The sequence below is a fragment of the Microtus oregoni genome, unplaced genomic scaffold (assembly GCF_018167655.1).
Source record: "Microtus oregoni isolate MIOR12 unplaced genomic scaffold, Mior012 000017F_ref0000208, whole genome shotgun sequence".
Lineage (NCBI taxonomy): Eukaryota > Metazoa > Chordata > Mammalia > Rodentia > Cricetidae > Microtus > Microtus oregoni.
Genome location: NW_024543076.1, coordinates 4,544,842 through 4,689,020, shown reverse-complemented (window position 1 = coordinate 4,689,020; position 144,179 = coordinate 4,544,842). Strand labels below are relative to the sequence as shown.

The 144,179-nt window shown below is 43.4% G+C and overlaps 1 protein-coding gene across 9 annotated transcripts; it reads right to left on the bottom strand.

Moving 5' to 3' along the window:
• Positions 1-29,609: 29,609 nt before the first annotated feature.
• Rnf38 (ring finger protein 38) lies at positions 29,610-121,178 on the bottom strand. Of its 9 annotated transcripts, XM_041667453.1 has the most exons (13): positions 120,656-121,172; positions 85,320-85,390; positions 56,154-56,303; positions 49,000-49,193; positions 46,893-47,106; positions 46,198-46,365; positions 44,845-45,015; positions 42,321-42,482; positions 41,587-41,693; positions 39,317-39,401; positions 35,968-36,089; positions 34,512-34,611; positions 29,610-33,014 (listed from the first exon to the last, which is right to left on the bottom strand). In XM_041667453.1, exons 1-13 carry the CDS (start codon positions 120,909-120,911, stop codon positions 32,952-32,954), a joined length of 1,863 nt encoding a protein of 620 aa, XP_041523387.1. In that variant the 5' UTR covers positions 120,912-121,172; the 3' UTR covers positions 29,610-32,951. The 9 variants fall into 9 exon arrangements, with proteins under 9 accessions (XP_041523387.1, XP_041523391.1, XP_041523390.1 ...); XM_041667457.1 differs by lacking the exon at positions 42,321-42,482 and having other exon boundaries at positions 120,656-121,178; XM_041667456.1 differs by lacking the exon at positions 56,154-56,303 and having other exon boundaries at positions 120,656-121,168.
• Between the last annotated feature and the right edge of the window lie 23,001 nt (positions 121,179-144,179).

Sequence of the window (144,179 nt, the reverse complement as noted above, 5' to 3'; positions counted from 1 at the left end):
GCTCTAGAAACAGGATCTCTAGAGGAAGCAATTAAGAGCACCACCCATCCTTGGCACTGGTTTTTCTTGTTTATGACGCTAATCCTGCTGACTGTCCCTTCGCTCACCTGATCCTTGTGTTTTATATTCTGTCCCCAGCACACCCTTTGAGCCGCTGGCACACAGTTTCTACTCACATGACCCTCTGGGCCTCCCTACCTGTCCAGCTGCCAAATTAGGACAAAATTTGATTCAAAGATTTCCCAGAGAAGCTAAGCTCAGTGGGTAACCCACACCTGTATCCCGGTATTGGAAGCTGAGGTAGTCGGTTCACTCAAGTATAGGTTCCAGGCTAGTGTGGTGGACATAGTGGACTCCAGGTCAACCAGGAATACTTAGTGAGACTCTGTCTTGAGGAGAGGAGACTGGGAGGTGACTTATGGATAAAAGCACTTGCTATTCAGCTGGGATGTGAGTTCGAATCCACAGAATTGACATAAAAGCCAGATGCAGTAGTGTGGGCATCTGAGTCTCTCATTTCCTATGGGGACACGTAAGAAAAGGAAACTCTCCCGAAACTCATGGACCAGCTAGCCTGGCATACACAGCAGAAATCCAGCAAAGAGACCCTGGCTCAGACAAGGTGGAAGGTTGTCTTCTGAACTCCACACAAATGTGTCTGAATACATACATACATACACACACACACACACACACACACACACACACAAAATCACAAAAAGGTAAATATAATTTTATTTATTTTTATTTATCCATTGCCATGCTGGGCACTGAACTCAGGATCTCATTCATACTAGGCAAGTATTATGCCCTAACCCTGTAACATTTTAAAATGTGAAAACATGATTTCGTGCTAATATAAAATTTAAATAGGGGCCCATAGAGACAGCCAAGTAGTTAATGGCACTGGCTGCTTTGGCGGAGGACCTGAATTCAGGTCTCAAAACCCACATGGCAGTTCACAACCATTTGCAACTCCAGGTCCAGGGAACTCGGGGTCCTCTTCTGACCTCTCTGAGATCCTGTCCAGGGTAGATACACATGAACTTAAGCACACATACATCAAATAAGTAAATTTAAAATGAACATGGGTGAAGGATTTCACTCACCTCATAAAGGTGCCAGTAAACTGTAAAGACTGTTTGATGTTCAGGAAGATTAGGAGTTCAAGGCCAGCCTTGGTTATACAGCAAGATCGAGGCTAACTTGGAATACTTGAGACCTTGTCTTTCAACGAAAATGGAAAATTTGAGGAAAGGGGACTAGGAGGAAAGATGGCTCTGCTAATATAAAGCTTTCCCTCTTACACCAGGTGCCCAGGGCTCACCCAGAAGCCTGGAGCCATGTGCTGAACTAAAGTAGGTACAGTAGAAGATAGTGATTTGGTTTCTTTAAGATTTATTTTTTTATTTTGTTTGATTGATTTTTGATACAGGGTTTCACTGTGTAGCCCGGCCTGGCCTGGAACTTGCTATGTAAATCAGGATGGCTTGAACTCCCAAAGATCCTCCTGCCTCTACCTCCCAAGTACCTGTGAGTAAAGGTGTAGACAACCACACCCTGCCCTATGTGTTCCTAATCATGTGTCTATATGTCCTTGTGCATGTATGTGCACATGAGGGTAGGTGCCCCAGAGGCCAGAAAAGGATGTCAGATCCCCTGGAGCTGGAGTTACAGGTGGTTGTGAGTCACCCAGTGTGGGTACTAGGAACTTAACTTGGGTCCTCTGTTAGAGCAATAAGTACTCCTAACCACTGAACAAACTCTCAAGTACAGTAGAAGATTAACAACAATTATTAATAATAGTTATAATAGTGTTTTGTAATAAGTCATTTTGGCTCATACCTGTGATCCTAGCATTTGGGAAGGTTAGGCAAAAGAATTCTGTGAATTTGAGACCAACACAGATCTGTCTCAGAACCAAAACGAAACAATTATTTAAACATTTACACCCAACAGCATTGAGCCTAGAAAAGACAAATTCCATGAGGGATCCCTTGGGTACCAAGTCATGTATTGTAAGTAGGGAAAGTGGGATAGATTTGGGAATTAATGGAGACTGAAAAGTATAAACATCACTAGAAAGATTGGATCTGATGGTAGAGAGGCCGGGTCTGCTGATGGTGAAGCCAGGTCTATGGACGGTGAAGAGGCGGAGTCTGCTGATGGTGGAGGCTGGGTCTACTGATGACATTCCTTGCATATTTATGGGCCTACCAAGTTGTTTAAGAAGAATGCCTTTCGAAGCAAGTCATCAATCAACTGTTATGGAACATAGCTTACACATTGAGCTTGGTCACAGGTATATGGAGTGAATACATGGGATTCGGGGCTGTCTGTGGTTTCTGGCCCCCATCGAGAGTCTTGGAGCGTGTCGCCTACAGATCCAGGGAACTCTTCATCTCTGTTGCCCACTTCCATGGCTTGGACAGTTCATTTCTCCTGGTAAGGAAACACTGTTCTTTTGGGGCCATGAAGCCAGCCTGGTGCTGTCTGGAACCAGACACACTGGATCTGTGCTAATTTGCCAATTACTCCCAGTTACCGACTATAGGAATTCCTCTCCTCTCTCATTAGCACGCCACGGGGATTAAGGAAGGTTTTAAGGTAGTCATTGGGCCTGAGCTATTTCATTCTTGTGCAAGGCAGCCTGGGGGCTGGCTGACCATGATGTAAGAAGCTTCCACCAGAAACTGCCCCTATTGGCTATACAGACTTCTCTCTCCTGCCAACTCTCTACCTTTCACCCCTGCAAGCCCTCAACACAAACCAAAACAAGAAAGTCTCTGTAACCTTCAATCTGCAAGCCACGTGGCTTTTATAATCGCGCTCTGCCTGAGGGCTGTCTCTCTTCTCTCACAATTTACAGCTCATCTACAGTTACAGTTAGGAAGTGTCCTCATTTCTTATGTCTTTCATTAAGATGTATTTCTGTGGAAGCAGGAACCGCTTTCCTCCCCCACCAGCTGACGTGGCTGTTAAAAGACATTTATTAAATCCGGTGTGATGACACAAACCTGTGATCCCAGCACTTGGGAAGTAGAGGCAAGAGGATCAGAAATTCAAGGTCGGGGCTGGAGAGATAGCTCAGTAGTTAAGAGCAGGTATCAGGGCCTGAGTTCGATTTCCACCATCCACATCAGGCAGCTCACAAATGCCTGTGTAACCCCAGCTCTGGGGGAATCCGACGCCTACCTCTGAGCTCTGTAGACATCTTCCTTCACAAGCACAAACTCACACATAGACATAGACACACAATTTTAAAAAAGAAAAAAAAAGAAATTTAAGGTCATCTTTGGCTATATAGTGAGTTTGAAGTCAGCTTGGGATACATAAGACTCTAGGTTGGGGGTGGGGTGAGAACATACTGGGCATGGAGTTTAGTTGGTAGAGTGCCTACCTAGTATGCATAAAACCCTGGTTTTATCCTCAGCACCCTATACTGTGGGCCCGGTGGCATGAGCCTGCAATCCCATGGAGCACCTGGGAGTGGAGGCAAGAGGATCAGGATCACACGGACAGACTGGCTGGATAGAACATGGTCCCCCTACCCCCGCCAAAAAAATCAATCTGACAGTTTCAGAGTAGAGTTCCTTCTTTCTGCCTTCTCACCAGAGAGAGCCCCGGCTCCCTTGCTGTTGTCTGCCTCCTGCCAGGCCTAATGCAAAGCAATATGGACTCTTCTAACCAAGGCTGGTCTTTTTCTTTTTTTCTTTTTTTTTTTTTCTTTTTAGTTTTTCAAGACAGAGTTTCTATGTGTGACAGCTCTGGCTGTCCTGGAACTTGCTTTGTAGACCAGGCTGGCCTCGAACTCACAAAGATCCACCTGCCTCTGCCTCCCAAGTGCTGGGATTACAGGCATGCGCAACTACCACCCCACTCCAGTGCTAGTCATAACTTCAGGACTTAACTCTAGTGCCATTTTCTCTACGAAGCTTTTCCAATTCCTATCCTCAGAAGCTACCATGGGCTGGCAAGGTGGCACACTGATTAAAGGTGCTTGTTGCTGAGCCCGATGATATAAGTTCAATTCCCAGATCCCACGTAGAGGAAGGAGAAAAGAAACTCCTATCTGCCTACAGGAACTCCATAGCTTATACACAGACACACAGACAAACAAACAAACAAATGCCCTGAGAAACCACCACTGCATTTGCCCTCTGAACACCGACAGGCTCCAGTGAGTTGGCACTGGGTGTGGGCTGTATGAATTCACTTATTGACTTTGTGACCATTGCCAAGTCACTGGAGGAGATCGGGATATGTCAGCCCCAAATACACCTGTTTGGCACAAGGGCTACTTTGAGGTGATTGTCTTTAAAAACACACAGAGGTGTTCCGCAAACGAGGCAGTAAGGGACGTTTATTCTACAGGAGAGGTCTCCACTTGCAAGGTGTCCTCCTTTCTGTACCATGAAGAGGAAGACAACTCCAAAGTTCTGGAAACCCTTACCTGGAAGGTGGGCAGTAGTAGGTCCTCACCACAGACCTGACTGTGGGCTCCTGGCCACCTCACTCTACCAGCCTGTCCCATGACCTTCCTCTCCATTTTTTGGATGATATTTCAACCATGATCTAAAGCGACCCCTTTAAGATTTACCCATCTTGGTTCTGTCTCTCTGGTTGACTGTCTCTTGTTTTTAAGGACCCCTTGTGACTCGGAACAAAACAGGGTAGAGAGAAAATTCTTTCTCTTCCTCTATGTTACTAAATCATCCGTGCCTGATTTTCTAATATCAAGTTGGGGTACTGCTCACACCATAGAGTACTTGTAATGTTTAAAAAGCTGATACACGCAAAGCCAGAGATGTTGCAGAAACACAGCGAGCGCTAAGAAGCGCATCCGCGGCCCTCTCTCTGGGATCCTTTAACTCTGCGCTAGCGTCTCACAGCGCTCGCATGCTCAGTGCGTTCTGCCTGTGTACAGTTCATTTACTGTTTATGTTCGGTCCCAGTGCTTAGCCGACTGAAGCAGGAGGGTTGCTGCACACCAGAGGCCAGCTGAGGCTACAGAGTGAGACACTGTCTCAGAAAGAGAGCAAAACAAACAAAGTCAGGCATTTCGCTCATGGTAAATCCAATCTTTTAAAGTCACCAACTCTATGACTCTTGCATCCCCAGGCATCTGTTTGGTCTGTGGTGTGACATTTGGCTAGCACCGACCTTGGGCTAAAGTTCCAGGATCTTTACTACGTAGGTCATCTTGGGTGTGTTTGTCTTCTAGGTAGAGGTCAAAGCCACCCGAGCCAGTTTGCCCAGTCTCCAAGAATTCGCAAAGATGGTACTGCGTCCACGGCAGTTACCGCACGCACGCACACAGGTGGCGTGACCTTGGACAAACCGGTTCCACAGCTGTGAGCTGTCCCCTCAATTTTCACTTGTGTTGAATTGGCTATGTGGCTTCTCAGTGCCATTCTGCATCTTTTGTGTCCGGTGTAGTAAGAGCTGTCTGGGGTTCCAGGTTAGAGCTTGCCTGGAAACTACGTAGGAGGTTTAGAGGGAAGGGCAAGGTTCGACTGCCCGTGCACCAGTGTGTTGGGGCCGTGTGGACTTAGCTACAGAAGCGAGTTTGTTACCATCCGTTCCAGGGGTCCTGATGTAGATCTGCCCCCTCAGTCCTGCAGGCAGCATCAGATGCCAAAGTGCCTACACACGTCGAGTTTCTGAACGTTAGCCCCAGTTTGGTCGCCCTCTGATCATTTCGGAGTCTTCTCTGAACATTGCTCACCCACCCGCTGAATGGTAGGTTGCTTCACAGAACCGTGGTGTGCTCTGCTCACTGAAGGTGTGTGGCAATCCTGCTTCGATCAATTCTCTTTTCCAACAGCGTGGCTCACCGTCCCGTGTCACCTTCTGGGAATTTGCATAATATTTCAAACCTCTTCATCACGTAGGCCGCGGTGCTTTGATGTTGCTACCATAACTGCTTTGCTCTTGTACGTTCTGATGGTTCCACCAGCCAGCTGTCCCCTGCCACACTCTCCTCAGGAGTCCCTGTTCCCTAAGACATGATTCAAAAGTGAAATGTCCCCCACAGGCTCATGTGTTTGAACATTCGGTCCTTAGCTGATGGGATATGGTGGAGTCTTTAGGAAGCGGAGGCTCAGCTGGAGGACCGTGTCCTGGCGAGAGGGGAGAGGAGAAGGGGAGGGGCTTTAGGTTTTTAGAGTATTTTTACTGTCTCTGCTTCCTTCCTGTTCCAGCTAGACATGCGTGAGCAAATCACTTCGTGTCCTGCCACACAGCCATCTCCAACAGCGATCTTAAGTATTTAGGTGAAAAGCTCTGTTTTCTAATTTTCAAAATCCAGACATCATTGAGCTTAGTGAGGAAGGTGAAGGCTGAGCTGTGGCAGGAGCTTGACCTCCTAGCAGGAAAAGGCAAACTGAGGATACATAGAAAACACCAGGAGACTCTGCCTAGAGAGCCACCTCCATAGAGGTTGAGGAGATGCTTTTCTGAATAAGCATTAAGTCCTCCCAAACACCACTGAAAGTCCCTGTCACAGGGCAGGCACCAGGCTAGAGCCCCTAGAGAGAGAACAGACAGGGAAGCCGAGAGAGAGTATTGTGCTGGCCACTTATGGGTCTCACAGTGCTTGAGAGTCCACAGGCCAAGGTGCCCCTGTGCCTAGGTGAACTCTGCCTAGGGCCAAGTAAAGACCCCAGAGTCTGAGGCCAGCTGTGTCCAGGTTCTCTCAGCAAAGCCCGCAGTCTGAAAACTCTGAGCTCTGAGAGGGGGGGGTTAGTGCTAGACTGGGGGGGTTGTACAGGCCAGAGAGAGCCTGCCAGCCAGTAAACTATGTTCTCTAGGCCAAAGAGTGAGGCAGAAAGAGGCTTGCCAGGGAGGCTCACCGTCAGTGTTCCCCAGAGCTGAGTCTACAAACTGGTAAGGAAACCATCACACCCTGATTTTTATCAAGTGTAGCTTTTCCTTCCGTTAAGAGTGTGAGCAGCTGGGGCGGGCGAGATGACTTAGTTGGTAAAGTTGGGAAACAAGGTTTGGAACGGTTTCTCCTCCAGACTATAGCTGCTTATATCTGGGTAGCTGTGTTTTCACGTAATTGGTGCTGTCTAGATCCCTTGTGCTTAGTTCACGACTTAAAAGCAGGGGAAGGTATGAGTTCACAGCACACAGAAGGTTAAGCGTGGGGAGTGGCAGCTGCCTAAGGGGAGGTTCCAAAAACAGGAGGCAGACTACGTCCGTACGTAAGTCCGTTCCCACATCCTTTTCAGAAGACACAAGGCTTTTGTTTCTCATCTCTGTTGCCCTCTGGATCTGATCAAGAGCCAACCTGGAAAATAAGATGAAGCCGTAGGAGAGGGATGCTGAAGGGCCACCGCTCCTGCTGTCCCAGCCCCCAACATGCAGCATAGGGAGGGTAAGACCCTCTGAGGCCTGGACCAGGGGGCACTGATCCCTGTGGTGTTTTCCAACCTCAGAGTGGTCCATCTCCTGTGGAGAGCCGCCCTTCACACCATACAAATGCGTTTGGCAGGCTTTGATGAAACGGCCATACAGAGGTTTGATCAGTGTAAGCCAAGCACCCTGCTCCCTCTTGAACGTCACAGGCTCCCCGTCTCATTAAGAAGGTGTTTGGCTGGAGGCATCACCTCAGCTTCCTGGCACCCCCTTTATCCAAGGAGTCTGGAATGTTTGGTTGGAAGCCCCCCCCCCAGCCCCCTGGCATTTATATATACAAGGAGTCTGGAATGTTGGGTGGAAAGTTTCAAGCCCCCTCCCCTAGGAGTTGCCCCAGTCCAGACTCCATCTCCAAGAAAGCCTGCCAAATGGTGACCCCTCCCCGGGAGGGGTAAAGACCACTCCCACAGGCTATTTAAACTGCTCCCCAGAGAATGAACACATGATCTCCCCAGTTTACCCTTCCCCTCTCCATGTTTTCCAGGAGGGCCACCCGGGAGCGCTGGCATCCATTAAACCTGGGCCTTTTTCTAATTTGGTCGGATTTGGTCTGATTTGGATTATTGTGTTGGTGGAGAGGCTTGTCGGGCCAAAATAAAACTTAACATTTCAAACAGAAGGATCTCGTGAGACTGACAAGATGGCTCAGTGGGCATCTCAGTCAGCTGTACAAGCCGTTGGGACCTGAGTTCCGATTCAAGCACCTATGTGAAAAAATTAATTGTGGCTGCATCTTGTTGGCCTGCACCCCTAGTGCTGGGTGGAGACTGGGTATTATTGGGACTTGCTGGCCACTGGCCTAGCCCCAGAGCCAGGGAGAAACTGAATCTCAAGGAAATAAGGACGAGAGTGACAGAATAGAACACCAGTATCCTCCTCTAACCTCCAAGCACAAAAGCACCCTAAGAATATGTATATCCACCACACATACACACACAGCAATAAAAGAAGCCTATTGTGTGGTGGCCCTTCCCTATAATCCCAGGATTTAGAGACGTGGAGGAGGACTGGCACTTCAGGGTCATCCAAAACTACACAGCAAGTTGGAGGTTAACCTGGTCGGATGCACGTGATTCCGTACTCAGCAACAAAAGGCTATTGTGGAGTCGAGCCACGTGTCAGGGACACACTGACTCTTAGGACAACCCCGTGCCTTCCAGTGGGCCCTGAGTGATGGGAGGGTGGAGCCCGTGAGCCACCAGGAAGGGGAGAGGTTGGACCAGAGGCAGAGGCTTTGAGATTGACTCGTACCTGAGGTACAATGGTAAGACTTAGCCCAAGGGCTCTCTTGCTGTGTTTCCTACACCAGATGCCTTTGCCTAGTAACCCCAGGAAGATCTAAAGGAGCAGCAGGGGTTGTAGGGAGACAACTGCAGTGTGAACAGAGCCCCTCCCCCGGTTTCTTACTTGGCAAAGCTGATATTTACAGGGGGCAGAGTGAAGAGGAAGCATAGATCTGTCATTTTTCCCTCTAGAATCTAGTGTTGTAAAAGAACAAAAAGCCATTGACCTGCTGAAGAGCAAACAGCTATATTGCTGGTGGGGAAGTTAAAGATGTCACGCCTATACTCCCACCACCTGGCAGCATCTCAAGGCAGCTCCTGAACGGCGGCTGGTGGTCACAGTGGCACCATAAGAGAACATTCATTGGATGGTGATAGATGCACAGACTATCGTCCTATTAAGCCCCCACCCCGGTGACAGCGGGCAGGACCACCCCCTCACCAGTGACAGCGGGCAGGACCACCCCCTCACCAGTGACAGCGGGCAGGAATTTATTTCTTCACATGCTCGGCCCCCATGTGAGTTTAAATTCCCTTGTTTTTGGCCTGAGTGTTTCACACATTGGCACAGGGAGCCAAGGACAAGACTCTCCTGTGTCCAGGCTTTGCCGTAAGGGAGAGGCCCCGGAGGCCGTGGGCCTACGCAGCTAGCCAGAGGTCTGTGTGGAGATGAAGTCTTAGAAGGAGGGGAGTGGAAAGCTGGTCCCATGATAGTGTTCGTCCATTTATTTCTAAAATGCTATCACATATTTTTTTTTTTCTGATCCTAAAAATAAAGTGATTAGTGAAAAGTTCAAACTTTAAAGCTGAAAGCTGAGCATGGTGACATGTGCCTACAACACCCTGGTACTTGGGAAGCGGAGACAGGAGGATTGCCAAGTTTGAGGCCAGCCTAGCCTACAGTCTCCTGCCTGCGGGTTCACAGGCAGCCCCAGCGCAGGGTGCCCCTCCAATTGTCTCCTTGGGAGAGGGCTTGGGAAACTTCCTGAACTTTAATCTTGACTGCAGTCCAGACCCTAGCTGCCTATGTTTTATGAGTTTACCCAAGGATGGAATATTTCAGCTCCCCAGGCCACAGCTCCATAGCCCCGCCAGTCCGCCTAGTCTCTCTGTCAACCCCTCCCACCCTCTGGTGTTTCTTAGGCAGGATGGGACTAAACACGAATGTCAGCAGTGTTTGGTTAAAAGCATTACCTCAGCTCCGCAACACCCCCTTATACAAAGAGTCTGGAATGTTTGGTTGGGGGCTTTACCCCAGTCCCCTGGCATCCATCTTAAAATGTTGGGTGGGAAAAATCCATTCCAAGCCCCCTCCCCTGAGAGTGGCAGCAGTCCAGGCTCCGCCTCCAAGAAAGCGCACCAAACGGTGATCCCTCCCTCCCCAGGGAAGGTCAAGACCACTCCCACAGGTTATTTAAACTGCCCTCCTCCACAGGAGAATGAACTCGTGGTCTCCCGGTTTTCCTGTGATCTTTTGGCTCTCTGTTCCCCTCTCTGTGTTTTCTGGGGGGTCTGTTCCCCTCTCTGTGTTTTCTGGGGGGCGGGGGACACCCGGAAGTGTTGCCATCCCTTAGACCTGGGTGTCTTCTAATTTGGTCTGATCTGGTTTGATTTGGATTATTGCGTCGGTGGGGAGGTTTGTCAGCTGAGGAATAATACTTAACATGCAGGGTCTGGTTTCATAAGCCTTAGCGTGTCCTGCAAACAAGATCCAGTCCCTTCCTCGGGGTGCAGGGGAGATGCGCACCCATGAGACACCCTCAGGCTTGAGGTCTCCGCTGACATGGAGGACTCATACATGCAAGCCCAGCTACATACAATACTTGACCTATATACTTGAACTTCTCTGCATCAGCTGCTGATTCTCAAGAAAAAGCTGTCACCTTGGCCTCTGAATCTTCTAACTAGTCCCTGAACAGGTTCCTAGCCCCATTTATCCAACTGGGAGTAGCTTGCCACTGCACACCTCAGCATATGCCCCAGGGCTATGAGAGCTTTCACTTAACGGTTTGGGTGAAAGGGATAAGGCAGCGATTGTTAATCAAAAGGACAAATCAGGAGCCAACAAGCTGAAGAGCTAGTTAAGTCTTTGGTGCCAGGTCCCCCCTTCCCCCAGGCCATGTCCTGTTGACTCTCTGGGTTTGCTTGGGTTCTTGTCTTGCCCTCTACGAGGATGAAGTAGGTAAAGAGTTAAAGGAGGAAAAAAGAAGAGAGTTTTTCATTCTCAGGAGAGAGCAATTCAAACTGGAAAACAGAAGGTCACCCTGTGGGAGGGGCCGCAGGTGTAGGAGAGTAGAAGCTCTGGGCTCTCTGGAGTCGTGAGAGGCTAAAAACTTGACAGCTATAGTTCCAAGCTCTCAGGTGACCTGGGGATGCAACCGAGAGAATAGTGCTTGAAGAACAAGTCTGGTGAGCAGCGAGCACCGCGTCAAGGCAAGAGTAGTCCCCTATCTGCAGCAGAAATGGCAGATCTCAGACCGGTCTGTTTCTAATGGGTCTTTCCTTTTTCCTTGTCCAGTGAGAGGGCCATCAGGGTCTGAAAATCAGAGAGAATCTCCCCATCTGGCTGAAGTCTGAGCCTGGCCACGAACCAGAGTAACCTACGTGCTTGCTCTGTCCATGGGTTCATAAAAGTTCTAAGATCTCTGGTTGATTAGATGTGTGTATGCAAATGAAGAGAAGAGTAAGGACCAATCAGGAGAGAACTTGTCAGCCTCTAGAAAAGCAAAAGTCATTATAATTGGGGTGGATTCTCAAACAGAGCAATAGCTTTATGTCCCTTGGTGATGTGGCAGTTACAGGGATGTGGGTACTTGGCTGTCGAGCCTGGGGGTGGATAAAACACAACAGTGTGCATCTGGGACTTTTGCACCCGTTCCTGACCAGTCAGAGGTTTTCTTGCTTCCTTCTAGAGGCTATCCTACTGTGGCCACTGGCTGTGACTGTTGTTGGAGATTCCTCCTACCCCATCTCACATCTTGAGACAGCCGATTCTCCAATCAGGTCCTTGCCTTGCCCTTGCTTCAACAACAGCGTGGGCTGGCGGGGACCTTTCGATTGCTACATAGGAGGAGTTTAAACAGGAGCCTAAGGACTCAAGCAGGAGAGTGGATACAGAGTATCAACCAATCAAGAGAGATTAGTGTTCTCAGCTGGCTTCAAGAGGCTACAAGGGTTACAGTTCCAGCCAAGGTCAGCTCCTAAGAGCCAGTGTGCAGGTCTGCAGAGGGTAGAGCTATGAGTTTCCCATCTCTGGCAGGTCCCAAAGACTGGGCCACCCCTCCATTCTTGCAGGGGAAGCTATAGATCTTGGCTTTTTCATGGGACCTTTCTCTGGAGAGTCGCCAACATGCTATTTATTTGTTTGTTTTTAATTTTTATATTTTATATGTATCCATGTGCCTTTGGAGGCCAGAAGAAGTTGTTGAAACCCCTAGGTTTAGAGTTACAATTGTTGTGAGCTGCCATGAGGATGCTGGAAGCTGAACCCAGGTCCTCTGTAGTGTTGCTGATGGCCTTAACTGCTGAGCCATCTCTCATGCCCCTCCAGTAAGTCTTGTGTCTTCTTCCTTCCCAGAGTACCTTAACAGCCTCGCCCCCACCTTTAGCTATCTGAACTGGGAAAAGCCTTTGAGCAACCCGTTATACAGAGTCAGATGAGCCCTGATTGACTGTATGTATACACAAAGGAGGTGCAGACTGGAACCAATCAGGAAACAGCTTTCAAACCTAGAAGGGAGGAGTCTCATTTGAGGCAGATGTTCTGTTACCCTTCCTGCCACAGGTGGAAGAGAAGTGTGAGAAATGAGCCATGGGAGGGTCCCACAAGAGAGGTGACCCTTTCCGTCTGCTGCAGTGGTGATCTGATCACCTTGGCATCCTGGGCTGTCATGACCTCCGTCTGGACCAGTCCTGCTGTCACTGCCCGTTCCAGTAGGGTCTTCACTGGGAATCTGACTCTGACTGTGGTTGCCAACTGTCACGCAAGTCTGTCCCTGGGTGCAGTTGCCCGTGGGTTCTATCTGTCTGCTTTTTCTTCATTTCTGGCTGCCACTTTGATGGTAGATGGTCTCCTCCTACCCTATGGATGCCATTCCATTCTCCAGTGCTCTCAGGATGCTTTGATAGGCGTCTTGAAATATGTTGCCTGTGGCAGCCTCCAAGATGCCTTCCCCCATGATTCCAGTCTTCTGGTGTCCACACCCTGAGTTATTCCAGATTGGTCTGTGTGAACAACAAAATTTGCCAAAAAGGCTGTGTCTTTGTCTTTCCACTGCTGTGGCACATAGCAGAAACTGGGTAGCTGATAAAGAATGGGGGTTCACTTAGCTCACAGTGCTGAAGGCATGGCACCTGCCTGGGGCAGACTCTGGTGAGGACCCTTCACTGCATCATAACATGACAGAAAACAGCACAGCAAGCATGCCACCTTGGGTCTTTCTTCTTTTCATAAAGCTATTAATGCCATTATGGGGGCCTATTCCCATGACCTTTTCTAAACCCAATGGTTATGCCCAGTCCGTGGGGACCCCAAAAGACCACCAGGGAGACCTACTCACCAAAATGCAAAAGCAAGGTTTATTGTGTGCACATTACAAGCCAGCAAGGACCTTGTCAGCACCGCAGCGCCAAGAGGAGGTGGGTACCCTGACCTTCTAGAGGACACTATTTAAAGGCAAAACCCAGAAAAGTTACTTTAGCAGAGTGTGGGGTGAAGGGTTCAATCCTGATTGGCTCTTGTCCAGGGACTTTTCAGAAATTTTATCTTCAAACCTCCCTTGTTGCTTGTGAAGTTTCTTATTGGCTGACCTCCGGGTAGGAACATTCTGCTGTTATCTGTACTTTCCAGATGGCTACCCTGTTACTCTTGCCCCTAGCCATTTCTGGGACTGGAATGTTTTACAGGAAATAGCTTACACAAGGCACAAGATGGAGGCAGAGGACAAAATGGAGGAACTTTGGTTCTTCACTAATCTCCTCCCTGTCTTAGTTAGGGTTTCTCTTGCTGTGAAGAGACACCATGACCATAGCAACTCTTACAAAGGCAAACATTTAACTAAGGTGGCACCTTACAGTTCAGAGGTTCAGTCCATTATCATCATGGTGGGACATGGCAGCGTGCAGGCAGACATGATCCTAGAGCTGAGTGCTACATCTTGCAAGCAACAGGAAGTGGTCTGAGACACTGGGCATGGCTTGAGCATTGGAAACCTCGAAGCCCACCTCCACAGTAACACACTTCCTCCAACAAGACCACACCTACTCCAACAAAGCCACATCTCCTAATAGTGCCACTTCCTTTGGGGGCCATTTTCTTTCAAACCACCACACTCCCTAAGGCCCCATCTGCAAATGCCATTAGCAGCGTGTGACGTTGAAGAGTAAACTTTCAGTACATAAGCTTCTAGTGACAAGTATCCAAACAATAGTTTTGAGCGGGGACAGGGGTGGGGGGTGGGGAGTGGGGTGGAATTTGTCGGGTGATATGCTGCTTAACGATTTATCTATATAGTTAATTTTGGAGACAGGAACTGTAGCCGAGGCAGGCCTCAAACCCACTGTGTAGCTGAAGTTGACCTTGAACTCCTGACCCTCCTCCCTCCACCTTCTGAGTTCTGGATTTATATCCGTGCTCCACCACGCCTGGTTTCACCAGGTGCTAGGGAGCAAACCCAGGGCTCTGTGAATCTTGACGAGCATTCTGCCAACGGAGCTATGTCCTCAGTCCCACACCATCTCAGTGATCAAGAAACCGGATGTTCTCGTCTTTTGTAGAGATGGGGAATTAATTTTCACTAACAATCTATCATCAATATGTGGTTTCCGAATCTTCTTGCCAGAGCTTCAGGGACTGGCATTGTCCTCTTAGGGAGTGTCTGCCCTGACAGGCATCAGTCAGAGCTTGGTGTAGGTGCCTCAGTGGTAGCCGCTGCACTCATTTGTACCCAACAATTGAATTCTAGCCCTCCCAGGCTGTACAGAGTCTCATCGTCCAGCAGAAGTCTGGGGAGTTGGTGCCTGGAGGTCCAAGAATTTCGTACAGGCATGTTGTTAAACAACAGGGTGAACTAGGATTCTCCAGCCGTAGCTAAACTAGCTGAGTCAAACCTGGGGAGTGTGTGCTAGGAATCCAAGGTGCTCCAGGAGAGAGATACAGTCAGACAGGAGCCAGACTGTGGCCAAGTCTTCTCTCTCCCTCCCCCCCCTTCTTTCCCTGTCCCCGGAGGATTTCCTGTAACCCCTACTAGCCTTGACTGCTCTATGTACTTTAAGTGATCCTTGAACTCCTGACCCTCATGCCTTCACAGCTCAACTCCTGGGATTACCTCTGTGGAGCCACCGAGTTCCACTAAACAGCCAGAAAAGGCCTTTCAAAAAAAAAATGTTGACACTGGGGTGGTACCCAGACATTCCTGGGAGCCAGACACATCTTCTCTCGCAGGCTTTTCTGCTTTGGGGTCACTAAAGTCATGGTCTTTTTCCTCCTCTGTTCCATGTTCTGTAGGAAACACCCATTAGCCTTGCGTGCCCAGGTGTGCCACTGCCGCTCTGGCCCCGTTCTGAGCGACATCATGAACTGAATGGCTAACCCCTGAGAGTACGGACTCTAAAGGCCAGCTGCAGGGAACAAAGCTCTGAGAGCTCCTTTGCCTACTTCCAGTTCGTGGCTGCGGGGAAGGAGCCTCGAGGCAGTATACTGCTCCTGCCTACAGTCCCTCCACCCCCATCCCCACCCCAACGTCATGGCCATCTGTCCAGGCAGCGCCTCGGGCTGCTCACTGCGCTGTTCACTATCTGTATGTAGAACTCTGATTAAGTAGCCATTTGAGGCCCTCATTTTAACTCCATCTTTGTGAGACAAATCTGGGGTGTTTTTTTCCCTCTGCATAGCTGTGGTTCCGGGTGGGATCTGGGTAGTACATTCCTAAGAAGCTCACAAGAAACCAGTCCTGGGGGTTGGTGTACACAAGGTTTCTGGGAGCAGTGGCTATTATGGTTTAAGTAAAATGTTGCAGGTTCCCCGAGGGGCGCGGCGACAGAAACGCTACAGGTCTCGAGTGGCGGCAGGCAGCGGGTCCCCAGACCACTGCAGGCTACGAAGGCAGCCAGATCCCAGGCAGGGAGCCCCCAAGTGGCCCATGGACCTTGAGGGCCAGCAGGTCCTAAGCAAGGAGCCACATGGTGGGTGAGAGACCTAGACGGGTAGGCATGCCATGCAGAGAAAGTGAGTATTTATTTAGTGGGTTATGGAGGAGCAAGGGAAAAGGGGAGAAGGAAAGATGGGGGGAAGAGAAGGGGGGTAAGAGGAGAGGAGCCACGCCACGGCAGCAGCTACCTCTTTGGGAAAGAGAAGGAAAGGAAGAGACACAGCTTGCCACGGTGGACTGGGGAAGGAGTGGGTGGGGCTTTCTCTTAAAGGGACAGGACAGACAGTGGCCTCCACTAGAGCCCAGGCTTTGGGAGAGCTGACAGAGTGGATGCTCTCTCTGTTCACAGGCCACATGGCTCCTGCCGAGTCACCCTGAGTTTGTGGGTGCGGCTCTCACTCCAATGCTAACCTGAACCTAAGTGCTGGTCCCACATATCTGAGAAAGGTCCTAGGGCCCCCAAGCCTGGAGCACTGTTGTAGCCTCAGCCTCTCTCCCACGGACCTGAGCAGTGTTTGTGACTTTCTGTCAGGCATGGACTCACCCAGAGCCATGGAGCCTTCCTCGTCCAGAACAGCATGCTCCAGTTCCTGCAGAAAGCAGGGCTGCCCCAGGCCTGAGCCAGCCATCCTCCCATGAGCCCATCTGCAGCCCCAAGGACCTCTCTTAAGAAGTCTTGGCCTGGGACCCGACCTTCAGGAAGGAGCAGTGGGCTTATGCAACGGAGGAGATCATCTGAGTCAGCCTTGTCACCGCGACGACGAAAATGTCCCTAGCACCCAGGGACCACATGTCTCTCTGGGTCAAAACTGTCTGCTGGTACATGAGCATTGGGGGTGCCTGTCATCCCGGCTCTTGAGAGGCTGAAGTAGGAGGATGAGTCTAAACAAAGCAAGCCCCACACATACTGGGCTGCCACTACACGCTCCCTCTCCTCTTTCCTCACGCTCCAAAGCCTGCTCCACCTCCCGCAGCCACCACTTGGGGAGAAGCCATGCTCAGCAAGGGCTTTCGGTCAGAAGGGCTGGAGTGGCCGTGGCTGGCTGGCAGTGGTTAGGGAAGGCTTTTGGGAAAAGGTGGCTAGAGGTTGAGTCACGAGGGAAGAAAGGGATGGAGTGTTCCCAGCAGGCTGAGGCTGCCCAGGACAGCATGCAGGACACGGGTGTCTGCAGAGCTGACTGGATACTAGAGCAAGCCAGAAATTGAGACAGGGAGAGGCCGTCTGAGACGATGGAACTTTGTCCCGTAGGGAACAGAGAGACAGCAAGGACTCGGGTTTGGGTTGAAGTGGACGCCGAAGGCATCCCTAGTTAGCATGGCTCATTTTGGAGACTATGAAGGGCTTGGCTATGAGTACAGGGACAGTCAGGTGTGGCGGCACTCACCTTTAATCCAAGTATACAGGAGGCAGAGGCAGTTCTCTTTGTTTTAGACCAGCCTGGTTTGCATGAAGTTTCTCGGGCCAGCCTGGACTAAATAGTGAACTTTGTCTCAAGAGAAAAGTAGGGGACTGGGAATTTGACAGCCTGGAGGCAGAACCTGAACCAGGGCTGTGGAAGAACGGTAGACAAAGGCCCATTCACCCACAGGCGAGGGCACAGGCCGGTAATCCCAGCACTTGGCAGGGGAATTATTGTTTGAAACCAACCTGGGCTACATAGTAAGTTCCAGGCTAGCCTAGGCTACATGAGGCCATGTCTCAAAAACAAACAAACAAGACAAGGTAGATGACCCAAGTTTGAAGCTTAGGATCCAACACCTGCCAGTGTCTTCTTTTAGCCACCGTGCACACACACACACGAGCACACACACATACACAGTAAATGTCTGTGTGTGTGTGTGTGTGTGTGTGTGAGAGAGAGAGAGAGAGAGAGAGAGAGAGAGAGAGAGAGAGAGAGGAGCAGGTCTCAGGATGATGCTCATCTGCCTGGGGAGCTGGGAATGAGGTAGGCTAGCAATGGAGGCAGTTCATATTCAGAAATTCAGATAGAGTTTGGGTATGGGATTATTCAGGGAGGGAAGTTTGTGAAATTCTCTCTCTGTGTGTGTCTGTGTGTATGTGTGTGTACATGTATGCTCATGCTTGCTCCTGTGGAGTCCAGAAGTCAAGGCAGGACACCCATCTCTGTCACTCTGTCTTGGTGTTTTAGATGGGGCTCTCTGAACCTGGTGTCTGTGGATTAAGCGACTCTGGCTGCCAGTGGGCACCGGGATCCTCTCTGAGTGTGCAGCCCCCACAGCCTTTACATGGGAACTGGAGATCCCCACCCCACCCCACCCCACCCCACTCCAGTGTTTGGGTTTTGTTGTTACTGAGAAATGATCTCATGTAGTTCAGACTGACCTAAACTTGCCATGAAGCCAAGGATAACTTCGAATTTCTGTTCCTCCTGCTTGAACTTCCTGAAGGCTAGATTCTGCCTGGTTCATGCAGTGACAGAGATGGAGCCCAGGGCTTTGTGAAAGCTAGGCAGACAATAGTGCCAGCTGAGCCTCCTTTGGCTTTTTTTTTTTTTTTTTGAGACAAAACAGAGCTCTGACCTTAATGAAAATGGGAATCAGAATTAGTCCATTCTTGACAAATTTGACTATGACTTGGGACCATAGATTCAGAGCTCCCGTGGCTGCCTGTGAAGGAAACTACAGGTAGCCCTTGTTGTAGTCTTTGACACGGGTGTGGCTTGTTTCACACCATGAAGCCCAAGTTGGTTTCAAACTTGTGATCCTCCTGCCTCTGTCTCCCAAATGCTGTATATGCTGGCATTACAGGTGTGTAACACAATGCCCCACCCCACTTAGACTTTTTTTTAAAATATACTTATTACATATACCGTGTTCTGTTTGCGTGTATGCCTGTAGGCCGGGACACCAGATTTCGTTACAGATGGTCGTGAGCCACCATGTGGTTTCTGGGAATTGAACTCAGTGCCTCTGGAAGAGTAGCCAGTGCTCTTAACTGCCCAGCCAGCCCAAAAACTGACCCCTGTGCAGTTAGTTGTCTTTGCACTAGGTGGTGTATAATGGCGCCCCCTGGTGGAGACTTCATGAATTAACATCTTCCATTTGCCTGGGCACTATTCTCCCCATTTATCACATTAATTTATTCAAATCTTTGTCATTGTTACAGAATACAAAAGAAACACTGCAAAATAAAACATAGCTAGTTTTAATCTGTGAACATGAAAGGACATACACCCCATGACATCGATCCCTGTCTTCTGAAAATAGGAAACGGCAGGTGCACACTTTCAGATGTGCCGTCCTCGCAAAGCTCTCCCACCTAGGGCTCTGCAGATGAGCTGGCAGGGGAAGAAAGTAAAATCCGTAGGACATGTGAGATCCTGTCTTCCAGACATGGCATGAAAGATGCACACTGGCTTCGGCATCTGCAGAAGGGCTACGTGACAAGAAGCCAGACGGATTTTTTTCTTTTTGAAACAGTGTTTCTCGGTGTAGACCTGGCTGTCCTGGAACTCACTTTGTAGACCAGGCTGGCCTCGTTCGCAGAGATCTGCCTGCCTCTGCCTCCTGAGTGCTGGGATTAAAGGCTACACCACAGCCCAATTTAGCCAGTTGAAATTTTAACACAGGTTGAGAGATGTTGACGCGAGACCCTACTTCTGACTGCAGCGCTATTGGCCACTGTGAAAGGGGGAGTTGCTGTGCTCTGGGGGGGTGTCACAGGTAAGTTGCTCATGCTTCAGTGGGTGGCCCACATCCATTCACATACAGCCAGCACTAACTGGACTGGGGAGAGGTTAACAATAATAATATATAATATATTATATAATAATACATATAATATAATATATAATAACAATAATAATTTTCCCTTTTATTGAAGATAGATTTTTTCCCACAAAATATATTCTGATTATGGCTTCCCTCCCTCTACATCTTCTAGTTCTTCCCCACCTCCCTCCCTTCCAGATCCATCCCCTTTCTGCCCCTCACTAGAAAACAGGAATCTAAGAGTTAATAAAATTAAGTATAATAAAACAAAACAAAACTAACACATCAGAACTGAACAGGACACACAGAAGGGAAGAGACCAGGAAAAGGCAAAAGAAACACAGACGCATTCATTCGCACTCAGGAATCCCAGAGTCACTAACCTGTGTTTCAGCCCTGAATTTCTTTCTTGATATTTACTCTGTTGGGTGTGATTTCTCCTTTTTGTCACAGATATTTCAGGTGCACTGTTAAGTTGTTAGCACGCGAGATCTCCAATTCTTTATGTAGATTCTTAGTGCCATGAACTGCCTCTTAGAATCACCTTCATCATGTCCCATTGTGACAGACTTTTCTTTTAGACCAACCAGCTCCCAAATCATGACGTGAAGGCTTCTCTTTAGTTATGAGTGCTTGGCCTTAGCTCTTATGTCTTGCTAGCTCTTATAACTTAAGTTATCCTGTTTCTCTTCATCTACTTTTGCCTCGGGGCTTTTTACCTTTCTTTCCTTTTGCATATCTTATTTTCCTGCTGTCTCCATGGCTGGCTGATGGCTACTTGGCTTCTGGTCCCGTCCCGGGTGTGTCCCTCTCTTTCCTGCTCATTCTCTTTGTTCTTTCTCTCTTCTCTTACTTCATCTCTCGGCACACCAGCCCCATCTATCCCTCTCCTACCTAGCTATTGGCTATTTAGTTTTTATTAGACCAATCAGGTGACTTAGGCAGGCAAGGTGAAACAGATCCAGCGCAAACAAGTGTAGCCCACCTTCACAGAGTTAAAGTCATACTGAACAATAGCCCATAAGTGTGGGTTTGCTGTCATTTCATTTTCATTCAATTCTAGAAAGTTTTTTTATTTCTTTCTTAATTTCTATCTTGATCCGTTTTTCATTCAGTAGTGAGTTTGTCCAGTTTCCATGAGTTTGTAAACTTTCTGTTGTTTTTTTTTTTTTGTGTGTGTGTTGATATCTAGTTTTTATCTAGTTTTAATCCATGGTGGTCAAATAGGATGTGTGGTGATATTTCAGTTTTCTTGTATCTGTAAATGGAGATTGCACTTTGTTTCCTAGCCTCCCAGACCCAAATAATCACACAGAAACTATATTAATTATAAGACTGTTTGGCCAATGGTTCAGGCATATTTCTAGCTAGATCTTATATCTGAAATTAATCCATTTCTATTATTTTACCATGAGGCTCATGGTTTTCCGGTAAGGTTCTGGCATCTTTCTCGTTCAGCAGCTACACGCATCTTCTTAACTCCATCTACTCTCTCTCTATATATCTCTGTTCAGATTTCCCTGTTGACAGGGGCTTCTTTCCTACCCAGTCCTACAGTCATTCAGTCCCAAAGAAACACACAGAGCCCATTAGCTGAAGCTTCTTATTAACTCTTATAACTTATATTAGCCCATCATTCTTGTCTGTGTTAGCCACATGGCTTGGTACTTTTTTTAGTGAGGCAGTCACATCTTGCTTGCTCTGTTTCTGGCTTCCTCTGTCTCTGGGTGACGACTTCAGACTGACTTTTCCTCTTCCCAGAATTCTCCTGTCTCATTGTCCCACCTATACTTCCTGCATGTTTGCCTCGCCTATACTATACTGGCTACTGGCCAATCAGCGTTTTATTAAAAATAATGTAAGTGACAGGATAAAAGACCATTGTCTCACAACATTTCCTGCCTGGCTTTATTCTCCCCTGCCATGGGCCAAAGCAGCTTCTTTATTAACCAATGGTAATAAAACATATTCACAGCATATAGAGGGGAATCCCACATCATCTTCCCTTTTCTGTCTAAATAAAAAGGAAGGCTTTTAACCTTAACATAGTAAAATTACATATAACAAAATAGGTATCAAGCAAGAATTAGTTACAGTATTTTTTTGTGAGTCTAAAATTTTATATCTAATTTATTGCTTTATGACTGAGCATGTGGTTAATGCAAGTGTTACAGTTCTGGAGGGAAGGGTACCATGACTGTTGGAAGTCAGGCAATACCTACAGCTGTGTAGGAGTTAAGTTATCTTGGATACCTACAGCTGTGAGGAGAAAGGGTACTGACTTGTTGAGAAGTCAGGTTGTACCTGATGCTGGGTTCTGGTGGGGGATGGTCAACTCACACCCAAGTCATTACTCCTCTATTATTGGAGGTGGGGGGACACAAAGACACACACCTCTGCAAAGATGTAGCAATCGGCTCTGGGTCTGGGGAAAAGTTGTTACTTCTGCTCTGCTCCCCTAAGGAGCTTCCCAGCAGAGGTATCCATTGCTTTTCTGCTCCATTCAGCAAAGAGAGTTTCCCAGGGAGATTCTGTTCTGCCCTGGCAAAATGTCTTCACCCAAAAGTCTTTCAAGAGATTTATTTGGAAGGGAGGAATCCAGGTGAGCGGTTGTCTCTGCCTGTATGAGAAGGGCAGCAGCCAGCTGAATAGCCCCCAAGCTTAATAGGACTTCTTATGGGGGGGAGAGTTATTCTAGAACAGCTTTTTTTTTAGACCAGTGTCCTTATTATATAAAGTATCAGAGGAAGCACATTTAGTTAAACTATTAGTACTTGCCCACCAAGTAGTCTCAAGGGCTCAGTAGTAGTGCTATTATCCAAATGAATTAACCTAAGGTAGAATGGCAGGCATGAGAATAAGGAAAGTGCCTAGATTAAAGGTTTTGGATATTAGACACATTCTAGCCCCTGGTTTAAGCCCTGCAATGTTGATTTGGGCTGCTCCTGGTCACGATGAGTACAGGGGCTGGGTGTCTGACTGTAACCAACAAGCCCTGCTGATTACAACTGGGAATGATGAACTAAGTAGGTGGCCCAGCCATAGGGCATATATCAGCTCTGTATTTTTAACTCAAAAGATAAACTTCAATTTCTTTCCTTTCTCCAAAACAACTACACAATGTGGCGGTCAGTAAGTATAGGTCAAGATGGATATAGGTCGCTGGTCTATAGCCACACTAGCTAATACCTTCCCTGTATCTGTCTTCCTCAGTACCCAGGACTGGACCTAAGGGTGGTGGGTATTGATAGACCCTATATTCATACCAAATGTAATATGTGGAGGGGAGGTGGAAGGGCCAGGGGCCTGATAAAATCTTAATTTAGTGGGTCCATAGTCTGGGGGAGAGTCCATCTGACTAAGGACTGTGGCTTCGGCTTCCTGACCCGCATGTCGTGGATCCGTGGGAATGGAGAGGAGAGAATCTCCTGGTAGGGTCTTCTCCAAGCTGGTTCCAGTGTCCCCTTTGGCTACCTGCTTGGCCCAGATGGTCTCAGTGGACTCAAACCAGCAGTGGACTCAAACCAGCAGAAGCTGGTGATGGACTCAGAGGTCAGCCCGGTCTCTCAGATAGCCCGGTGAATAGCCGGGTCTCTCAGAGAGCCTGGTGAAAAGCCCATATGGAGGACTGGAGGGCCTGTGGTGACCTGAGAAAGGAACGGTTAGCGAGGTCTGCCAACTGCTGTTCCCTGAGCCTGGGAAGCAGGGGGAGCTCTTCCAAACATCATCTCATAGTGGGTAAATCCCTCCCTATAGGGGATTCAGGGTGCCCAAAGCAAAGGAAGGAGGTCTATCTTCTCTTTGTTGGACTCTAAGGAGTTTTGTCAGTTTTTTTTCTTCTTCAGAGAATAGTGGGTTTTAAAGATCACTGGTTGAAAAGAAGGCATAAGTCATGAAAGAAAGAGTAAAACGTTCTCTTTTCTTCCTGGGCATGGCATATGGGAACTTCCCCCCTTCTCTGGGGTTGCTTAGTGCAGGTAGGAGTGAATAGCCCCTCCCTGTGTGCACATTAAGCTGGCAGGGGACCTGGATGGGAGGGAGCCCTTCCCTACCTCCACACAGGGCTGACCTGGGCTTGACTGTGAGCAGGATGCGCTCCAGGAGTGGGGCGGGCGAGAGCTTTTTGTTGGGAGTGGGGAGTTCTTGGGGTGACCCAGTAGAGCCAAAGGAGTGTAGTGCCACAACAGGAGGGGGCATAGGTCTTAAGCCAGGGGGTGGAACTGACAGACACACAGTAAAGATAAGTGGGGGTGGCCACCACACATTCATATACCTGAGACAGGGAATCCAGTGACATTCCACATGGATCCCCAAAACTGCGTTAGCTGCTGCGTATGTGTCCAAACCAGACTTACCTCCAGAGGCAACAGACCAGATGAGTTTCTAATTCGTTTCCTTTTAGGGTGAAGTGTTAGGCAGCAATTGGTCAAAGGAGGTGCCAGGACCTGCAACATGGCAGGTTGTGCACCCCAGAGGCTCCTTGACCACCACACTTCCCCGCTCTGAGATCTGAGACTCCTAGTGTCTCAAATTCTGGTCTTTGAGGATCTCACTGGGGCCTTCAGAAATACCCACCAGAGACGACTACTCAGGCATGGGTTAAGCCAATAGAAAGTCTTTATTGGCCAGCTGGCAACTACACTGGTGTTTGAGATCCCAGTGTGGCACCAAACCTTTCTCAGGGTGAGCTTTTAAGCACAGAAAAGTATATTCTGGGTTGATACGCTTTAGTTATCAAGAACAGTTATCCAGGAGAACTACAGAAGCCAAAAAGCAAAGGTTAGTACCTTTAAAGACTTTCCAAGAACTGTGACTTTGATGGATTAGGTCTTCGCTCTCATTTGGTAGGTGAAGCCGTCTATATGCTGAGTTTTATGGCCTGAATGGAGTGAGTTGTGCTAAGACCTGGGGCCCTGTTATAGTCCGCTACAGAGATAGGGATGAGATTGGATTTGGAGCAACGGAGGGAGAGGTGAAGACCTACATGCAGTTAAGCCTACCTATTTCCATGGCTGGAGTGTTCTCATATTTTTAAATTGAAGCACAAATACCTTAGAATGAAAGGAAAAATATTTTTACTTGTAAGTACTTTCCTTCCTTGCATGTCTGAGCACCATGTGTGTGCTTGGTGCTATGGAGGCCAAATCAGGATGTCAGATCCTCTGGAACTGAAGTTACAGATGGTAAGGAGCCCCATGTGGATGCTGACAATCACACCTACATCCTCACAAGAGCAGTGTTAGCCAGAGCTGTCTCTGAGGCCTTTAGGACTGCTTTAGGCGTTGTGCTATGTACCTGTTATGGTTTAAGACAAGGTGAATTTATTTGCTTTCATCTTGGTCATTTCTAACAGTGCTCGTGGGTGAGTGGAACCTATTTTTATTACTTTTTAAATATTTATTTAAAATAACATTTAAATAAATGTTACAATAGACATTTATTTAAAGCAAGGCCTCTGCCTTAATTAATTCTTAAGTTAATTCAGGCTGAAACAACTTCATAAAAATATGCCTGAGATCAGGCACAGCCACAGATCTCAACTGCGATTACTTCTTTGCCCATCCTTCTCCCAGTAACTCTTTCAGAGAGGGTTCAAGGTAGAATTTGTCCTCCTCATATTTAGTCCACTGCTCCTTAGGCAAGATCTGATGCCTCGTGGTCAGGTCCAGGGCTCTCTTAATTCAAAATATTGTTATTATAAAGGTCCTCGGGAAGCCGTCTTATGGCTTCCTCCACACCTTGCATTAAACCTAGTCTGTTGAGTCCTGCATTATGCCATTTTCTAAAACCATTCAGCCACTTGCTTGACACTGCAGCAGCAGGTCTGCCCCCCAATTTTGATTTTTGTCTTTTTGACAGGGTCTCACTTCGAAGCCCTGGCTGGTCTAGAACTTACTAGGTAGACCAGGCTCGCATGAGTGCTGGGATTAAAGGCTTTTGCACCTACTGATTTGACACAGGGTTTGTCTGCGTAGGCCAGGCTGCCTCTTCAATTTATAATCCTACTGAAATGATTATGGGTGCTGGAATTATAGGCATGTACTACCACACCCAAACATCCAATTATTTTCAATTACTTTATTATGTATATTATCTGTGCATACATATGCACAGGCACATATGCGGTCAGACAACTTTGTGGGGCTGATTCTCTTTTTACTGGATTTGGGTATCAATCTCAGGTTGTAGCGCTGTAAGCACTTTTTATACCTGTTGGAAACTACCTCAATGCTTTTTAATGAGATGGGGGTACCCTGTTATACTCTATACTGCCCAGACTGCCTCAGAAGGCCTAGGGTCAAGTGATTTTTTTTTCTTTCTGGCTTGTCTTCCCCAAGCAGAATTTGGCATTTGGGACCTAGAAACCCATTTCCTTTTGGGCTTCTGAAACTAGCATAGCCAATCCATTTCCATCTGTGTCAGTGACCACACTAGGGCTTTCTAAGGCTCACTTGTGAAAGATAATAATACATTTCTCTTTTGTTAGGCTAGCTCAATTTTGGCAGGACGGTTTCATTGATGTAGCAGCAATGTGCTATTAGTATCCAAAATCAGCAGAGACAACTATAATGTTTAAGTTCTATTTCCACTTACAACCACCATATCATCTTACCTTATTTTCATATGTAGGCCAAGAACCAAAGGCTTGATATGGTTTTACATTTTGGTGGTGCTGGTGATCCATCTCAGGAAATTGAACATGCTAACCAAGTGCTAGACCATGAAGCTACTAGACTTTTATTCCTGAATTTCCTGCTATTTTGGGAAGCAGAGAACCATACAAGAGGTTAGGTGTGCGTACACTGTACTGTAATCTTAATAAGAATCCAGTCCAAGCCGGGCGGTGGTGGCGCACGCCTTTAATCCCAGCACTCGGGAGGCAGAGGCAGGCGGATCTCTGGGAGTTCGAGGCCAGCCTGGTCTACAAGAGCTAGTTCCAGGACAGGAACCAAAAGCTACGGAGAAACCCTGTCTCGAAAAATCAAAAAGAATCCAGTCCATCATCTGCAGGTGGGTTAAAAGCTAACCACCCTCAGGTTCTTCAGAATGGCCAATGTTAGGGCTGCTCAGATAAAAACAAAAACCAAAATACAAAACCCAATTTGATCTCTGTGTGTGTGTGAGCACAGAGTGTAGATGGCAGAGGACAGAAGAGGGTACTGGATGCCGTGGAGCTGGAATTAAGACATTTGTGAGCTGCTGGATGAGTGAGCCAAACCCAGGCCTCCTGGCAAAAGCAACAACCTCTTGTAAGAGCAGAATCATCTCTCTAGCCCTGACCACTATTTATTTCTCTCACATATCTATTTAAATAGTTGAGGATTCTAAAGGCGTTAAGCAAACATGGCTGGGATCTTTTGATACAGTTTGAACTCATCATATATAGTCAAGGCTATCCCGAACCCCTCGTCCTCTTGCTTCCAAGTGCTGGGACTGTAGACAGGTGCCACCATACTCAGTCTGTGTGATGCTAGCCAGGTTCCCTACCACCCGAGCTATAGTCCCAGGCCTAGGAACTTGGTTCCTGAATTGTACCAGGGCAGCGTATTGTTCATAGCAACTAAACCTGCTTTTCAAGCGAATCTTTACACCATAACAAATTAGCTATTCAAAGTGAAGTGCTTTTTAATCTGACTATAATTTAAGAATGATAAAACTTAGAAGTTTGATTCTGCACCCTTCTCTTCCCAAAGGCTCAGAATGAGGAAGAAGAAGAATGTAACAGTTACTGAGAAATGCTGTCTTCTGGACAGGACATGGCAGAACTCACTGCAGTCATGGTTACCTGTACAAAAACCAAGCCAAGATTGGTCAATATTCCAACAGGCAGCAACTAATTGGACTCAATGAGTGCTATCAGTCAGGGTTCTCTAGAGAAACAGAATTTGTAGAAAAGATATTAAGGCAATTTATTAGAATGCTTTACAGGCTGTGGTCCAGCTAGTCCAACAGTGGCTGTCTACCCAAAACGGAAGGTCAAAGAATCCAGGAGTTTCTTCAATACACGAGGTTGGATGTCTCAGCTGGTCTTCAGTATACACTGGAATCTCAAAGTAGTAGGCTTTGATCCAGTGAAGGAATGGACTTGTCATCCAGAGCAAGAACGTTCTTCTTCTATGTCCTTTATACAGGCTTGCCAACAAAAGGCATGGCCCAGATTAAAGGTTTATCTTCCCACTTCAAAAGATATGGATTGAAAGTGGTTTTTCCTACTTCAAGTGACATAATCAAGAAGAAAATCCCACACAGGTGTACACAGATGTTTGGGTTTGTAAACTGCAGATGCAGTCAAGATGACAACCAAGAACAGCTATCACAGTTACAAAAATGGGGACCAGAGACATGTTGAAGATGCCTGGGGGGATGGGAGGGGCAAACTGGGAATGCATATGACCAATATACATTGTTTACATGTATAAAATTGTCTAACAATAAATATTATTTACTCTGTTAACAGCAAGGGGAGATAGCCAGTCAGTTAAGTGTTGCAACACAAGGACCCAAAGTCTGATTCCCAGAACCCACATTAAAACAAAACAAAAACAGAGCTGGGAATGGTGGCACACACTTGTAATCCCAGTGCTAAGGAGGAGGAGGCAAAAGGACCTCTGGGGCTCACAGGTCAGTCAGCCTAGCCTGCTCAGCAAGCTCCAGGCCAGTGAGAGACCCTGTCTCAAAGAACAAGAGGAACACCGAGTAACATCCAAAGTTGTCCTCTGTGCACATACACACAAAAGACGTTGAGGCCAGGAGAGTAAGGTCCATTTAAAGTGCATCCCCTAAATACAACCTTAAACCTTCCAGCATGTGTCAGGATTACAAGCAAACACTACCTGTCTTAACTTGCAGTTCCTGGGAAACCAGATGATACAGCACAGTGGTCTAGATCTGAGTCATCTAGTATGGTAGCCACTTCCATGGCTTACTGAATATTTACAAAGTGGCCAATTTAAATTAGATGTGCTTTTATATATACAGGATCTGAGAAAATACAAAAGATTTTTTTTTTTTTCTGTTGCTTTGGAGTCTGACCTGGAAATCAGGCTGGCCTCAAGTGCTGGGGTCAACGGCATATATACCGAAAGGATGTATGCTGGGTTGAATAACATTTTTTTTCTTCCAGTCGGGGACTGAAGCCAGGACTAAGGAAGCACTCTGCCTGGCCAATTCTTCTGCTTTCACACATGGCCACTAAACTGTCTTACACGACTACACTTCAGACAGGTGTGACCTGACCACACCTTTCAGAAATCTTACTCTGTAGTGTAAAGAGAAGCTTCTGCTCTGTTAAACATTGTAGCCAGTGATGTCTGCGGGCACATTTGAGATGCCTGTGATATCACCAAAGCCAACTCAGGAGAGCACTGTAAACACTTGGCAAAGGCGAGGCCCTTAGAGCATCAGCACCGATACTTCTACTCCTATTGAAAGAATATTTGTTGAGGAACCCATGGCTTTTTAGAACAGCCATTTTTTTCAGGTTATGGCTTATAACTCAGGATTTCTGAATACTTTTGCTGGTGGGGTATCAGACACCTGCTCAAGTAAATCGGTCAGCAGATTTCTTACATTTTAAGTCTCCATGTATGACAATGAACAGGGGGTCCTTTCCCCTCGTTACGCTCACAGTAACTTGGTTGTAAACTGTCCCTAATGTACACTTGCTTTCCCAGTTACACCGGCTATTTTCTGTATCTTATGGTTCATGGGGTAGGGTGCTGCACAGAGACACAGAGAAGAGATGGTTAGGTTTCCTATACCTGCAGCTGGTTAGATACGCATGCACCCACGTGTGGCTACATTTTCTGCTGATTGCTTGGTCTTTTAAGGAAACAAGTAGATACCTATGTTACCATGCTCATTTTGTAACTCCAGTAGTTTAAACCAACACCAAGACTACACTTTAAAGACCAAGCTCAGCGGTGAGCACCAAGCCGGCTCTACCACCTTGCTGCATCCTATCACACACCCCCCTTTGTAAACACAGCTCCTAAAACATACCTAACATGAAACACAACAGATATTTTAAGTGTACATCATACATTTATTACCAACAACCCTCTCAACTCCAAAATTGGGCACAGGGATTAAAAATAAAAATTCATTGCACTACTTAGTAAAGCATTACTAGTAACTTTCATAAAAAATGTACAAACTTTGTTAAAAATTTATCAAGCCTTCAAATGATTTGGTTACAGATATTTATAATACATACATTTAAAACTATATGTTAACTGATACAATGGAATATGATTTGAGGAAATGACTCAGCAAATGATTCCAACAAACACCCCGTGAGTTTTCATAATATTAAACAAACAGCAACATGAGGTAACCAGATGCACTATGGGGAGCAGACTCGACAAGGCCCAGAGATACTGTGAAAGTGTTCTCGGAAGCTGGCAGGCAGATCACACTGGAAATTACCACAAGAGGCCCAAATTAAGAATTCTAGCAAATTAAAGTTCAGGGAGTGTAGAAAATCTAATATGCTCTCACAATTTCAGATTCTGCTAAAAAAAAATTCAGGACAGGAAAATATTAGTATGGTATCTTGATACTTAGAGGCCTTGAGTTGTTTTGTTGAGGTTGGAGTTGAAAATACAAAATATGGTGATTCATGCAAAAAAAAAAAAAACAAAACCCCATACAAATCAAAAAGCCCAAACCCCAAGTCTAAAACCTACCAACCAACCAACCAACCAACCAACAACAAAACTCCACAGCTGAGTTAAGATGGTAAAGCCAACATTGTTCTAGGAAGAAGAGGATGAAGGCTACCAACATCCATCTGCCACCCAGTGCATCTCCCAGAGATGACGGTCAGGCAGAAGCCAACCGCACTTTTCTCATTTTCTGGCCACAAAGATGCCCACCATGGTCACTCAGAGATCACGCCAGGTCTGCTCCTAAAATACACCAACCACACCATGAACAAAAGTCTGATCCTTCTCTAACAGTTCTGTGCTAAGAGAAGACACCCCATGGAGACAGCAGTCATAACTGCAAAACACAATTTTACCAGGACAGACCTGCTGCCTCCTAAATTGCCAACTACTTCTATTAAAAAAAAAATCTACTGGAAAGGGAACGTCATGGCAAATATCGACAGAATAAAGAAAGGCTGCTTTCCGGTCTTAGCACAGTGTGCCTTGGTAGTCAGTATCTCTGTATAAACGAGGAAAGTGCTTCACTTATGTGCATCAATAACACAAACACCGAGTGGAGCAGTCATGTGAGAGCTGGACAGGTATAAAGTTTTTGCAGCTATATAAAAGTGTATATATAATATGGACTTTTGTCATTTTAAACATGATTTCTTTAAATTAAAAAATAAAGATTAAACTGCATGTGATTTGGAGATGACTATTATAAGCCATTAATTTTGACTTTAACACACCTTTTCATCATTAGGAACGGGAGGGGTATCCTAACGATTTAAAAGTAACACGTGCATTCACCACTGTTTCAGTGTATTTCTGACACACTTAGTCTAGGGCAAACAGAAAATAGTCAAATCCTATTGTCTGACTAGAGAGGCAACAGTGTCTGAAGAAGACAAAATTGTGCTTCTGTGTGGATTGACTTTCCTGAACTCTAGGCTGTGGTGAGCTTAGAGACTTCAAGGGAGGGTAAGGAACACGGCAGTAGCAAGTAGTTGAACACTCTCCCTGTCAGAGTAAAAAAAAAGGCCCAGTGCCAATTGCGAGTTGAGTGAGGTTGGCAGCAAAGTGTCACAGTTGTGACCGGAAGGCTGCAGCATGCGTGGCTGCAGACAGAAGCCGAGAACTCACAAAGAGGCAGACAAGGCTGAGCACACTGAGAGAAGGAGGAAGGAATCCAATTGCTGAAAAGTGACTTCCAACCATCTGATTTATGGTCAATCAAACTGTCTTGTTTTACACGGCTATGTATCATTTCCGATTAAATAAAGGTCAATTCCTGTTTGACAGCATTATTATTTTTTATACAAAATCCAATCTTCATTTACTCTGCAAGTATTCTGGGCACCTGTTGTATTAAGCTTTTTCTCATTCTGACATAAAAGAGAAAGAGTAAGACATCAAAGCAAACCAGACCTAAGAAGGGAGCTGTCACAGCACTCGATCATCCTGAAACAAAGGTTTCGACGAGAATGTTTACTGAGGAAAGAACTAGAGAACTTCAGGACCAGAGTGTGGGAATTCAATTAACACTAACAGAAATAGCTCTCTTAAAACAATTTAGTTACCCATGGAGGCCTGAGCGAAGAACACACACCAGAAACCAGGCTGAGTTAGATAACAGATTTTGTTCTACGGGAAGTCAAGAAGGCGATACTTATGGGACCAGTGGTGTTCTTAAAAATATATTACTCAAACATCTTCGAAACAGACTACAAATCTACACATGAATAAAATCACAGGTCCTTTCCGTAAAACGCTACTGGAAATGTAAAGGAGAAACAAGAAGCAGTAACACTCAGATCTCCGACTGAAATGCCGATATTGCTAATGAGGATCGTGATATTGCACCTTCTTTTTGGAAATAGCAAGTTGGAGACTTAAAAGTTTCTTTTACAACAGAATTGAAGAAAAAAAAATCAGGTCATGGAGTGAGAATCTGACATTTTTTCTTAAGTGACCCACTTAGGATCACAGAGGAAGAGAAGGGGACAGCTGCCTGAAGCAAACGAAGAAGGCTTTTCTCATTCCATTCCTTGGGAGGGAAGGGGACGGAGTATTCAATGCTTAGAATTGATGCACCCTTAGCAATCAGTGTGCAACAGCAAACACAAGGGGAAAACCAGTGTACAGTACTAGTGCTGTTTAAATAACACACCAGATTATACATTGCAGCATAATTAAAACTACACACACATTCTTGGTACATGCTGGTATATAGGATCTCACACACGCAGTAGCTACCATGCCCCCACACGTGTAGTTGCACACACTCTCTCACACAGTCCACACGCTGCACTCATTTCCACTCACAGTTTCTGAAGGCTCTATATAAGGTAGATTGCTATATCATCTGGAGCTACCACTTTTTATAAAAGCACATGCTAAAAGATCACGTCCACTGTAATCTTGCAGCAACACTCGGAATGATCACACAAAAACCAGGGAATGTTAGTGCACACACGAAATTAAGCTAAAGAAAAGATCTTTGGAGTTCCAATCACACAGTTAGTATAACAATCCCATAATTGTGAAGACTAATTGTAAGCTTTTATAGTTGATTAAGTCACACAGTGCAAAGAAAGGTCCATTGACCCTTTTGGTAAAGGGAGGGCTGGAAGCCACACAGGTTAAGTTCAATGGATAGTCCATATATACACGTGATGAGGAACACCCAAACTAAATCTGTGCTCGTAGGCTGGTCACTCTGAATCCCGATGTACTTCTGAAGCATCAGCTCGGCAAATTGGGCAAGTACGATTTCCCTGAAAAACAAGAGGAAGCTCACTGGAGTTGCATCTCATACTCACTAGTGAAGTACCCAGGTCTACCGATAATCCCGTAAGATCTTTATATTCTGATCCCTTAAAAACAAACCAATTCTAAACCAGGGTGGCTGTGCAAACCTGCTATCCTAACACTTGTAGGTAGAGGCAGGAGGATTAAGAGTTTCAAGCCAGCCTAAGCTACATGAGACCCTTTTTTAAAAATAAAACACAATAAAAAACAAAACAAAGCAAGACAACCTACACAAATCTCAAGATTGACTTTGTTAAACTCGTAAACAAGACTTGCTATCTATCTCTAGTCTGGAAAAACTTAGTAAATAACTTAAAATCAAAACCTTGCTCCGCCTCCCCTCCAACCCCACCGCAAGAACAACATAGGTGGAGCTGGGGATTAAATCCAAGGTGTCAAACACACTAACCTAGATCTTTTTTTGAAACAGGACTTTGGGCACTGAACTTCTCATTCTCCCGTTCCTACCTCCTCCTGAGTGCTAGGACAGTAGGAATATCCCAAGAGCATGGCCCTAGCCTTCCTTCACTTTTTTTTTTGAAGCAGGGTTTATTTTGTAGCTCTAGCTATCCTGGAACTTGTCCTGTAGATCAGGCTAACCTCAACTCAAGGACATTCACCTGCCTTTGCCTCTTGAGAGTTGGGATAAACAGGATAAGGTCATACACACATGGTTCCACTTACTCCTTTCCTTGGCTCCTAAAGCAGTTTTTTCTCTACTTCCACAGACAGGGAAACACAATGATCACTTATTTACTGTCTTACCTCTACACTCCATCACTCACGGTGGATGGAGCTCAGAGAGAGCGATCCTGTTATCTGATTGTCACAACATAGTATGACTGGCTCACCCTTAACCTACTCCATCTTCTTCCCTCAACAACCATCCTTCCTGTCTCATTCCTGTCTGTCTCTAAACAGTGGCCAATGAGGTTTTTAAAACACGACTGTAGCCACACCCTTCCCCTTGCTTTCAGAATCAAGTCTAAACTCACGCAGGCTTTAGAATGGCTTTGCAATAACCGCGCACATTCTAAGTCCTCCCTTTGTGCACCTCTCCCCTCACACGCCCTCACTCTCGTCCTCAGTTGCAGGGACTTGTGGTTCCTTGACTATTCCCTCTTCACACATTAGGGCTTTGCACAAGCCATGTTTTTGTTTTGTTTTTCCTAAAAAGTTCATACTCTTCATTTCATGATTTAGTTTGTTCATTCCTTCTCTTCTTCATTAGACAGATCTCACTTTCCTGCCTTAGCCTCTCTTCATGTGCTAGGATTACAGGTATGACCAGACACCAGTTCTCCTTAACTGATTTCTTTATTAGTTACTAAACTGCTTAATTAGCACATTCTACAAAAAATTCAAACTGGACTATTTAAATTATGTATATTTTATTCACATAAATTAAGAGTATGCAAAGAAATACTTGAAAAGTACTTTCTTTGTACTCATGATCACTTTACCTTAAGCCATTTATCGACACACTTGGCATGGAACTCGTGGTTACAGGGTAAGACTCTAAGAAGCTGCCTCGACTCAAAATCACACATGCATACTACACACCTGGAAAAGAGCACATTTTCGGTTTTCTATTTGTTATGACTATCACAATTACAAAGTCATTCGCGGTTATCAAAATATTATTTATTTTTTAAAATTACCACTATTCCTGAAAATGAGGATGCTAAGGTAGATTTACTTAGGGTTCTTTACTAACAGATTGTCAAGACATCTCTGGTTAAGGAGCTGGAGAGACGGTTCAGTGTTAACCGTTTTTCTCTGAGACAAGCTGGCTAGTGAATCAAGGAGGTTGAGTGAACCAGTGAGATTCCCTGCCTTAAAGTGGAGAATGGTTGAAAAGACCTGATGTCAACTTCTGACCTCTATGGGCACACACACGCGTGTGTACCTGCACACATACAACAAACACATACGTATGCAAAAATAATTTATCTAAAAACAATGGATCAAAATTCTAGATTAAGGGGAAAAACAGTAAATTTTTGTGATCTAAGAGTATATAAAGTTTATTTTATATATATATATATATATATATATATAGTATATAATAAAGCATTATTTGTAAGAGTCAAGCAGTGGGGGCTGGAAAGATGGCTTAGCAGTTAAAACACTAGCTATTCTTCCAGAGGTCCTGAGTTTAATTCCCAGCACCCACATGGTGGCTCACGACCATCTGTAATAGGATCTGATGCCCTCTTCTGGTGTGCAGGTGTTCATACAGAGCACTCATGCAAAAAATAAATCTAAAAAAAACTCAGTGAAAACAACCCAAATGTCCATCAACTAAAGAAGGGATAAACATAGTATATCTATCTATACCATGGAGTATTTTTAGCCATAAAAATGAATGTTGATACAAGCTGCTACCTGGACCTGAAAAAAAGTTATGCTATGTTGACTTTCTGGGCAGACTAAAGACACGATATTATAGCACTGTTTTTTCAAACTGTGGATTGTGACCTCTGGAGGGTGGGGTGCATCAAACAACCCTTTCACAGGGGTCACATATCAGATATCCTACATATTAGATATTTACAATTCACAACAGTAGCAAAATTATAGTTATGAAGTAGCAAGAAAATAATAGGGTTGGGGGCCACCATAACATGAGGTTGAGAAGCACTGTATTACAGGAGTCTAGACGTGTGACATTGAGAGGCAGGAGATAAAGCATGAAGAAGGAGGGTTGAGAAGACACAGGGAGTTAGCTACTAGCAAGAGAGAAGAAACCACTCTGTGCAGCAATGAAACGGTCTACATCTGTGGTGATGGTTGTACAACTTTACAAACATGCTAAACACACTAAACAGCTGAACTTGATGAACTTCAGCCCATTCCGTATTTAAACCTCCTAACGGAAGACCCCTGCTATTGTGACTAAGAAACAAACACACTTACAAAGTCTGCTCCGACTGGTGGTTGTTAGGGTTGAACCTGTAGGAGGGAAGCTGTTCGATATCTGCTTTAGTCAGTCCCCGAGGCTTCGCCTCTCCCAGTCGTTCTGCCAGGTTCAGCAGGGCCTACGGGAAGGGAAAGGAGACAGATTTTCATCTGGAGTAATATGATAGTTTAATGACTCATCTATGTGCACATGCACACACATGCAGAGGTCAGAGGACAGTGTGTGTGTGCGGTGGGGGGATCAGTTCTCTTTGCTCCAGGTGGGTGGGTCCCAGGGACTGAACTCAGGTCATCAGGTTTAGTGGCAAGAGCATTTACCCATTGAGCCATCTCTTTGGCATCCAATGGAGGAACTTCTTTTTTTTTTTTTAATTTAATTTTTTTCCCTTAAAACAAGATCTCTTTGTAGCCTAAGCTGTCTTGGAACTTAGAATGTAGCTCAGGTTAGCTCCAAGCTCATGGCAACACTCCTGTTTCAAGGTCTCAAGGGGTAGGATTACTGGTGTGAGGGCAACATGCCCAGCACTTACTGGTGTGGGATGCCCCTCTGCATGCTGTGAATATGTTTTATTTCCACTAGTTAATAAAGAAGCTGCTATGACCTATGACAGGGCAGAATATAGCTAGGCGGGAAAATTAAACTGAATGAAGGGAGAAAGAAGGTAGACGCCACGTAGTCGCCGAAGAAGTAAGATGTAAGGTAACACACCACAAGCCTCATGGTAAAATACAACATAACTGAAATGGGTTAGTTTAAAATGTAAGAGTTAGCTAGAAACACGCCTGAGCCATTGGCCAAAGAGTGTTGTAATTAATATAGTTTCTGTGTGATTATTTGGGTCTGAGCAGCTGAGAAACAAAAGTGCAGTCTCTGTCCATAACTTAAGTCTTTTATTTTATAAAAAAAAAAAAAAAAAAAAAAAAAAAAACTTTACTTAGGCTAGAACTGAGTGAGGTTCCTCGGATAACAACCTTAACTTGACTCCTTTCATATTTCTCTGAGACTGCACCCTGACTTTTTAAGATTTTTCACATTTGCGTTCAGTAAATCTTTCTATGACCAAAAGAACTGTCATTGAACTGGAAGTCAATCTCTCCTGGATCTGTTTTAAGTGGTATTTTTCAGGAGAGGAAGGGTACAGTCACCACGGGAGTAAAAATTAATTTCATAAAAATTATGGAATGCTTTTTACCAAAAACAGATCCATTTCTAATACAATACAGAGATGAATATGCAACAGATCAGCTGCTCTAATAAAAATGTCTCTGACTCAACAGGTAAAGGCACTTGCCACTAAACCTGACAACCTTGGCTTAATTCATCTCAAGACAGGAGAACCAACTCCCACAAATTACTTCACGGCACGGCAAAGGCACACACCCGGACAGACATATAAACAGACATACACACAAACAATAGTTTTAAAGACATAAGTTTAGATATGACTGAACTGTATGAATTACTTTAACACCTGCAAAATGAGCATCAGGGAGGTGGATTACATCTACTACATAACTTATTAAAGATAAGACTTTTCAAAAGAACACAATAGGGCTAAAAAGATGGCTGTGGTGGTTTGAATGTAATTGGCCCCTATGAGACTATAGGGAGTGGCACTGTTGACAGGTATGGCCTTGTGTCACTGTAGGGCAGGCTCCTATGCTCAAGCTACACCCAGAGTAGAACTCAATTTGCTTCTTGTTACCTGCTGATCAAGATGTAAAACTCTCAGCTCCTTCTCCAGCACCATGCCAGCCTACATACCACCACGCCCCACCATGATGATAATGGACTAAATCTTAAACTGTAAGCTACCCAAATTAAGTGTTTTTCTTTATAAAAGTTGCCATGGTCCTGGTGTCTCTTCATTTGAAAACCTAAATAAGATAATGGCTCAGCAGTTAAGAGCACTGGCTTCTCCTCCAGAGGATCCTAGTTCAATTCCCAGTACCCACATGGGGTTCACAACCATCTGACACCCTCCTGGACTCCAAGGGCATCAGGCACATACATGGCACACAAACACACACGCAAGCAAAACATCTATACCCATAAAATACACAATAATGGCATCGTGTCAAAAAATTTAACAATACCCAATTAATGTTCAAATACTACTAATTATTTTCAAAACAAGTATTTTATCCAAATTAGGATCCAACGCTATCATGGTTTCATATGTCAAGTCTTGTAAAAACATGGTAGGACCATTTCCAGCAGCACTTGAAAGGCAGAGGAGGGAATAATCATAAGTTCAAGGCTATATAACAAGTTAAAGGTCAGCATGGGGAACCTGTCTCGAAATAAAAACAATCAAAAATACAGACATTCCCAATGTGATCTAACTAACTTTCCATTCCTGACCTATCTGGTTCAGTACATTTTTCGCCCACTACACTTTCTGTTCACTGAAAGATCTGATCTTCTCTGTGTTCATCAGGCCTACTGTGTCCACTATTAAATCATTAGGGACTCAGGATGGTGTGGTGCCATTAATTCAAGGCTGGTAAAATGATACTAATTCCACCATTATTCAAAGAAATTTTCTTATGAGAAACTTCCCCCACACCAAACTGTACCCAGTAGTATATAAAGAAAAGGAAAGATAAAAAAGACTAATGAATGAATTGGGTTTTTACAAGTATTTAACATAAATTCATATTTAAAACATTTGATGCATCTTTAGGATGTTACAATTATGTTTATTGATTTTACACTAGTATCTCATTCTTCCTGGATTTTTAATGGCTCATTACTTATCTGCTTTAACCTTTTTTACAAAGACATGTGTCTTGCCATATAGCTCAGGCTAATCCTGAACTCAGGGTCCTCCCAACTCAGACTATTAAGCACTAATCCCAATATCATGCCTCAAATCTCCATTTTCTCCCTTTCTTTTTTTAAGACAAGGTCTTTACTATGTACCCTGGGCTAAGCCTCAAACGAGTGCAGCGTCGCAGGCACGAGTCACCCGCCAGGTCCACACTCCTTCCACGTGAGCTGCACACCATATGCTATGTACCACAATGTAGCTCCCTCAACCTTATGCAAAAATAAAATAGAACACCTTTCTAAACATCTTTGCTTCCACAAATCTTTTCTGAACACCTAATCAAAACCCACCACTTCCTCATCATTTGTATTCTCTCTCTGGAACTGAACTAGAATAGAACTAGTCTACTTACTATAATAGGTATACGGAAAATCCTAGGGATGCTAAACAATTTTATGAATTATAAATTTCATTTGTATCTTAAAATGCAAAGTTAATCTAATAAATGCCTATATGAAAGTATAGGACATTACACAATACTCCCTAAATAAATTCACACTTCCTCTACTAACCTCGTAATTTTCTACTTCTCCATCTTCTACATCCAATTCAAAGCTGAAAGTTGGGCCCACAGCAGGTGGTACTGGAAGCATTGATCTACAAAGAAAACCACCAAGGAAGTGTTTATATGTTAGTACATGAATACAAACGGCAGAGGACAAAGGTCAGATTACATGGATGAAGAACGGTCAGTGTTTACTAGCGGCAACCCTTTAAGGGCACTGGCTTTACTAGGAGCAGGACAAGCCATTTACAATAGCACAACAAGACAAATGTGAAGGCCACCAGAGACGGCTCAGCAGGTAAAGGAGTTCTGTTTAAGCCTGATAATCTGAACTTGATCCCCAGAACCCACATGGTGGAGAGAGAAAACCCAACTGACTCCCACAAGTGGGCCAAAGTCTGCAATGTGTACACAGGCATACGTGCACATACTGACACTTAATAAATGCAATAATGTAGGAATAGACTTAGTAAAACGTGTAAGGCCTATAAAAAACTGCTAGGATAAACAGTAAAATATAAGTAGACTAGAAAAATCAATAGTTATCACTATTCCACCATATTAATCTATAGATTTAATACAAAACTTCATTAAGTTTTTTATGTCTTTTTTTATAATTTATTTAACTTTATTTTAGGTGCATGAAGTTACAGACAGTTGTGAGCTGCCATGTGGGTGCTGGAAAGCGAACCCAGGTCCTGTGGGAGAACAGCCAGTGCTCTTAACCACTAAGCCATCTCTCCAGCCCCGTTTTTTATGTCTTTTAATGCAAAATGGATGCTGATTTTATAATTTATCTGAAAATGAAGAATTAAATTAAATTAAACACTTTTCAGCTAAGCTCGGAGGTTATATTACCTTATTTTAAGACAAACAGACAAGAGAGGGGGAGTGAGGGAACTAAAATTACCAGAAAAATAACTTGTAGTTTAAAGATCACCTTTGAGCTAAGATATTTGTTCTAGAAAGTAAGTATAGACATGTGACCAAGTCCCAGTCAATGAGGTATCAGTAATAGTAATGTGTTTCATTCTGGGAAATGTTGTCCAGAGAAGCAGTAGGCAGAGGAACCTCTTTCTTTTCTTTTTAAACTTTTGCTTCTTTGAGATGGGGTCGTGCTATATAACCCTGCCTGACATGGTACTGGCACTGAACTTAAGGGCAGGACTCCTGAGATGACAGTGTACCCCACACTCAGATTCCCATTCCTGACATGGTGGCTGGAGCAGGAGGGTCATGAGCACACCCAAGGACAGAAGAATCCATTCTCATAGACACAATGCTAACAAAACACTCTAGACTTGGTCTACTACATCTCGCTATGTCAGAAGGAAATAAAAAACTATCACATTTAAACCACAATGTTCATTACAAGTAAACTTAATCCCAACAGCATAGTTCTAAAATGCAAAAATGACTTCTTGTCTTTTCCAAGAAAAATACCATCAAAGCTGGATAATCAAAAGTGATTCTAGGGCCTAAGAGAGATAGTTCAGTAAAGGTCCTCCCAGCACTCCTGATCAAGAGTTTGATCCCTAGAGTTCACATGGTAGAGGAACAGACCTTTCCAAGGTATCATCTGACCTTCACACACAAGCAGTAGCATGCATGTGCTCCCCTACATCATGCATGACAAATATAAAAACGGGTTTTGTCTGTTTTGAAGTGACTCCAGGGCTAAAAAGATGGCTCAGCAGTTAAGAGTATTTGCTGTTCTTTTTTTTTTTTTTTTTTGGTTTTTCGAGACAGGGTTTCTCTGTGGTTTTGGAGCCTGTCCTGGAACTAGCTCTTGTAGACCAGGCTGGTCTCGAACTCACAGAGATCCGCCTGCCTCTGCCTCCCGAGTGCTGGGATTAAAGGCGTGCGCCACCACCGCCCGGCGTATTTGCTGTTCTTGCAGAAAATGTGGGTTCAGTTCCCACTACCCATATAGTTGCTCACAACCATCTCTAACTCCAGTTTCAGGGATCCAATGCCCTCCTCTGGCATCTATAAGTACTGCATGCACACATGGTATACAATACACACTTAAGAGGCAAAAGGCACAAATTGAAATCTTTAAAAAGTGATCCTAACTGTATAAGTGGCAAATACTTTAAATTTTTCTATCTTATAATTCGCTAAACAATTTGTCTTGGGTTTTTTCCTCCCCCGTTTCTTCCTTAATTGGATCTGTAACCCCATAACCACTTAACATGTTTTGACACATACTAAGTCACATGCCACAGAGAAGCCACTCATAAAGGACTCTCAAGAGAATAAGCAGAAGGAACTTACAACACATAAGGCAGTAAGCTTGGATGGTAAGGGGGAGGTGGTACTGGCTGCTGGGATCGGTATCTACTGCGCCCTGTGAGTCTCCGAGGCATGAATGGAGGATAAGGCTGTAGGAGACAAAGGTTGAGAATGATCATTCTATGTTTGCAAACAATGTCAAATAATTTATTTATTGAACTTAAATGGCAAGTGCTCTTACCCTCTGAGCTACCTCACTAGTCCCCACTTGGTGTTTTTCGTTTTTTGTTTTTTTGAGACAAAGTTTCTCTACATAGCACTAGTTGTCCTGGGCTGGCCTCCAACTCACAGAGATACAGCTGCCTCTGCCTCCCAAGTGCAGGGACTAAAGGTGTGCACCAGAACATTCAGTTTCCCAACTTGTTTTTTTAAGATAGGGTCTGGCTACCTAGCTTAGACTGGCCAGGAACCTGCCTTGCAGACAAAGATGGCCTTGAACTTGCAAACAATCCCCCTGCTTCTACCTTCTCAGTGCTGGGATTATAGGCCTATGCCACCAGGCCTGACTGCCACTTGTTTGATTTTTAAAAATCTTACTATTCAGGTGGCATTAACTAATTCCTTAATGATAATATAGCTAAAACAGCCAAGGATAAAATACACACACATGTGATTTTCAGAATACATGAGCTCTGAACATTTTCAGAGTTACACTGAAAACAACTAAAATAAGCTCTCGAGCAAATAAATGAATGTAACAACGTATAAAGCCTTACTACGCCGAAGGACACCTCCTGATGCAGAGGATCATGTGTCAGGAACTGCAAAGGAGCTGACGGAGGTAATGCTGGGGGATGGGCCGAGGGGGGATAAGTAAAACTGCCCACTTGAAGATGTTCTCCTAAGAGTTCCACTTCATTTTCTATCCTCTGTAGAGGCTGTGGAGAGAAAAAAGAAATCAATGTGCTCCTGATGCTTTTTTAAATAATAAAACAATAAAAAAATATTTTCAAGGCCAAGGTTGTCTTAAACTAAAATACAGCTGGGCAGTGGTGGCGCACACCTTTAATCCCAGCACTCGGGAGACAGAGACAGGCGGATCTCTGTGAGTTTGAGGCCAGCCTGGTCTACAAGAGCTAGTTCCAGGACAGGCTCCAATGCTACAGAGAAACCCTGCCTTGAAAAACCAAACCAACCAATCAACCAAACCAACAAAAACAGGTGGACACGTTTCCTACCTTGATTTTTAGTTTGTGTTAATTATACATTAAGCATTTCTGTGACCCATTATAGTACACACGTCCTTTAAGATCTCTAAATTTTAAAATGGGAGGGGAAAAAGTCAATTATACGGAAGTTCAAGTTTGAGCTGTCATAACACCCTGATCAACAGAGAATTCTCAGACACTGAGCCTCCCTGATGAACGAGCATATGGTGTGTGTATAATTCAGAAGCAGGAACAGTGGGGTACGCTATACAAATTCACTCTACTACAAAAGTCATGGTGTCAAATCAACATGTGATTTTTAGATAATATATGAATTAATATTCTTATTTACAAAACTGACATTCTTAATTTTTGAAGTATATTGTGGCTGGGCATGGTAGCATATACTTATAATTTTTTTTTTCTTTTTTGGTTTTTCAAGACAGGGTTTCTCTGCAGCTTTGGAGCCTGTCCTGAAACTAGCTCTTGTAGACCAGGCTGGCCTCAAACTCACAGAGATCCACCTGCCTTTGTCTCCCGAGTGCTAGGATTAAAGGTGTGCGCCACTACTGCCCTGCATATACTTATAATCTTAACACTTGGGGTGAAGACAGGAAAACTAAGGACAGCCTGGGACACACTAAGTCAACAACGACTACAAAGCACATTGTACTTCATACCATGTAGTGTGTTTTTCTTAAACTTAAAATAGGTGGCCTCGTTTCAAGCTTCTAGAATACAAGGTCTCATGAACTTGGGTTAAAGGAGACTCTGTTCCAAAAAAAAAAAAAAAAACAAAAAACAAAACATACAGGCCAAGAAAAAACGAAGAGAAAAAAGGGAGGAGAGGGGAGGAGGAAGAAGAAGGAGGTGAAGAGAAGAAGGAAGGGGAAGAGAGAGGAGGAGAAGAAAGCTCTTTGGGGCTGCAGAGATGGCTAAGAGGTTGTTGCTCTGACAGGCAGAATTCAGTAGCCAGCACCCACATTGGGTGGTTCACAACAAACTGAAACTTCAGCTCCAGGAGGATCTGATGCCCTCTTCTGGTTTCTATAGGCACCTGCACAGATGCTGTACATAGACAGACAGACAGACAGACAGACACACACACACACACACACAGAGCCTCTCCTATCTCTCCTCCCCCCTTTCTAAAACAGTAAGTACTGACAATTATAAGGGTTCTATTTTTCAGAGAAATACATGCTAGCGGCCAGTGAGATGGCTCAGGAGGTGCTGTTGCTTACTGAGCAATGCCGGCAAACTGACTTCAGTTCTAGAATGCACATAAAAGGTGGAAGAAAACCACTCCAGAGTTGTCCTGACTTCCACACATGCCATGCCCACCCCACCACCAACTACAGAATGTACACACACAATAGACTTAAAAATCATAGACTATATAAAATGGGAAAAACTAGGGCTGGAGAGATGGCTCAGAGGTTAAGAGCATTGCCTGCTCTTCCAAAGGTCCTGAGTTCAATTCCCAGCAACCACATGGTGGCTCACAACCATCTGTAATGGGGTCTGGTGCCCTCTTCTGGCCTGCAGGCATAAACACAGACAGAATATTGTATACATGATAAATAAATAAATATTTAAAAAAAAAATGGGAAAAACTAGAACCAATTAGGTAGGAACTTTGCTTTGAGCTGCCTGAAAGACTGCAGATATGCAGAAACAATAAAATTTCACTTAGTTAAGTGATACTAAACTAAGAAAAACCAAGCTAATTCTAAAGTATGTTTAAACTAATTTATTTACCTGTAAGTTTCTTTAATTCTTTAAGAGCTTTAAGAATACCAAAGTTAGCCGGGCGGTGGTGGCACATGCCTTTAATCCTAGCACTTGGGAGGCAGAGACAGGAGGATCTCTGTGAGTTCGAAACCAGCCTGGTCTACAAGAGCTAGTTCCAGGACAGGCTCCAAAACCACAGAGAAACCCTGTCTCGAAAAAAGCAAAAAACAAAAAAAAAAAAAAAAAAAAAAGAATACCAAAGTCACAGTGTTTAAATGGCAATTACTTACACTTACTAAACTAATTAACCAAACTTAAACACCCCAGGAAAACTAGAAACATGACTAGAAGTACCTACCGATCGTGACTGCTGTGTCTGGAAAGGGACAAACTGGCCTGGCGGTGCCAAGTGAGGAGGATGGTGGGGAGAAAGGTGAGGAGGGTGTATAAGAAATGGATCACTAGAAATAAGGGGTGGGAACGCAGCATATGGTACTGGTAAGTGCTGAACCGAACAGGCCTGAAGCATCTGTAAGGGAAAAGCATTACTTTTAGTTTAAAAATGTCAGAATATACAATTTTCTTGACAAAGGTATGAATCAAATTACCACACCTCCCAAAACTCATAGTAAGTACTCGAATATTTCTGCATCTATCAGTAAGAATGGTAAACAGTGTAGTTGTATTGTATAATTGTTCTAATTGAATGAAATGAAGGAGAGGGAGTGCTATGCAGGCAAAGGGGCTCTTCCTCACAACCATCTCATCAATCCTTCACTCTGCCCCTCAGGGACCAGCTTGGGTCACTGAATTAATTGCTAAACTGTCACTGACACATGTGTGTGTGCTTTAACTTCCCGAGCAGACCAGGGCATTAATTTTTTTTCCTTTTATTTTCGAGACAGGGTTTCTTCATAGCTTTTTTGGGTCCTGTCCTGTAACTAGCTCTTGTAGACCACAAACTCAGAGATCCTCCTGCCTCTGCCTCCCGAGTGCTGGGATTAAAGGTGTGTGCCACCACCGCCCGGCCAGGGGATTAAATTTATACTCAGTATTCCCAAGCGCTTTCCTGATCACAACTACCTTCATTGTTTTCTAATATTTGGAATCAAAATATTACAAGATAGAATATATAGCGTTAGAGGGAAAATTAGCTGTCTGAATCTCATTATCTCTATGACGCTAAGCAAGTTAATTTTACCTTCCAGATTAAGTTTATAGAAATTGGGATAATAGCATTTTCATTAACAGGTTTCTCATGGTGAAAAACAAAACAGGCTCTCAAGAGTGCCCACTGAAGCCCACTGAAGTAAGGGCTAAGAATGTCAACTGCTGAATATCACATTACTAAGTCTAAAGTCAATCTTTATTAAGGATTAATTATTGTTTATATATAGGAAGAAATAGGGGGCACCAAATCTCATTATAGGTACCTGGGAGGCACCATGTGGTTGCTGGGAATTGAACTCAGGATCTCTGGAAGAATAGCTAATGCTCTTAACCTCTGAGCCATCTCTGCAGCCCTGTGCTGAGATTTTTATTACAGTAAAATTAAACTTTTTACTTGCAAGTGAACCTACTAAAACAGTTCTTAAATCGTATCTGTTAGCCATCCTAAGGGAGGACTGCTGAACTTTAAGTCATAAACAAAACCCAGTTGGCATGCTATTTTAAATAGTAAGATTGAGTGAGAATAAAGGCCCAGACTTACTGGAGGAGGCACACTACAGACAGGGAGGTGTTGTCCACTGAAGACCACAGAGCATCCTGGGACCTGTTGTGCACTGCAAGCAGGGATGTGCTGACCTGTGCAGAGTGGAATCCCATGGGGCGCCACCGTGGTTACCGTGTAGGAGACAGGAACTGTTCCTTGATGGAGCTTTTAGGAAAGAAAAGTAAAACTTTTGAGAAAACATGACCTATTTTAAAAATTAACATTTGAGGGCCTGGAGAGGCAGCTCAGTTGGTATGGTACTTGTCATATTATGAATTCCTGGGTTTGACCCCATCACCACATAAACTAGGCATTGTGGCTCAAACATGTAATCATGGCATTGGGGGGTAGAGATAAGAGGATCAGAAATTCAAGGTCATTTTTTTACATATATAGTATATTAAAAAAGACAGCTTGGGATAAATGAGACCCTGCCCAAACAAACATGTATTGATCCCCATCTGCTATATAAATTTTCACAATGTACTTCCTTCACATTTTCTTTTTGAAACCCAAGTCTTATGTAGCCCAAGTTAGTCTCTCATTATGTTAAATTTCTTTTACTAAAAGGAATGGAGAACCTAAATAGCTACATTTCAGGAATTAAAGAAACATACAACAAAAATCAATGAATTACCTTGAAAACTACAAACTTTTACTCTTGGTATTTCCAGGGAATTCTGTTACTGTACCTGATCATGTATGTCGACCATGACTGCATTCTGCTGGGGAGGATGAGCAGCTGGATGTAACAGACGGGGAGATACATTCGGAGGGTGGAAGGCTCGAGGTTCCTCTATTGCTTGCTGCTGTGCATAAGGGAGATGGTGATAGTTTTCATCTTGACTAATGGAATTATGTCGAGACAGACGATCCCTTCTTCCTCGCTGACGCCTGACGGGAGGACTAAAATAAGGTAAATGCCAAAAAGAAGGTCATTACTATAATGTTTAGCAATCAGGATTCTGTATTATCTATTACCTATAAATAATATATGCTAAGGTAAGCTAAGAAATTAAATAAGTGCTATGGCTCCCAATCAATTTTAAAAACTGACCAATTTAAATATAAATTCACCAGTCAATTTTAACATGCATAGATCTGCAGGAATCACTATGTTACTCTGACAGGGATTTTTTTATTACCCTCATTTCTATGCTTATTAACAGAATTATTCCATAAGAAAAAGTTACCATCCTCTTATTTTACACTTTTTTATGAGGTACTGGGGATGGTGATGCATGCTGTGGTGTGTCTGTGCAGATCAGAGGACGACCTTCGTGAGTTCGTGCTTTCCTTTTAATAAGTGAGTCCGGGGCTCAAACTCACGCTGTCAGATTCGGCAACAAGCACTCTTATGTCCTAAGCTATCTTGGCAGCCCAAGTTAGCACTTTCTTCTCATCATTTACTTAGTAGTTTATCCTCAATGTGGACTCATGGGTATTTATTTGCTGGGTTGTGATTCATACTGTTGTTTTATGGGTGCGAAGTGTCCCTTATTCCTCCATGAGTGAAGAGCATGGTTCTTTTTGCAAATTTACAAACAAAAGCTAGTTACTATCATCTGTAAACACATCCTGACATCCACTTCCTATCTTAGGTTTTTATCTGGTACAACTTCTGCACATTCAAATGAGATGTGTATGCAAAGGTTCCAATAGTACTCTTTCCAGTAATAATGATGACCTAGATATGGCTATTAACCAATAGTAAGTGGATAAATTATCATACTTTAATGTAAGATTATACCACAGTAAAAAAATAAATGTTCAATTTCTGTCAACATTAAACACAAAACGCTTAATAAAGCCAAAGACTAATACATCTAAATGAAAACAAAATCCCAAACTGTATTGCTTAAGAATATATATAGGTTGCTGGACAGTGGTGGCACACACCTTTAATCCAAACACTGGGGAGGCAGAGGCAGATTGGAGCGAGATCCAGGACAGCCAGGGCTATACAGAGAAACCCTGTCTCAAAATAACAACAAACAAACAAAAACAATAAAAAACAAAACAAAAAGGGAATATATATTCAAAACCACAATGAACAGGAGATCCATAAACTACCAATTTATTTCCTTGGGAAAAAAAAGGCAAGGCATGGCATGGCATAACAAGATAGTGTGGGTGGGCAGTTTATGAGAGGCCAGTTTTAACCTAGGAGTTGCTTCATGTTATCCTTTTGATTGTACATTTTTTTCCATGTTCTGAACGCACAACAAACAGTTCACCATAAAATAGGAAAAACTATGTACAGCCAGGTATGTAAGCTATAACATTTATAGACAATCCTATTTCTACATACTTATATTTGATAGCTATAAAATAATTTGCCTGGTAGTCACGCTCTTAAATGACAGAACACTGGAAAGGGCAGAAGTATAGAACCCATTTCTCAGTTATCTTGATTGCAGACTAGCGCATAAGAAGAAGTGTGTGTTGGGGGCTACTGAGTGCAGGACTTTCGTGGATACTGGGTAAATAATCTATCTTTAAGCTATAATCTAGCTTCATAATCAGTCCTAAATCATAAGCTAGTTTAATTTGTATATACTAGCATAGGTTGACTTTAGATAACTTTAGTCTCTTTCAGTCTCGTTACCTACTACTGCAGAGCTTAATCAACTCTCTCCAACCTAAGATAGCCCAACTTTTAATAATTTTATACATGAATATACACACGTGCATGTACTGATATTTATGAAATGTCTACAAAAATATGCTGACACTAAAAATATGCTTACACAAACCCACCAGGGGAAGAAAAGTAAAGAAATACAGCACACGACTAACCTTCTTCTGTTGCGTGCAGGTGTGTTGCATCGTTCCCCTGAGAAGTGGTGCTGGTTTGGTCGGACTGAAGGGGGCTGCCTATTTGATGTCATCTCCCATGGTCGCATTGGTGGTGAGGGAGCTGGTGATGAGGATGTATAATCGAAGACTGAATGAGAGAGGCGCTGTCTCTTAGGACTTGGACTATCTTCACTCTGCCGATGCAACAAAAATGACCAACTGAATAAAACCATGTCAGAATTTCACATTACTCCATATGTATGCAATACATATTCCAAACTGTATTTGTCATAAAAAAAAAAAACAAGGCTATACATTGCACTATCAACCCAAATTAAAAATCCTAACTTAAGAAATGTAGGGGCAGGGACTGCACAGTAAATACATACAAATGAAAAATGAAGTGTTTCAAAAACCACCATATTAGATAACAACATATTAAGTCTACACAACAGAACAGCTAACTTTTATAGTACCTGACTTTCTAGAATTCCTGACCCACCGGAGAAACGCCATTATCCTTTAGTGACAACAAGTTTGCTTAGGGAGAGGCCTTGCCCTCTTCCTGAGTAGGAGCTGAACACAATGCTAATCACAAACCTCTACCACTCTTGTTGGGGCTACTGCAGTTACTTCTGTGATAGTTACATGGACAAAATGAAGTTTATATTACGCAGAGTCAACTGATTAAGATCAATTGATTCTTTTTAGAATGACACAGCACTTTGGAAGTATCCTCCAATGTTCAAAGGTTACAGTATAAGCTTTATAGCTATACAATTCATATGACCATGTAACTGCTACTAACTCCAGGATTACCCCAGCCAATCAATTTCCCAATTAAGTCTCACCAAAACTGACAAAATTCAAAATTAGCTGAAATCTGACAGGTCTATTGTTTTTAGAAGAATTGTTCCTATTTCTATATACATTCCTAAGTTCTAATTATTAGGCATTGGAGTACTTTTAGTTGGTTTACAAAATAAATTGTGGGGAACACAAATACATCAAACATTAGCAAAATATACAGGAATACATACTACATTTTAATTTTATTATATGAATGTTATGCTTGAGTGTTTATGCATCAAGTGCATTCAACGCCTGTGCAGAGCAGAAGAGGACATCAGGTCCTCTGGAACTTGAGTTACAAATGGTTGGCAGCTATGTCGTGCTTTCGACTGGTAAGCCATCTTTCTAGCCCAATGTCATACTTTGAAAGAGATAAGAAACAACTAATTTTAGGGACAAAGCAAATTAATAAATGGAGCTGAGCCTACAATATAATTCTAGAATTTGGGAGATGAAGGAGAAGATTGATAACCTGAGGTTATCCTTGGTTACAGAGTGAGTTCAAGGCCAGTTTATGCTACATGAAACCATATCTCTAAAAAAAATAAATGCTAAAAGGTTAAATTTGACCATTCCAAATTATTTAGTAGGCGTATCACCAAACTATCACCAGCCTATATTCTCTTAATGATATTATTTAAATATACTTGTTTTAATTTTATTAAGAAAGCCATTTCTTATATTGAGAATCCCCAACAACACACACAAAGGCAAGATTCTGCCAGTAGCCCCGGCAGGCCTCCAACTTGCCCAACAGCTAAGAGTGACTTGGAATTTCTAATCCTCTTGCCACCTTGTCCTGACTGCTGGAGTTAAAGGCCCAGTTTATGTGGTGCCTCAGTACAGATGTTTTTGTTTTTGAAGACAGTGTCTAAGTAACCCAGGCTAGCCTTGAACCCACAGAAATCCACTTGCCTCTACCTCCTGAGCATTGGAATTAAAAAGGTGTGCCCCACCTACCTAGCATGAATCACTATTTCTGATATATGAGTCCCAGTAATATTTGACGCTGATAGAACCAAACTCAACAACCACTGAATTCAGATAGATGGGACCGTCTTTTTAAAGAAAATTTTGTTTTGAATTCTCAGGTGGAGAATTCTTTACTATAACAGTGAGCTAACTTTTCAATGTACCAGTTGTCAACAATTTAAATGTCTAAGATGTTAAGTCACAGTTACTATCTCTACTGCACAGAACAGGGGTACAGATTAGCAATCAAGGGAAGAAAGAAGGCAGGAGGGTATAGATGTATTTTAACAATGAATATCAAAGAGAAGCAGAAGCAGGTCCCAGGTTCTACCTGAGGACTAAAATGTTCCTGACTTTAGCAACCACTGCACTTATCAAAGATGTCATTCCAAAGGAGGAAGGAATCAGCCTGTTCTGGGAGAGGTGTAAAAGTTCACCTTGACTGTCAACATGAAGGGGTAGAGAGTAACCACTGACTCAGCCTGTGAACATGTCTTTTTCTAAATGAGATTCTGAGGCAAGAAGATCCATCCTAAAAATGGTGGCCCCAGTCCGTGGGCTGGTGTTTTAGACTGAACCAAGAAAGTTGAGCAACACTCGTCTCTGCGTCTTTAATGTGAGGCACCCCGCTGCTCCCTGTTCCCACTGCCACAAGGGAGCATGACCTCAAACTGTGAGCTAAAAATCTGCCTCCCTGCAGGACTGGTCGGGTGCTTTGCTGTAGCAACAAGAGAATCAGAATTTCATCTTAGATCAAGCACAGCGTGATCTAAAAGTCTCTAATTCTTCAAACTCCCAGACTTTTTCTACAAGTCTTCTCTTTAACAAAATATGAGGTTTCTCGTTTCATCTTTATCCCCCCTCAAAAAACTGAATAAACTCCAGGGACAACAAACTCACTGAATTTTATCCACCTTACATAAATGTAAGTGCTGCAGAAAAATAACGCAGACTATAGAAGCAATTTGCCAGTAAAGGGTAACATTTATTTTTGTTATCCATTTTGAGGTGAATGAAAACATAAGCCTGGGAAAGCAGGAAATTTTCAGATAGTAATAAAGTTTACAAAATAACCGCTACAGAATATCTCATTAATGCTTTACAAGCTTACATCAAATTATGCTCAGATATGCTTAAATATGTTTTTCTCAGTGAGGCTAACTGAAAGACAACTATCCCTTATTTACACATGGTGTATTAAATTATTCTTTCACACTTGACAGGTTATATTTTGATGGTTATGATACTCTTGAAAAAGTTCATTACACAGCCCTAGTTATCAATCAGATAAGACATACACAATATTCCTTAATTATAAAATAAAGTCAACAATGACACAAAAATTCTGAATCATGGGGTTTTTTGTTTGTTTGCAACTAAAAGGTGTAGTATAAAACAAACAAAATAAACAGGAAACAGGCAGGGGAGATGACTCAGTAGGTTAAGCACCTGCCATGGAAGTCTAAGGACCTGAGCTCTATCCACAAAACGCACTAAAAAGCAAGGCTGATTCCTGCACTGGGGAATGGACAGAAACAGGAGGGTTCCTACTGTGATGAGCTCCAAGCCACCAAGATTCTATATCAAGAGATAAGGTGCAAGGCACTAGAGGAATAAGGTTGAACTCTGTGTCAACACAAGACAAAAGCTTTCTGCTCACTGACACTGATGGCAGGCTAGGGACACAGTCCAGTCACTAAAAAAAAAAAACCCTTAGGACTTGGGTATGAGCCCCAGAACTATTTTAAGAGGGGAAGTATGAACATGTGTGCACTTCCAGTGCCTGGAAGGCCTAGACAGGTAGATCTCTGGTGCCCCTGCCAAGCTAGTCTCCTTGTCTCCAGGCTAGTGAGAACTGTCAGAAACAAGAGAAAGGAATCAGAGTAATATTCTCTGCTAAATTGTTTTTGTTTTCAAGACAGGGTTTTTATTGGTAACAGCCCTAGCTGTCCTGGAACTCATTCTTGTATACCATAGCTGACCTTGAATTTATAGATTCATCTGCCTCTGCCTTCCAAGTGCTGGGATTAAAGGTGTGCGCCACCACCACCCGTCTAAATTGCTTTAACAATGAACCATATATTCAACTCCATGCTTGCAGTAAAAATAAGTATGTTATGCCTAAAGAAGGCTACAGGAGAGTTCTTGGAAAATGGGAACTTGACCTAGGAAACAGAGGGGGACTTTGAGAGAAAGAAAAAAAAAAGGTTGAACCTGGCAACAGAGGCAGGTGAATCACAAGTTCAAAGCTAGCCTGAACAATACAGCAATCCTTGCCTCAAAATTTTAACAAACTATAACCCAACAAACAAACAAAAAGGAAGGCAGGGCTTGAGAGATGGCTTAGCACTTAAGAAAACATATTGCTCTTCCAGAGTTTGGCTCCCATTACCCAGGTAGGTGGATCACAACCTTGTCATGGTTCCAAGGGAAGGGCTGTTCATGTGCTCACAGGTGTACATACACACATGCACACAATTGCAAGCACACATGTAGTAATATTTTGTTTGTGTTTTTTTTTTTTTTGGTTTTTCGAGACAGGGTTTCTCTGTGGTTTTGGAGCCTGTCCTGGAACTAGCTCTTGTAGACCAGGCTGGTCTCGAACTCACAGAGATCCGCCTGCCTCTGCCTCCCGAGTGCTGGGATTAAAGGCATGCACCACCACAGCCCGGCTTTTGTTTGTGTTTTAACAAATAAAAGCTTGCTTGTAGATCAGAGTGTAGAGCTAGGCCACTATAGGTTGGGTGGTGGTGGCCCAGTATTTGGGAGTTCCGTTGTCTTTAATCCCAGCACTAGAGAGGTGGAGACAGGAGGGATATGGCTGGATAGAGAGAGGAATATAAGGCAGGAGAAGACAGGAGCTCAGATGCAGTCTGAGGCAGCAGTCTGAAGCAGTCAGTCTGAGGACAGGATCACCTTTGATCTGAGCATTGGTAGAGCTAAGAGAAGCTCTGCTTCTCTGATCTTCAGCATTAACCCCTGATAGCTGACTCTGAGTTTTTATTAAAACCAACTGGAATCCACGTTACACACATGCACACAAATCAATCTTTAATAAAAAAAAAAACTTTTAGAAAGAGGACAAAATAAAAGTTACAAAGAAGGTGGTCCCGGTAGAGGCCTGAACTGACCAACTCAGCTACCACCCTTTGGTGGTCCCAGTAGAGGCCTTTGAGCTGGTCCACCCCAACATCTACCCCATCTACGACCTGCTAGAGCACGTGAAGGGACTGGTCCTACAGAACCACAACCATAGATCTCCATGACTGGGACAACAGCAGGACGTCCGAGAAAAGTTTTGGTGAGGGTCCAGTACTGATGGCAGTACCAGAAAAAGACCAACAACTCACCACAGGGAATGACTTTCTGAGGATTTCCTTCCCATTAGATAACCATATTTTATTTATTAAATTTATTTATTTATATTTGTGCGCATATGCAGGTACTTTAGGAGGCCAGAACAGGATTTCAGATCCCTTACAGCTAGAGTTACAAGCATTTGTGTCCTAAGTGGGTGTTGGGATCCAAACTCCAATATTCATAAGAACAGGAAGCGCTCTCAACACTGAGAATGTTGAGTACTGTCTGCAGCAAGTCAGGCTGTTTCGGGGAGAAGTACAGTTGGAACTAAAAAATGACACTCATTAGCTAAATTAAGTGTATGATGTAGAGGGTTTTTTTGTTGTTTGTTTTTGTTTTTGATAGAGAAGAGCCCTGGTTGACCTAAAACTCACTATATAGACCAGGCTGTCCTCCAACTTAGAGATCTGTCTGGTTCTACCTCCCAAACTGGGTTAAATGCATGTGAGACCATGCCCAGCCTTAAGTTAGTTCTTTTCCTTTCTTCAGGTTTGGTTTGTTTGTTTTTTGAGACAGGGTCTCTCTATGTAGCCTTGGCTGTCCCAGACTCGTCTTCAACCTGTAGAAATCAACATCCATCAGTCTCAGGAGTGCTGGAGTTGAAGGTGCTTTGCTATCAAGCCTGGCTTTAAATTTCTTAAGTATTAGCCACCTACTAATAATACTGAACTTCTGTGTACAGATAATTCTGTCATTAACATGGTAGTCAATATGCCATTCACTTCAGAGACAATTACACCTCCTAAAACAGTTATGTGTTAAATACTTACAAAATGTATTTAGAGACATGCATTAGATATTTAAAGGTAGTGTAATATAGAAAACATGGCACAGCAAGAATTTGAGGAGTCCCTTGATCTAATAAAATGTGCACCTTGGGGAACTTTTTAAAGCTTATTTCCTTACCTAGAACAAGGTGCCCATCTTATTCTTAGAGTTAAAAACAGAGAATCCAGCACAAATTCTAAAAGGAATACCAGAGTGAAATATCCTGGATTACCTACAGGTACTGACAGAACTAACACATGTCAAACAATGTATTCCTTTACCAGCTCCAGGTACCAACCTGTCACTTCTAAAGAAAAAAAAAAGTGGCTTCTATTAATACTTGGCCATCAACTATGTTAATACTCCAGTCAGGCTTTTTACACACACACGCACGCACGCACGCACGCACGCACGCACACACCTACCATTCAAAAGCTAATCTGTAAATGTGGCTTATTTTGAAATCAGTAATACTGATTTCCATTATTAAAGCATGCTTCCCCAGGAATATAGAGTCAAAATTCAGAAGCCAGTGATTGGTATGAGCAGATACAAGCAATCTTGTTAATCTAATGATGGTTTTAAAATACGTACACTGGTTTTTACCTTATATTAAAATTTTTAACATCAAAATATTTTTTATCCGTAGATACCAAGAGATACAGAAATGTACTCTTTTAGAAATATGTATCACTATAAAATTCTGGGCACTAAGTAAATAAGTAGCAATGGCTTAAAATATGTGTTTCATTTTTTTCCTTTCCTACACACCTTACGTATTTTAGTATCTCCTATTGTATTGAGACAGGGTTTACCTGTGTAACAGCCCTAGCTGTCCTGGAACTCACTCTGTAGACTAGGCTGCCTTTGAACTCACAGAGATCTGTCTACCTCTGCTGGGCTTTGTCTTCTATATTTTCTTACAGAAACTGAATGACTTGGACAAATGACTAAGACAAAAAAGATTTTTTTCCAAACAGAATATTAAGTGGTCAAATAATGAGCAGAGGTAGCTCAAGAGAAGACATTTTTCAGAAAAGCTGTCTGAAAGCTGCACCGAAGAAGCCCTCTAAGAAGAGTGTTTATTCCCACACACAACAGAAAGAAAGAGGCTACTGAGATGTCTGTTTAAGTCTTCCGAGAAACAAGTTAGAATGTGTGATTCTCAGCTCTGTGTAAGGGAAGGGTAAACATATAAGAACCTGGAAGAAAGCTTTGAAGTGAGCATCCTCTTGAACGGTAGTGTTCTGATCACTTGGGAGAAGAGGGACCAGGCTCTGAAGTCTCACCCTTTCACAAATCCCCTTGTTAGGATGGCCAGGCAGAGGTGCTGAATTGGCCCCGGGAGATATCTGGGAAAAAGAGGGAGAAGAAAAGGATAGTTCATGGCTAACCATACCAATATGGAGAATCAAGCCTATGAAGGACAGTCTGAGTTTTGTGGTATCTAATAATTCTATCAGCAGAGAGATTAAGGAAAAAAGTAACTTTAAACATCAAAATATACAGCAGGCAGAGATTGCCTCTAGTAATGGAGTTTCCCACACAAAAAGTCTTGGGATAAAAACATTACAGCTCAGGAATCTAAGTCCCTGATTCTCAAATTTCTACTGATAATCCCTTTCGCTGGTATTAACTCTAAAACCCTAATGATCAGGTTTCATGGTAAGAAGACCTGAGGTAAAATCACCTAAGTATAGTGATGAATGTCTGCCTAGACTGTATTTTTCTTCTCAATGTATTTTTACAACTTTTAGTTGACCTTATAAGTGACCATGCTGAGAAAGATTTGACAAGACTTATGGCTGTAAGACTATACAACAGATAAATAGTAATCTTCTGTTGAACTGAGGCTAGCATCTCCACTCTATTCAACAAACTAGCTCTGTTCATTCAGTACTAAGAAGGCTGAGGCAAGAATATTCCAAATTCTAAGCTAGCCTGACCTAGAAATCAAGATCCTGTTCAAGATAAGAAAGAAGAATGAAAGGAAGGAAGGAAGGAAGGAAGGAAGGAAGGAAGCCGGGTGGTGGTGGCACACGTCTTTAATCCCAGCACTTGGGAGGCAGAGGCAGGCGGATCTCTATGAGTTCGAGACCAGCCTGGTCTACAAGAGCTAGTTCCAGGACAGGCTCCAAAGCCACAGAGAAACCCTGTCTCGAAAAACCAAAAAAAAAAAAAAAAAAAAAAAAAGAAAGAAAAAAAGAAAGATCCTCAAACAGTAACAAAAGGACAAACAACAAAAACAGAAAACTAGTAGCTTTGCTAAGGAACCAAAGATAAACTCATAAGCCTGAAAGTAAACAACTACCACTTAATGCTAGACTGTGGATTAAACACCCTTAAACTTGTGTGATAATTAATCTGTAGCATTTAGAACCATGACACTCTTCCACTATGCTGTGACAGTGAAATTCTCCTTGGGGACTCCAAGTTTAAGGTCTTGCTTGTCCTCACACTAACAACCATGTGCTCAATACTGTCTGGGTTTTACAGTTACTGCCTCATTCCTTCCCTCAGTGTTAGATTTAAGAATCTCCTTGGTGACAGGCACTAAACAAAAAGAAAGGCATAGTTTCCTACCTTCAAGAAGAGTATGCTATAAAAGAAGGAAGAAAGGGGGGAAGAAAAAGAAACAAATCATTGTATAGCAAGTATTTTGATAACAGTAGACACCAAGTGCTATGCTCTGGTAACTAGCAGAGAGCAGGGTAGCACGGAAACATTTTTAGTCTGGTGAGCGGTAAAGAAGATGCTAGCTAGAAAAGCAGACAACATGACATTGAATGTCTTCTCTAGCCCACCTCTAACTCTGTTGTTGGTGTTAGAAACCTGACACACAATTCTATCTAGTGGTAAGAAGAAAAATACTGCCGAAGACCCACTACCACCACCCACAAGTTAGAAGAGAGTACTTGTTAGTTTACTACACAAAATGTTTTTGGACAGAAACTAGTTTATCTCTGTATTGCAAACATGATTTGCTAATGTTCTTTACCTTTATGATTATGTACTGCCGGAATGTTTTTCTGTCTTCCAAATGCTAAGGCGCACACACACACACACACACTTACTTAAAGGAACTAAGCTATAAAGACTTTTTTTAAAACCCCAATGAGTTTATTTTAATTAAAAATGCAAAGGCCAGCAAGATGGCTAAGTGGATAAAGGCCCTTGCACCAATCCTGATGACCCGAGTTAGATCCTTGGAGCCCACATGGTGGGAAAGAGAAGCTATCCCTCCACATGTGTCACGGTTTGAATGTGCACCACCACCACCAGATCCATGTGACAAGGGCATGACAAAACAGGTGCGGGTAGTGACTACAAGATGGCGTTAAATGCTGGAAAGCAAACAAATACTGGACTAGACCTGGTCTGAAAGTAAAAAGGTAGATTTGATTTCCAGCAGCAAAAGAAGAAAGCTCTTTCAGCCTTGCAAATAGCTTGTGCCTGTCGTCACAGCACTCTAGAGGCTGAGATAGGGCTGCTTCCAGACCAGTCTTACACAGCAACTCCTTTTCCCAAAACAACAACAAAACAAGTCCAAAGCAGATTAGAGGTGTATTTGCCATTCTTGATCATCATTCAGTAAGAAACTTCAAACTTCCCCCAAATGAGCTGTTCTTCTGCCAGTTTAGTACTCTACTTATAATTCTCTTAGGCTTTTTATTTCCACAGTAAGTAAATTATGTAGTATTTTCCCCCTTTAAAAAAATGAATGTTTAACCACAGAGAAACCCTGTCTCGAAAAACCAAAAAAAAAAAAAAGAATGTTTTGGCCAGGCGGTGGTGGCGCACGCCTTTAATCCCAGCACTCGGGAGGCAGAGGCAGGTGGATCTCTGTGAGTTCGAGACCAGCCTGGTCTACAAGAGCTAGTTCCAGGACAGGCTCCAAAGCCACAGAGAAACCCTGTCTCGAAAAACAAAAAAAAAAAAAAAAAAACAAAAAAAAGAATGTTTTGTCTGTGAGTGTCTGTGCACCACGTACATGCCAGATACCCCTGGAAAGCACTGGATCCCCTGAAGTTGTGAGCTGCCATATGGGTACTAGGTTTCGAACTGGAGTCCTCTGCAGGAGCAGTCAGTGCTCCGAGCTGCAGCATGTTTTATTCACTTACCCTCATCATGCCCAAACAGTTTTACAAATCACAAGTACAAGAACCTGGCTGGTAAAACAAAAATCAGAGTCAGCTTTATTCTTCATTCTTTGATCCTTTGGAGATTTTAAGATTTCCATCATCAGGGGTTGGAGAGATGGCTCAGAGGTTAAAAAGCACTGGCTGCTCTTCCAGAGGACACTGGTTCAATTCCTAGCACCCACACAGCAGCTCACAATTGTCTGTAACTCCAGTTCCCAGAGGATCTAACACAGACATACACACAAGCAAAACACCAGTGCACATAAAAAATAATAAATCATCAAAAAATAATTTAAAAAATATTTCCAGCCGGGTGGTAGTGATGCACGCCAGCACTCGGGAGACAGAGGCAGGTGGATCTCTGTGAGTTCAAGGCTAGCCTGGTCTACAGAGCGAGGTCCAGGACAGCCAGGGCTGGTACACAGAGAAATTGTTACGGGGGGGGGGGGGGGGGGGGGGGGGGGGGAGACAGAGACAACAACATTTCCAACAACTATAAGTAAAACAAACAGAAAACTAGTACCCTTGGCTCCTGCTGTTACAATAGCTTTCAAGTATATCTTTTCTACTAACAATAATCTCCTTCTGTCAGAAACTTCATTATCTCTAAACAAAGGACAAACAACACGGAAGAGTTATACTCAAATCCTATAGTACCTACAATAAAACCCTGCTGGGCTTGCTCAAAACCAGCACAGACCTTCACAATAAGTTCATAGAAACATTTTATTTGTGGGTTATATATGGTAAGCAAACTTTCTATATAAGATGTCACCGTAAATTCTCACCAATCTAATCCTCCCTGTTCCACTTGATAGAGCAGATTCCATTGAAGGGGGTGGGAGGAGGAGAGGCACCAAAGTAGGAGTGCTTTTCAGAGTAATTAAGATTCCAGAGGGGGCTTTAAGTTAATCAGGAGGGAAACCATCACTAAGAGGGCCTGACAATTAGAGGAAGCTCTCTATCAGCACTCTGAGAGGATGAGAGAGAAGAGAGCCACAGAGCAGGGAACTGAGGACAGCAGGCTTAGGGGCTGGAGAAGTTACCAACTGACAATGAGTAAAAGGGGAACACCACATTCTATCAACCAATGATTTCAAACTAAAGAATTTGAACTCCAGCCAGGTAAGATAAGAAGACTCAGTAGCTAACTAATACCAGGGTGTCTCATGCAAGGATTTTGTTTGGTTAGTTGATTTTTAAAGGCAGGATCTCATTATGTAGCTTTGGTTGTTCTTAGAACTTAGACCATGTTAGCCTTGAACTCAGAGACCTGTTGTCTTTGCCTACCAAAATCTCAGATTAAAGTCCTGTGACACCATGCCTGGCCTTGACAAAAGTTGATTTTAAAGTAACAGATTTTGTAACTAAGATTCCCAGTCATCAGATAAATGCAACAGAAAGCTAACGCGGTATATCTGAGTGTACACAACTAGAATGAAATGTATAACTCCAACTTTCCTCATGAAAGCATAAACTAAGACATTTTTTTTTTGGGTTTTCGAGATAGGGTTTCTCTGTGGCTTTGGAGCCTGTCCTGGAACTAGCTCTTGTAGACCAGGCTGGTCTCGAACTCACAGAGATCCGCCTGCCTCAAATTTTACAGGGTTAGGATATTATTCAGTGGTGGGCATTTGCCTAGCACATACAGGACCTTACATCTGATTCCTCAGAGCCCCCTCCCCACTCCAAGGACACCATTATTTAAACAATATAGGAATAAAATAAAATCTCAACCTGATAGTAGCCAGGAAATGAAATTATGTGCTGTGCTGACTAGTTTTTGTCAACTGGACACAGCTAGAGTCTCATCTAGGAAAGGCAACTGCAATAGAGAAAATGTACCATAAAATTGGCCTATAGGATGGGCATGGTGGTACACACCTTTAACACAGCAGAAAGATCTGTATTCAAGACCAGCATGACATAGTGAGTCCCAAGCTAGTAAGAGCTGCACAGTGAGAACCTATCTCAAATAAATAAAACAAATATATACTTTTTTTTTTACTTTTTAAAGGACTGTGCAAGGCATTTTCGTGGAAGCAGGCGTGCTGTAAGCAGTGTGCCATCCCTGGACAGTGGTTCTGGACCGCACTGGCAAGCAGGCTGGGCACACAGTAAGCAGTGTTCTGCATCTTCTACTGCAGTTCCTGCCTCCAGATTCCTCGCCTAACTTCCCTTCATGATGGACTATAAATTATAAACACAAAATAAATCGTTTTCTCCCCAAGTTCTTTTGGTAACGGTGTTTATCACAGCGATAGGAAGCAAACTATGGCAGGCTCTCTGATCTTTATACACTGTACAGCAGGTTTAACTGAACTGACTAGTCATGCGCCTCAGAAAGACCAAACCTTAGAATCTATTAATTCATTAGCCTATCTTGTAGTCTGACTTTAAAAACAACATTGTGGTGGCTCACACCTTTAATCACAGCACTTGGGAGGCAAAGGCAGGCAGACCTCTGAGTTTAAGGCCAGCCTAGTCTATAAAGTGAGTTCTAGGGAAACCCTGTCTTGGAAAACAAAACAATCAATCAATATAAAAATTAACTTGTTACTTTATAAAAACTGTTAAAGTCATAATTTCACTGATTTTTTCTTGGTTAACCTTAAGGTTGTACCATAGTCCTAAATGGATACAATTCTGTCTGTGTCTGGTCTGCAACTGTTGAGCATTATTGACATTTGGTAACAATGTTCAGGATGCATCTGCACAGGACCCTGTGCAGGAGAGGGGAGAACATCTGCAACCTCAAACCTTCTTGTTTTTTCAATTTTTGTTTACACATAACTAACTCCATGACTAACAGAACAACTGGGAAGGAAGACTAATGTTTACATGGTAAGCATCAATGCACTAGAAGTTTATGATAGTTTCTGTTTAATGGGGCCCTACTGTTTGATAGTTATTAATCAATAACCAACAATTTAATCATTGTCTTAGAGATTAACACACTTAACAGACACCATTTCGTCTAAAATTGTTTCTAATGGTAGCTTTCATTAGTTTTGTTTTGTTTTTCATAAAATGAATAGAGATTCAACAGTCTTTTGGGCTGACTTTTTTTTTTTCTTTTTAAATACAGGGATGGCCTTAAACTCACAATCATCTTGCCTCAGACTCCTAAGAATTGGGATTAAGGATATATACTACACCGATTCAGGATAGTACTAAATAAGGTGTAAAATAAATTAGGTTGTTGAAACCTGAGTTTAGTTCCTGGGATCCATATATGCATCCTATTACAGGTGAGACATACATGTTAAATGAATGCAAATTTTAAAAACTTTACGATATTTTTGTACTTTCTTTGTATTTTGTAATTTCTTTCCTGAATCACTTGTTATTCCTTGGATTTTTCTGAAATCCTTTCAATTAAACTTCAGCATATTCATTGATGTATATATTAATTGCATAAATAAATGCAACAAATTATGGAATAAAAAGCCAAAACCAAGAAATACTGAAACTAAAATATGTGCTTTGAAGCAAGGGGGGGTTTAAATTATAGAAATATAAAATGTTACATCACATGATGGCATATAACTAACTGCAGAGCTCTGGGGGATCAGAAGTGCAAACAACCCCAGCTACACAGTAAATGAGGCCAGTTTGATCTGTAGGAGACCTTGTCTCAATTTACAAGTTGAATTAAAACAAAACAAAAATTATGGGTAAATACGTGGAACATCATAAATCTGAAATAAATTTTAGTTTAGAAAACATATATTGTGTTTAGCACTGTGTCACTATTACCTAGAAGTGTCACAGAATATGACTGAGAGAATAATCTCCCAAACTAATCAAATTAGCTTCTCTGAATTGTCACAAGTTTGGTATGAATTTGTTTAGAATGAAATAGGCTAATAAAAACTTGGGGTGCTAAGGACATGGCTCAGTGAGTAATGTGCTTGCCACACAAGCATGAGGTCTTGAGTTCCAATTCCAGAGCCCACATAAAGCCTGGCAGAGCAGCATGCATCTGTAACCCTTGTGATGCTGTGGTGAAGTGAGCAGCTGAAAGGAGAGTTGTGACACTCTTCAGCCAGGTGGCCTGGTGTGCGAAGCAGTGTGCAAATGACCCTGTCTCAAGATGGAAGTTAAGGATCAATACCTAAGGTTGTCCTCTGACCTCTGCATGTTTTGGTGAGTCATTTTTTGAAGTCACCAGGCATTAATTGGGGTAAAAACTGGTAATAACCCATTTCAGAGAGGGTGACCACTACTGTTCAGCACTGAAATTCATGTGTTAACACTTATCCCCATTCTTGAATTAAGACAAACTTAAGTGGATCTACATCTTTTGGGGAGCATTCAAAACTAAGGCTGGTAAAAAGAACTGAAGACTGCTCCCTTTCCTTTCCCAGGTCCAGAGTTCCATAGCACAACAGTAAGGGAGAGAGAAGAGAAACACATACAGCCCAGCTGGGAGAAAATGAGACCACCTGTATCATCCCTGGACTTCATCTGCTTAAATTCCTCTTTAATTTACTAAACAGAATTCACTCATTTATTTTCTTTAGACAAGGTCATAATAGATATAATACCTACTGACAGATGGGATAGAACCAGAACTCTATGGTACAAATGAACACTTACAACACTTGTGTTCCCTGCAGAGAGAATGAAAGCTAGCTACGATGAAGTGAAGCACAAGTCAAACTATATTCATACAAGCATTTAATTGGAAAACAAGCAGAAAATGTGTACGGAGCCCTGGACACCATGTGACAATCCAAACAAATCAAGAACTACCTTCTCAATAAAAGGGATTACAAAACAGTACTGCCAAACCAAACTAAAGGCAGCACAAAATGCAGAACAGATGGAACAACAAACATCTTGACTAATCGTGTGTCTACCTTGCTCAGGTATATAACCATTTTTGAGATTTTTATTTTAAGGATTTCTCACCCACATTCCCTTACTTAACCTAAGTAAAAATACAAGCACAGCCAGCCTGGCAATGAATGCTAACACAAGGTAATGAAAAGCCCTACCCAACGCTTAGGGTGAGGGAGAGACAACAGATCTATGCTCCCCATTAGGATGCTTGCAAAGGCCCTTAGGAGAGCTTTGTTTCAATCTTCTCAAGTAAAGAAATCTTTGTACCTACCCAGATTTACACTGGCCAACGTGGTTTAGAATTGGGCCTGGTGGAATGGCTCAGCAAGTAAAGATGCCTGCCGTCAAGGCCCAAACCTATCGACTTCCAGAACCCACAGAGCAGAAGTAAAGATGCCTGCTGTCAAGGCCCAAACCTATCGACTTCCAGAACCCACCGAGCAGAAGCACAGTACAGATTAGGGTAGGTTGTCCACATACATTTATTAGTTTTTTTAAAAAAAATATTTTTTAAAAAATCAAGATGAGCATAAATTTTAACAAGTGTACAACTACCTTTTAAGACACCACTGGTATTTAACTGCAATTCTTTCTTAACCTACAGAGGATATGAAGCCCACAAGTTCTAAGCAGCCTCTAAGTTCTCCAGTTCTTGTAGGAGTAATTCATACCGAAAAATAGAAGAATCAACATTAAAGTAGATGCCTAAATGAATAGGCTTAGGATGAGCAGGTTTTCAAAAGGAAAAATACATTAGAGTAGTACATTTATAAACCAGGAGATATTTCTATAGCAAGTGTACAATTCAGTGATAGAATTGTCAAAATTGTTGTCTTTTAAGTATTTCACATTTCTGCACCAGATCTGACACGTTTTGATCTTTTGTTTTTTTCATAAGTTGGATTTCTCCAGTAGACAGCGTTACCCCAAATGAACAAAATTTTACTTTATTTCGACTTGCTATGATTCAAATGTGATTGGAATTCTTAAAAGTCTACTTACAAAGCTGTTTGCTATTTATAGAAACTGGTAGGTAAATGTTACTACAATACTATGCGAAAACAGGAAGAACGGCAGGCTTAAAGATTGTAAGAAACTATTATGTGCGAGCGTCAAAATACATTTCAATGTTCACCGCTTAATCGCAATTCATACGATGCCAGCGATAACTGTATTTGAGTATTCAACTCTTATGTTCGGTAGAACAAGCGTGCTCAACTTTACTGAATAGCACACACCATTTCAGCAACACAAAAGCGCTGTCCACGCCGTATCACAGGAAAATAACTTAAGTTCTCTTTGGTCAGCCTTCAACAACCCGAAACACTCCCGTTCCAAAAACCAACCTCTCTCATTCTTCAGCCCTGAAATGAAAAACTTCCATCCACTGAGAACAAAAACGGAGAACGCACAGAAACCCGCAGAGGCAGAAGGCCGCGAGAGAGGACCCCTCCGACCGGGTTCTGCGTTCTCCCAGGTGACATCATTTCACCTGCGTCTGGCCAGGCAGGGGCGGGCCGGTCCCCCGCCGCGGCGGGAACAAAGAGCGCCGGGCTGCCGGGGAAACGTTCGCCAAGCGCGGCCCGCCGGCTCCCAACTTCCCGCAGCCAGTACCGCCCTTACGCGGAAGCCAACGGCCTCCGCGGCCAATACCTGCGAGGGGAGGCTCCGCCCTGCGGGGCTGCTCCCGCCGCTCCGGGCCGGGCCGTTGCCTCCTATTGTGACCGCTCGCCCCACCCGCGGCCAGCTCGCCAGGGCCACCGTCCCCGGGCGTCCTCGCCCCCGGAACCTGGGTTCCGACTGAGGCGCTGTCACGGCGCTTCCTTCCTCCTGGCACCATCACACGGGCCTCGCCAGGAAACCACGGCTCCACGCCCAGCCCTGAAGCAGCCGGCTAGTGCCTCGGAAGCCCCATGCTCTCCGCCCAGCGTCCCAACCGCCCGGTCTCCGGAGACCCGCCCGCCAGCTGCAGCTGCACGAGGGGGCCCCGCCCGCCCCACTGCACCCCGCCTCGGCGCTCGCGGACCGGCATCGGCCGCGCCGGCGCAGTAGCTAGCGCTGCGCGCGCAGGAGATACACCAGGCGCTAGGTCTCCCACCTCTGGATTCCGGACGCCTGCCCCTCCCCACGCCCGCACAGACCTAGCCAGCCAAATACAAGACCGCCAGAGAGCTCCGCCTCTTCCCCCGCGCCGAGCCCCCTTTGTTTCCACCCGCGGGGGCGGGGCTGCACGTCCAGGCCGCTCGGGCCAGTTCCGGCAACAGAGCTGGTGCGCAGCGCTCCTGCGCAGCCCCGCCCTGGACGAGCACTGGAAAGTGGAGAGGTGGGGCAGCGCTTTTCAGCGCCCGCTCCAGCCAGCAACTCAGCAGCGGAACAGTAAATCTCACAATATGTATTACGGAAGAAATGGGAATTTTTATTGATGTAGACACAGGGTCTCACAACAGAGCAAGCAGGCTTGTATCTAACTTGTCCGATCCTCAGGACGAATCTGGTAATCTGGCTCACGATTGAATTCAAGACCCAAAAGAGAATGACAAACGCTATAGATACAAGGAAAAAGATTGCGGAACGTCATTGGAAATTATGAAAGCGGTGGCCTTTTTAAGCAGATACAAATCGGAAGTCTTTAAAAGTTGATATTTAAAAGGTAAAGTGAAACTACAAAGGAGCAATGAGCAGAAAACCCAGACTCCACAGGGCATGGCGGTCTCACACACTGGGAAGCTGTGAAAGGACTTTTGAGAGGTTGCGGTCCTACTGGATTACTGTATAGAAATTCGTTGAATGGAAATTGAAATTGATGGATGGAAAAGGTGGGGGTAGGAGGAGGGGAAAGAAGACAGAAAGGAAATCAAGCCAGACTCTACTTCCTTAGACTGCTTAAACCTTTCTCCTTTCTTCTGCGTCTCAGTGGCATCGGTAGGGTAATAGAAACAAACTAAAATGTTTCCAGGTCTTTTTGGACCTTCTATATTGCTGGTTAATAACACCATGTGGTAACCGTGTATATTTGTCCTCGGTAGCAGATTGAACACCTATTGTGTTCTATTGTGACCCTAAATCCAATGCCCACAATTTCAGGTGCTTAGCAACTGCGGAGTCAAAATTCTAGCAATAATTGTACCACAGAGAAGCAGGAACGAGCTAGCAGGCCCCTGTGAAGCTCTGACTGCCTCTCCTGGGGTTAAAGGAGACTAGAGGCACTGCCCCTCCACAAAGCTTCTAAATGTTTCCTTAACTCCCAAATCTGATAAAAACATAGCAAGCGGCATGCTTTTCATGAGGGACACCTGACAACCTTAATGTGGTGGGGCTGAAATATCTGAGTAGTAGTTCAACAATAGTCCTGCTAAGCCTTTATTTGCTTTCTTTTTGCACAATGGCAGAGCTGCTTTAAAAACAAAACATAAAAACAAAAGCAAAAACAAAACAATCTTTCTGTAGTGGGAAGTTTCTACTACTGCACAGCCCAGAGCATATCAGCTAACTCCATGTGGCACGCACGTGGAATGTGATTAATACATAGTAGTGAGCTGATAGCATTTTAAATTTGAATATGCAATGTCTGAAGGCAAAGTTGTTGCTATGGCAAGAACTTTTTGAGACCTCTGACTCCAAGGCACCCCCTTCACTGGTTTTCATGACAGGTGGAAATTGTGAACCACCCGGCTACCAAACTTCTTAAAGTATACAAGACATTTAACTTGTTTTCTAAAAAAATGTATCAAATCACGGTCTAACAAATGAAAAAATACTGAAATGCCTTCAAATGTGTCTGGTAGTTTACTGAGATCAGCCCAGGTGCCCCACATTCTAATGCAAAGGAGTAACAGGAGTTATTAAAAACCTTGGTTCCACCATCATAGGAACCACAAAAGATTGTAGAGTTGATGGCAACTGAAAGAATTCATGCCACTCCAATTCTGAATCTAGCCTAATTTTCTCAAGGATTTGGCTCTGACCCCCCCCCTTCCTGGGACATTACTCCCCCCCCCCCCCACGGACATTACTAACACAAGATTAGTTTTCGCCACCTGTAAGTTTTTAACTATAGCTAATAATTTGGTGTCCATCTGTTGCTACATTATTAAAAACTCTTCCAGGCTGGAAGTGTAGCTCAGCGATAGAGCATGAGTCCAGCATGCTGAAGGCTTTGAGCTGCAGCTCCAAAAGTCCACGCGTGCACACGAACACACATACACTGTGTATCTATCTACCTCTTCCTTTGCACTTAGATCTTTAAGGTATTTTCTAAGAGATCTGGTTTTTTTTCCTTTTCATGTTTATATATACATATGACCTAGAATTTGATTTCATGAAGTGGTAGTCAATTTGGCTTTTTCCAGCCAGGTGTGGTGGCATATACCTCTGATCCCAGCATTTGAGAGGATAAGGCAGAAGATTAAAAATTCCAGTCCCAAGCCGAGTGGTGATGGTGCACGCCTTTAATCCCAGCACTCAGGAGGCAGGTGCAGTAGGATCTCTGTGAGTTAGAGGCCAGCTTGGTCTACAAAGTGATTAAGGACAGACAGGGCTCTTATACAGAGAAACCCTGTCCTGAAAAAAAAAACCAAAAAATTCCAGTCTAGCCTGGGTTATGTACAAGACACTGTCTCAAAAAGAAAACAGTTCTCATCCCCATGGATTGTGTCCACTGTTTATCTGTTGAAGGAAGTAATCTTTTCTTTCAAAAGTACTTTGCCTTTTGAGTTTCAATTCAAAAAGTAGTAATTCTAAAGAAAGAAGAAGAGAGGGAAAGAAAAACAAGGATTTTAATTAGGGCTTCACTGAATCTGGAGGTGGATGACGAGGCAATGACAGAACTGACAGTAGTTCCTGCTATGGATACATTTTCATAATGCTGCCAACCTTGAATGACTTTGAGGACATTTGTGATGCACACTCCGTATTCACAAAGCCTGCAGCTTCCAACTATGCCACATTCTATAGACCTTTCCAAGCGTCATCTCAGATGTGCTGCTGAGCAGAAATCTAATCAGCACAAACCAAAACCTTAAATTTAAAAAAGTGCTTAAAACTGTGTAACTTTTTATGGGGTAAATAAAAAATTTAAGTTCCTACAGAAATCTAGTATTTGGGGGTTTTGTTGTTGTTATTGAGCAATGGAGTTTTATTTTGATTAAAAATTAAAAGCGTTGTGGCTAGTTTTGTGTAAACATGACACAAGCTAGCATCATTTTGGAGAGGGAACTTCAACTGGGAAAATACACCACCAGATTCACCTCCATATGAGCCTATGGTACATTTTCCTTGCGTGATGAACGATGTGGAAGGGTCCAGCTCCCTGTGGGTAGTAACACCCCTGGGCTGGTGGTCCTGGGTACTATAAGACAGCAGGCTGAGCAAGTCATGTTACTTGCTAGTTCCTGCTTCAGTTCCTGTCTCCACGTTTCCATCTTGAACTGGATGGTGAACTACAAACTGTAAACAACCCTTTTCCTCCCTCAAGTGTTTTTGTTCATGGCATTTATCACAGCAAGACAATACCCTTGCTTTCTTGTTCCAATAGTGTCTGACAAAAATAAAATAAGTATATCACATAACAAACAATAGTTTGGAAGCATAAAAATGCCAACAATAATTTTGATATATATCACTATATCGTACTTCGTTACCTCAGCTATTTTACAGTAAAACAAGGTAAAAATCCACGTAAGAAAACACACCCACACTGGGCAGTGGTGGCGCATGCCTTTAATCCCAGCACTCGGGAGACAGAGGCATGCGGTACTCTGTGAGTTGGAGGCCAGCCTGGTCTACAGAGCTAGTTCCAGGACAGGCTCCAAAGGTACAGAGAAACCCTGTCTCGAAAAACTCAAAAACAAAAGAAAACAAACAAACAAACAAACAAAAAAATCCCCCATCCAGTTGCATAATGCTAACATCAAATAAATTTCAGGTAGACCATGAAAAATGATGTGATACAGGATGACGTCCTGTATGCTGTAAAAATGTTTTACCATTGGTTAATAAAGAAGCTGATTTGGCCAACAGCCAGACAGAATAGAGTTAGTCGGGGAAATCCAAACAGATACAGGGAAATAGAAGGCAGAGTCAGAGAGGTACCAGCAGTCTCTGGAGAAGCAAGATGTGAGGTAACAAACCATGAGCCTTGTGGTAAAATATAGAATAATGGAAATGGATTAATTTAAGTTGTGAGAGCTAGTTAATAATAAGCCTGAGCTAATAGGTCAATCCATTTGTAATTAATATTAAGCCTCAGAGTGGTTATTTGGGAACTGGTGGGCAGGAGAGAAATCTCCAGTTACAAGGATACAAAATTAACAGAATGTTAAGAATACAGGTATGGGGGGCTGGAGAGATGGATCAGAGGTTAAGAGCACTGGCTGCTCTTCCAGAGGTCCTGAGTTCAATTCCCAGCAACCACATGGTGGCTCACAGCCATCCATAATGAGATCTGGCACCCTCTTCTGGTGTGCACACTGTATACATAATAAATAAATAAATCTTAAAAAAAAAAAGAATACAGGTAGGGGTGGCAAGATGGCTCCGTGCATAATCTGACAGATAAGCTGCCAAATCTGACAGAGTTTGGTCCTAAGGACCCACATGGTGGAAGGAAAGAACTGACTCCTATCAATTGTCCTCTGACTTCCATATGTGTACCATAGCACACACATGCCTCTATCCACAAAACAATCAACTTGATAAGATTTAGAAGCACTTGGGAGACTAGCCTCTATGGGGATTATCTTGATTAGGTTAATAATGGTGGAAGATAAGCCCATTGTGGGTGGCACTATACCCTGGGCCAAAGTCCTTGACTATACACAAAGTAAAACATTAGCTGAGCAGGTACATTTATCCCGCTTTGTTTCTTGACTGTGGGTGCAATATGACCAGCTGCCTCATGCTCCTGCAGTTGTGACTTCTCACATCACAGGCTGCTCCTCCAACTGTCAGACAAGTCCCTTCTCCCTTAAGCTGTTTTTGTCAATGTATGCTAGCACAGTGACAGAAAACAAACAAACAGAAAAGCACTCAGCGTCATTGGTCATTATGGCAATACAATAAAACTATAATGAGATGCTACTTCAAAATCACTAGAATGACTAGAATTTAAAACAATGTAAACATGTGGCAAGGAAGTGGTAAAATGGGAACCCTCATACACTGCTGATGGGAATGTAAAAAGTATGGCCCCTTTGAAAACTGTTCCTGAAAATGTTAAACAAAAATCTATCATATGACTGTAGTAAGAGGAGCAGCAGGCCGCTTCCTGCTGCCCGGCTCCTGGCCACCTGGCTAGCTCTCACCCCGAAATAACAACAGAGTGGCGCTCTAATGTGGTCTACCAACTCCACATAAAACCTGAGAGGGCTTAAAAAGGAGAGAGGGAGAAAGAGAGAGAGAGAGAGAGAGAGATATTAACACAGCTTTTTGCTCTTTGTGGGTGGCGTGCCACAGAGAGAATTCCTGACTCCACAGCCTTACAAAAAAAAAAAAAAAAAAAAAAAGCCGTGCAGTTTTAAAACACCGGCTTTCTGGCCTATGCTCCTAGCGTGACCTCTGTCTCTTGCAGAAGACAGAGAATTTGGATGGGGTTTTGTGAGTAAAATGCTTGCTTGCTTGATGGCAATGTGGACTTGCTGTGTACCTGGAACTGTGCGCAGCTCAGGGGCACAAAATGGCTCTGAGGCAGGAGCAGTTCCACCACGCTGAACTGTGCTGATCTCAGGCAGAAACTGTCGTAATTATCATAACAACAGCGCAGTTAAGGTTTAGACTGGGCAGGAAACAGGCAGTACGGCATTACCTCTACATGGCCCAACTTAAGTTTTTAAGAAGTGCTTAGCATTTTAAGAAGTGCTCCTAGACAGTAAAGAACTACAGATTCACAATAGGACAGATTCAGACATGAAAGACCTCTAAATGGGTCACAGTGTTGGATGGGTGTACATAAGCTTAGGAGAGAGAAGAAAAAGAATATAGAGAATAAAGTTAATGCCTTAAAAAGGGTAAAGTCTTTAAAGAGACAGAGTACAGATAGTTATAGATTAAAAGAAATAAAGAAAAATAAGCCATGTAAAAATGGAAAATTCACAGAGAGTTTGGATTCTGTATATTATTGTATTTTCTTTCAATTTTTTTAAAAATATTTATTTATGATGTATACAATATTCTGTCTGTGTGTATGTCTGCAGGCCAGAAGAGGGCACCAGACCTCATTACAGATGATTGTGAGCCACCATGTGGTTGCCGGGAATTGAACTCAGGACCTTTGGAAGAGCAGGCAATGCTCTTAACCACTGAGCCACCTCTCCAGCCCTTTCTTTCAATTTTTTGACTGTGAAGGAGCTAAATACAGAAAGACATTTCATTGTGTGGTCTGCTAAACTAATCCAACATGTTTATTATAAAGCTATCTTGACTTCATAATTTGGATCTAAGGATATGCTGCTTTGGAAAAGAGGTTCTTCTTTTGTTTTCTCAGAGGATGAGACCCTGTGAATTGCTTCTATCTTAATATGGTATGATAGACCATGACCTCCTGAAAGGTTGCTGTGAACACCCTCAAAAAATAACTTCACTCAACTGCCGACTGAGATGAACCTGGCACACAGGATACACCATGAAAGACCTGATTAACAGCGCCTCCCATACAGCAGGAAGAAATTTGGAGAGAAATAACTGCGCCCATATTCCCAGATACTGTCTATAAATGTTCTTTTACATTTAAAGGGGGATATGATATAGATATGAATAATTTACATTGGTATTTATTGATATAAATTCAAGGTCAATTTTGTTATATGTATATGTATTTCTGATTTTGATTAAGGTATTGTGATTGTGTAGTTCATTTAAAAATGTAATGTATAATCAGGAAATATAGGTTGTTAATGGATAATCATCGATAGTAGTCAAGCTTGTAGTCATGTCAGTTAGATTTTTTAGATATATAGAGATATATTTCAGTTAGATAGGCATTCTTCCTATCTTTCAAAGACTACAGAATATGGCATTTTAAATGTTTTAATAACTTAGAGTTTTCATGACAATGAGACACGTCTGCTCCTGGCAGCACCAGCTACTTCAAGAAGAAGATGGGCATCGAAGAGGCTCCTTACGGCATTTGCTAGCCATCTGGGCAAGAAACTGCTCTTGCCTGGACTGTTGCATAAGCTGGACATGAAGAACCCGCAGAGAGAGGACTGCTGAACTTGCCTAAAGGTAAGATGATCCTTTGGGGTTCCTGATTCATGAACGAGTCTGCGAGACATTCTGCAGGATACAAAAGAAAGTGACTGAACTGTCTTTGAAATTTCCTGCTTCATGAAAAAGTCTGCTGGATACTATGGGCCTGAAGGCCAAAGATGGATGCTTCAACGGTACAGAGGAACTTTGGGTGACTGTCCAGGCAGTGAGAGGTCTCTGTCATTTCTAGAGTTTTTGAAGTTGCTTACTCCTCATTTACTTAAGTAATAATAATAATATATCTTTCTGGAGTCTTGATGGAATTGAAGAATAGATAGATGGTTATAGTTTTCCATTGTTATGATAAAAGATAAAACAGATATAAATATTATAACTGTAATTCTTGCTTGAGAACTGTTTTGTTATATGTAATTTTACTATGTAAAAGTTAAAGCCTTTCTTTTTTTGTTTAAACAGAAAAAGGGGAAATGGTGTAGGAGGGTCTTCTGTCTATGTGTTACTTTCATTGGTTAAATAAAGAGACTGCCTTGGCCTTTTGATAGGACAGCAGCTTAGATAGGCGGAGTAGACAGAACAGAATTCTGGGAGGAAGAAGGCAGTGTGGCAGACGCCATGCTTCTCCTGCACAAGACGAACATTGGCTAGACTCATGCCGGTAAGCCACAGTCAAGTAGCAATACACATTAATAGAAATGGGCTAATTAAGATGTGAGAATTAGCCAATATGAGGCTAGAAATAATGGACCAGGCAGTGTTTAAATGAATATAATTTGTCTGTTGTTATTTAAGGGTATAAGCTAGCCAGGCTGCTGGGAGCCTGGCAGCAGGAAGCGGCCGCCACCCCTTTTACAACATATGCCAAGAAGTAAATACGTGCAAATGTTCAGAGGATCATTATTCATAATAATCACAAAATGGAAACAATTCTAATGTCTACCACCTGATGAGCAGATAAACAAAATGTGTTATATCCATGCAATCAAATGTTATTCATCTATTAAACTGTATAAAGTATTACTTTATGCTATAGTATAAACCTTCAAATGATCACCCAATGAGAGAAGTCAGACACAAAAGGTTACATACTATATAAAATCAATGTAATACTGAAAGAGGGCTAGGTAAAGTATTTGCCTGGTAAGCACAAAACCCTGGGTTCCATCCACAGAACTCTCTCTGAAAGGAGCCATCAAGGCACTCATGTCCAAGTCTTGAGAGCTGTATAGAGAAAGACAAATGGTTGTTAGGAACGGAGGGGATGAATAACAGCTGACTGCTGAGCGCAGGTTGGGGTTGGGGGTATGGAGGGATGGGGCTTGAGATGTTCTAAAATTAAATGGTGAAGATAGCCGCACAATTCTTTCTGGAACTCCTAAAAGCAGGCCAGTAAGATAAACGTATGGTAAAGGACTTGCCACAAGGGCTGGCAGTCTGAGTGACTCCTGGGCTTCCATGGTAGAAGGGGAGAACTGACTCAAGGTATTCTCTGACCTCCATCATGTGTGTTCTATGCCATATAAATTACCTCTCAATAAAGCTGTTACTAAAATTGTTACAACATGTTAAACATTAAAGGTACTAATAAATCAGCCTGTTAATTATATTATTCAGATTCTCTTTACCTATTTCCCCTGCTATTACGGACACACCGAGGTGACCACTAATGAGTCACTGCTCTTGTATGTCACTCCTACTGGAGTACACTAGAAGCCTGTGAATGACTTCTAGCTGGAAGAACATGGCAAAAATGAGGTCATATTATGCCTGCAATTATGCTTCATTATATAGTACTCCATTTGTGCTGTCTAGAGAGCCTCCTTCTGGTCTTGAAGCAGAGAGACATGCTATGAACTGCCTATGGAAAGGCTCACCTGACAGGACTGTGGGCAGCCACTAGAACCTATTCCTGGCGGCAGGCCTCAGATCCTCACTCACAGAGCTACAGGAAAATTAATTTTGCCAACAACCTGAATGAACCCGGAAGAAGCAGGTCTTCCTTAATTAGAATTCCTAATGAGAATACAGCACTGTTTGACACTGTGAAACCCCGAGGAGACCATTTAGGCATCCTAGACTTCCTACCCACATAAGGTAGAAGATAATAAGCTATATTTCATAGAAAAGACAACACCTGTTTGTTAGCACACTGACCTAGAGTGGTAGTCCTCACACAGCATCGGTACCTCATACAAGGGATTTTATCATTTTCTTCTTACTCTTAATGGATTTTCGCTTAAATATTGGGAGTTGAATAAGGAGAAACACAAATTTTTCTCTGTTATCAATAACACAAAAATCAACAAAGGGTAAGGTTTTTCTGTACCAGCAACAAATAAGGAAGGCCACAGCAGCCTTTGATGGATATTCTCCCATTCACGTGGAGTCCATCCTGGCACTGACTAGATGTTCATCAGTTCTGTCTGTCTACCTGGAGATAGTGGTAGATCCCACAGACTTAGGGCTCAGCCCCCACCTTGGAACCCTTCTTTACACATCTTGTTATTGTTTGTTTAGCATTTGAGGGGTTGTTTGTTTTGTTTTGAGACAGGTGTGCACCCCTCTCACACTTCATATGCTGACACAAGCCTCAACTTGTGACCTGGACTTCTAAATAACCAGCTATACACTAGGATTGCCACAATCCCCTCCCAGGTTTGATAAATTTACTTGATTATAGATTACAGAACTCGGGAAAACACATACAGAGAATACGATGAAAAGATGCATGGCAGGCTGGGGCTGAGGGAAGAGACACAGAACTACTGTGCCCTCTCTGGGTGTACCCTCTACGAGAACGTGCTATATGGACACTCCAGCGCTGGCCACTGGACTCTTCCAGGGGGGACTGAAGCAAGGGCAACCATGTCTTTCCATCCTTAGGGCTCCTTACTCGCGCAGCAGCAATGCGAGGTATGTCTGAAGAATTATTACTAATTGAGATCTTTCCCCAGATTCTTCAGTATTCCCTTCCTCATGAATTTGGAGAATAAAGGCCCTTGCCACTTGTATCATACAAAGTAGGTCAAAGAATTCCTTTATGGCCAGCTCCAGACAGAATGTTCTGACCTGCCTTGGGGAGTTAGTTATAAGCCACTAACCATGAACAAAAAGTATGTACCATAGTATCAAATACTTCAGTTCATGATACTATATTAAGTACACATAACTCTTGACTCTTTTGTACAGATTAATAATTTACTATTTGAATTCTACTAAAAATGTCAGGTCAGGTGACATATCTTTAATTCCTGTATTGTAGAGACTGAGGTAGAAAGCTTAGGAATTGACCACTAACTGGTGTTACATGAGACTCTGTGCAAAATAAATAAAATGCTGATTCTACTTTGCATTCACGCCCATGTTGTATTATCTTTGTGAGCCAGTCTCATGCCGCACAGGCTGCTTCCTCAGTCCCCAGTCTTCCTGCCTCGCCTCCTGAGTGCTGGAATTACAAGTGTCACCGTCTCTGACTCCTTGCTTATCTCTAATCTTCAGTTTTGTGCCACTCTGTTGTATGTCTGTGTCTTGTGCAAAACTTAGGGCCGAAAATTTGTTCTTCAGCCAAGTTTGTTACTTACCAGGCAACTTTAACATTCATTTTCTATAATCCGATAATTAACTCTACTTCAGTACTTCATTTTGTTACCCTTCCCATGTCCTTCACACCTCTTAAACCCTTACAGCATGTTAGGAATAAGTAAGGCTTTCGATTCCTCTTACGATTTAAAATTTGCATTTTATTTCTACAATTTGTATTTAGCATCTCTAAATTAAAAAATCTAAAATATCATTAAAATTGAAATTTTGGGATGATATTTGTATGTGTGTGTATAAGAGAGTTTTTTAGTGTATGAGTGGTACGTGTGTGAGATTGTGTGTATGTGAGTGTTTGGTGTATATGTATGAGTGATTTTATATGTGACTGGGTGTGCATATGAGTGCATGTGACTGGTGATTAGGGTATGTGTGTGAGTGACTGGGTGAGGGAGGAGGTGCCCCCACGTGACTGTACGCGTATGCCACGGTACACATGTGCAGCCTGAGAACAAGTTTTGGGATTCAGTTTTTATATTCCACTTTGTTTTTAAAGTAGGGTCTCTCTTTCCTGCCACTTTATTTCAAGCTGGTTTGAACAACTCTCCCATAAAAATGCTGGCGTTCTCCTGTTGAGGGGATTGCAGACCTGCACTACTACCCCAGGCATCTTACATGGGCCTGGGAATGAACTCGGGTTTTCAGCTTTTCACTCACTGAGCCATCTCCCCATGTCCAACCAGAATCTTTTGGAGGTACTCACAACAAGCTTAGAGGGCCTGGAAGCAAGATGGCTTACTGGGTCAAGATAACTGATATACAAGTGTGCCTTGGTGTGCACACACATACTCTAAATAAAATAAAATTTAAACAAAGTTTATAGTGGAGTCCATCCTGGCACTGACTAGATGTTCATCAGTTCTGTCTGTCTACCTGGAGATAGTGGTAGATCCCACAGACTTAGGGCTCAGCCCCCACCTTGGAACCCTTCTTTACACATCTTGTTATTGTTTGTTTAGCATTTGAGGGGTTGTTTGTTTTGTTTTGAGACAGGTGTGCACCCCTCTCACACTTCATATGCTGACACAAGCCTCAACTTGTGACCTGATTTCAGAGTAACTATGTTCAAGGAGGTAATCTGTGAAATATTCTAAATCAGAAACATTTTCAGTTCTCATTTCAGACAAGGGATCTACACTACTCCTAACTGCTTTTCTAAATAGATAAACACTTCATATTTTTCAAGTTGATTTTTTATTTTAAGCTAATGGAATTTTCTCTTAATATATAATCAAGGGACCACAAGATAAATGACCCCACACACATCCCTAAGAAGCAGCCCTTATGTTGAAATTGGTATTCCTTAACTAGTACTACTTCTGGTGGTCCTGTGCCATCAGCTCCATTTAGAACTGCCACACCTAGAGTGCACTTCAGATGCCATCTAGCCCAAATAGGGTTTCTCTCTATTAACCTTAAACGCCACATTAGAAACATTTCTGAGGTTCTGTTAATTCACAATAAAAAATGTTATCTGCCAAGATGATGCAGAAAGCAGAATGTGTAAGGAGGGGATGAAGTTCTAAGTCAACGTAGACGTAATTGTGAGTAAATGTGTATAATTGACATGAGCACAGACATGTCAAGGATTCCCAAGCCTCAGAATCTTGGGAATAACAAAGCCTTCCCCAGGTGAGGCACAAAGGGATGGCAAAGCCTTCCTCTGGCCTAAGTGCAATTGTTTAGGAATGAAGTACCAACATGTGTAAAAAAAATCAGCTGTGGCTTCCTTCACCTACAAGACTACAACCTGAGAAGGCTCCCCACAGTGACCTCCTAGCGAGACTAGCTAAGCCCTCCCATGTGTTGCACTTAATAAAAACACTAAGATGTGATGTGGAATTCCCATCTGAATACTATAAATGTTTTATTACCATTGGTTACTAAAGAAGCTGTTCTGGCCAATGGCTTCATAAAGTCAAGTGTGAAATCAGAACAGGGACATAGAGACAAAGTAGGAGGAGTGAAGGACACGACATGCAGCTGTGGAAGAGAAAGACACCAGCCCCCAGCAGAACCTTACCCCTTACCAGTAGGCCACAGCCTCATGGCGATTCACAGATTAATAGAAATGGGTTAATTTAAGATGTAAGAGTTAGCCAGGAATATGCCTAAGCTATTGGCTAAGCAGTGCTGAAATTAATATAGTTTCTGTGTGATTATTTGGATCTGAGAGACCGGGAACAAACGACAAGTCTCTGCCTACAAAGGTTGTTACATAGGCGCTAATAGGGAAGGGAAAGGGAAATAAATACAAAAGGAAAGGAGGCTAAAATAACAAGGATGTTTGGAAAAGTCATGATGAATCATACTATAACAATCTGCCTTTAAAAAAAGACATGTCAAGTCTGTGTATAAATATGCATATATAGTTTAAATAAAATTTTCTCATCTGGGCTGACAATGTTCCCTCCAAAAGCCAAAGACCATTTAACAAAAACCCCAACTCCAGGCATGAGAAGCCCTCTTTTGAGTTTTGATCAAGAGACTCTCCAAATATTACAGACTACTGCTATTGCCCTCAGCCACCTCCCAGAGACAGAAGGCAAGACCCTATTTCTAAAGATACCATGCAATTCATACCTAGGGTCTGAGGCCCAAGAGGAACTGACCTGAAAACCTGCTCCCAGGGGACTAGCTTTCATGATACCAGAAGGCACCATGCAAGCTTCCAAAGGAGGGAGACAAACAACAGTTCTACCCAGCTGTGACGCCTAAGATCCACAACGACCACCCTGGCACAACAAACCTAGGGCACAGTAGTGGCATGTATATTTTGGCAATAACCAGCATCTCTCTAATTGGACTTAGGACCTGTTCAACAAGAAGGTGCCTGGCACTAGAAACCTAGTCAACTCCCCAGGGCAAGTGACATCATGGATCTTGGAGGAGAACCTACAAGTGCCACTCCACTAATCCAGCAGAATCACTAGTTACACTCTAAACATTTATCCTTATACCAACAGATAAGTGCAGCCCTCACTCTCATCAAGGAAAATTCTCTTTGCAATAGACCATTACAGACAACCACAACTAATCAAAATGCAGAGCTGTGAAGCCCAGTCCTAACAGATACATCTCCAAAACAATTCCTGTACTTAAGGCTCAAGGATCACTGTGGAAGAATGGGCAGAAAGATTGTAAGACCCAAAGGATAAAGGAGCTTGCTGCAAGTGTGTCTTTTAGTAATGTCAGAGGTTATACAAGGACAATAAACATAACACAGACAGAAGAAAGCACAGGAAGCCTCAACCCTAGACCAAAAATTAAAGGCAACTACGGACTCCTGAGAGCAGGGAGGAACAGTCTTTCCCAGGGAAGTGCACACCAATTGGTTTTCCCATACCAATATGGTCAGTCCCAAAAATATGCATACAAGTAACATTACACAGACTGAGAAGGGTGCATTTATGTATTTAGGAATATGTATGTATCTGTGTGTATATGAAACAATAATTAATGAAAAAAGGCGATGAGTATGTGTACGTAACAATTAATGAAAAGAGGCCAGGAGGGAGGAGAGGAGGGAGGGAGGGAGGGAGGGAGGGAGGGAGTGTGTGTGTATAACAATAAGTAATGAAAAAAAAGAGGCCATGAATCTGAGAAACAGCAAGGAGGGGTGTATTCAAGAGTTTGGAGGGAGGAAAAGGAAGTAGGAAGTAATGTAATTATATTGTAATTCTAAAAAATAAATGATTGGAAAAAAAAGGAAATGACATGGCAGGGTCAGATCCACAGGAACTAAAGCTAACAGGAGTAGTGTATGGCGTTTTTTGATGCATGAAGCTTATGATATATACTTATTTTGCCAAAATTCTATTTTCAAACTTCTTTGAAGAAAATAAAGTCATTTGAAAGTCATTTTAAAGTATTCATTAGGTTGTTCAAACATGATTTTAAAAACAATGACATTTATTAAACATCACTCATGAGCAAGAAAATTACAAACTCATCAGGCTAACTTGATAGCTCTAAAATGTTTTGATATTCTTTTTCATCCTTAAGTCAGACATACTCCCTATGTCAGGTATGTTCTCACTGCAAATATCTCCTTATTCCCAAACTGACACTTGTTTAGGTAGTATCAAAATCAAGAAGATACAACAACAGTAACAGTTTCATATTACACTTTATATTGTTAAAATAATGCTATATGACTGTCACATCTGAAACAATGCAACACAGCAATGCATGATATGAGGTTTGTTACAAAGCAGCATAGACTTCTGAGCAAAGTTGAGGTGAACAGACAAAAACTGTAAGTCCAGTACAGCAATTTCACTTCTGATCTAAAGTCAGGGGCTAATGCAAATAGCAAAATCTGATTTTTAGGTGTTAGCATGCCTTCTGTGACTAATAAACTTTTTAAAATCTGAAAAAGAATAGGAAATGTAGCTTATAGTTTGTTATTTAGGAAACAGGCAGGAGAATTATCAATTCTAGATCAGCCTGGGTACTGGATAACAGTTCTATTCTTGGGTACTTGGAAACATTCTATCCTGCAGGGAAGCTCCTTAAGCAACTAAAAATAGCTTCAGGAAGTCCCTGAAACCAACCAGATTCACTAGGCTCCTTCATGCCAGCATAGACAACTAAAGAGGAGAGTCCCCCTCAGATGGAAAGAAGCTGAGCTGCAAAGGCCCTTGGACCAGACCAGCTGCCTGGAAGAAGCAGAAACCCGCTGAGCTGCCTGGAAGAGGTTTAGACCAACTGAGCCACCTGGAAAGGACACTTTACATCTTCCTGAGCTGCCAGCAGGCTATGCAGGGTACACCAAGTTCCCTGCTGTGTGAGCAGTCACTCATGCTGAGGTGGGCCTTTGTGAAGCTGATGTCTTTGAGTCATTACTGCTTCAGTAAGTAAGCCCTCTCATATTCCTGTAAGAAACCCCAATAAAATTCATTGTTTCACGAAGTTGGACTTTGGTGGTGTCCATACTTTGGTCTGTTATGAGCTATCTGGGTTGAGAGGATGTGTGTGCATTTTCCCAAAAAGAGTTTTGTCATACAACATTGGGTAATTGAATCTTTGTCTCAACCATGTAAGGTAGGAGAAAACCAGATGAGATGAGACGAGACGAGAAGAGACAAGACCAGGGGAAGCAGGATCAGAGTCAAGAGTCAGCAAGATGGCAGAACAGGTAATGGCACTTGCCTCACAGGACTGATACCTGGAACCCATGTTAAGATAGGAGAGAACCAAACCCACCAAGTGGTCTTCTGACTTCCACACAAATGCTATGGCATGTGACACCTGATGTAGGAGGGTCTTCTATCTATCTGTTGTTTCATTGGTTAATTAATAAAGAAAACTGCTTGGCCTGATAGGTCAGAACATAGGTAGGCAGGAAAGACAGAACAGAATGCTGGGAAGAAGGGAAGTGAGGCAGACGCTATAGCTCTCCTCTCCAAGATGGGCGTAGGTTAAGATCCTTCCTGATAAATCACCACCTCGTGGTGCTACACACATGAATAGAAATGGGTTAATCAAGATATGACAGTTAGCCAATAAGAGGCTAGAACTAATGGGCCAGGCAGTGTTTAAAAGAATACAATTTGTGTGTTGTTATTTCAGGTATAAAGCTAGCCATGCAGGAGCTGGGTGGGAACACAGCCCGCTGCTCCTCACTACAGACACCTCCCCCAAATAAATTGAAAGAATAATAAAATACTAAAATAATAAAAGTTGCCACCTGTAACATCACCCTCTTAATGGACATCATTCCACTTACCAAGATCAACTTTTTTTTAAATCGAGACAGGGTCCCAAATTTATATAGCCCTGGCTGGTCTGAAACTTGTTATGTAAACCAGGCTGGACTGGAACTCAGAGGACCATCCACCTGCTTCTACCTCCTGAGTGCTGGGACTAAAGGCTATGCCAACACAATTAGCCCCACCTTTCCTTTTATCTAATTCTTACTATATGTTAATGTAATATAATATATAACTGACATTTCCCCAGTTACACTGTAAAATCATGAAAAAACAGGAATTTTTATCTACCTTGTATCCTGATCTAATGCTAGAAACATAGCTAGCTACCCACCAAATACTATTTGCTGGCTCCAATCACCAGAATAAGCTATCAGTGCATAGACAAGAGAGGCTTCTCATTCCACCCTGAGCAACAGTATACACAAAGTAGGCAGGAGAAGCAGGGAACAGTCTTAGATTTTTCTACATTGTGCTGGCCAAACATTATCCTTTAAAATTCTCTCCTCCTCATGACCTTTATAATATAAAAAATAAAAGGGTGCACCTTTAATCCCAGCACTTGTGAGGCAGGGGCAGGCGGATCTCTGTGAGTTTCAGGACAGTCAGGACTATACAAAGAAACCCTGTCTCGAAGAAAACAAAAAAAAAAAAAAAAAAATCTCTCATTCTCTTCCTGCCTCCATCCATGTATAGTGAGAGGTGTCCTAATTATGTAAAACACAAATTAGTCATATAAAGACTGAAAACTGAGAACCATTTTGAGAGAGATAGAAAGTACTTAAGAGAGACAGAATCTCAAGAAGTTCACTTTGGTTTCTGTACTGTCAATGAAATGGCAGAAGCCAGAACCAAATAGCTTTGCAGCGTTTGTAATCTACTGACCAAGTGACTTCATTGTTTTCTGCAATTATCACTCTTATTTTCAAACGTTCATTTCTAAACTCTGGTATATTAAATTTTAGAAAGTCTCTTTCAGTGAACTCCCTGTGAAAATTAAAAAATATAACCCATGGTTCTGGATGACTATAAAAGGAAGAGTCTGGGATGCTATGCAAGCTAACAGAAGCAGTGAGACCAACAACAACAAAACATTTGTAAAATCTCAATAATTAATTTCATATCTCCAACAGGGGAGCAGGTTCTTGATCAAAATAAAGACGATCATTTGGGTCTGTCCTGGCAGCTACCAATGCATCCATGCACAGCTACATCCACGCACAGAAACACAGGAAATAGAAAAAGCCTTTGGAACTGAGGGTGAAAAACTAAATTTAATCTGATCCAGATCAGCAGCAGATATTCCGGACACATCCAGACCACAGACATCTGCTGGAAGGGACACTAGAAAGGCCCCAAGGCAAGTCTCAGTCTTTTTTTTTCCCCTTTTATTTTTGATATTATATAAAGGTCTTGCATAGCCCAGGTGGCTTAGAACTTGCTAGAAAGTAGAGAAGTCCTTGAATCCTCTTATTTCTACCTATTAAATTCCGGAATTAGAGATACCCATCACTAAACTCACCTAAAAGCAGGTTTTGTTAGAGATAAAAAGAACACAACTGGCAGGCATGATATCTCAAATCTTTAATCCCAGAACTTGGGAAGTGTGAATTCAAGGCCAACCCTGGTCTTTCATAAAAGTCTCAGAACAGTACCAAGGCTAGTGAGACCTTGCCTAAAACAAAAACAAAATACAACCTACAATGAAACAAACCACCATTAATTTGGACATGATTTTAAAATGAAAAAACTCGGGGTTGGAGAGATGGCTCAGAGGTTAAGAGCACTGACTGCTCTTCCAGAGGTCCTGAGTTCAATTCCCAGCAACCACATGGTGGCTCACAACCATCTGTAATGAGATCTGGTGGAAGGAAAGTTGTATACATAATAAATAAATAAATCTTTAAAAAAAGAAAGAAAGAAAAAACTCTGGCCCAAAGTAGTAAACAGATAAACGAGCACACACACAGACACACAAACCACCCTGAAGAATCAGGTTACATTCTCAATAACCAAGATTTAGTTTAGGCTTTGGGAACAAAAGTAAACCATAATAGAATTAGGTAAAGTATAAAAAGAAAGCAGGTGCAGAGGGCACGAATGGCCCAGTGCTTGGTAAGATAAGGAGGACTGCTGCAAGTTCCAGCCATTAGACCCTAGATCCAAAATCAAACCAGTGGCTAACAGTGAGGTCCAGAGTTTGACTCTGCAGAACCCACATAAATCTGGACAGAGGCACGTGTCTCCAATCTAAGCTGTCCCTCAGCAAGAAGGAAGCTGAAAAGGGAAGCTAAGATGTAGGAGCATACAGAGTGGTGAACAAGAAATCTCAATTCAAATAAAGTGGATGATGAGGACCAACACCCCAGTTTTCCTATGACCTTTACAACACACTTAAAGTGACATGCACAAGCCTGCACATGCGTGCACACACACCCATCACATTTAAAAATAAAGACAAAAGTGATGACAATGTATAAGCAACTATAAAAGTGAAACAAATTTGGAATGTCTATGATTCTTCCAACTAGAGACACATGAACTGCTAACTACTCAGAGAGAGCACATGTTTCCTTGTTAAAATAAGCCTCATGTCCAGCCTATGCAGAGAAAGAGGAAGGACAGAGACACAACAGGGACCTGGAGACTAGGCAGGAGCACCTCTTCTTGGGGTTGAGCTGCAGGTGTTCTGGAGCAGTCCAATAATCCGACACATAAACCAGCAGGACCATCTGTACTCTGCGTCTCAACATTATACCCTCAAGTCACCCCAGGGGCTCGAGGTCCAGAGTCACACAGGTGAATCCAGCAGGACAATCAGGGTGGCATGCATTTCCACGGTGGCAGACATCAACAAGGACCTCACCTTGTCACTGTCATCATGACAAATGTGGTCGTGATGGACGGACCGGCACTGAAAAGAAGCACCAACACTACCTACGGAGAAAAGGAAGGGAGAGTTAAGCAGCAGTAATTCCTTACATTAAACTGCTTTACCGATAGACTTATGTCCAGTATCCCATTTAGTCCTTAAACAAGCTCGTAAGCAGTAGGACAAGATTACTTATGGATTTTCAAAAGCTACGTGTGTAAGCCCATGAGTGCACGGAGGCCAGACAACAACCTGTAGGACCAGGTATTCCTCCCACATGTGGGTCCCAGGGACCAAGCTCAGGCAGTCATCTTACCCACTCAGCAATCTGTGGGCCCTATTTGTGGCTTCTTCACAGAAGGAAGAACCAGACACCGATCCACAAAAAGCAGCAGCAAGAAGACGTGGAACTGAAGCCTGGCTGGCAACCCTGCCCCATCACTCTGAGCACGGCAAGGTCTACTTCCCAAGTGAGACCCCTAAGTAAACACATCAGTAAGGAAAACCCTACTGATGAAGACTATAATTGCATTCCTGTTTGGTTTACACATACCTTGAGGCTGACCCTATAAATATAACATATAAAATACAATTTACCCAGGCTTAATGGCACATGAACTTTGGGAACTAAAGTAGAAAGATCAAGAGTTCAAAGACAAAGGAGTCTTTGAGACAGGAGAATTTCTTTTTTAAGTCTATGTCAAATAAGATTTCAAGTATTGCTAGGCATGATGGCGCACAACCTCAAACACAGCAATTGGGAGGCAGAGGCAGGTGGATCACTATGAGTTTGAGGCCAGTCTAGTCTACATAAAGAGTTCCTGGCTAGCCAAGGCTATATAGTTAGACTCGGTCTTTAAAAAAAGGAAGGAAGGAAGAAAAAGAAGTCCTAGAAAAAAGTAGAGGATTTTGTTTTGAATACATAATGTCAACGAAGAAAAAATGCAGAAACAGGAAGGTCACCACAATCACACCAGACCAATCTAGTCTATACATGGAATTCAAGGCCAGCCGGAAAAAAAAAATCTATGTGTGTACATGTGTTAGGTGTGTGTGCGGTGTGTGTGTGTGGAGGGGGGGTTAATGTGCTTTTATTGCTAGGGAGTGTACACAGGCCTCATGCACTCTAGGCAAGTGCTCTCACTGAGCTGTATCTCAAGCACACAGCCTGGCCCAATCTTCTGAAAAGCTGGTGTTAAACATAAAGTCATGAATGGAGAGTAAGCATACTATTATGGACTGTCCACAGGCACAGGAGCAGCGAGGTGCAGCTGGGGGGGTGTGGATTAACAATGAGTCATGTGGTAAAACCCCTAATGACACAAAAGGAGCAGGACAAAAACAATGTGTGCTTTAGTAAAGGGTCTTTAAATGACAGCTGCGAGACAACCCTGGGCAGAGATGAAAGCAATGGAAGAGGGTCCCCCACCCCCGTGTGAGGAAACACCAACACCATTCCAAGTTCACAATGAAAAGGGAAGCCAAGCAATTATGTCTTTATCATTTATATACAAAATACAATAGTCACTTAGTTCCAGAGACACATTAAGGCTCAACAATTAGTTATCACTATAAGCAGGTAATCTGCTACAAAATTATTTCAAGCCAGGGCTGGAAATATCCCTTGGCAGTTGAAGAGCACTGACTGCTTTTCCAGAGGACCCAGGTTCAATCCCCAGCAGAAACTTTATTTATTTATTTATTCAACAGAAACTTTAAAAGCCAGGAGGACCTGGCAGATGTATTTCAAGTTCTGACTCAACTGCCAACCCTGACTATTATTTTCAGCAAAACCGTTTGTTATAACTGAAATGAAAAATAAAAATTGCCCACGATAAAAATAGGTCAAAGGAATGCATAACCACTAACCCAGCTCCACAGAAAATACCTTCACATGGGTCCAAGGTTCAATCTCAGCTTGTCGGGCTTGTGTGGCAAGCACCTGGCCCACTGAGGCACTGTCCCAGAGCAGACACTACTATCGAGACACCAATCCTTACCTTAGTTCTTAGCTGGGAGCACTGAGGGAGGAGTTTCTTCACTGAAATTTTGCAAGCCTACGTGCAACTCAGCAGTGCTAGATGTCAGCTCACCAATCTACCTCTACTAGTTTAAGCTGACTACAGTGGGGGCCACAGGACACCAAAGGCAGAGTGAGGATGGACAAGTCCTAAGACCTCCAGCACCAGTCTACTGCCCCAGACCACACCCCGGCACTGTCGTGTCCTAGTCACCATGAGAAATTATATTAGGCGCTATACAGACATCAGCAAAACCTTTCTTACAGTGACTTCTCAGGAGAAGTATATGCTGGTTGACTGAATATTCATTCCAGTCATCAGAGATTGATTGATACTGGACTCAGAAAATCACAATTATTACAAGGAAAAATAAAACAAGAGGGAAAGTTAACTGAGCAAGCACTAGCCCTATCCCTGACACAGAGTAAGCTATCTTCTTTTTACTAATTTTTTTTTTTTTTTTTTGGTTTTTCGAGACAGGGTTTCTCTGTGGTTTTGGAGCCTGTCCTGGAACTAGCTCTTGTAGACCAGGCTGGTCTCGAACTCACAGAGATCCACCTGACTCTGCCTCCCAAGTGCTGGGATTAAAGGCGTGCGCCACCACCACCCAACTAATAAAGAAAAATGATCAATTTATAAAATTTGTGTATTAATTTTCAAATAGAAATAAAAACGCAGCACTGAAAATTGCATGTGTGTACAAGTGTGCACATGCGCAAAAACACACACGCACGCTGGGCTGTACATGTAGAGGTCAGATAATAACCTGGAGTCGGGTCTCTCTTTTCATCCTATGGGTCCTGGGGTCAAAGCCAGGTCTTCAGGCTTAATGGCAGCTGCCCTGCCCTGCTGAGACCTCTACCAGACCTTGAGAATTATTTTTAAGCATTTGATTAGGTAGATATATGATTTATGATACAGTACATCTTTGTACATGGGGCTACATCCTAGGAAAATCATGGTTGTCATAACGAGATGTTCCTGGCATCCAGTGAATAGGACTCAGGCACACTACTGAACACCCAAGAGGGCAGGTAGTATAAATGCATATTAAATGTTAATGGAAGAATTCTTTGATGAACCTAGCACTAATATGCCAAGAACATGTATATTTAGTAAGAACAGGCATGCATGCAAGCAAAACAACCATACACATAAAATAATGAAATACCATATGTTTTCAGGTAATGTGGAAAAGGAGGACAAGGCAAACAGGAATGGCTCTGCTGCCGCTAAGAATACCCATGTTCAAAAATTTAGAGTGTGTCCTACTCCCTGAACTGGCGGGTGAGGAGTTCTCCAGACTTCTCACTGTGTCAGAGGGACTCTTATATGGTCATGCTATGAAGGTTCTGCTGCTTGAGATCCTGTGAAAGTCACTGACTTAAGCCTGGTCTGCTCTCCTCCCTAGACAGTACATAGCAGTGGACACGGCATTTCTTTCCACCAAAGCCACACTACTCAATCCTATTTATTTATATGCTATCAAACATTGTTAAGTCCTTGTTTTTAAACGGTTACACCATAAAACATCAACTTTACCAATTTAACCACTGAGAATGCATAATACAGGGGTATTAATTATATCCATAATGTGTGTGAACAGCTGCGCTGCTATTTTCAAGGCATTTTCATTATCTCAAACAGAAAACCTGTATCATTCAATAACTTCGCTTCACCAATGTCCTTTTTAAAAAAGCTATAGACTTAGTAACTTTCAAGTTATGATATGCTGCCACCAGGTGGCGAGAGTGTCAAGGCTGCCCATGACAGGAACAGAGGGCAGGCAGTTTCACCTTCCCTAAATATTAGAATAGAAACAGCATCTGCATAATGAACCTTTCACTTGCCCTCAAAAACCCACTGTGGTGTGGAGCATGAGCTGGCAGTAGAGTGACCGCTTAGCAGTGGTTTAGTCTTAACTGCCACCATAGAAAATAAAGAGCATGCTTAAAGACTGATAACTAGACTCATACAAACTTTAAAAAAAATGAAGTTAGGGAAAATGTGTAAAGAAAAAAAAAAGGAATCTAAATTAGTGACTATGTCACTGACTTAGTAATCATCGTTTTACCTAAGATTCAAAATTAATGAGTTTCAGTCTGGTACCAAATGATCCCCAATTTTGGGGGTATGTGGGGGTAGTTAACTGAGGAATGATTGTAGGGTTGTGTTTGCTCAGCAATCTACTACTGGGCCCTTTCTTTGTTTTGTTTCCGGTAGGGATACTGAGTGGCTGGCCTTGATGGTGATCTGCTTCTTCTTCCCCGAATGCTGAGACTATCAGTACACACAGAACATCATTCCTATGTTTTCTTTTTTCTTTTCTTTTCTTTTTTTTTTGTTTGTTTTTCGAGATAGGGTTTCTCTGAAGCTTTGGAGCCTGTCCTGGAACTAGTTCTTGCAGACCAGGCTGGACTCGAACTCACAGAGATCCACCTGCCTCTGCCTCCCAAAGTGCTGGGATTAAAGGTGTGTCACCACTGCCTGGCTGAGACAGGTTATTGTTATGTAGCCCACATTGGGATTCTTCCTCGGTCTCCCAAAAGTTGAAATAATGGATAATGTCCAACTCTAAAGAATGTCTTTGACAGAAAAAGATTTGTTTCATGACATTTTTTTTATTTTTAGCTTTAAATCCATATATTAGCACACATGACTCCAAATAGCCAAACAACCACGAGTAGAAAGAACAACACTAGAGGAAACAGAATACCTTATTTTTGAATTATACCACAGTACTGTAGTAGTAAGTACAGCATGGTACAGACACAGAACGTGAAATATGAACTAATGGGAAAGAAATAAATCAAGACAACTCTAGCTATCTGATTCTCAACAAAAGGAGAAAGCACATCCACTGGGGGGAAGCTAGTCTCTTCAACAAACAGTGCTGGAAAACTAGATATGAAGAAGACTAAAATTAAATTCCTATCTAATTCAAAAATAATTTAGAATGCTTCATTTTAAATCAATTCAAAATGTTCAGAGACAGGAAAACATTTCAGGATAGAGGACGGGAAATAAAAATAATAATAGTGGGAACTGGTAAATAGGGACGACAGCAAATTCAGTTTCTGCACAGCAAAGGAGACCATCAGAAGTGAACAGACAGCCTACAGACCGAGAGAAAAGTTTTACCAGCTATTCATCCATCAGGGAATTAATATACAAAATACATGGAGAACTTTAAAATTTTTGCTTCAATAAAAAATAATTTAAGCAATAAACAGATGCTTCTCAAAAGAAACATAAATAGACCATAAAAGCAAAAAAGAAAAAAATGTTCAACATCTTTAGTCATGGGGAAATCGCAAATTAAAACTAAGCTGAGGACTGGGATATAGTTAATTAGTAGAATGCTTGCCAAGATGCAAAGCCCTACGTTTGAGCTCTGGTGTTTCATGTGTGGTAGCAGCACTGCAGAGGTAGAGGCGGGTGTGGCCCAGAGTTCAAGGTCAGACTGAGATAGGTAAGGACCTGAGAACAGGACTGAGTGGCACACACCTAGAATCCCAGCCTTGGGGAAGCTGAGGCTGGAGGATAGAAGCTCAAGGACAATCTAGGCTATCATTAGACCCTGTTGCACGAAACCTCAAAAAAATAACACTCGGATTCCAACTCACCCCACTCACAGTGGCTATTCTATGTAACACAAAAGAAAACCAGGCGTTGTGGCCCCTGTTCATAATCTCAGCATTTGGAAGGCTGGGGTATGATGACTCCATGAGTTCAAGACCAGCCTGGGTTATGAAGTAAGATTGCTAAGTATACTGACCTACACCTGTATTCTCTGCAATAGGGAAGCTGAAATAAGAGGATTGCTTCAAGGTCAAGGCCAGCATGGGCTACAAAGTTAAGACCATTCCAAAAAGTCAAACATATGAGGAGATAGTTCAGCTGGTAAAGTGCTTGCTGCAAAAGTATAAGGACCAAATTGATCTCCAGACCTCACAGAAAAAGCCAGGTGTGAGGTCACACTGGGGAGGCAAAGACAAACAGATTCCTAGGATTAGCTTTCTACGCTAGCCGGGAACAGACTGTTTGAAAAAAAAGGTGGATGGCTCCCAAGGTAAACTCTGGTACCATATGCATACATGCGTGCGTGTGTGCGCGCGTACACAAACACACAGAGTGAACACGGGGGGGGGGGGCAGGCAGATAGACAAAGTCCTAATCAAAAATCATTCAATTTGGGGAAAATGGATGGACCTGAAGATCATTATATTAAGCAAAATAAGACAACCTCAGAGAAATATATTTTCTCTCATATGTGAAACGAAGACTGTGCTTTTAAAGGCCATGAAAGTAGTGAGGGAACTATTTGGGGCCTGGGAGAAGAGGAGAAGGAAGTAGAGGGTAGAAAAGATCAAAGTACAATGAATATATGAAAATACTTTGTATAATAAATATAAGCTAGGAAGTCAAGAAATGTAGCATAATGGTCCAGCACCTGCTTAACAAGTGCGAGGCCTGGGGGCTGGAGAGATGGCTCAGTGGTTAAGAGCATTGCCTGCTCTTCCAAAGGTCCTGAGTTCAATTCCCAGCAACCACATGGTGGCTCACAACCATCTGTAATGAGGTCTGGTGCCCTCCTCTGGCCTGCAGACATACATGCAGACAGAATATTGTATACATAATAAATAAATAAATATTTAAAAAAAAAAAACAAGTGCAAGGCCTTAAATCCAATCTTCAGTACCACAAAAACAGAACACATCTATATACTAACAAACCTAGACATTGGGTTTGGAAGATGACTCAGTGAGTAAAGTGCTTATTGCTCAAGGACTTATATAAAGTCAGGACAGCAGTATACTAATATTTTATTTGTGTTTTAATAAATAAAGCTTGCCTGAAGATCAGAGTGCAAAGCTAGCCACACTAGTCAGCCATACAGGCCAGGCAGTGGTGGCGCACACCTTTAATCACAGCAGCCACACTAGTTAGCCATAGCTAACTAATAGGTTAAGGAGGTGGTGCATGCCTTTAATCCCAGCACTAGAGAGGAGTATAAAACAGGAGGAGACAGGTCTCACGCTCAGTCTCAGTCTGAGGATTCATGGAGGCAGGTCTGCCATTTAGATCTGAGGTAGAGGTAAGAGCTAATCTCTGGGTTTTTATTATTCGTGCTACATGGCAGTGCATGTCTGTGATCCCGGCACTCCTACAGAAAGACAGTACACTGTACAGCAGGCTGGCTTGGAATTCTCTATAATTCTTCTGCCTCAATTTACCAAGTGCTGAGATTATAGGTGTGAGTCACCATGCCTGACTTAGCCATTATTAACATTTAAAATTTTACTGAGATGTAACTGACACATCATAAAAATTCACCCTGCTAAGTTTCACTGGTTTGTTATGTGCATTCATAGCTACACACTGCTCACAGCTAATTTAAGAGTATTTTCATCACCCCACTACCAGTCACCCAACCTCTTATCTGCCTTCTCCAGCAGCTGAGTGAACCAGCAGATATTTCTGCCACAGCAGATTTACCTATTTGGGACATTTTATATTAATAAAAGCATGTGAGAGAGCGGAGGTTTTGTGCCTGGTTTCTTCCATTTAGCAAGTTTCAAAATTTATCCATGTTGTAGCACGTATCAAAGGCCTTGTTTGTTTTATAAATAATATTCCATAGAATAAACATACCACATCTTGGAATATCTAGTCACTAGCTGATAGACATCCAGGCTATTATGAATAATGATTCTGCAAACATTCATTTTTACATAAAATTGCACTTTCAATTTTCCTGTCTACACACCTACGAGCGGAATTACTGGTCACAGTAACTGCTTAGCCTCCTGAGGAACTGCTCAACTCTTCCCAAAGCGGCTGCGCCACTTCACCCACCACAAGCAGCTGGAATGCTTACTTCACGGCATCTTCACTAACACTGGTCTGTCTTTTACAGCCATGCTAGTGGGTATGTAGTAGAGAAACAAACGCTTAGAGTGTGACACTATAGTAGTATATACTCTTAGAGACACACACCGACATATTTCTAGATGGGTGACATGATATCTGAATTTGCTTCAAAACACAGAGTAAGGTTGAAGGAGTGGGTGGAGATGCAGATGAATAGAATTTTCAGTTCTGGGTGACAGATAAAGATGTATCCTCCATACTTCCAAATTTCCATACTAAGTGCTATAACTGTATCATAAACAGATATGATTTCCATGCATTTTGAAACTCTAGAAAAACTATACCGTTTTATGTGTCATACATAAATATATATGCAGGCACTTCAATGCTTCTTTCCTTTTTTTGCAAACTTTCATTATTACTTTGTGTGCGTGTGTTGGCACTCATGCCATAGTGCACACTAGAAGTCAGAGGTAAATTTGCGGAATTAGTTCTTTCCTTCCATCTTTACATGGGTTCTGTGTCTTAAACTCGGTCTGCATCATCAAGAGATAGTAGGAGCCTTCACAGACCATCTCACCACCTAGCAACTATTTTTTATTTTAATTTTTAGTACATTTTATTTATACAGCTTGCTTACACATGTATAGGTGAGTGTGCAGGTCAGAGGTGAACTTGGGTCCTGAGATTGAACTCAGGTCTTCCAGCTTAGCAGAGAGTGTCATCCTCTCAGCCGGCTCACCAACTCCTCAGGCACTCTTCTTTAAACCCTTATAAACATCAACTTCTCCCTCCTCTCTCTCTCTCTCTCTCTCTCTCTCTCTCTCTCTCTCTCTGTGTGTGTGTGTGTGTGTGTGAGAGAGAGAGAGAGAGAGAGAGACAGAGACAGAGACAGACAGGCAGGGTAGGAGCTCTATCCTTCTAGTTTGCGATGAGAGACAGAAAGAGGGCTCTCCTACCAGTTCAGGATTCTTCCGCCTCAACCTACTAAGTGCTTCAATTACAGACATACGCTACCCACCTCTTGTTATATACTGATGTTAAATCCTCTACATATCAGTTTTTCAAGGTTTTATAATGTTTTGTTTGTCAACTTGAAACAACCTATGAACTGAATCTCAGAAGGACATTGACCTGTGGGAATGTGTCTACAGGGGATTCTCCTGATTGTGTTCACTGAGGAAGAAAACGTACCCACTATAGGTAGCACCACCATTCCCTGGGGCACAGGGAGTTTCTAAGTGAGGAAAGTGAGCTGAGAGCCAGCACAAGCACATTAATTCCCTCTGCTCTGCTTCTGACTGTGGCTATCATGTTAAATAAACTCCGTCTCCCTTAAGTTGCCTTATCAAGGTACTTTATCACAGAAACAGGAAAGAAAACTAGGATTTCTATTTATGCTGATGAACAAAAAGCATGTTCTCATCCACCAGCGAACAAATGTGAACAACACCAGGGCTGGAGAAATGGCTCTGTGTTTAGGAGTATATACTGTTCTCCCACACACTGCTCTGTCAAGAAGAGAAAGAGGAAAAAACTGAGGACTAGGGATATAGACCAGTGATAGCACACGGTCTAGAAGGCAAAAAGGTGCTGGATTCAATTCTCAGAACCACAAGAGGGAGGGAAATGAGAAGATAGGCAAGGGGAAGGGGGGCAGGAGGAAAGGAGGTTTGGGAGGCCCGGTAAGAGCTTAAGAATGAACAAGAGCTAAGGTCTCAAATTTGGGGGAAGGGGGACAGAAAAATATTCGGTAAGTTCAAACGCAGTGGGGAGCTCTGGAAGTCTTAAGTGGGCATGTGACTCATTCTTTTAAAAGCTCTCCCTGGCTATCAGCAGAGGATGGAGACCAGAGAGTGGTATGTGGATCCGTAAATGGCTACTGCTATAGTTCGAAGAGAGATGGAATGGAGGGATACAGAGTCCCAGCTGGCCTGGGTCCTACCATCTTCCTTCCTCACAGGCACACATCCCCAATCCCTGCAGTTTTTATATTCTCGTACATGCCACATGTAAAGGTCTGAGGACAACTTGTTGGCAGTCAGTTCTTTCCTCCTACCACAAGAGTTCCAGGTAGCCAACACAAGTCATCAGGAGAGGTTATCAGGCTTAGGGACCAGCCCCTTTACACACTGAGCCACCTTGTTGGCTTGTGAGGTGCAATGAAAAGGACTTGGAGAATGATGTGATGGGGGGAGACAAGAATATTGCAGTTCACCGGGCAGTGGTGCCGCATGCCTTTAATCCCAGCACTCGGGAGGCAGAGACAGGCGTAGAGATAGGTGGATCTCTGTGAGTTCGAGACCAGCCTGGTCTACAAGAGCTAGTTCCAGGACAGGCTCCAAAACCACAGAGAAACCCTGTCTCGAAAAACAAAAAACAAAAAACAAACAAAAAAAAAAGAATATTGCAGTTGCCAAAACAATTCCCAGATTTCCAGCTTAAGCAACTGAGTCCCATATTCTGATGAAAAACACTAGGAAGTAGGTAGTCTGCCTGGATAATAATAGTTTGGGACATGTTAAGTATAAATTTCTTGTAAAATACAAATTTGAAAATTCGCAGTATATAAGTGGTATTTATATCCCTGGAAACAAATGCTATCGTCTAGAAAAAGAACATAGAAAAGAGATGAGGGCACAGGCCCAAGTCCTAAGAATGAGAAAAAGATGGGGAGAAGAGACCATCGAAAATTTTATACAAAACTGAGAGAACTGAATGTGGTGGAAAACACCTCTGACCCCAGCACTTGGGAAGAAGAAGGTTAACTAAGGGCTGAGTCTGAAGATTAATAAAGGGTCTTCCACCAAGTCTGATGGCTTGAGTTTAATCTCCAGAACCTACATGGTGGGAAGTTCTGACTTCTGCAACTTTTAATCTAACTTCCACATGCATGCATGTGCATACAAACAGATAGATGAAGCTGGGCATGGTAGCACACACCTTGAGAGACAGAGGCAGGTGGATCTCCATGAGTTCCAGGACAGACAGAAACCCTGAAATAAATTAAACAGACAGAGACAGCTATCCAGTAAGAAGTGGCCCGGTGTCCCTCAGCTGGTGACTCAGCATCAGTGATGGCAGTAAAGAGCTGTTTCAGGGAAGGAGAAAGGGCCAAGTTGACGGACTGAAGATGGCTAACAGCCTATTTCTGACTTAGCCAATTTTTTTTTTCCCAGTTTCAGCCAGGAAGCAGGTAAATAATCTCACCTCACCCTGCTCTACCAAGCCTCGTGCTTCAAACAGTACCTTCCAATCCAAGGCCATATTCGTGCTAGGCAAAAGCACCCTCCCCAGCTGACTTCACCCCTAGCCATGGTTTCTTCACATTCCATCAGGACAAAGGCAATGTGCTAATGCTCTAGGACTGAGCAGTTCTTCCAATTACATAACCTTGCTCTCCCTTTATTCACCAAGAAACACGTGAAGTCATTCTCTGCAAACAGCCTTTCTTAGTCTGTTCTTCAAAGGGTAACCATACCAAAAAAAAGTTACCTTGTAATACCAGACAAGTTATGAGAAAATGGTGTTTATGATTATGTCACTAAAACACTCTTGCTGTGCAGACCTGGTTTTCCTGGAACTCAATATAAAGACCAGAGATTCTGGCCTCAAACTCAGAAATTCACCTGCCTCTGCCTCCTGAGAGCTGAGATTAAAGGAAGGTGCCACCGCACCTGGTTGAAATACAAATCTTAATCATATCTTAGGGATCATGTTTGCATTGGAATATGAGTCATACAGATCACCTCTTCAAGTAATCCGTATACAGATTCTGTGGAAACCAGATCCTGGAAAATGCAGTACTTTCCAAATGGACTAATTTGCATTGACTCTATCTAAGGAAAGGAAGGAAGGGGGAGGGGAGCGAAGAGCATACCTGTAATCCCAGCACTCCGGAGGGAGATGCAAGGACTTCTGAGTCAAGACCAACCTAGCCTACAGAGTGAGTTCCAGGATAGCTAAGAGAAACCCTGTCTCAAAAAAATGATCAGAAAGAAATAGAAAGAAAGAAAGAAAGAAAGAAAGAAAGAAAGAAAGAAAGAATCAAAACAAATGAAAATACATTTGAATTCAAATACTTGTAAATCTGGCTACATAAATGGCATGAGGCATTTAAAAACTCATCTTCAAAAAAGCATATGTATCATGAAAAAAAGAGGATAAATAAGATCTCCAAATGATATTTACAAAGAAAAAAAAGTAAAGACAGTAGAGAAATAGAGAGGCACTAAAATACTTGTCTTGAAATTATGAGGAATAAAAATAATACTTTTAGCTCTGCTCCCAACAAAAACTTAGAAAGTCTTCATCTAAGTGAACCAATAACACATGCAAGATCCTCAAAATCATTAGTTATTAAAGAATACAAAGCCAGGTGGTGTTAGCACACACCTTTAATCCCAGCACTTGGGAGGCAGAAGCAGGTGGATCTGAGTTCGAGACCAGCCTGGTCTACAGCGTGAATCCAGGACAGCCAGGGCTACAAAGAGAAACCCTGTCTCAGAAAAACAATAACAAAAAGGAGAGAGACAGACAGAAAGAGAGAAGGAGAGAAAAGAGAAAGAAATAGAACCTTCATGTGTTGGTAAAGGAAGTACACAATTGCACAAATGTGTTGGGAGTTTGGCACCTCCTCAGGGTTAAAAACAATTACCTTAACCTAGTAATTTTACTCCTAAGCATGTCGTACAAGCACACATGAAAAATGAAACATACATTCACAAATGCTTGCAGTAGCATTACTCACAAGAGTCCAACAGTGGCTAAGATCTTTATGTTCATTAATTGATGGGTGGCTGGATAAAATGTGATCAATACATATAATGAATATTTTTGGTCATAAAAAAGGAATAAAGCACTGATACTGTTCATCAAAGTACATATTTTTCAGATTCCATTTACAGAGAAGGTGTAGGACAGGCAAATCTAAGGACAGCCTAGGACCACACCTAAGTGGAAAGTGAGTGTTGCTGGGTGAGGGGCTGCTTTGGGCAGTGAAAATGTGTTCTAATTAGAGAGGGGTGATAGGTATAGAAACTTGGAGTACACCAACACTGATTTATACTTTAGATAAATTAACTTTGTGGTATGGGAATTTAAAGCTAGATGTAAGCCTACTGTTTGCAGATTTCTTTTGTTTTGTCTTGTTTTTTCAGACAGAGCCTTGCTCAGCATACCTAGAATCCAAGATCCTCAGCCTCTGAGTGCTGGAATTATACGAATGTGCCACCATACACGTCCAAAGTGCTAACTATTTTAAGAGTAAGGCTGTGGGCACAGTGAGACGCTTCTAGGGAACTTTTAATTGTCCACGTGTTTACTTGCTTGGTCACACATTGTGGTGACATAATGAGCTGCACACTTGCAAAACGCCAATGTTTCTAAGTGTATGTTATACATGCAACAAAGATTTTTCAGAAGAGTAACTAGAAGAGCTGAAGAGTTGGCTCAGTGGGTAAGAGCACTGGCTGCTCTTTCAGAGGACCCAGGGTTCAATTCCTAGCACACACAAGGCAGCTCACAACTGTCTTTAATTCCAGTTCCAGGAGACTCAACACCTATGGCAAAACACCAATGCACACAAAATAAAAATAGATAAATTTTAAAAAATGCAATTTTAAAAAAGTAACTGGATAAATAACTAGACTAATTTAGAAAATGATTTAAAAAAAATGAAGAGAAGTTTCCAAACAACATGCAGAGCTGGGTTGTGGCATGATGCCTGCTTAGCATACAGAAGGCCTTAAGGACAATCCTCAGCACAAACAAATATAGTATGGTCCCACTTTTTGTAAACTTGTACACACATGGAGTTTACAAAAACAACACTACATGAATATTCACATGACCGTTCTTACTGATCTCCATAGAATTCAAATACAGTGCCCTTTGTTTTCCCAGTTACAGATGTCTGAATTTTTGACAATATTTATTTTTGTAGCCAAAAGACAGCAAATGTATAGCTTTTGCTTGTTTTGAGACAGGGTTTCTCTGTGTAGCCCTGACTGTCCTGGAACTTACTTTCTAGACCAGGCTGGACTCAAACTCACAGAGATCCACTTGACCCTGCCTTCCAAGTGCTAGGTTTAAAGGCATGTGCCACTATATCACCCTTAACAAATGTGTACATTTTAATATTTTTTTAAAGATTTATTTATTATGTATACATTGTTATGTTTGCATGTATACCTGCACACCAGAAGAGGGGATAGATCTCATGTGAGCCACCATATGGTTGCTGGGAATTGAACTTAGGACCTCTGGAAGAGCAGTCAGTGCTCCTAACCTCTGAGCCATCTCTCCAGATCCTTTTTAATGAATTTTAAAGTTTTCTTTAAATTTTAATTTATTATTAGTATGTGTGTGAGTGCTGCTGGTGTGTGCATGCCACTGTGTGTGCATGCATGTGCATGTGTATGTGTGTGCCGGTAGAGGACAACACAGAGGAATTGGTTCTCTCTACTGTGGGTTCCCTGGACCAAACTCAGGTCATCAGAACTATAAAACAAGCACCTTTACCTTCTAGGCTTGGGTAATCAGTGTTCCCCTAGTCTCAGACATTTGAAGACTTAAATCTCTAGTTGGTGGTGCTGTTTGAGGTGTTTAGGAGATATAGCACTGTTAGAGCAATTATGTTACTAGAGACTGACTTTGAGAGTTTAAAGACTCTCTCTCTCCAGGGCTAGAGAGATGATTTAGTGGTTAAGAGCATTAACTGTCCTTCCAGGAGTCACATTGGATTATGGGCAGTTAACAACTGTCTCTAGCTCTCTAGTTCCAAGGGGAATCCAATGTCCTCTTCTGGCCTCTGTGGGTACTGCATGAGCATGGTACACAACATACATGCAGACAAAAAATACACACAAAATAAAAATAATGTTAAAAAAAAAAAGGCTTCCCCTGCATGTGGTTCAAGATGTAAACTCTCAGTTTCTAGTTCGAGCAGCCATGTCTCTACTCTGTCATCATGGACTTTTATCCCTCTAGAACTCTTTATGCACAATAAACTTTTTTTCTCTTTGTAGACCAGGGCGGTCTCGAACTCAGAGATCCATTTGCCTCTGCCTTCCAAGTGCTAGGATTAAAGGCATGTGCCACCATACCTGGCTTAACAAATGTTTAAAGCTTTAAATTTTAATTTATTATTAGTATGTGTGTGTGTGTGTGCTGGTGTGTGCATGCCACCATGCATGTGTGAATGCGTGTGCAGGTCTGAGTGGTTTTATCACAACAATAGAAAAGTAATTTATATACCTACCATCTCACCAGCCCTCAAAAAACACCCCCTCCAGGGCTTCATGTATTCCAAGCAAACACACTATCACTGAGCCATACGCCCAACCCCAAGTACAGACCTTATCATTTTGTTTTTGTTATTTGTTTGTTTGCTTGTTTGTTTTTGAGGCAGGGTCTCACTATGTAGCCTCAGCTACCCTGGAATGAGCCGACTAGACTGGTCTTGAAATCACAGAGCTCTGCTTGTCTGTGCCTTCCTAGTGCTAAATTAAAGGTGTGTGCTGCCAAGCCTGGACCCTTAAAAAATTTTAAGAAGGCATAGTGACGGGATTTAGTAAGAATGAGAATAGAAGTTGAGGAATTAGTAAACAGAAATATAGAAATAATTCAAGAACGGGTTTTTGTTGTTTGGTTGGGTTTCGTTTGGGGGTTGTTTGATTTGGCCTTCCAGTACTGGGTGTAAATCTGGGTCTCCATGCATTCCAGGAAATCACTCTACCACTGAGCCATACTCCCAGCCAAGAACAGACTCTTCTTTCTAGTTTTAAAGCAATTTTTTCTAGTCTTTTATTTTGTTTTAATTAATTTATAAGCTTTTTATTTTTTATTTATTTAGTTTTGGTTTTTCGAGACAGGGTTTCTCTGTAGTTTTGGAGCCTGTCCTGTCCTGGAACTAGCTCTGTATACTAGGCTGGCCTCAAACTCACAGAGATCCGCCTGCCTCTGCCTCCTGTCTTTCTAGTTTTTGAGAAAGGGTCTCACTATGTACCTTAGCTGGCCTGAAATTAGCTATTAAAATCAGGCTGGCCTTGAAATCAGATATTTATCTGTCTCTGCCTCCCAGGTGCTGGGATTAAAGGAGTGTACCAAAAGAATAAATTCTTTAAAGATAATCATTTAGGGGCCGACAAAATGGTTCTGTGGGCACAGGAACTGGTCACCAAGCCTGATGACCTGATCTTCAGCACTCAAATGGTAAAAGAAGAGAAGCGACTCCTACAAGCTGTCCTCTGACCTCCACACCAAGTCATGGCAATCAAAGGCACAGGGATACACAAACACACCTAAAATAATTTTTTTTAATTAAGTAAAGGTAATTATTTAAAAACTAGTAATAGGGGCCTGGAGAGATGGCTCAGTGGTTAAGAGCACTGGCTGCTCTTCCAGAGGTTCTGAGTTCAATTCCCAGCAACTACATGGTGGCTCACAACCATCTGTAATGAGATATGGCGCCCTCTTCTGGCACGCAGGTATACATGGATGCAGAATGTTGTATACATAATAAATAAATCTTTTAAAAAAAAACTAGTAATAGGACTCTATTCTGCTGTCTGGTTGCCATGCAAACTGTTCTGCACTGCCAGACCCTCCTCATGACAACAGATTCTGACATGCTCATAAGCATATCTTAAGGTAGCTATCAAAAGCAAACAGCACCTGGAAGACAGGGCGTAAGGAGTACGCCTCAAGTCTTTGTTTTTTGTTGTTGTTTTGTTTTGTTTTGTTTTTTTGAGGTAGGGTTTATGCTGGAACTCACTATGCGGATCAGATTGGCAGAAAACTCACAGATCTGCCTGTCTTGCCTCTTGCCTGGCTGAGAAGTGCCTAAAGACTGAACTTCAGAGGATGCCAGCTCTGTTTTCAGCACCTACATCAGGCAATTCACTTAGACCTGCAAATCCAGCTTCAGTGACCAGGACTCCCTCTTCTAGCAGGTACACACCTTTAATTCCAGAACTCAGGAGGCAGAAGCATGGAGACGCAGGTGTATCTCTGTGAGTTCAAGTTCCAGACCAGCTGGAGATACATAGTGAGACCCTGAAACTCTGCCTTAAAAAAGAATAAAAGAAAGAAAAAGGAAATGAAATTGAATTAAATAAACTAAAATGAGAGATGGATAATAACTCTTACCATGAAATATTTTTCTATGAAATATTTGCTACCACAATCCTAATTACCAGTAATGGCATAAAAAGGCATCTCTCACGAATACATCAAAACCTCAAATACCAATAAGTAAATCCAGAATTATTACACTTACTCCAGAAATTCTGAGGCAACACCATATTGAAAATAAAATTCAGCATGCAAATAGCTCAAAAGACAAAACAATAAGGGGTGGGTAATTTGAAGAGACTGTGGCAAAACTGAGAAAAAAACAGAATAAATAAAAATTATCTTTCACTTGTCAGGCTCCAGCGACAGTCAGTCAATCCAACACGCTCAAGAGACTTCATAACTATAAAGTTATAGTCTAGCTGCAATAGAAAAACACAAATGGGAAACCTAAGAAAACTCTTATCAAAAAAAATTAAACAAAACATTCCCCCAAATTCAGGTTATCACGTCAGTTTAGAGCCAGGAATAGAGTACACACCTATAACCCTAGCACTTGAGGACCCTCAGGTAGAGCAGGAGGATCACAAGTTTGAGGCCAGCCTGGGCTACACAAATTCATTGTTTAAATTAGTTAGTTTACAAAAATCAACATATTTATCTAACAACAGGATTCAAAAAACATGATGAAAAATTCCTGTTAGAAGCAATAATAAAGCCAGGTGGTATATGCCTTTAATCCCAGCACTCCGGACGCAGAGGCAGGCAGATCTCTGTGAGTTCAAGACCAGCCTGGTCTACAGGGAGAATTCCAGAGCTGTCACATAGAGAAACCCTGTCTTGAAAAACCAAAAGGCAATGGTAAAAGATATTATAAAACTAACAGTAACAAATGTGAATTACAACTACAAAACCTCACTAATACACTATGGCATGTTAAAAATATAAAGAGAATCACAGCACTAGACAAAAGACTCCGCAATGAGAAAATGTTAACCACTTCTCACAGTGGTCTGGGAGTACAGCTTAGTTACCAAATTTGCTGCCTAGAGAGGAGGAAGGCCTGGGCTGCACCCTCAGCACTGGATCAGCCAGGCACAGGGGTACACATCTGTAATCCCAGCACTTGGGAGGTGAGGGCAGGGCCATCAAGTATACTTCATACTCTACTGCACAGCAAGTTGATGTGAGCCTGGACTATTAAAACCTGGCCTTAATATTTTTGGTTTTTTTGAGAGGGAGGGAGGATAGGGAAACGCCTCACTGAGTATAGTACTTGCTTTGTGGTGGAAGCAGAGGACAATCTGTGGGTAGTTTTGGCCATAAGCCCAACAACCCAAATTCAATCCCCAGGATCCACATGGTGGCAGAAAGAACTCCTACCAGCTGTCCTCTGACCTCCACATCCTATGGCATGACTGTACAGTGGCACTCACATATATACAGCACACAGACACACAAAGAAGTACAGGACTGGAAGGGTCTCCATGGTGGAGTGCTTATCTCGCATGGTGAAGCTCTGGATTGGATTAGGAGAGGACAAACCACAAGCACAAATAAACACACAAAAGGAAAATGTTACACAGGAAGCTCAGGCAGAGAGGTAGCTGGGCTGGTGTAGTGCCTGCCTCAAACGGTTCGATCCCAGCACCAAGAGATCGATATGGTGTGACATGTAATCTCAGCCCCTGGAAGGTGAATTCAGAAGTATCAGAATCTTGATGTCATCTTCAGCTATATATGGCGTTCAGGGCAGCCTGGACACATAGGAACCTATCTCAGATAAATACATAAAGTCACACCCTCCATAACCCTGGCTCTTCTCAGAAGTTACAACCTTTGGGCCAGGGATAATGTCTCACACTTGTAATCCCAGCAATTGAAAAGGCAGAGACAGGAAGACTGACAGAGATCAAGTCTACCCTAGACTAGCTACAGTGAGATCCAGGCCAGGCTGCACTACAGTCTCTCCCAAAAATAAGAATAAGAATTTATCATCTTAAACAGTAGAGATGGAACCTCTTTGTTGGAAGCATAATTTCCCAAAAAAATACAAGTATTACTCACCCCCTCATGAGCAGGAAGAAATATGCAACACATTCTACCTCTAATTTCTTGCTATCTCAAAACCTGCACCCTGAGTCCCCGCCCCTCCACCTTTCCCTTTGCCTCCCACATTTCCCTCCATGTTCTCAGATATGCTCTATGCAAAACACTTCCTGAGGAAGGCTGCGGGTGAACCGCACACACACTTGTGACTAAGAAACACCTGCCTGCACAGCCTCACAGTGCAGTCTGCTTCATTCCTAGAACCTGCTTTCTGAAGCACTTGCAGGCCCCACCCTTCCCCAGTGCAGTGCAGCCCCCTCTCTGGTTCCCAGGCACAGCAAGTAACACGGTAAAGGGTTGGGGCCCAGACCCAATTTGATTTGCTCTCCCTTTTTAAAGCAACCTTAAGAACTAAAATCTCTAAATCTTTCTTTCATATAAAACAAGGTAATTTATTAGTCTTAAAATAAATTTGGGCCTTGGGTTTTTAATTATGTAATATTAAGAAAAATAATAACAATTCACCAAATAACATTATCTCAAAAGGAAACATCTTTATATCTCAACTGTGTCATTACATAATTTCGATATGGAGCTGGTGAAATGGCTCACTAGGTAAACTGGCTTAGCTCAGAGTATAAACTCTAACACCATCCCTACTACCCTTGCCACCAAGCCTGAGTTTGATCCTTGGGACTCACACGGCACAGGCTATCCTCTAACTCAGGTGCACACATAGACGGACGGATGGACAGATGGAATGGTAGTTCTACCCACATCTTACCCCTTTAAACTTCCCCGACAGCTCCAGAAAAGTCTGTCAGGGTTACTGCTGGAGATGATGAAAAGCTCAGCAGGTAAAAGCACTTGACAGGAACGTCTGGCAACCCGAGTTCCCTTCCCAGAACCCATGGAGAGGTGGAAGGAGAGAACAAACTCCACAAAGTTGTCTCCTGACAACACACACACAAATAATAACTTCTAAACTTTCTAGTGCAGCTCTTATTTGTGCATGTGTGTAGGCTCTCATGCAGAGGTCAGAGGAAACTTGCAGGAGTTGATTCTCTCCTTCCACCATTTGACTTCCAGGGATCAAATTCATCTCACCAAGCTTAATGGCCAGTGCCTTTTCTTTATCCACCAACATCTTACTGGTCCTAATTTAGTTTAAAAAATATGAATAAAAATAAAATAAACTTTAAAAATAACATGTTATGGAGGGTGTGGTTGCACACACCTTTAATCCTAGCACTCAAGAGGCAGAAGCAGACACATCTCTGTGAATTCAAAGCCAGTCTGGTCTACAGTGAGAGTTTCAGGACAGCCAGGACTACTCAGAGAAACCCTCTCTTGAAAAAAACAGAACAAAACATAACAAAAAAAGAATCTTTAACAGGTACAAGTGTTAAGACACCTGTAATCCCAGCACAGGGAAGGCAAAAGCAGAAAAACTGAGTTTGAAGCTGGCTTGGGCTACCTAGCAGATCTTTATCTCAAAAACAACAAAATCAGGGCTGAGAAAATGGTTCAGTGGTCAAGAGCGCACCGTACAGCATAAGGACCCACATTTGGACCCCAGCACCCACATAAACAGCAAGGGCACACCTGTGATCTCAGCAATAGGGTGGCAGAAACCTGTCTCAAAAGGTAAGGTGGGGAGTGACAGAAGAAGACAGCCATCAGCCTCCGGCCTTCACACATATGAATGTGTGTTACCAGTCCTGTCAATTAAGCTAAAACAAGAATTCTTGGGGGGTGGGGAGGCTAGAAGGGACAGGTCTCATGCAGTCTACTCTGGACTAATATGTAATATGTAACCAAAGCTGACTTTGAACTTCTAATCATCCTGCTCTGACATGTGCTACCACACTGGCTCAGAATTCATTTGGAAATATTCTATTCTACCAAAATTTAGACTCAAAATACGTACAGTATTGCTTAAACATTACAGATCAAATCCTAACTTGAGAGGCAGTTGTTGTTTGGGGTGGGGATTCACACATGCTAACCAATTGCTCTGTCACTGATATTCCAAGTTCACTTCAGTTTTGAGCTCAAAAGCAAGTTCAGAGAGTTACAGAATTTTTTTAAGAAGTCAAAGTTTTTGACTTGTTGCCATGCTGGTCTTGGGTTTAGGGTCTTTCTTTCTTCCTTTCTTTCTTTGTTAATAGCAGCCTTTATCTAAATCTTATAGCTATCATTAAATAACAATATTAACTTTTTATTTTGTTTTTTGAAACAGGGTTTCTCTGTGAAGCTCTGGCTATCCTGGAACTTAAATCTGTAGACCAGGCTGACCTCAAACTCACAGAGATCTATCTACCTGCCTTTGCCTTCCTAGTGCTGGACAATAATAGTTTCTAACTACTCCCAAAAAAGCATGCAGTTTTAATAAAACCTTAAGTAATAAGGTCACCTGAGTCTTAGCTCATGTCCTTGCTATTAAAGAAGTCAGCAACCTATTCCTTAAAAGCCTGCAAACAAGCCTATAATCCCCACTCAGGTGGATCTCTGAGTTCAAGACCAGCTTGTTCTACAAAGCCTGCCTCCACCTCCCACCCAGCCTGAGGCTAAGTTTATTAAGAAACTCAAAGCAGTGTAAGTTTGCATTCTCAAATTGTTCTCAATTGTCTGAATTAATCAATTCTCACTCCACCTACACAGAAAGAAAGGTCTTCCTTCTATGAATTAATCCACATTGTTCAGCAATTTTGAAAGGCAGAATTCATTTTTCCTAAGTATTCGCAAGTAAACTAGGGCAAAAAAAATTGAGTTGGTAATTCAAACTCAAAAGTGGGCCATTTTTCTAAAAGTCTGTATTTCACCTAAATTGGACCTTAAAATTCCACAGAACGTTTTCTAAACAGTTTCCTAGAATGACCTACCACTGCCCAGCTTATTCCAAACATGTACTGCTTAGCGGAAGACTTACCTACGTCAGAGTCCTGCACCAGGCCACTCACGACCTAACTACTAATAGAGAAATAACAAACATTCCAAGCAATTTGGGGGCAGTTCATTTGGGAACCACTCTGCTGGGTTCTCTTCCTCAAACAACACACTGTCTCAAATATAACACAATTCCAGGCTCTCTAACGAACTAACTAATGCTTGGGATGTTCACAGTCTTATACTGCTAAATTCTTGTACTTTAGAGTATGACAAATCAGAATTAATCAGAGAAATTAAGGTGGTGTGTTTATGTACACAAACATGTATACAGCAACATGCCAAGGTCAAAGGTATCACCTGCCACCCTGTTCTGAAGCGAGGCCTCTTTTTTCCTGCTGCCCTATGATGCAGGCTAGGTAGCCTGCAAGTCTCCAGGCAGCTGTCTCCAATTCCAGTTAACCCCATAAAAGTGCTCAGATGACAGGTGTGCACTACCAGGTCCAGGCTTTCATGTGAGTTCCAGGAATCTTGCATGTCAAGCACTTTTACCCACTGAGCATTTCACCAGACTGGAAATGAGGGTAAAAGGCCCTCAAACACACATATCTGTTCTTACACTGATGGGGAGTTGGGGGGGAGGACAAGAATACTGAATCGTAACCCTAATCTGTAAACCCCAAGCCAATGTGAGATCCTGTCTCAAAGATCAGCATGGATGGCATCTGAGGAATGACACCTAAGGTGCACCCCAGCCTACAGGGGCAGGGGAGGGGGCAGGGGAATAGAGACTGGGAAAATCAGTTGAAAGCATGTCAAGTTGAAGCAAAAATAGTAGAAGCTAACAAAAAACGAATTGTATTAACTTTAAATACTAGACAAAAATGTAAGCCTTTTCAAAAATTCCGTTTTTATTTATCTGGGGGGAGTGGGCATCAAACTGTGTGTGTGGCGGTCGGAGGACAACCTGAAGGAGCTGGTTCTCCTATCATGTAGGCCCAAAGTCTGCACTCAGGCTGGCAAGCTTGGAGGCAAGAGCCTCTACCTGCTAAGCCATTTCACTTGCCCAAACCTTTACTTATTTTATTTTATATGTATTGGTGTTTTGTTTGTAAGCATGTATGTGTACTGTGTTCATGCCTAACACCTGTGGAGGCCATAAGAGGGCATCAGATTCCCTGGGACTAGAGTTACAGGCAGTTGTGAGCTTCCGTGTGGGTGCTAGGATAGAACCTATGTCCTGTGGAAGAGCAGTCAACGCTCTTAACCACTGGGTCAACTCTACAGCCCCCAAGATTTTTAAAATAAGTATTTGCCCTCTTGTATAAGCACATGTGGTATGTGTGTGTGCATGTATGTACATTCACACATCCTCGGGTACATGTGTGCAGGGGAATGCAGTGTATGACGACTGTGGAGGCTCAAGGCTGACATCAGGAGCCTTCCTCAACTGCTTTAACCTTACTATTCACCGAATCCAGAACTTACTGTTAGAGCTTGTCTAGTCTAGTTGACCATAATCCTAGCACTCAGGAGGCTTAGAAGCATTCAGATTCAACGTCAGTCTGTGCTACATAGTGAGGCTCTAAAAGAGAAAAGAAAATGGAGGAAAATGGTTCTGGAGAAATGGGTTGGTAGCTGAAAGCATGTATTGGTGTCGTGGAGCACAGCGTTCCATTCCCAGCACCCACTTCTGGCAGGCTCATGTCCACCATAACTCCAGCTCTTAGGGACCTAAAGTCCTCTTCTTATGGATAATCACTTCACACACGCACACTCGCGCACTCATACATCTTGCCAGACATGTTGGTACAGATCTTTAATCCCAGCACTCAGAGACTGAGGCAAGTTCTCTGAGTTCAGAACTAGCCTGGCCTACATGGTAAGTCCCAGGGACAACATAGTGAGACCCTAGATAGATAAACGGACAGACGGATGGACGGACGGACAGACAGACAGATATTTTAAAGGGAGGTGCAACTGGAGAGATTCCCTGCAGCAACATGGCAGCTTACAAACCACCTGGAACTTCAGTTCCAAGGGGATCCAATGCCCTCTTCTGGAATCCTTGGGCACTGCATACATGTGGAAAACAGACAAAGATGCAAGAAAAGCATCCATACACATAAAACAAATTTTCTTAAAAAAAAAAATTAAAAGGCAGATAGGCAGAAAACAAAGTTTAAAAAAGAAAAAAGAAAACCATTTTCACTAATTGACTCACAACAACAAAGCTTAGAAGCACATCATAAAACTGAGTGGTGGATATTAAGAGTTTATACCTGGGAACAGCTCTGTGGGTAAAGGCATTTGCCACCAAGCCTGATAACCTGAATTCAATCCCTGAAGCCCACGTGATGGAAAGGACAACTTCCTGAACGCTGTCATCTGACATCCAGATGTGTGTGAACACACATACACAAAATAAATGCTTTAAAAAAAAACAACAGATGGGCTCTGGGATGTAGCCCTATTAGTAGAATGCTTGCCGTACACTGGGTGTGGTAACACACTTATATAATATCAGCACTGAGGAGGTGGAAGCAGAAGGATCAGAAGTTCAGTCACTCTCAGCAACATAAATTTGAGGCAAATGAGCTGCGTAAGTCCCTATCTCAAAAAAAATTTAAAGGAAACACATGATTAATTTAAAACAACTATTAACACATATCCCAGACTAGTTATTTTTTTTCTAGTGGTAGCAATACAAAATCAACTTCTATGCTTACACACACACACACACACACACACACACAGAGAGAGAGAGAGAGAGAGAGAGAGAGAGAGAGAGAGGAACCAAAACACACAAAACTTAAAGCCAGGATGGTTGGCAGAGGGCTGTAATCCTAAAACTCAGGGGGCTGGGCAGGATGACCAAGAAAAGACTGCCCAGTAACACAGACAGCCTGTTTCCAACAAAGCAAACAAAACCCCTGGAGAGAAGGCTCAGTGGTTAAAAGCACTTGCTGCCCTTACAGAGGACCCAGGTTAGGCTCCTAGGCAGCTAACTCCAACTCCAAGGGATCCCACGTCCTCTTCTAGCATCCATGGACATGCTCACATGAGTAACACACACATACATATAAATAAAAATAATAAAGATAAACATTTTTAAAACTAAATTAGTGAGAACATGTAGCTAATAGGCACGATACAGCTTTCTAGAACAGTCATTCTAGCCTTACGAAAATAAAGGTAAACAAGCAGATACACACACCTTCTTCTGAAGTACTTTTCAATTATAATTTCAGAATAGAAAAAATGTCCCAGGCACAGTCTTGTGCTTTTTAAAGCTTCAAGTATCTCGCAGGAAGTAGATTTAAAGCTCTGAAACACATTCACTTAAACGCGCTCTTGTCAGCATCACAACGCTCCATTCTCCACTTTTGGATGTTGTCTCCAGACAATTTTGAATCCCCGCCTGACTTTTCCTTACCAACAGGAACTTGGATACCATCTTTACCCCGCCTGCCCCATTACTCGGTTGTGCTCAGGGAATTATAATTACAGTGACCCCGCCTCTCAGAACATCCGCAGAGCACAAAGCCTCTTTGTATGATTTCGGGAAGGGTGTGCTTTCCAGGCTCACAGGGAAAAGGATGAGTGGCAGCAGTGGAGGAAGAAGAGTTGGGTCTGCTATGGTGGTCTTGGTTCTGGCTGGATACTGTCTGTAGGGGCTTTCTTTTCTCCGCCCCCCCCCCTCCCCTTTATCTTTTTCTTTTAGAGATAAAGTCTTTTTTTTTTCTTTTTTTTTTTTTTTGGTTTGGTTTTTCGAGACAGGGTTTCTCTGTAGCTTTGGAGCCTGTCCTGGAACTCCCTTGGTAGACCAGGCTGGCCTTGAACTCACAGAGATCCACCTGTCTCTGCCTCCCAAGTGCTGGGATTGCAGGCGTGTGCCACCACCGCCCGGCTAGAGATAAAGTCTTGCAAGGTAGCTCTGGGTGGTCTGATAATACTCACTATGCAGTCCAGGCTGGCCTCAAACTTCCAGCAATCCTCCTGTCTCAGCCATACTCAGTCCTTGGGGGTTTTTCTTGTGGGTGACCGACCATCAAGAACCCTGCTTAGCCCATCCTGACAGACAGACACAATCACTAGGTCCAGAAGGCCAGGGAGCAGAACCACGGGGAAAGCAAGCGACCTGCTTGAAGGGCCCATCTTGGAACCTCAGCACTGGCTGGCATGAGGGCTGCTCTAGGGCATCAGCGCTCAGGCTACATTTTACTGTCACTACTGGGACATACTCAGATATGCACTAGGCAGCAGTTAGAATCTAGGAGGGACACAGACCTAGCTGTCTGTTAAGCAAGACAGCTTACAATACAGCAAGCAAACAAAACACTCTGTGTCAGTCACAGCAGCTCAGCCCTCAGCTTTTGTGAAGGGAACTATGAAATGAAGTCAGTTTTACTTCCAGCCGACCCAGCCTTAGCTTGGCTGGCAGGCGGTGCTAAAATGTGCGACTGCACAGTGAGACAGGCAGGCACCTTCTCCTCAACTCCAGGAGCACGCCAACACCACAGAGCGCCCTACCGCCTGGCAGCTCGCTCTTCCATACAAACATCTCTTCCTCTTACCACTTTTCTCTATTGTCTCAATGAACCAAATCATTATATTCAGGAAAATGCACATATTCACACTCCTTTATTTCTACACAAATTTTACCCCCAAAATGGAAAACGCAGAAATAGCTTTCTGTATCATGACCTGACAAGAGACAGGGTAAAGCCTGTCATCCTACCCCTACCCAACATCACTCCAGTTTCTGTTCTACTCCAAAACAGCACTAATATTCAGTTAAGAAAAATGGGAAAGAAAAAGTTAAATCATTTTGGACAGGGTCTACAATAAGATCTGTCTATCCTTGTGTGGCACAAGGCCATTTTATTTTCATTAAACATTTCTATTTACATATAATTCCTTGCAGACATTAACAAATGGATTTCTCTATCCAGCACCTCAAATTTTAAAATAATAAAAAGGACAACAGAACTCACTTCACACGCAGCTCTCCCTTGAGCCACCAGGGATATATCACTTGACCATGCCAACTGCTCTGAAACACTCAGCCATCATTTGCAAAGGCAGTAGGAAGTCCAGTCTGTCCTTGGTACACACTCCCCCTTCCTCTCTTCAAGAAAAAAAATGAAACAGCAGGAAACATAAACAAAAACTTCGTGGAAAATACAAATGGGCAAGCCGGGCGATGGTGGTGCACGCCTTTAATCCCAGCACTCGGGAGGCAGAGGCAGGCAGATCTCTGTGAGCTCGAGACCAGCCTGGTCTACAGAGCTAGTTCCAGGACAGGCTCCAAAGCCACAGCGAAACCCTGTCTCGAAAAACAAAAAAAAAAAAAAAAAAAAAAAAATACAAATGGGCAAATATTTTTTAAATTGCCCATTTAAATATTTTTTAAAAGCCTCAGGTCTCAGAAATTCAGGAATGCCACAATAGCATGAGTAGGAACTAGAGTTAGAAAAATAATATTATACAACTCCCCCAAGCGTCTGTAAGAGCAAAAATGGTTCACAGCTACTTTCTCGCCTTCATTTTAGCATCACCTTGGTCTTTCTCATTCTGTTTTTCCATAAACCATTTTCTTGCTTTTTCTGCATGAATTTCTGCACTCTCATAATAAAGTTTACCATATAAAGTTGAATTCTTTGATTTAGGTTCATGTAGTATTAAGAAGCCAGGACTTAAATCCTTCTAATGATAAGTCAAGGTGGAGATCTGGGAATATTTGTCAGTGGTGAAATACTCACTTACCACTGAGCTGCTAGGTTCAACTCTCAGAAGGACCAAAAAAATAAAAAAATTTTAAAAAAGGATTAAGGATGTAACTAAGTGGGTGGAGTACCTCCCTAGCATGCACAGAGCACCAAGTAAAGACTGCAATCCCAGCACTCAGGTGGTGGAGACAGGAGGATAAGAAGTTCAACAGGCCAACATTACAAGTCTGAGACCAGCCTGAGATACATGAGACCCTGTCTCAAAACAGCAAACAAACAAGAAAAATTCACATGAGTATTCTTTTAGAGCCTCAAATCCATCACCAAGCCAGGCTTCAATACAGAACCACAGTAAATATGGATGGTACAGTCACTGCTGAACCCAGAGGCCCAAATCCATCACCAAGCCAGGCTTCAATACAGAACCACAGTAAGTATGGATGATACAGTCACTGCTGAATCCAGAGGCCCAAAGCTGGCAGGTCGTGCCAGGTAACACTTCATTTCTGTGAGACAGAAACAGGTGCCCCTTCTGAGCATATGCAGTGCCCACCTCTTAAAATGTGTATCTATTTAGTGAGGGAAGGGGCATGTCACGTGTAAGTCAGAGGAGAGCTTGCAGGCATCTCTCCTTCCACCATGTGGGTCTCCAGGACCAAACTCTGGTCATCAAACTTGGTGGCAAACAACTTTATCCACTAAGCCATTTGTCAGCCCTTGGGTGCTTATCTGACAAAAGGTTTCACCCTCACTTGCTACCTAAAATAGGCAGTCTTGTTCTGGAGGTCATATAGAGCAGCCCTGTTTAAAATAAATTAAGTTAACCAATTAATTAAAAAAAAATTCCAAACCACTTGAAGCTATGCTGTGTTGTGGAAACTCATTCTGCCTTAATAATATATACTATATATATATATATATAGTATATATATTACATATATATCGATCGTTGTGGCTCAAATTACAATGCTGTACCTCTAAAATGGGTTATCAGAAAGCACCTCAGCAAAAACAGGCATTTCACAAATTTCATCATCAGAAACTCTCACCTAATATAAAAGTCTTTTGTTGTTTTGGTTTGGTTATTGTTTTTTTGAGACAGGGTTTCTTTGTGTAGCCTTGGCTGTCCTGGAACTCACTTTGTAGACCGTTTTAATAAATGAAGTTTGCCTGAAGATTAGAAAGCAAAGCAGCCATACCAGTTAGTCATACAGGCTAGGAAGTGACACACACCTTTAATCCCAGGACTTAAGAGACAGAGGCAGACGATCTCTGTGAGTTCAAAGCCACCCTAGGCTATACAAAATTGCATCTGTCTAAAAGAGAAACAGAGCTCACACAAAGGTGATCCCAGCACTTGGGCTCACATACCTTTAATCCCAGCACTAGGGAGGTAGAGGCAGCAGCAATATGGCTGGACAGAGAGAGGACTATAAAGGGGAAGAGACAGGAACTCAGGGGAGTGTGGAGTCTGAGGATTCATGGAGACAGGATCTCGCTCTTTTGGTCTGAGGATTTGGCAGAGATAAAAGGTTTTTCTAGTGGTTGACTGCTTTGCTTTTCTGATCTTTAAGATGAACCCCAATATCTGTCTCCGGGTTTTTATTATTCATGCTACAGACCAGGCAGGCCTTGAATTCACAAGATCTGCCTGTCTTTGCCTCCCGAGTGGTGGGATGAAAGGTGGTTGCCACCATGCCCGGCTAATTCTTAAATGAATTAAAATTAAAATTTAAATGGATGAAGACTACGAGTATAACATCTAAGGAAAACTAGTCAATTTGGGAGAGGAAACTTCCAACTCAAGGAGTAAGCAGTTGTTTCCTAATAGGTAACTATAATGGTTTCAAAGGGCTGACGCTCAAATGTAAAAAATAAGCCAAAACACTACAACAATCTCCATTATCTGCAGATCGGTAAACCACTTTTCTCTTAAGAAAGGAGGGAGGGAGACCTGAAAGATGGCTCAATCAGGTAAAGGTACTTGTGGCCAAGTCTCATGACTTGACTTCAACCCTTGGAACCTGCTTCGTGAGGGGGAAAATTGACTCCTGGATGTTGTCCTCCAACCTCTGCATCTGCATCCACCTAACACAGAACAAATAAATAAATGTAAAGAGAAAAGGCAGGCACGGGAGCTGAGATTGTGGCTCAGGGGAATGTGTTTATTAGCATGGGCAAGACTTTGACATCAATCCCCAGCCCCTCAAACTCCTGCACATTTACCTTTTGGGGTCTGCTTTCTGTTAGACCTCTTTTTGTTCTCCCAACTATAAACTGACATAGTTGACAATGAAGTAGAAGCCTGTAAAGTCTAGTAAAAAGTCCTCTTAAGTGAGCCCCTTGGCTACCTGCATAAGAGGAATTGGCAAACTGGAGTAAGTTGGGTATAGTCAAGAGGGTATGAATACCTCAAATACTAGCAGTGGGGAACTGAGGCAGGAAAATATGGGGTTCATGACCAGCCTCAGCTATACAGATAACTGGAAGCCAGTTTGAACTACATGAGACCTTGCCTCAAAAAATTAGAAAGAACACTGGAGACTTAGCTTAGTTGGGACTTAGTTTAACCTAGCATGCACCAAACCCCAACACAGCATAAAATGGGTGTGGTGGTGCAATCCCATCACTCAGGTGTAAGCAAAAGGATGAGAAATTCAAGATCATCTTCAGCCACATAGCAAGTCTGACGCTAGCCTAAAACATGAGACTACCTCTAGTGGGAGGTGGGTTAGAAAACAGGCTATGGATAATGACATGCAATCCTACTATTAGCAAATTTTTAATGAATATACATGGGTAGTGTGTATGACCACACATACAACACGCTCACATGTTGAGAATGCACGTGTATCCAGGTGTGAATGCATTCCTATGGCAGCCAGAGGTTGGCATCGTGTCTTCTTAGATGATTCTCTACCTTGGGTCTGTCACTTGAACCTAAAGCTTGCCAATTTAGCTAGTCTAGCTAGCCAGTTTATTTGGGGATCCTCTGTCTCTAGCTCCGGAGCACTGGGATCACAGGCGGTTACCCAGCATTTGCCTGGTGCAAAGTATCTGAACTCTGGTCTTCACGCTTGCTCAGCAAGCATTTTACCCACTGAGCCATCTCCCTAGCTGCTCCCTCATTCTTCCTTCGGGGACTTATGCCTGCACTCAGAAGCCAGACTCCAAGTGACCAGCATCACGTATCATATGGTCCAAATCATACCCAGATATGGAGCAGGAACAAAGTACAGCCTGAGGAGGAGCCTGGAGATAGGCTAGTGGCCATCGGCGTAGGGGCCATCTTCCACCTGGTAGATCAGAGTGTGGAGCAGCATTTACATTGGAACAAAACTCAAACTGCTGATCTAGGCCCACTAGAAAATTTGCAAAAACTAGAAAAGTCCTCCACATCCGTCAGCAAGTCCAAGATAAAAGTTATCTATGGCTGGAGAGAAACAGCTCGAGAACTGGCCACTCGTCCCAGCACCCACACAACTGTTCATAACCCTAACTCCAGGTCTGGGGGATCCAAAGCCCTCTTCCAGCCTCCTCAGGCACCAGGCATGCTGCACTACACAGTCATACATGCAGGCAAAACATCCACACGTATATTTTTTAATTGGAAATAATTTTAAAGCCAGGTGGTAGTGGCGCACACCTTTAATCCCAGTACTGGGGAGGCAGAAGCAGGTGGATCTCTGTGAGTTCGAGGCCAGTCTGGTCTACAGAGCTAGTTCCAGGACAGTTAGGGCTGTTACACAGAAAAACCCTGTCTCAAAAAACAAAATAGTAATAATAATTTTGAAAGTGTTTTGTTGTTTTTGTTACTCATGGCAAAATTAGGTTACAAGGAGGAGCCCCAGTGCCCACTACACTGGGTTGGACTAGAAGCTGCAGTTACAGCCCCAGTGTTACAGGATAAAACTTTGTGTTCCCAGCCTGGTCTACAAGAGCTAGTTCCAGGACAGGCTCCAAAACCACAGAGAAACCCTGTCTCGAAAAACCAAAAAAAAAAAAAAAAAAAAACAAAAAACTTTGTGTTCCATAAACAAAAAAAAAAAAACGCTTTACATATGAGAAATATCTCAGATATTTGGAAAATATTTAAAATAATGTACTTAATCTCTATACACTACATCCAACATTAACAAATCTTAATTTGTAATTACCTGACTTGAGTTTAAGTAATATTAAGTATAATTAAAGCTCTTTGCATACCAGTCTTAGTCCATGCCTCACCTTCTCTACCCAAAGATAAGCACTACTTGTGAATTTTTGTAGTTCCCATGCATGTGCTTACATTACTATACATATATAACCACAAACAGTCTTGGGTTTTCAAAATATACAAGTGGAAAAAATCTGCAAAAATTCTTGTGGGATTTGTGTTCCCAATCCGTATCAAGTTTCTGATATACATCCACTTTAATGCATTAGCTATAATTTACTGGGGTGGAGGGCTGAGACAAGTTTTAAGTAGCCCGTGCTGGCTGTGAACTTGTTCTACCTCTAAGTACTAGAATTTCAGGTATGTGACACCACTGCTGCTCTTATTTATTTTTTCACAGTGCTGTAACGTTCAGTCGTGTGGGGCCTTGGGCGTGTATTCAGTGTGAGAATGAATGCACATGTTTGCAGGTATCCTGCACACACATGCTCATGTGAAAGCTGGAAGCAGTGTGGATACCTGGGACATCTGCCACTGTTCACCAAATTTTTTGAGGCAGAGTCTCTCACTAAATCTATAGCTAGACTGGCTAGCCATTAAACCCACAGCAGACACCTATCTCCACACTGCCGCCCCTACCCCAATATTAGGGCCTGCAGGCAAACGCTGCACCAGCTGGCTTTTACAATCCAAAGCTGGTTCTTCATGCTTTCAAGGCAAGCACTTTACCTAGAGACCCACCATCTCTTCAGTCTGTACAAGGAAAGGTCTTTCTAAAAATTGATGTATGGCCCTATTGGTGCCATCCACAGTGGAGCTGCAATAGAATTCTTGTACTTCTTTTGTATTTATTATTGTCTTTACACATTTTAGATAGATGGGCATGTCAACCAGCTGTCAACTAGATATTTGTTACACTACTACTCTCCAAGGTGGTTTGTACACACTTACATCCCCACCAACAGTATATAAAAGTACAATCCCTTAATCCCAGACCTCAAGAAGCAGGGAAGGTTGATCTTTTTTGTAAGTTCAAAGCCAACTTTGTCTACACAGCAAGTTCCAGGCCAGCCAGAACAACATAGTGAGACTCTGTCTTTAAATCAAAGTGTTTTTCCAGGGCTGGAAACATAGTTTTACGGCAGAGTTCTTGCTTACATTTGTGGGAGGCGCTAGGGTCTATCCCCAGCCTGAGGACAGCAAAGCACAAAAGAAAACTGTCCTACAGTCTCACTACTGCTCACCAGGGCACTTCCGTTCTGCTGGCTGATAGGCGGGAAAGGGCTTGTACTGCTGTACAGGCTGAACTTGTCTGGTCACAGGTCAGGTCTTTGATAAATATTTTTTTCCTTTTTTCTTTTTTGGTTTTTTGAGACAGGGTTTCTATGTGTAACAGACCTAGCTGCCCTGGAACTCACTCTGTAGACCAGGTTGGCCTCGAATTCACAGAGATTCACCTGCCTCTGCCTCCCAAGTGCTGGGATTAAAGGCCTGCGCCGCCAGCACTGGGCCAAATAAATTTCCTTATACATATATGTGCATGTTATGTAGACCTATCTGCTAAATATGTTTCTTCTAGTCAGGATTTGTTTGTACTAACAATCTACCTTCTTATTACACTTCAAAACAGGATCTTGAGGCTGGAGAGATGGCTCAGAAGTTAAGATCACTGACTGCTCTTGCAGAGGGCCCAGGTTCAGATCCCAGCACCCACATGAAGGTTCACAGCAGCCTGTAACTCCAGTTCCAGAATATCTGACACCCTGCCCACCCTCCGTGGGCACCGCATATATGTGATGCACATACATACCTGAAGACAAAACACATACATGCGCGCACATAAAATAAATCTTTAAACACACACACAACACAAAACAAAATTCCAGGATCTTCCTGAGTTGACCAGGCTTCAAACTGGCTGGCTTCCTACTTGCTGTGGTGACTAGCGGGTCTGGATCTCTCAATCCCTCTACAGCAGTCTCTGCACAGCCCTGCCAGGATTACAACCCCAGGGCACCCTTCCAGCAGCCAAGGTGTAAAGCTCCGGTAAAGTGCAGGACAGTAAAGAAAGAGCCAACTTGAAAGAGTCAATCTGGACAAAGGCCTTAATTGCTAATTGCTAATTAGTCTCGCTCTTCCTTCTTTTGTCAAGCCTTACTTCCAAGACAATACTGGAGGCACTTTGGGGCCTGGATCCTTAGGGGTGAGAAGGAAGGGAGGATGCTAAGGCCAGCCTGGGTCTATAAAAATATTACAACTGTCCTTACCCAAAGAACACGAAACCTGTCAGACCCATAGGTACACTCAACATTGTAGACAGCATTCAGCTCACAAGCACTCATTTCAAACTTATCACATTTAGTTTCCTCTTTGAAGCATCTCAATCTTCTACCCTCCTCCCTCCCCTTCAGCAATCCCTTTATCTCCTTTTCCCCATTCCACGGTTGCTATTGGACTTTCTTCAGCACCTGCTATCTGTTTGCTGCTTTTTCCTTCTCTGGAACTGACCTCCTCTCTCCTTTTCTAAGACGCACTCAGAGCAAAAGCAACTCACCTAATCATCCCAAATGAAAACGGATTTCTCCTGCATTGTCTAGCCGGCAGGAGAGGGACTTGTCTCAACCCTCCCAACTTCCTTCCCCCTTCAGGCCTGGGACAGCTGCTCTTCCTCTGGAAATTCTCCTAAGTGGGTAAGTCCAGACCAGCTAGAAAAAAAAAAAAAAACCTCGCGTGGCCTTCTGTGGCATGCATGCTTTTACCAGGGCCAGGTATGTATTTCTGTTCGGGGCAGTTTCCTGGAAGACACCTTCTGAGCAGGCCTCCTTCCCCATTCCCGCTGGGCTAACTTAAGCCTGTGCAGTGATGAGACGGGTGACCTAGAGACCAACCGGTCCCTGAGATAAGTTTCCAAAGCTCTCATCCACTCCCTCAATAAAACCCTCTCGGAGCACAGAGACCCCCACCCCCGGCAGGAGTCTTTCTCCCTCCAGCTCCCCAAATCAGCTTCCCAGGGCACCAAGCTCCCAAGGCTGCTCCCGTTTCTCCTTCCCACCCCTCCTGATCAGCCCAAAATGGGTTAGCTACCCTGGTGGGTGTGCCAGGGAGCAGGCCCCAGCCCCGTCCTCCCAACCACTCTAGTTCTCAGGGGGTAGGGACTCTGCCTCCTCCCAGCCCCCTCAGCCAGCGGCCCGCGCCAGCTCCAGGGTGGCCCTGGTTCCTAGCCAAACCACGACTCGAGCTGGCTTTTGTGACCTTGGGCAAGTCACTTCCCCCGGTAAGCCTCAGTTTCCTCCCCGGCCGAAATGAGTCCTCCCGAGGTCCTGCCCTGCCCACCCCGCTGGAGGGGGCTGCCCAGCGGGTGCGAAAACGCTTTGTGAGGCGCTCAGCCCTGCAAAGGTGCGGGGCTCCCGGGGGCTCCCGGGCTGGACAAAGCTGTGGCGGCCAAGGCTCCTCCCTCTCCGCGGGACCCCTGCCCCGGGCTGACCCTCGCCCCTCCCCACCCGGCCCGCCCCGCCCCGCCGGCGGACCCCGTACCTGCTCCGGACGCTCTGCCGCAGGCGCCGCCACCCTGCGTCCCGATCCGAAGAGGCCCGTGGCCCGGAGGGCTAAGGCGGCCGGCGGCGGCAGGCTCGGGCCGGGGCGGTGGTGGCGGGGGGCGCGGGCGGCGCGGGGGCCCGAGCTCGGCGGGGCCCGGCCTGGGAGACGACGGCCGAGGCTGGAAGTGCGCGGCGGCGGCAGCAGCAGCTGAGGTGGCGGCGACCGCGACTGCGGCGGCGGCGCTTCCGCTCATGGCGGGGCCGCGGGCAGCAGCTCGGGCTGCGACTCGACTCCGGCACGGCGGGCGCTGGCTGGGCCCGGGCCGGCGGCGAAGGAGGCTGTGGCGGCGACGGAGGCGGCTCCCGGCGGGCCAGAAGGCGGAGCCCGGCCGCGGCGGAGGGGGCGGGGACGCCGGGGGGCGGGGAGGCCGCGCCGCGCCGCCAATGAGCGCCAGACTCCCGGCCGCGGCTCCCGGGCGGCGTCCAGAGGGGGATCCTCGGCCGCCGCGGCCCTCCCAGGCGGGGAGCCCCCGACCGAAGCCCTCCGCACGGGCACCCCCCTACCGCGCGCCGCCCCGCCTCCGGCCCGCCCCCGGGGCGCGGCCGCGAGCCTCAGGGCCCAGGCCGCTCGCTGCGCAGGCCCTGCCGCTCCGCCGCCTCGGGCGGTGTCTGCTCTGGGGAGTGTGCCCGGGTCCGCCCGGGGTAGCCTCAGCCCGCCCGGCGTTCCGCGGCCTGCGCTGCCCTGGCCTGCTTCCTGCTGTTGCCCCCTGCACGTCGGTCCTCCCTCTCGGCTGTTTCCTCAAAGTTTGTGCTTTTGAGACACTTAGGAAAGAAACTCTCCCTTCGCTTCTGAGGCTGATTGGTGATAGATGAGACTCCGCGGACCCCCAAAGGACCGCAGAGGCGGAGACCGAAGAGTTGGAGATGAGCGCCCTTTCCTGGGTCCTGGAGACCCATTTTGAATTCCCAGCAAAACCCAGTCGGGCTCAGCCCTGGTCCTCACCCCCATCTCTGACTTTCTCTTCCTCTTTCTCACTTTAAATGTCCTTGTTGGTAAAGCCCTGGCAGGAAGCCGTCCAGGCAACTGGGCCTAATCTCAGAAGAGGGAGAGGCTGTGAGTGAGGAAACACTTGGGGCTTGGCTGTACTGAAGGCTTTCCTATTATTTGGGGAAGATTTCTGCGGATTCAGAATCTCCCCTTCCGCCCCCGCTCACGCCCTCCCACCCCCACCGCCCGCTTGTCCTCTTTTTCTCAAAAGTGATGTTGGCGACTGAACCTATTTCCTTTCCATCCTTCTCTGGCCCTCGTTATCCGTGGAAGAGCAAAATAAACTCAACCATGTGCTGAGTGCCTCCAAGTGCAGGCACGTGGGTAAGAGTGCCGCTAAACTGCTGGCTAGATTGTTTTAGTCAAATACTTGCAAATCAAGGCGGGGAAGGCAAAGTGGGCGATCTTTGGCCACTGGAGTTGAAAAGAGACAGTTCAACTCCACCTTGACACTAGATGATGCATTGTTTTTCATCTCTCTGGTCATTAGCAACGCTCGAAAATGGAGAAACGATGATAATAAAGACATTGTCCAGGCCATTAAAGAGCTTGCAATCTCCTTGGAGGTCAGAGAGTCTTAGAAGTCAAGGGCGAAAGCTGCCTCAGAGGAGGTCGTTCTTGGCACGTGAGAAATCTGGGGCCAAACTCCTGAGCTACACCAAACCTGTCTCAAAACACAAAACTCTTAGAATGAGAATTTCACCAGGAAGGGTTGGGGAAAGCTGTACTGGAACACAGTGAGATTACCTTTGAAAAAAGGACCTGAATATCATCCTGAATTTCTCCTCACAGGAGCGTCAGGTAATGTATTGTTCAGGCTGGGCCCTCCATCCTAATGCCCGCTGATGAACACCTGTGAGCCGCTGTTCAGGGGCATCTTTCCTCTGATGAGTCTCAGCAGTCTTGAGCAAAGTTTAGTCTCTTTTTATTCCCAGACTCCACACCCCAGTTTCAGCTCTTACAAGTCGAAATTAGAGCAAACACCTTAGCTGGCATCCCTACAAGAAAAGGAACAGACTGCTAGTTTAATCTAGTCCGTCCAAAGAGCCCATCAAAAGATGCCTTGAGACTAGGAAGACATAAAGGAGAGGGGCCAGCAAAGCCCGAGTCACATCACGATGCCCCCCTAAGACAAGCAAGTGAAAACACTGGCCAGGTCCTGTCTGCTGTGGCCCTCATCACTTCTGTTTCCATCCTCCATTGGAGTAAGAGAAACCAACATTGTGGGTGTAGGAAAAGCACAGGTGTAATAGGGTTGGAGCATCGTGGAGGTGATTCAGAGATCAGCCACTCAAACTGGGAAGCCAAGATGTCTGTGTACCCCGGGCACTGTTAGTCAGCTGTAAAGAACAATGAAAGCTCATCATTTGCAGCTAAATAAGTGGAACTGAAAAACATTATGTTGAGACAAGTATCGCATGTCCCTCACATGTGAAAATTCTTGCAAAGTAGCCCTGATAGGTGATTGAGATGGTTCAGCCAGTAAAGATGCCTGTGGCCAGATCTGACAACCAAAGTTCTGTCTGAGGACCCACATAGAGGAAGAAGAGTCAACTGATTAGGAGGGAAAATAACAGAACTACCCATTTCACATTTTGCTCTTTCTTTTTTCATTGTGGTAGAATACACATAGCATAAAATTTATCAGGTTAACCCTTTCCAAGAATGCAGTTGTAATTTCTGGTGGCTCTAGCTGGGCAATGACATTTAACCTTTATCATGATCTATCCCCATTTTCCTCATCTCAAATAAAAACTGTATGCTCACTAAATAAGAACCCAATTGACAGACTGGAGAGAAGGCTCAGAGGTTGAGAGCCCTGTGTGCTCTTCCAGAGAACCTGGATTCAATTCCCAGCACCTATAAACAGCTCACAACTGTCTGTAACTCCAAGGTCTGACACAGTCACATGGACACACATGCAGGCAAAACACCAATGCTCATGAAATAAAATAAAATAAAAAAGAGCCAATTGAAAACTTCTTCCAGCCGTGGTTTATCTGTCTCTGGCAGATCATAATGCTTTCCTTTTCTTTCAATGTGGTCTTAGAAATACAGCCTAGGCTCTAGCATGTGCTGGGCAGTCCCTTTTGTCTCTGTGAATTTAGGTATGCTAGCAGCCTTCTGCAAGATAAATCCCAAGTATTTGTCTTTGTTTTTTTGTCGGTCAGAATAATTTTATTTAATTGCATGTTTTCGAAACTCATCCAAGAGTCCCCTTCCTCTTTAAAGCTGAGTAATTCTTGCACATGTACTCACCGCATTTGGGCATCAGGTCGTCCAGTCATCTGTCTATGGCCACTTCGCTGCTTCCAATTTTTGAGTACTGTGAATAACACTACTGCAAATGGTGGATTATTTATTGTTTTGAACCCCTCTTCTCAATTATTTTGGATGTGCTCCAGTGAGTAGAATTGCATCAGCTGGAAATATAGAATGTCTATTTGATTTTTTCACTTTTTCTGTTTTGAGATAGAATGGATTAGTTACTTTTCTGCTACTGTGTTAACCCATTACCAAAGTGACTCATCAGAGAGTTTATTTTGGCTTACAGTTCCGGCGGGAGAGTACACTATGTCGAGAGAAGTTGCTACTAGATGCTTACCCCAAACCCTGAAGGAGCTATGTCATGAAAAACTGAAACAATAACAGACCTGTAGTTGTATGTAAAGTTAAGAAAAAGAGAGCAGAATAGTCATACAAGTATTGCAGAAGAGTGCTTTTGTTTTTTACTATCTGAAGAAGAACCCAGGGTAAACTGAGTGCAATGGAAATTATCATGGCAACCTGGCAACACCATAGAAACAGCAAAGCCCGGGGCTGAAGAGATGGCTGAGAGGTTAAGAGCACTGACTGCTGTTCCAGAGGTCCTAAGTTCAATTCCCAGCGACCACATGATGGCTCACAACCATCTATAATGAGATCTGGTGCCCAGAACACTCTATACATAATAAATAATTTTTTAAAAAAAAAAAGAAAAATAGCAAAGCCTAATAAAGAATGAAGAGGCTGGTGTAGGAAAAGAGGTTTGTGGGTTTGTTTGGGATTTTTTTTTATTTTGTTTTGTTTTTACTTTAGAGGCTTAAGTTTTTTGCTAGTTGGTTGTTAGCAAGGGTCTCATATACCAGGCTGGCCTCGAACTCTTGATCCTTCTCTCTCTACCTCTAAGTTTGAGAATTACAGACATGGTGTGCCACCACATCTGGCATGGAGATGCCGAGTTTGACCATCAATACCACACGACAACACTTGCTCACCAGCACACCACAAACACATGTGGAACCCACAAAGGTTTCTCTGATTTACTTGAGAATGGTGACCGTTTTTCCCACTGTTGTGAAACTGATGTGTGTGAATCTCTTGTTTTATTCTATTTTTGAATGTAACTGGAGATTTAAGTCCCGGCTTCTTATGCGCTGGACAACTGTTCTATCACTGAGCCATAGCCCTATTTCTTTAGACTAGATTCCCTCATCATGAGCACCATTGCTACCTCAGTTCTCTGGTTTTGTTTTTGTTTATGAGAAAGCCTCATGCAGTCCACACTGGCAGTGAAATCTCTGAACCCCTGCCTCCACTTCCCAAGTGATAGGCTCACTGATGGGCACTATCATACCTGCCTTGCCTCAATATTTTTTTTTAGTGGTTTTGCTTTCCAGAAAGACTGGCCATTTATTTATCTAGTCATTTACTAACTTTTACTTCAATATAGGAAATCAACTTGATTATGTGTCTTACCTGAACGTCACCTCTTGTTTTATTATTCGTTTATTATTTCTTTTACACATCATTTCCTCTAATTTTGTTTTGTTTGGGACAGAGTCTGCTGTAGTCCAGGCTGGCCTCAAACTCAAACTCACTATATCCCTAAAGTGACCTTAGTCTTCCTGCCTCTGCCTCCCAAGTGCTACAATTGCTGTCACGCACACCACGCCTGGCTTCTCCCATCTTGCCACCACACACGAGCCTTCTCCCGTCCTACTCCCTTTCTTCCCTGAAGGCCATCATTCCAGTATACTTCAGGTTTGTGGATGTTTATTTAACATGTATGTTAGGTTCTAAATAATGCATTTTCTACTTAGGAAAATAGAATTGTGTATCTCTGCTCCCCTTTATTTTCTCTTCCTCGCCAAAGCATGTTATTTGTTTGTTTGTGTGTGTGTGTGTGTCTGTGTGTATGTGTGTGTATGTGTGTGTGCATGTGTGTGCTTAAGCACACCTGCGTGTGCCATAGCGTGTGAGTGAAGATCAGAGAACAGTTTGTGGAAGTCAGCTCTCTCCTTCCACCGTATCAGTCCCAAGGATTGAACTCAGAGCAGCAGGCTTGATGACAGGCACCTGGCACAAGGAGTCCCACACTTCCTTAAGGCAGAAGGCTTTAATGTAGCACACTAACACCAAATATGCTCACACTCTGCCCAGCTAGCCAGTCATGGTGGCACACATCTATAATCCCGACACTTGAGATGCAGAAGCAGGAGAGGTCAGCTAGGGCTTCGTGAGATTTTTCTCTCAAAAATAGATAAACAAAGCTGGGTGGTGGTGGCACACGCCTTTAGTCCCAGCCTTCAGGAGGCAGAGGCAGGCAGATCTCTTTGTGTTTGAGGCAATCCTGGTCTACATGGAGTTCCAGCACAACCTGTCTTGAAAAAAAAAATGAAACAAAAGAAAAAGATTAGACAGATAACCTCTAACCTGCTGCTACTAATACTACTTAGTACTTTATCCACAAGTTGCTCCAGGAATTTCAGTAATGGACACTGAAACTGCCTCCAACTCTCCACAACCCAAAACAGTGCTGCAAGACAGAGACGATAACATGGGTTTCCCATCCCAGGACTCAGGAAGCAGAGGCAGGAATATCACCCCAAGCTCAAGGCCAGCTTGTTCCCTGTAGTACATTCCATCTAGGCCGGGTTACACAGCAAACCCTCTCAACACAGAACTTTCAAGAACATTCTCATGAACAGATTCACACTCTTCTAGGAGCTGTGCGGAGTGCTCTTAGGATTGTTAATTCAGTAGGAGAGTATGTCAGGCCTTTTCCCCAGGGTTACAGGTATCAGCCACCACACCAGCTCAGCTTTTATTTTTTTGGTTACTGGGAGGTATGGGTTTGTATTTTCATTTAGTCTTTTTTTAAAAAAATATTTATTTATTTATTTATTTATTTATTATGTATACAATGTTCTGTCTGTGTGTATGTCTGCAGGCCAGAAGAGGGCACCAGATCTCATTACAGATGGTTCTGAGCCACCATGTGGTTGCTGGGAATTGAACTCAGGACCTTTGGAAGAGCAGGCAATGAATGCTCTTAACCACTGAGCCATCTCTCCAGCCCCTCATTTAGTCTTTTTTCTTTCTTTTTATAAATTTTTGTTTTGTGGCAAGGTCTCGAGTAGCTCAGGCTGAACTCAAACACTCAATAAATAGGCAAAGATAGTCCTAAGATCCTGATCCTCCTGCCTCTACCTTCCAAGTGCTGGAGATAAAATCCAGGGCTTCAAACACACTAGATTAGTGCTCTACCAACTGAACTATATCCCCAGCTACCTGTGTATGTTTCTTTTTTTTTTTTTTTTTGGTTTTTCGAGACAGCTGTGTATGTTTCTTTAACCACTGTATTCTTCCAGGGTACTGTCTCTCAACCTGTTGTTCTCAGCCTCTTTGGAAGTTGCATATTAGATATCCTAAATATCAGATATTGACATTATGATTCATAACAGTAGGAAAATTACAGTTATGAAGTAGCAACCATAATAATTTTATGGTTGGGGGGTCACTACAACATGAGGAATTGTATTAAAAGGTCATAGCATTGGGAAGGTTGAGAACCACTGCTCTAGGAATTATTTTATTACATCCTTAACCCTATATTCATTGCTTCTTTTAAAGATCAATTTGGTCTATATTTGAGTGTAATATATTGAATAAATGTGCTGCATGAGCCATTATGGGTCTGGGTTGGAGGAGGGGGAGACAGAAAGAGACAGAGACTTAGAAAGGACGGGGAAAAGCTCATTTACCAGCATCAAAAATACAGCTTTTGAGCTTCAAGACATGATTTCTCTGTGTAACAGCTCTGACTGTCCAGGTACTCTCTCTGTGGACCAGCTGGCCTTGAACTCAAAGAGATCCATCCATCTGCTTCCAAAGCCCAACTGACAGTTTAGTCTTTAATCCCTGCACTCAGGAGGCAGAGGCAGGTGGCTATTTGTGAGTCTGAGGCTACTCTGCTCTACATAGCAAGTTCTAGGACAGCCAAGGCTACATAGTGAGACTGTCTCAAAAAATCAAATCAAATCAAATAAAAAATGAAATACGATGACGCCAACTCCTTCATAAGGAACCGGATAATTAAAGAGAAAGAATGAAGCATTTAACCTGCCATTGAGGGGGAAATTAGATTCTTCCTTGTTTGGTGAAGGGAAATCCTTCCTTACAAAAGAATGTCAGCTAATACATGTAACAGGACTGATAGAATTAGAAAAACCACCATTCGGCGCTCTCCAGTGAGATAATTGATTCGGGGAAGGACCATAGAAATGTTAAACTATTTCACGAGAAAGAGAAAACGACCAATCTGCTATTGTATGAATTTCCCGCCACTCGCTTTCCCACAGACATTTCCAGTTTCCTTCCTGTCCTCGTGAAGGACACTGGTGACTTCTCAGCACAATGACATTTTCTCAGCTCTCACCTCCTGTCATCTCTTCATAGTCTTTGACAGGAAACGGCACTTCCTGGTCACTCTCTCCTTTCACCCGCAAAAGATGGGTTATCAGCCCTCTTCGGTTTCCAGGCGAAACAAACTTTCACTTCTCATGACTTGCTCTAGACTGACCTCTGGAGAGTAGCTGGGGCTGGATTCACCTGAGAGCTTGCCTGGGCTAGACGTTAAGATGATCCTTTCAATCTGGGCATGGTAATGCATGCCTCTAACCCTAGCACTCAGGAGGCAGAGGCAGGCAGTCCTCTGAATCCCAGACTAATACGATCTACATAGTGAGAACTTGTCTAAAAACAAACAAACAAACAAACAAACAAACAAAACGGTCTTCTGAACCTTCCTGAAGATGGCTGAAACAGATGGGTATAAATTAGCACTGCAAACTCTCCCCACCCCACCCCTTCTTGGTTTTAGCTGCTTCTTAGCAATGTGAATCCAGGGTAGGTAGACTTCTTATTTTAGGTGTGTAAGTATCTGCCTATATGTATGTGTGTGCAACACATGCGTACCTAGTGACTGCGGAAGTCAGAAGAAGGCATGTGATCTCCTGGGACTGGCATTGCAGATGGTTATAAGCTGCTATGTGGGTACTGAGAATTGAACTCAGGTCCTTTGAAAGAGCAAGTGCTCTTAATCACTGAACCAACTCTATGGCACCTAGGTAGACTTCCTATATACCTAGCTTCTCCCAGAGCAAATGTCCCAGGCACAGCAGCAAGGCTTCTTATAAGACAATTTATGGTACTTTATTTTCCACTCAATATATAAATGTGCATGGTCCCCTAATTCCAGCACTGTTTCTTTTTTCTTTGCTGTGGTTTGGGTTTTGTTGTTGTTTTTGTTTGAGACGGATTCTTATATATTCCAGTCTGATCCCAAACTTAGCAGGTGGCGAGGCTACCCTTGAACTCCTGACCTTCCTATCTCCTGAGATTACAGCCATATACCACTGTGCTTGGCCAACATTGGTTCCTTTAAAGGAGAAAAGGTCTCCACAAACCCTACACTAAATATAAAACCCATCTATGTTTTGAGACAGAATCTCACTGTTACTCAGTCTGGTCTTGAACACTTAATCTCAAGAGATCCTCCTATCTTGGCCTCTAGTCTAGAATATCCATGCTACCATGCTTTGGTTTTCTTGTTTCTCTCTGTCTCTGTCTCTGTCTCTGTCTCCTCTGTCTCTCTCTCTCTCTTCCTTTCTCAGGGGGTTGAATCCAGGGCCTCACACATACAAGAACTCTACCTACCAGCCGCTTCTCCAGCCTTCTTTCTGTTTTGAGAGTGGCTGTCACTAAATTTTCCAGACTGGCCTCAAACTCACACCATAGCCCAGGCTGCCCTTGAACTTTTGATTGCCCCATTCCAGCCACCTGAGGCATTGTGATTACACTCCTGCATCACCAGGCCCAGCTATTTGTTTCAGTTTTTGCTGTCATTGGTGATTATTGTTTCATTTTTAATGATGTATTTAAACCATATCCAACTCAAAAGAAAATCTGAAAATTTTCTCCAAGCCTTTCAAAAACAATTTAGCATTTAGTTTGGTTTGGTTTGATTTTCCCCCAAGACAGGGTTTCTCTGTATAGCCCTGGCTTCTGGAACCCACTTTGTAGATCAGGTTGGACTTGAACTCACAGAGATCTGCCTACCTCCATCTCCTGAGTCCTGGGATTAAAGATGTGAGCCTCCATGTTCATCCAATTTGGTTTTCATAGACCCCAGGAATTGGCTACTCATTCCTTTGTATTTTTTTTTCTTTTTTTTTTGGTTTTTCGAGACAGGGTTTCTCTGTGATTTTTGGAGCCTGTCCTGGAACTAGCTCTTGTAGACCAGGCTGGTCTCGAACTCACAGAGATCCGCCTGCCTCTACCTCCCGAGTGCTGGGATTAAAGGTGTGCGCCACCACCGCCCGGCTTCCTTTGTATTTTTTGAGCTTAATTAATATTTATTTAAATAACAAAGTTTCAGTAATAAATACAACCTTTGTAAACAAGTTTGTGGATAAAATTTTACCTCAACTGATAGACCAGTAAGTACTAGTAAACTTAGTGTCTGTGAATGTTCATATACATGGGAGTTCGTTAGCATGTTTTACATAAGCATCATGAAGCTCGGTTAATCTAGTTACAGAGTTATAGAATTAGGAGGTTTCATGGCTTTCTTTTTGATATTTTGAGGCAGGATCTCCTTATATAGCCCAGGCTGGCCTTGAATTTGAAATTCTCCCAACTTAGCTTTCCAACCTCTGGGATCCAGATATGTGATCCCATACCCAGCAAAAATTTTCTAATATATCTTTTTTTTTTCAGATTTTTTGTGGGTTTCTTAATAACATTAAAAATATTGTTTCTGCATATGTGTGTATGTCTATGTGAGTGAATGACACACGTCCAAGAGGAGGACAAAGAGAACATCAAATATCTCAAGCTAGATTTCAGACAGTTTGGAGCTACCCTCCGTGGGAGCTAGGAGTCAAAACTTGGGTGCTCGAGTGTCAAGGGCCTCGTATCACTGAGTCAACTCTCCAGTCCCTTAAAAACATTTTTAAAATGACATGGTGTGTGTGTGTGTGTGTGTGTGTGTGTGTGTGTGAGAGAGAGAGAGAGAGAGAGAGAGAGAGAGAGAGAGAGAGCATATGTATACTTTGTCAGAGGGCAACATGTAGAAATTCATTCTCTCCTTCCACCACAAGAATACAAAGGATTTAACCTCAATGTCAAGGGATGCAAGCTGGGACCTTTACCCTCTGAGCCATCTTGCCAGCTCTCTGATGTGTCTTTTATTGAACTTCTTGATGGGATATAAGGTTAACCATCTTAAGAAACACAGAGCTTGCTGGCTGGTACAATGACAAGCCGAGGGGTAAACGATGTGCTGTCCACCTCTAGTCTTTCTCCATCATAAGTTGACATCATGTTAGATTCCATCTGATAACAAGACAGTGGCAGCAGCTGCTGACAGACAGGGAAGAGCCGATGTGAATCCTTCCCTCTCAGTGATCAGAGCCAAAGTCTGGCACTACTCTTCGTTGGCTAAGAATGCTTATATACTGCCCTTGTGCTGACCTGTGGCCAGGGCAACACGACAAACCAATTGCCTTAGGAATGAATCCCATCCCTCCCTGAGGCCTGACCTAACCCAGTGGACTGAAAAGAATTGCCTTGGAGCAGCGCAGGCTGCAATTGTTGAAGGCCATTCCTGAGGTAATGATTGGTGGGGAAGGCAGAACATCTGCTGCCTGAAGGCAATTCTAAGCCTGAGGTTCTTCTCTGTCCCTCTTCCTCTGTAACCCAGCCCCAGCACAGATCACTGTTCAGAGCAGACATTGCTTAGGCTTAGCATCAACGAGAAATTTGCATTTTCCTCTCCATTCACTGTGCACCTCACTGCATTTTATGGGGGAAGAATTTACCAAGCGGGATATCAGTCTTCATTTGCCTGAGTCCCTGAGTCTTGTCATCATTTGATCTTTGGTACAATCAGGGGGCCTCAAAGCATAGGTTCCACCAGGGTTCGGATGAAAAGACCCAGAGAGCTGCGCTCCTTACGCCAGCGCCCAAGGAAGTACTTTGTCGGTCTCGCGTATTGTTTTTCGAGCACTAGACCCGATGAGACTGGGGCGTCCGTGTCTCCTTTTGGGCTTCTGTCAGCATCACTCTTGGGGGTTCTTCTAGGGTCCTCCCCCATTCTCCTCCCTTAACTTAGCTTCCCCTGGCCCCTTGCTTCCCTGCAGCCACAGCTGCTTGGCTCGAGGGCACTCAGTCGGCACTGTCGCCTAGGCAACCCAGAAGGGGGCTTCAATCTACTGTCTCCCCAGAGGAGCTGGGCTGGCCCAGAGCCAGGAGGAGGCAGGGGGCAGGGGACCTGACTGGCCCTGAGCAGAGCATGTTGGGAAATAAACAGACTGCTGGTGCGCTGCCTGCCATGAGGGGGGTTGGGGAAATGTCACGGATGTGATTGTCTGTGTGTTGAACAAGCGAATGGCCAAGGATACCAGCAACCAATTAAGGGACTAGAAATGGGACAGAGAAAGAAGGCATCTCTTGCATCTTTTTTTTGTTTGTTTTTCGTTTTTCGAGACAGGGTTTTTCTGTAGCTTTGGTGCCTGTCCCGGAACTAGCTCTTGTAGACCAGGCTGGCCTCGAACTCCCAGAGATCCACCTGCCTCTGCCTCCCGAGTGCTGGGATTAAAGGCGTGCGCCACCACCGCCCGGCTATCTCTTGCATCTTAAGCCCGGGTTTAAAGCTGAGCCTTAGGGTTAGTTTCTAGGGCTGTCATAACAAAATACCATAAAGTGGGTGCCTAACACAACAGAAGTTTATTGCCTAAGTCCTAAGGTTCAGAAGTCCAACATCTCTGAAACCTGAAGTGGGATTCTCCTATGCATCTTACCAACTCCTGGTGGTTTGCTGGCCACCTTCGGCATTCTTTTGCTTGTGGCTACGTAACTCTAGTTACTACTTTGGGATTCAGTGACATCATCCCTGTTTGAGTTCTTGAGGCCTTCTGCTAAGGACACTAGTCAAGCCAGGGCCTACCTTACCCCAAAGGAGGTCATTTATTTATTTCCTTTTGGGAGGTGAGTATTTTTGAGACTGTGGCTTTAAACTCACTCTGCAGAGGAGGATAGCCTTGAACTCCTGATCTTGCCTTCACCTCCTGATTACTGGGATTACAGGCCTGTGCTATTAGCTAGTTACAATTCAGTGACTGTGTTTTTAAACAAGGTCACATCCTGAGATGCTGGGCTTTGAAGCAGGGCATGATATAACCTATAAGAAGGTCTTAAGTGAGGGGCTGGAGACATGGTTCAGAGGTTAAGAGGACTGACTGTTCTTTCAGAGGACTTGGGTTCAATTCCCAGGACATGGGTTCAATTCCCAGTGCCTATCATATATATATGATACATATATAATATATGTATATATAAATATATCTCCTAGATAAGGATGAGGATTTTAATGATTATTTGTTTATTTAAACAGTGTCTCATGCAGCCCAGGCTCACTCTGAGTTTGCAATTTGTGGGTTTCCTGTCTCTACCTCCCTGGGGTTACAGGCATATGCCAGTACACTTTCCTTTCCCGTTATTTAGTGCAGGAGACCTTTGAGGGTCCTGGAACAGACAGCAGTGTGTCAGCCTGGGAGACCCAGTTTGTCATCAGATGCTTTGTATGTCTCAGCGCCGGCGGAGGAGCCACTCTTGTCCGGTCACTAAGTCACAGCACAGCCATGGAATTGAATCATGGCAAACAAACAAACAAAAAACCTAGCGCAGATTTGGGGGTGGTTCAGAAGTGCGACTTATTTATCAACTGTGCCAACCTTGGCAGTTGAATAAGGTATCTATGAGGATCTGTTTTGTAGCATTGTCAGAAGAATGTTGTGTGTGTGTGAGAGTGCGTGTGTGTGTGAGAGAGAGAGAGAGAAAGGGGGGGGAGAAGAGAGAGGGAGGGGAAAACAGAGAGGGAGGTGGGGAGAAAGAGAGACAGATTGAACAAAGAAACTGGACATGATATCTATTTGGAATCCCAGCACTCCGGAAGCAGAGGCAGGAGGATCAAAAATTCCAGGCCAACCTGGGCTGTCTAAATAGTAAAACCATGGTTCAACACAAACAAACAAAACAGAAATGAAAATGCCTGACAACTCAATGAAGGGTCTCAATTATTATGCAAAAGCAAATTGCTCCTTTGGCAAAGGAGAGCAGGAGAAGCCCCCACCAGTGCTGGCTGTCACACTGCAAACCCTGGAACTTCTGCCCCGCCCCTCCTTGAGGAACAGTTATTGCTCACACTGGCAGAGTGCTTGCCAGGTTTTCCCAGTCCTAGCTCATCCATTCCCCTGTCTCTATGTCGTCTTCACGGCACACTCATGGGACAGGGAGGGCAGCCATTGTCTCCATTTTGCAGACGGGGAAACTGAGACCCAGGTGAGTTCCATCAGCGCCCCTCAACAGAGGATCTGGCACTCCCCGCGCAACCCTGCCCCGGTATCCTTCCCTACCACTGGAAGCCTTTAATGCCACATGGCCTTTGGCAGAGCAAGAGGAGTTACAGATAATTGTTGGGGAAAACAGCTCTGATACATTGCGGATTTAAAAAATCAGACTGCGAGTTTACTATTTATAGTAATACTCTATTACTCTGCTTATTTAGCACGTGTGTATTTACAGGTGCGTGCAGTTGTCGGAGAGGCTGCACAGAAACAGTGCTAAACTCTGAAACTGAGAGGCGGATGGTGGCCGACGAGGGCTTTTATACCATTTTTTTTTCAAAGAGTGTGTATTATTTTTATCATGAAAGCATTTGGTATTCAAGCAACATTATAGGCAGACCTTGAGTCTGCTCTGATTTTCTTCAAGGAAATCATTCATGAATATGTATAGACTACCTCTGGAAAGATATTTAAGAAGCTGATGGCAGTGCTTGCCTCTAGAGAGGAAGTCGGAGGGACTGTTGTTTGCAGGCAAGGACGGGAAGAAAATGGACTTCTCGCTGTATCTTCTTTTACAAGATTTAATTTGTTTTCAACCAAGTGCATGCATTATAAATTCAAATAAGTCGAAAGAATATTATTAAAAGCTTCAGTGCTTTATAATTACCAGTGAATAATTTGTAACCCACCTTCCGACTGATTACAATACACCAGTTATTCCTACTGGATTGGATGCCAAAGCCAAGTGCTCCCATTCAAGTCCAGGCCTTCTCACTCTGAGTCTGTGGCTTCTCCTATTGTGTTACCAGTGTGTCACGTCAAGGGGCACAGCTTCACAAACCCACTGTCCCCCAGACCCAGCTTCAGGATCAGCAAGCCGGGGCAGGAAGCTGTGATTAGGGAACTAATTCACCAACCTATCTTTAACTGAACCAAAACCTGTCAGGTCACAAATTTACTTTTAATGAAAGCATCTTTTCCCTGTATCTGTTCAGCACACATTCTGGATTGTTCCACCTGCTGCTATATTTTCTAGAAGTATAACTTACTCATTAAAGAAAAGAAAAGTGCCTTTGGCTCAATGAATTATGGTATGATTGTTGTTTATATTTTAACATTTATTTGTTTGGGATGTGTGTGTGTGTGTGTGTGCGTGTGTGTCTGTCTGTATACTTAGACGTCTTACCATGCAAGCATGTGCCACGCACGTGTGTGGCTGTCAGAGGACTATTTTCAGGTGTTGGTCATCTCCTCTGCCATGTGGGTCCCAGGGATTGAACTCAGGTTGTCAGGCTTGGTAGCAAGCCATCTTAGTGTCTGTCCCCTTTTGTTTTGAGGCAAGGTGTCACTCTGCAGAGCCCAGAGTGGCTTGCTACTCATATGGACCCCAGGCTGACCTCAACTTAGAGCAATCCTCCTGCCTCAGCTGTTCAAGTGCTAAGATTATGAGTTGGCGCCATCCCTGCCAACTCTCACTTGAGTTTTATATATGTCCTATCTATGTAACCAATACCCAGATCAAATTATAGCCACACCATCTCTCTGGCTGGTTCTTCTTCAACCCCTCTAGCCCTTACTACACACTGCCTACAGTCCTTATTCAGGTTCCTAGCTCTAAAGACTAATGTTCACCTGTTTGGGGGTGTCATATACGTGGAACACACAGTGCTTCCTCTTCATTGTCTGTTTCCTTCTGCTCAGAGCTATTTAATGTAACCTCCCCGTGTTGTGGTATGTAGCAGCTGTTTGATCTTTACCAGACTGGAAGAACAGTGACAGGGTATTTAACTGTATGTACCCTGTCAAACAACTGTCCACTCCTAAGAAAGGGCCACTTTTCTTCCAGCCTCAAACCCTCCGCCCCATCAGTCCTTCCATTTTAGCCATTGTGGTAGGGCTTGCCAACTCTGCTGTGACCTCTTCTTGGCTCCAAGGTCCCCATCTGTTGGGTCCTCTGTGCTGACAGACCCCTGTGTACTCTCTGAATGTCTGACCACTCTTCCTGCACTTTCTTTCCTGGGATGGAGCTCCATCCTCCCTTGACCCCAATCCCTGGTCAAATCCCAGCACAAACAAATCCAGCATCTGCCGCTGCTGAGACCTGTCTCCAGCAGACTGAGCCCTAATATGAATCACAGACTGCCTCTTAGACCACCACACACTGAGCTCTAATCACAGCCACAGGGTGGCCCCACCCCCAATTCCAGTCCCTGACTCCAAGGAGACTTCGCTCCCCGCTTAAATGGTGATTTAAGTTGACCTTATCTGAACTCAGTATGGAAGACACAGAAGGGCCAAGTGCACTGCCCCGAAGGATCAGAAAAGGTGAAACTGCAGGAATAAAATGCATCATAGAGCAAACGATGGTCTCAAGAGTGTCTCCTTGGTGCTCAGATGTTAACTGTGACTGAATCTTCTTAAGTTAGAGAAAGAAACTACAATCAACCCCACTCTGCTGTGTAATAAGAAACGGGCTGGGGGTGGAAGTGGGGGTGTGTGTCTCAAGGAAGCCTAGAGCTAAGCTAGTCCTGCAGATGGTGGGAGAAGGAGAGTAACCTTCCTCCTGTCCTCACAAGATGGCAGGTTTATTTTAAGGGTGTTTTTAACAGCTTGAGAAATGGATTCCAAGAATGCTAGGGGAAACCTCTGATTTGGGGACTTTTGTCCCTGGTGTCTTCATTTTTTTTTTTTTTTTTTTTTTTTTTTTTAAACAACGGTATTTGACTCCTGGTGAGATTTGTTCCTTCATTAAATTCTGATCATATTGCTGTTTACATCACCGCCACCGCCGCCCCCTGCAGTGGCTGTTGGGAAGGGAGAAAGATTCAGAGCCTTCAAGAAGGAAGATTGTTTGCTCCGTCTGCTAATCAGCAGCAAACTGAGAATGTCATTTTCACTTTTCTGCACGTCCTTGAGAAAGCGTGGTTTTCTCCTTAACACTGGGAGGAGTGACCGGGTAAGAGCCCAGGCCTCTGAGGCTGACTGGGGAAGCCTCAGGGAAAAACAGGCCTTCACAGACATATATATTTTCTTCTCTCGGGAACAAAAGTCCTGGTTAGTGTGAGATTGAGATTTCCAAATGCATCAACATTAAGTGGTCAAGACAGCTTGCAGGAGGCGGTCAAGCGACCTGTGAAAAAGTGTCAGACCCTGGAATTTGTATCAGACTGGGACAGTTCTGGCCCCGTCTGTGGCCTTTCATGACCCTTTTTGTCCCTTAGTCTCCTCCAGGTCTGCAATGACAGCGATATAGTGCACTCTGTGAGCAGGTCTTTCTAGATACAGTGTCTTATTCAACCTTTATGATGATCCCGATGAGATGGGATTACTCCAAATTTACCAAACAGCTGGAAGGGATTTAGATGAGAATTTGTCAAAGGTGCCAGGCACACCTTTAGTTCGGCCCTCCTGAAGCTGAGGCAGGTGGATCTCTGAGAGTTCAAGGCCAACCTGGTTCTTATGGGAAGTTCTAGACCAGACCAGTCAGTGCTACAAAATAGACTCTGGCTCAAAAAAACAGAAAAATTAAAAAAAAAAAAGACAAAACATTTACCAAAGCTAACACACAACCACAAAGTTTGTTTAGCTTGGTTTTAATCTTAATATAACCCTTCAATGTTGTTATTTGTCACTGATTTGCATGTTGTCATTTGTTTTGCATCTTTATGTCTTTGTCTTTAGGTATAAAATACTACGGTGGCTCAAGAAGGAAATAATCTTTTTGTTGGTGCCTCCATTGAAGGTCAATGTTCCCCTCCCCCCCTTTTTTTCTGTTTTGAATTGTACTTATTTTGTATGTTGGGGGCACTTGAATGTTAAAGTAAGCGTGTGGAGGTTAGAGAATGACCTCCCAGAGTTGGTTCTCTCTTTCCACTGTGATCAAACCAGCAGGAACAACAGCAATCACCTCCAGCCGCTGCGCCGTCTTGCCAGACCTGCCCTTTCTTCTCGTCTTAGGACAAGCCTGGGTTAACTTCCTAGCTCTATCCTGGAAGCCTAGAGATGCCAGCTGCAGAATCAAGCAGAGGGCTATCACTGTCCTGTCCCTGAAATCACAGCACCTGACAGAAACAATTAAGAGGAAAGACATTGTGGCTCACATGTCTAGAGGACTTCAGTTCATTGTGATGGGAAAGACTTGGTGGGACAGCCCAGGTCTTGATGGCAGGAGTCTGGGCTGATGCTGTTCATGTGACAGAGGACCAGGAAGCAGATCCTGAGGCTCAGGCCTCCAGTTGAGCTGTCACTTTCTTTTCTGTTTCTGTTGGTTTTTTTTTTTTTTTTTTGAGACTGGATTTCTCTCTGTGTATAGTCCTGGTTGTCTTGGATCTCACTCTGTAGACCAGGCTGGCCTCAAACTCACAAAGATCCACCTGCCTCTGCCTACCGGAGTGGAGGACTGGGACTAAAGGTGCAGCGGCCACCACCACCCAGTGGGCTATCACTTTCAAAAGCCTTCCCCTAATGACCTACTTCTGCAGGTAGGTCCCACCTCTGGAAGTTTCCATAGCCTCCTAAAATAGTGCCACCAGCTGAGGAATAAATATTCAAAACATGAGTCTGTGGGGTTCATTTCTGATTCCTATAGCAGATAGCATCACTTATGCTAAAAATAACTCCTGGCTGCTCAGGTGCCTCTGGAACATGGTGTATAGGTACCCAAAGGAAGCTGTGGTTTTAGGCTTCCTTAGATATATAGTGACACTTATTTGCAGGTTCTTTGGTTTGTGGTGCTGGAGAATGAACCCAGGGCCTTGAGGTTGCTAAGCAAGTGTGAAGGCTGATCTTGGTTGTCAACTGGACTACGTCTGGAGTCAACTATAACCCAAGCATTTGGGCCTGCCTGTGTGGGATTTTCTTGATTGGATCGTTTGGGGTGGGAAGATCCACCCTATATATGGGTCGCACCTGCTGGTGGCAACCCATAAAAGGATGTGGAACAAGAATGCTTTTGCTCACTGGACTGAGCTCCCAAGGTCCAGTTGAAGAGCAGAAAGAGGGAAAAGATTAGCAAGGATGTCAGGACCGCAAGGGGTTCGTCCACCCACTGAGACTGAGTGACTGACCTAAGGGGAGCTCACCAAGGCCAGCTGGACTGGGACTGAACGAGCTTGTGATCAAACCGGACTCTCTGAATGTGACTGACAATGGGGGCTGACTGAGAAGCCAATGATAATTAATGGCACTGGGATTTGATTCTACTGCATGGCTTTTTGGGATCCTAGTCTGTTTGGATGCACACCTTCCCAGGTGGAAACAAAAGAACCTCTTTCCCAAAGTAACATATCCTTCGACTCAAATTTTGAAGTCAAGAAACCTTTATGTTGGTTTAACTTAGCAGCCCCCATGTCTCTCTGCACTCAAAAACATTTAAAAAAAAACACAATAATATGCATAATCCAGTCTCTCTGTGTATATTTTATCCTTATGTAGCTTATTTTTTTACTCCTTTAATCTATGACTGTCTGTACTTTTATATTACTTTTGCTGTCTCTTTAAAGACATTGTTTTATTATTTAAAACTATTTCTTTTTTATAACTGCTTCTACTCTATTCATTTCCTTTTCCCTTCCAAGCCTATGTACATTTTTTAAACACACTGTGACTTGTTTAGAAGTCTTTTATGTCTGAATCTATCCTATTGTGTATCTGTAATCATTTTCTGACCAGGAGAGCCTCTTTTTTTTTCAATGCTAAGCAGCATGGCTAGGACTAAGGCAGCTTTGCCTTTTGTCTCCACCCAGTCCAACATGGCAAAGGTATGTTCACCGCCAGCTCTGGAAGTCATGCTTACCATCCCAGCTCCAAGGACACAGTGTATTGCCATGAGGGTAGGTTACTCATAAAAGATCTGGGTGTCTGTCTCCTTCGGCAACTACATAGCATCTCTTTGACTCTGCCTACTCTCTCAATATATCTCTTTCAGCCTGGCTATATTCTGCCCTGCCATCAGCCAAAGCAGCTTTATTCATCAGCCAATAAGAGTAACACACATACAGAAGAACATCCCAGATCAGAAACCAACCAAAAACAAAACAAACAACAAAAAAATATGCACAGATAAGAATAGAAAATTAAAGAAAGAAATTCAAGTTCAACTCTTCCTCCTAGGCTTGTAATAAGTGTGAGGCCAGCTTGAGCAGTGACCCTATCCAAAAAAAAATTTATGATCTATGGCTAATAGAATACACACACACACATACACACACACATATATAAAGGAAACATCAGCCAGTTGGTGGTGGCACATGCCTTTAATCCCAACAATTGGGAGGCAGAGGCAGGCAGAGATCTCTGTGAGTTTGAGGCCAGCCTGGTGTACAAGACCTAGTTCCAGGGCAGGATCCAAAGCTACAGAGAAACCCTGTCTCAAAAAAACAAAACAAAACAAAACAAAAAAAACAACAAAAAAAAGGAAACATCATCCAGTCAGTTTGCCCTATCTCAAAAACAAACAAGCAGGATAATTGAATAAATACAAGGTTCAGTGTCTTACTTTAGTCAATTTAGAGTCCAAAAAGCACCTAGGATAAACTGTTGCTCTTGTCAGAATGTTGAGAATGACTAAACAACTTTTTTGTTTTTTGTTTTGTTTTGTTTTTTGAGACAGGGTTTCTCTGTAGTTTTGGTGCCTGTCCTGGAACTAGCTCTTGTATACCAGGCTGGCCTCGAACTCACAGAGATCCTACCTCTGCCTCCCAAGTTCTGGGATTAAAGGCGTTTGCCATGACGGTCCAGCTTACATTTTATTTTTAATTTTTTGTATATGCATATGTCTGTATGTAGGTTTATGCACACATAAGTGCAGTATTCTTGGAGTTCAGAAGAGGGCACCAGATCCCCCAGAAGCTGGAGATACTGGTGGTTTCTGAACCATTTGACATAGGTGCCAGGAACTGAACTCAAGTCTTCTATAAGAGCAGCAAGTATTCTTAACCACTGAACCATTTCTCCAGCTCCCAAAACATCTTTCTTCATTAAAAGGCTGCACCACTATTGCAAAACAACTTTCTTAAAAACAAATCATGTCAGGAAGTGGTGGCACACGCCTTTAATCCCAGCACTCGGGAGGCAGAGGCAGGCAGGCAGAATTCAAGACCAGCCTGGTCTACAGAGCAAGTTCCAGGACAGGCTCCAAAGATACTCTTGAAACCCTTTCTTGAAAAACAAAAACAAAATAAAACAAACTAAACAAAAAAGACAAACCAGACTGGGATACAGTTCAGTTGATAGATCACTTGTTTAACATGCACAAAGCCTTGAATTTGGCTCTCTGGCACCAAATAGCATTTTGGCATAGAGTAGACACATACTCCCAGTACCTAGGAGGTAGAAACAGGGGGATCAAATGTTCAAGTTCATACTTGACTACATAAAAGTTGTGGACAACCTGGACTATATGAGATCCTGTCTCAAAAACATTTAAAAAAAAAACTCAATTCAAATGCCAGAATACCAGGTCTGGCAGTACATGCCTGTAATTCTGGCACTTGAAATGCTAGAACAGGAGGATTGCTGTAGGTTTTTGAGTCTGAGGCCAACCTAAATTACCATAGCCAGACGCTGACTTAAATCAATAGGGGAAACTCATGAGTCATCTCTTACAAGGAATGGCTGAAAAGATAGAGCTCATTTTCCTGAAGAGGCAGACATCTGTGATTGAGGGCACCATGAGAGTGGTCTCCACACAGCTGGGGTTTCATGGAAAAGGCAGATTCAGGCTGGGGTTGGAGACCAGTAATAGGGGACTCACCTAGCATGTTCTGAGAAAAAAACCAAAAATATAGAAACATCTAAATGGTTCAAGATGAGCCCAGAAGGGAGAATGACTACTGAGTGGAAACTTGGGGAAGTAGAATATGAGGAGAATCTTTCATAACTTTCCTAACACACCATGACCTGTGTGCATCCAGTTATTACTTATTCCCTGTGCTGGACTTCAGGATACAGAATGAGAGACTGGCTCCAGGTCTTTCTCACAGAGTACTGTTAAGGCCAGTACTCAGATGCCGGGCAATGCTGGTGCACACCTTTAATCCCAGACCTCGGGAGGCAGAGGCAGGTGGATCTCTGTAAGCTTTAGACCAGCCTGGCCTACAAAGCTAGTCTTTTACACAGAGAAACCCTATCTCGAAAAATAAAAAAAAAATCCCAAACAAACAAACAAGCAAAAAAACACCTCAGTTAAGACCACTACTCAGGGGCTGGAGAGATGGCTCAGTAGTTAAGAGCACTGCCTGTTCTTCCAAGGTCCTGAGTTCAATTCCCAGCAACCACATGGTGGCACACAACCATCCGTAATGAGGTCTGGCACCCCCTTCTGGCCTTCAGGCATACACACAGAATATTGTATACATAATAAATAAATATTAAAAAAAGACCACTGCTCAGAAAAGCACTGACTAGAATTTTAAACTTGTGTTGTGTTTTTGTGTGCCTGTGTGTGTGTACATGAGCCTGCGTGCACACGTGGAGGCCAGAGGATGACATCACATCTCTATTGCTCTCTGCCTTATTCCCTTGAGAATAAGAGTGTTTCTCATTGTCCCAAAGCTTTGTTAGGCTAGCTGGCCACCAAGTTCCTATAATCTACCTGTGTCCACCTACAACGTTGGGCTTGCGGGTACATATGGCCATGCTTGGCTTTTTAAAAAGATTTTGTTTTTATTTCTGACTCTGTGTGTGTGTGTGTGAGAGAGAGAGAGAGAGAGAGAGAGAGAGAGAGAGAGAGAGACTATGTGCACATGTGCACGTGCTCTCAGAGGCTAGCCCTGGAGCTGGAGTTATGGGCAATTGTGAGCCACCAAACATGGATGCTTAGAAATGAACCTGGGTCCTCTGCAAAAGCAGTGGGCACATCGAACCATTTCTCCAGCTCCATCCATGACTTTTTAAGGGCAGGGAATTAGAACTCAAGTTCTCCTGCTTACATAGCAAGCTCTCTGACCTACTGAGCTATCTCCCTGGCCACAATGGCTGAAGTTCAGCTGTCAGTTGTACAATGAAATTTCTTTCACAATGAAGGCCTCTGATGGTCTAAAGGCCTTGGGTTTCTAGTAACTCTGGTGTCCCCACGACATTCTGCATCAGCTCTTAGTTGACAATATCCGAGAGCCACACTCTCCCTTTTGATTTCTGGGAATCAAACCAAGGCTTTGCACGTGCTAAGTAAGTGCTCTATCACGGGGCCACTCTCACAGCTGCCTCTAGACAGAAACAATATTCAAGTTTATGTTCATTATTTATTTACAACCAATCCAAATATGATACACTAAGAAAAAGATTGTTATTAAGAAAAAAATTTGTACTGTAAAATGGCACCTGGGATTCTTGTTGGAAATACCTGGAGAGTTCCCAATATCTTGTGGGTGACGTTATCTTCTGCCTACAACTTCCTTCCCCCAGACATGTTAGGAGGACCCAGACTCTCTGGAGTTCCTTGATTATTCCACAATAGTTTGTTTACTCCGTTGGGATAACACTTATCACACTTGAGTTTTTGGCAGGTCTCTTACCCACGTTTGTAATCCCGGTGCTCATTTGCAGCATGGGCGTGGCTAGCACAAAGAGAACGTTCAAAGGGGAGGGCTGTGTTGCTGTCCACGGTCCTGAACTTTCAAAGCAGTCTGAGACATCCGCGTTTTCTTATCACAGAGATGCTAATTACACTCATCCAACCTCACTAAAGACCCCTGAGCAGGGGAAGGTAAACACATGATCAAAGAATGAGAGCTCAGAGAAAGATGCCAGAGCAGAGCCATCGAGAAGAGGCCAGGGAAGAACAACAAATAAAAAATGTTTTT

What these genes read in the sequence shown, in the direction of transcription:
- Rnf38 (XM_041667453.1), bottom strand. Translation starts at nt 120,911, where the DNA reads ATGAGCGGAAGCGCCGCCGCCGCAGTCGCGGTCGCCGCCACCTCAGCT. An exon ending in CGGCAGAGCGTCCGGAGCAG is followed by an intron (nt 85,391 to 120,655) that starts GTACGGGGTCCG and finishes TTTTCTCCGTAG; the next exon opens with GTAGTGTTGGTGCTTCTTTT. An exon ending in AGGAGGTGTCCTTCGGCGTA is followed by an intron (nt 41,694 to 42,320) that starts GTAAGGCTTTAT and finishes TGTCTCCTACAG; the next exon opens with CCTTATCCTCCATTCATGCC.